Source organism: Muntiacus reevesi, chromosome 2 (genome assembly GCF_963930625.1).
Source record: "Muntiacus reevesi chromosome 2, mMunRee1.1, whole genome shotgun sequence".
In the NCBI taxonomy this organism is placed as follows: Eukaryota; Metazoa; Chordata; class Mammalia; order Artiodactyla; family Cervidae; genus Muntiacus; species Muntiacus reevesi.
Genome location: NC_089250.1, coordinates 221,291,650 through 221,424,923, shown reverse-complemented (window position 1 = coordinate 221,424,923; position 133,274 = coordinate 221,291,650). Strand labels below are relative to the sequence as shown.

The 133,274-nt window shown below is 46.1% G+C and overlaps 2 protein-coding genes across 2 annotated transcripts; both read left to right on the top strand.

The window, feature by feature from the left end:
* The first annotated feature begins 12,631 nt into the window (after positions 1-12,631).
* LOC136157432 (polycystin-1-like protein 2) lies at positions 12,632-119,712 on the top strand. The gene is made up of 44 exons (XM_065919327.1): positions 12,632-12,932; positions 19,386-19,550; positions 21,614-21,799; positions 27,532-27,642; positions 33,603-33,750; positions 42,178-42,407; positions 44,027-44,431; positions 46,973-47,050; positions 49,970-50,019; positions 51,700-51,817; positions 53,773-53,980; positions 56,018-56,138; positions 56,843-56,984; positions 58,103-58,279; positions 61,005-61,150; positions 62,090-62,275; positions 65,907-66,038; positions 66,725-66,907; positions 71,430-71,554; positions 72,766-72,892; positions 73,578-73,709; positions 75,303-75,525; positions 76,078-76,271; positions 80,345-80,575; positions 82,591-82,692; positions 85,335-85,513; positions 87,462-87,608; positions 89,858-90,057; positions 90,744-90,961; positions 91,794-92,010; positions 94,828-95,056; positions 96,231-96,435; positions 97,640-97,736; positions 100,719-100,856; positions 102,203-102,388; positions 103,278-103,605; positions 105,872-106,005; positions 107,630-107,757; positions 110,194-110,354; positions 112,050-112,260; positions 113,790-113,891; positions 114,400-114,531; positions 115,665-115,816; positions 119,553-119,712. The coding sequence occupies exons 1-44, from the start codon at positions 12,632-12,634 to the stop codon at positions 119,710-119,712; spliced, it is 7,545 nt and encodes a 2,514-aa protein (XP_065775399.1).
* Positions 119,614-131,289, top strand: GCSH (glycine cleavage system protein H). Its single transcript, XM_065925087.1, has 5 exons — positions 119,614-119,894; positions 123,293-123,372; positions 124,511-124,574; positions 129,656-129,787; positions 130,587-131,289. Exons 1-5 carry the CDS (start codon positions 119,747-119,749, stop codon positions 130,682-130,684), a joined length of 522 nt encoding a protein of 173 aa, XP_065781159.1. The 5' UTR covers positions 119,614-119,746; the 3' UTR covers positions 130,685-131,289.
* The last annotated feature ends 1,985 nt before the right edge of the window (positions 131,290-133,274 follow it).

Sequence of the window (133,274 nt, the reverse complement as noted above, 5' to 3'; positions counted from 1 at the left end):
CCCACTGTCTCTGAAGGCATTTCTGTTTGACCCACATTTTCCATTCAGCCCCACAATAACTTGCCAGTTTATTCTGCTCTCTGGTTTAAACATGTGTATCCATGTCAGAGTTATTTATTCCTAGGTTGTGAAAGCTGAGTTCCTGTGAGGATTAAAGGAGAATGTCTGGCATACACTGAGCACTTGGGAAAATATTACACTACCAAAGGCGGCAGCTCTGGTGCAGAAGTAAAGCGCTCAGGGCTTATGGGGATCAGAAGACCTAGGCTCTATGATTTAAAAACTGTAACTCGTCACACAACCCCTCTGAACCTCACTTTATTCTACCAAAAGAGTTGACAATGTCTGAGTCATGGGGTTTGTTGAGAGGATCAGACTGAAGCTATAAAGTGAAAACATGACCATGTTCTCCTTGTCCATTTTGTATATTCAGAAAAGCAATGGGCCCCATCCATGGAGAATATTTCTGAGTCAAGCACTTGGTGAAGCATTCTGCATGTACTGGCGTGCTCTGGCCTTATATATAATCCTGTGACATGGGTGTTCTTAGCAGTGTTTGGTGGATGAGAAAACTCAGAGAAGACAACAAGGTTGCCTTGGATCGCACAGCTACTAAGAGATAGAAGCAAAACCAGGAAGTCTGACTTCAAAATACACACTCTTGACAATTTCACACAGCTCCGATGAGTGAGGGATGTTTGCTAGGTTTCTACTGAACAAAGTAATGGGTGGAGGACCCCAAGAGAGCCAGTCTTGGGTTGATGTTAGCCTCACTAATATGCAGAACACTGAAGAACCCCAGCAAGCTCTCTTCATTCAGGTTCCAACTGTTCCTCAGGGCAATGTTATGGTGAAACAAAGGATTTCTTACAATGGTGATAATAACTTGATCGTTACAACAGATCTCCATATTCATTATCTAGAGCTGCCATCACAAAGTAGCACAGAAGGTAATTTTCTCACTGTTCTGGAGGCTGGGAACTCCATAACTCAGGTGTCGGCAGGGTTGATTTCTTCTGAGATGTCTTCTTGGCTTGTAGACAGTCTTCTCAATGTGTCCTCACATGGTCATCCCTCTGGATGTGTGCATCCCCCAGTGTCTCTGCGCATCCACTTTTCCTCTTAAAAGGACACCAGTCAGTTTGGATGAGGGCCCACCCCAATGGCCTCATTTTACATTAATCACCTCGCAAAGGCCCCACCTCCAACACTGTCACATTCTGAGGGGCTAGGGGTTGGGACTTCAACATACGGAATGGGGAGTGGCACAGTTGATCCCACCACAACATCATGAAGGCACAATGACAAGTTAATACAGGATGTGTTGGCTGAAAGTGACAGAATATCTGCTGACACACCAAAGACATGCATTTATCTCGGATATCAGGTTACCTGGGGGGCTCGGAGGCTCACCTGGGTCATCTTGCCAGGCTCCCACCTCCCACATTGCTTCCTCAGGGGTTAGTTTTTCACTCTTGGGCTTGCTCAGTTTTGCTCATGAATGACTGCCTTCCCTCCAGGAATCATGTCCTTGCAGAATAACTACAAAAGTAAGTAGATAAGATGGGGACAAAGCAGGCATTAATTTTTACACTTGCCTCTCTTTTTGTGCTAGAGAAAACGCTTTCCCATAATCCCCTGAGCAGATTTTTCTTAGTTTCAGTGGTTGAACAGTGTCACATGACCTCCCCTAGTCCAGTCCCTGGCAAGGAGGAACAGCAGTGACCCGAGTTCCTTAAATCCATCAAAACTCACCCCTGAGGAGCATGTTGCCACCTGAATCATACCAGAATTCCATCAGCAAGGAAAAAGGAGGGAATGGCTTGTGACAGGCAACCCACAGTGTTGGCTGCAGGCAGTACAATGTTCATGCATCCTCAAATTTACATTTCTTTAGCACCAACTACGGGCTGAAAATGCAGCAGCGGGTCAAATAGGAAGACTATTCTGTGCCTTCTTGGAACTTACACTGACTACATGCCAAATTCTGAGGATACAGAAGTGATTAATGAGAGTCAGTCCCTGCCTTCTTAGGCTCTCATGATGTTCTTTCAGTTTGGGGGCTGAGTTTGCATATCCCACAGGACATATATCTCCTAGGGCAGTTAGAGGCGGTGCAGTGGTTCACAGGGCTGTCTTCATGCCAAACCTCCATCCTCCGTCTTTATAAACAGAGATAACAAGCAGCAGCTGCCATTTCCCAAGAAGCTCTGGCATCACTCTGGAACCATAAAAGCCTGACCACTGCTTTCTATGTCTTTGCTAATATGGAAGAATGGACAAGTAGGAGCTGTCTCCTGGCCTGTCCTCCGGCCTCTGATAAATACCACTCACTGGATGCTTGACACGTGCCAAGAAGTGTACTAAGTGTCTTATTAGCCATCTTTTACTTAATCTCTTCAAGGGGCTCATTAGTAATCTTATTTTTACAACCTCAGAGATGTGGAGGAATTGGATCAAGGTCAACAGCTAGTCAGTGCCTATTCCTGCCCAGTATCCAGTAATGCTGCCCACTTTTTGAGGCTGTGGGTTGAGGAACAGAGTAGATATGAGAGCAAAAGTAGGTGTTTCACAATTTCTAAAATGCCTTAAAACGGGACAAAAACTGGCCAATGCATAAGCGAACAGGGCAAGGGGAATTGAAGGGAAGCAGCTCTTTGTACACAAGCGTTTTGGTCATTTATAGATGTGTAATAAACCACTCTAAGACCGAGCGTCTCCAACATACAGATGGCCAAAAAACACATAGAAAGATGCTCAACATGCGAATTATTGTGTGTGTGTGTGTCAGTTGCTCAGTCACGTCCGACTCTTTGCAATCCTACGGATTGTAGCCCATCAGACTCCTCTGTCCACAGGATTCTCCAGGCAAGAATACTGGAGTGGGTTAGAGAAATCCAAATCAAACTATAATGAGGTATCACCTCATACCAGTCAGAACGATCATTATTAAAAAGTCTTCATGAAACAAATGCTGGAGAGACTGTGGAGAAAAGGGAATCCCCTCCTACACTGTTGGTGGGGATATAACTGGTGTAGCCACTATGTAGAGCAGTATGGAGGTTCCTTAAAAAAACAAAAGTAGAAATACCACCTTGGTGGGCCTCTCATAGTGTACCCATGCCAGAGAAAACAGCCTCGAACCATTGCCCAGTCTCTTTACCTGTGGGCTGTGAGCACTGAAAGCGGTTGTACAGTGAAAAAGAAATTAAAAAAAAAAAAAAGAAATACCATATGATCCAGGAATCCCACTCCTGGGCATATATCCGGAGAAAACCATAATTCAAAAAGATACATACACCCCTATGTTCATTGCAGCACTATTTACAATAACCAGGACATGGAAGCAACATAAATGTCCATCAACAGGTGAATGGATAAAGAAGATGTGGTACATATACACAATAGAATATTACTCATCCATAAAAAAGAACGAAATCATTCCATTTGCAGCAACATTGGTGGACCTAGGGATTATCATACTAAATGAAGTAAGTCAGACAGAGAAAGACATATAGCATATGATATCACTTATAAGTGGAATCTAAAATATGCAACAAATGAGCCTATCTACGAAACAGAAACAAACTTACAGACATAGGGAGCAAATCTATGATTACCAAATGGAAAAGGTAGGAGAGGGGTAAATTAGGAGTTTGGGATTAATATATACACACTACTATATATAAAACAGAAAATCAACACAGAAACGCTATTCAACATTCTGTGCTAACCTAAATGAGAAAAGAGTCTGAAAAAGAATGCATGTATGTATCTGTGTAACTGAATCACTTTGCTGCACACTTGAAACCTAGACAATATTGTCAATCAACTCTACCCCAATATAAAGTAAAAATTAAATTAAAAAACACTATTAAATGAAAAAAAAAAGACTTAGTGACTTCAAACAACAGCCATTTTGATCGTGTCTGTGGGTTCAGTGGGCTCAGCTCCGTGGGTCTGCAGTGCTCTGGGGGTCAGTCCTCTGCTTTCACTGTTTTTTTTTGTTCTGCGCGTGGTTGGGAATCCGCTGGCAGCTGACTGGGACGCCAGGAGGGCTGGGCCTGGGCCTCTCTCCCTCTCCATGTGGTCTCAGGGCCTGTCACTCACTCTCTCCCTGAGATCTATCAAGACAGCCAGAACTTCTTCCGTGGCAGCAGAAGCCCCTTTAAGATGAGTGCTTCAAGAGAGAGGAACCCAAAGATACCAGTCTCTGTTAAGGCTGAACCCAGGACTGGCAGACCTGGGCAATTCTAGCAGGTGGATGGTGAAGAAGCAGGGATGATCCTGCCAGGGACACAGTAAGAGATACTAACAACTATAAGTGTCATTAATTGAGAGCTTCCTATGTATTGGGCTTTCTTGTAAGCCTTTTTTACAAAAAAACTCATGTCCTCCTCACAATAACCCTAGGTACGGGTGTTTAGCTCCATGTTACAGATAAGGAGAGTGAGGCACAGAGGAGCTAAGTAACTTTCCCAGTACACAGAACTGGGCTTTGAACTCAGGCAACTTGGCTCCAGAGCTGTACTTGCAACCACTGTTTCAATTTCCACTCCATCTGGAAGGGAAGACAGAGTGGAAATGAACAGGGTTCATTTAGGGTTTAGGGTAGGAAGAATGGGGCTTTATACTGTAGGCAATGGTGTCCTAAGTCAAGAGGCCACGTACAGGAAGACATTTATGTGGGAGTTCTGCTGTCTTGTCAAACACAGTAGCTGCTAGTAGCATGTGGCTATTTAAATATAAATTAATTGCAATGTAATTAAATTCCTCAGCCACATTTCAAGGGCTCTAGACAGACTTTATTTTTTGGGGCTCCAAAATCACTGCAGATGGTGACTTTAGCCATAAAATTAAAAGACGCTTGCTCCTTGGAAGAAAAGTTATGACCAACCTAGATAGCATATTAAAAAGCAGAGACATTAATTTGCCCACAAATGTCCATCTAGTCAAGGCTATGGTTTTTCCAGTAATCATGTATGGATGTGAGAGTTGGACTATAAAGAAAGCTGAGCCCTGAAGAATTGATGCTTTTGAGCTGTGGTGTTGGAGAAGACTCTTGAGAGTCCCTTGGACCGCAAGGAGATCCAACCAGTCCATCCTAAAGGAAATCAGTCCTGAATATTCACTGCAAGGACTGATACTAAAGCTGAAACTCCAATACTTTGGCCACTTGATGTGAAGAACCAACTCATTTGAAAAGACCCTGATGCTGGGAAAGATTAAAGGCAGGAGGAGAAGGGGATGACAGAGGATGAGATGGTTGGATGTCATCACTGACTCAATGAAGATGAGTTTGAGTAAACTCCGGGAGTTGGTGAAGGACGGGGGCGCCTGGTGTGCTGCAGTCCATGAGGTCGCAAAGAGTCAGACACGACTGAGCAACTGAACTAAACTGAACTGTAGACACGTGCAGCTGGTGGCTGCTATATTGGACAGTGCAGATCATCATGGAAAGTTCTTCTGACAGTGCTGAGTTAGCCGGAGAGCTGCCAGGATGGCATTTATATGTGACTTGGGCAGACAGAAGCAGGTATGACTGCACAGCAAGCCAGTTTGGAGGGCACAAGGGTCAGAGAAGCACATGGTTCACAATGGTAAGTATGCAGATGGTCCAAGTATTCACTCATTCATTCACTGACGTATTCATCTGTTCCACAAGTACAGAGTGCCACCCGCCGGGGGTAGCAGTGGCACATCAGAGCTGACAAAGTGGCAGGAGCGAGAGATCCTCTAGGGTAAGGAACATGGTGAGGAGAGGGCATGTCCAGAAGGCTTCCCAGAAGGGGCAACGCTGAGCTGAGAGCTGAAGGATAACTGGGAGTTGGCCACATGGAGAAGCTGGGAAGAGTTCAAAAGGGGACCCAGCTTGGGCAGAGACTCAGAGGCATCACACAGCCTGGCCACACCACCTCATACCAGATCACTGAAGGAGTGGGCACCCAGGAGAGGGGAGGAGGGATCGGGGGAAATGGTGGGCAAGAGAGAGGGCAGCGGGGAAGAGAACTGCTCAGACTTGAAGCACTGGAGGCGGGGTTGCTGAGAGGGAAGCAGGAAGAAGGCTGGAGTTCTAGCAGGTGCTGCCTGGCAGGGCCCTTCCCTGAGCTGGGTTGGGTATCCTCTGGGCCTCCTCCCAAGTCACACACACACGTTTGCACAAGTTGGCCATGTTGCCTCCAGCAGCAATCCAGAGACTTGGAAGAGGACTCCCTCCCAGAGGGCGGAGGGCGGAGGGCAGAGCCACACGCCGTCCGCACTCTGGAGGGTCTGAGAGTCTCTCAGGGGGAGCAAGAAGGCGTGGTGTCCTCCCTCGGGAAGGGGGAAGGACGGGCATTCCCAGATGTGTGCCCCGCTTTGTGCTCTGTGCTCACCAACCAATTTTCTTATCTCGGCCCAGACCCAGCAGGCACTATTACTGTCCCCTCTTTATGGAGGAGGGCTTCCCTTGTGGCTCAGCTGGTAAAGAATCCACCTGCAATGCGGGAGACCTGGGTTCAATCCCTGGGTCAAGAAGATCCTCTGGAGGAGGGAAAGACTACCCATTCCAGTATTCTGACCTGGAGAATCCCACGGACTTGCACAGTCCATGGGGTCGCTAAGAATCAGACACAATTGAGCGACTGAACTGGAAACGACCCTCTCCAGGAGTTGGTGATGGACAGGGAAGCCTGGCGTGCTTCAGTCCACGGGGTTGCAAAGAGTTGGACACGACCGAGCGACTGAACTGAACTGAACTTTATGCAGGAAGCAACTGAAGCTTTTGAGGTTGTAGCCCTGGGTCAGAAATCACATAACATGCGGCAGGGGTGGGAGACTGAACATGGGATCCCCTTACTTGGTCATCTGGGGAAGGAGGCAGGAAGAGGAGGCTACCCTTCCCTGAGGCCACTTTTTTCATGGAGTAAGTTGCATCCATCCATAAAGCAGTCTTGGGATCAAGAAGTAAAGCTAAATTCAAAACGAAAAGTTCTTGTGTTATAACAACAACAGCCTTGATGGCTTCCCTGGTGGCTCATTGGTAAAGAATCTGCCTGCTGATGCAGGAGACACGGGTTCAATACCTGATCCCGGAAGATCCCACATGCTGAGAGGCAACTAAAACCAGTTGACACAACTGCTGAGCCTGTGTGCTAAAGCCCAGGAGCTGCAGCTGCTGAAGCCCTGGAGCTCGAGAGCCCGGGCTCTGCAACAAGAGAAGCCAGCATGATGAGACGCCCTTAAACTACTACTTGAGAGTCGCCTCCACTTGCCACAACTAGAGAAAAGCCTGTGCATCAACAAAGACCCAGCATAGCCAAAAATAAACAAAATTATTATTATTATTATTTTAAATTACTAAAAACAAACAAAAAAAGACAGCCTCGAACTTCCCTGCTGGTGCAATAGTTAAGATTGCACTTCCACTGCAAGAGGCATAGGTTCGATCCCTGGTCAGGGAAGCTCTGTATGACAGAAATTTTTTTTGGTACAGCCAAAAAAATAAATAAAAAAACACAGCAGCCTTATTTCGCAATTCTGTATCTTCTACTAAAATTATGGCCTAAAATGAGGTAATGTTTCCCTTTTGGAGATAATGTTATCATATCTAAATTACTTTGCAGTTTTCCAATTAAGCTAGCATTTAAATGGTGCCTCTAATTAGCCATGGTGATAAACTGAAAAGATAATGTGGAAATCTTGGATAGCAGGGTTCAGGGTGACAGGCAAAGTCCCAGCAAAGGTGGTAGCTGCCTCCCCTAGGGACAAGCATTGGTGGGGAGTTCCAGAACACAGGATGTAGGGAGAAGGGGGAGAGCCTCCCTGGGACGCCAGGAGCAAACGCTTCATTGCTAAACAAAGACCATAAATTATGCCATTAACATTTAACAGGATTTGTAACTTCCTCAAAGTTCTACTAAACAGCAGAGGCTGGTGTCATATACAGTATGACAGGTAAAAGAGTGGGAAATCATAGCTCCTGACCTCAGGGAGCTGACCTGACCTCATGGAGAAAGGAATGCAGGTAATAATAATAATAACCACACAGATGTACTGTATATTATCATTTATATAAAATGAATTTGTCACACTTGGGAGGTAGAACTGACAAGACTAAAATACAGTGGGCATTAATGTTAAAATGGAAGTAAACTGTTATAAAGACGTGGAATAAGTGGAACTTAACTCCTGCATCACCTGAGAAGGCTTAGGGGAAGAGGTTTACAGTTGAGCTATTCTTGAAAAAGTGTGTAAGTGTGCAAATGTATAAGAGAAGTCATTCTCAGTAGAGAAACAGCATGTGCAAAAGCGTGGTGGTGTGGCTGGCCGTGGCAGGCCACCCTGTGGGAGATAAGGTAAGGTCCTATAGTTTATGTTGGTTCTGGGGTACTGATACGAAATAGGAACTTGGCAATCTGGGGGCCTCTGCCTGAGACGCCTCTTCAACTAGCTCTCCCCCAACCCCTACCTCTACCCCACTCCTTTCTAGTCCTTCAAGATCCAGGTTACCAGGCACCCTAGAGTAGCAAACAACCAGGTGTACGTGAGCAAACCTGGAAGGCTCATCTACACAGATGTTTAAAAATCTAGAAAACACCACCCACTATTCCAGTGACAGGTCATTATCAGCTGCTCAGAGCTGGTCCCCAAGTACAGTACTGAAATCATCAGAAAAGCGTGCAGGACACGACTCAGCTGTGCAAACATGTTTCTCGGAATTTGATCCAGTAGCCTAAGCCTTCACGTGGGATCAGCAACATGAACAACAGCGAGATTATTAATTTGGTTTAAATAGGTGTTGAGTCTATAGCAAGAATCACAGAGACGTTCATGCCCTGTGGGCAGCATCCCGGTCCCGAGAAGAGACTTGTTTGAGCATGGTTCTCCCAGAAGCAGACACAGAGACCGAGATTCCAGTGCACAGACGGTTTACCTGGGGCGGGAACCCAGGACACGCCAGTGAGGGAGTGGGCAGTGAGACCGGGAGGGCAGACATTGCTGATGTCATTTAGTCGCTGAGTCGCGTCTGACTCTTTGTGACGCCATGGACTGTAGCCTGCCAGGCTCTGCTGTCCACAGGATTTCCCAGGCGAGAATACTGGAGTGGGTTGCCATTTCTTTCTCCAGGGTATCTTCCCAACCCAGGGATCAAACCTGTGGTCTCCCGCTTGGCAGGCAGATTCTTCACCACTGAGCCACCCAGGAAGCCTGTGGTGGACATTAACAGTGCATTATCAAGGCCATTACCATCTGGGACAACTGAGCTCCCTCAGGGGGGAACTCTGGAGATGGTGTGAACATGCCTCAGAGTGATCTTGAGAGAGCTGAGGGACTGACCCAGCAACTTTGGTCAATAACAGTGAGTTTCTCCTGAGAGGCTAACTTCCAGAAACTTTCATCCTGTTCCTTGCGTGCAGAGGGAGGCAAAGAGCCACGGGTGCCTGCATTGAGAAGCCTTACATGCCAGTGTCTGCTATAACCCTCAAGAGATAACTCAGAAGATGTTCATAGCAGTGTTGACTAGGATAGCAAAACTGAATAGATGAAGAAAATCACACACAAAATCTAGCAAATGGGGATGGACTACTAAAGGTCCATTCATGAAAGGAGACTCAGCCACCACCATGCTGATTTCAAAGCCATTTAGCAACGTGGAAAAGACTTACTATAATGCTAAGAGGGAAAGGCAGGATTCAATGTGAGCTAGTTATATGTGTACTATGATTGTGCCTGAGTGAAATGTTTATCTTCAAGAGAAGAAGCATTCAAAGGAAGCACAAAGAAATGAAAATGTATTAGGGGGATGAAACTGAAAATTCTTTTGCTTTGTAGTCTTATTGATCAAATAAGTGACAAAGATTCAATATGACCAACAAAAACACCAATTCATGTAGAATTGCACTGTTTTCCAAATAAACTGCTTGCAGTTGAGTTCTTGTCTCAGGTTTCTGAGGGAAGCCAGACTAACGTGGGTCTGTTCCTAGGACTGGGATGTCTGGGCCGCAGGGCATGAACAGCCTTCTGGTTCTTTTTACGGACTCATTGCCCTATTTAAACCAAACCTGTTCTCTTTCTGTTTTCACTTGCTGATAATGCAAACCAGGATTTGGAGGCTTGGGCAGCTGGATTGGATCCCTGGAATCAGGCTCACATGGGTTCAGTCATGTCCTGTGTCTTTTCTTCACATACACAGAGGTTAAGGCACATTGAGAGCTGACATCACCCAGATGAATTCTGTGCCCAGCAGTCTGCAATTAATCAGAATATGAAGAACGTGAAAATGGAATTTAGCCTGCAGATTTGCAATCCTTATCTAATGTCACCAAGCACATTTCATAAGGGACATAAATTAAGCCTTTACCCAGGAGATACACTATCTCTTCTTGTGGCCTTCCACATAGTTTTCTAATGAAAGTCATTTGTTGCTTGGCCCCTAGAGATAAGAGGCTAGCTCTGCCCAGCTGGTGTTCCAGCCTGTGAGTCAGCGCTGACATCGAATCCTACCCAGGGCCCTGCCTGGCGGAACGTCTCCTGAGGGCTTGGAAGTCTTCTGGAAATGGAAACTGGGTTGGGTGCGGGGGTTGGTTTTCAAGGGTCAGCCCCAGGGACCTGGGACGGGGCCAAGTTGGCCAGTGCGATTGAGTCCTACTGTGTGCCAGCCAAGGGACAGACAGAGATTAGGAGACATCATTCCTTTCCCCCAAGAAAAGGACAGAATAAAATAATCCAAGGGTACCTCAACAGAAAGATGGATAAACAATATGTGGTCTATATTATCTGCAGTAAAGGAATAAAGTGAAAACTTTGAAAATATTATGCTAGACACAAAGGTACACATATGATTCTGTGTGTATGAAACATCCAGAATAGTTATGTCCATAAAGATAAAAAGTCGTAGTTGCCAGAGGCTGGGGGAGAGAGGGATGGGAGTGAAAAAGAAAAAGTGGTAACTTAGGTCAGAACAAGTTAACAGCTTAAAACCAAACATTAGACAACTGTATTTTCTAAAGTCGTTGGTCACCCTGCCATGAGAATTCATTTATCTGATACCTTTTCTGAAGGCTCTAGAGTCCCACCATGTTGCATGGCTCCCTTCTCCAACCTCACATTGCTAACTTCTTATGCAGCTCATCTCATTCAGGGCTGTGTTTTGCCCTAATGGTATAAATTAGGCCCTGGTGTCACCCCATCACAACCCAAATGGCCTACATAGATATCTTTCTAAAGAAACAATTCCCTAGAGAAACTCTGGCATTTTCCCACTGCTAAAGTATCATAGTAATTTTGGCAAACTTAATTAATCTAGAAAGTTATTATGAACGACAAACATTACCCAGAAAGGCAAACGAAAAGCTAAGGTGAGGATATAACATATCTGAAAGACCCTTCATTGAACATTTATTCTATGAACTTCTTAGGAGTGCCCCCCCCCCCAAAAAAAAAGGAATGAAGCATCAATACCCGCTATAAGATGGATGAACCTTGAAGACATTATGCTAAAGTGAAAGAAACCAGTCACAAAAGGCCACATAGTGTAGGATTCCATTTAGATGAAATTTTCAGAATAGTGGGTATATGGGATATGCCATATTTTATTAACCAATTTTCTTTCAATGGATGTTTAGGTTGTTTCCAATGTTTCCTTCTTACAAAATTCTGCAATGAATAACCATATATCTATATATATGATATTTCACATATGTATGAATTTTTCTGTAGGTAAAATTCCTAGAAGTGGAACTGCAACATTACAGAGCTTTTGTTTTTAAAATTTTAATAGATGTTTTTTGATAGATATTTCTACACTGCCCACAACAGAGGTTGTACTAATTTATAATTCCAACAGAAATCAGTGAAAGAGTCTGTTTCCCCACATTTTGGGGGTGTATTTGGAAACACTATCAGGAACCAGTTCTTATAGGGCCTTGAATACAAAGCCAAGAGGCTTGAACTTGATCCATTGACCATGGACATCTGCCTGTTGGAGGGTTTAGACAGTGGGTGAGGAATGGCAGGTTTGAAGTTTTAAAAGCTTATTTTCATGATGACATCATATAAACTGTGTAGGAAATATTTATTCTCAAATAGCCATGAGTGGTAATGTGATGAGTCAGAGAGCAGAAAAAAGTCTTCATTAGGATTGAAGCCACGCTGGGAGAATGTGATTATCATCTGGGCAGAGTGGCCACTCCAGACACTAGAGCTGGATATGAGCACAACTTGGTTTCTTTACCATCCATAACTCTAGCTTTCCTGCTGTTTTTCTTTTATCGCATAGTTCCCACAAGCTGATGGCTCCTCATGAAACATTTAGCCCTGAAAGGTAATGACATAAAACCAATAACCAGGAGTTTTTATCAGAAGCTAACAGTTGACCCAATGACAAGCACACAGGTGATACAGCAATGTTATCTTTCTCTACAACACTGTTTTGCAAAGTAATTGCATTTGGAACTGTCATGGAACAAAGAGCTGGGGGAAGCAAAAAGGCAGACACATTCATTCTGAGTGTTTTGTCTCTTAAACAAGAGGTTAGTCACTATGATGTGATACAAAAAGAGGAGGAAAGACGGATGGCAGTCAGTTGTGAAGGCACCAACATATGAAGGACCTGAGCCCTCAACCCAGATGCTCCAGCCGAGGTTCAAAGATGAGTGCCTTGGCCGTGGTACTCCTGGAGCTTGCTCTGGGGCTTGGGGCCATTACTGCTAAGCCAGAGGAGGGCAGCTTTTGCTCTAAGAGCCAAGTGGCTTTCAGAGATGCTTGCTATGAATTTGTGTCTCTCGGCCGCACCTTCTATGGTGCCCAGAGCTGGTGTGAGGGGCAAGGAGGCCACCTGGTTTTCATTCGTGATGAAGGTACCCAGCAATTTCTGCAGAAGCACCTCTCCCAGGACAGGGAATGGTGGATTGGACTCACAGGGAACTCAGCTTGGAATGGAACCGCAGAAGGTAGGTGCTGTGATAATTACACTTTATGGGGAGTTTGTGTCTGTGATTCTCATCATAGCTTCTTATCCAGAGCTCCATGGAACAAATTAATATGTGCCAATTCTCATGATTAGGAGATTCTCCTTTTGGTTGTTTTGTGGATCAAATGAAATAATTCTTGCTCAGTAGCTAGCAGAGAATCTGGCACACAGCTAAAGTGCTAGAAATGTCCTTTTCTTTACTTGTGCCTAAGACTAGCTGTGGCATCTTCAGTTCTTGGTGGAATAGTGTTGGGCACTGTCCTGAGGGGCTTCATGTCCATTTTCACATTGAATCCTTATCATAATTGATGAGAGTTATCACTGTTGTCCATACTCGACAGACAAGAAAACTGAGCCTCAGGAAATAATGACTAATTTCCAAAGCACTTCCATATGCCTTTCCTTACTTGTTATGAGGCTGAAGTGGGTTAAGTGCTTAACACAGTTCAGTTCACAACAGAACATCTCATGTTAACGGTTGTCCTGGAAACCCGTACTTATCCTTCTCCGGGTTCTTGGTGGAATAGTGAGCCTTCCGTCAACCCCTGCACGTTCAGGTGGGTCCTCTTTGCACCTGCAGGACCTTGTCCACTTCTGGCATGACATCAGTTCTTAGGTGTCTTCCCCCACACTGTGAACTCTTCAAGGGAAGGAACGGTATTCTGGCCATTTTTGTTTTCCTGGGGCCCGCACATAACAAAGAATGGGTATTCATACTTAAGCTTTACACCTACCCCACGAGGCAAGCACTGCTACAACTTATTTTATGGATGGGGAAAATAAGCCCAGAGAGAGGACATGTCTTGCTCAAGATGACAGTGTCCTGCCACCTTGCATTGCCCTGTAGAAGCTGTTGGGCTTTAGCAATGAGTAACTTGGTCTGGGCTGAGCGCCTGCGGAAATGTGCCAGCGTGGATGGAAAGCCTTTAATAAAGCAGCAGCCGGCAAAGCTCAGTTTAGGAAACTCACAACCAGGAGATCTGAATTCTAAGATGCATCTTCAGGTGACATTCGTTGAATGGTTTCTTGTTTTGTTGGCACAGAAAGTGTGGATTTCAGTATATCAGATACTCGTTTACATGCAGTTAAAGGAGCATGTCTGTTTTAAATTTTTATTTATTTATTATTGGCTGTGCTGGGTCTTCGCTGCGGCATGAAGTCTTTCTCTAGTTGCAGCGAGTGGGGGCTGCTCTCCAGCTGCAGTGGCTTCTCTTGTCTGGAGCTCGGGCTCTCGGGTGCACTGGGTTCTGCAGCTGTGGCGTGCGGGCTCAGTAGTTGTGGCACACGGGCTTAGTCATCCCACAACATGCAGGATCTTCCCAGGCCAGGGCTCCGACCAGTGTCCCCTGCATTGGCAGGTGGATTCTTTACCGCTGGACCACCAGAGAGGTCCGGAGCATGTCTGTTTAAAGTCTCCAAGGGATACTGCATGGCTGTTACAGAAAATGGGGGAGATCTGAGGAGGCTGGTAGGTCCCGACCTTCCACATTCAGTGTTGTTTAAGAAGCAGGGGACTGTCCTGGCTGTGTGCGGTACCATAGCATTTGTGTACTATGCTATGTACTGTTTGTGTACTAGATTCCAGGCACTCTACAGGCTGATATGTGGAAACCATTTGTTCTGGAACAATTTGCAAGAATCATAACAATGATGGGAGAAGTCTGTAAGTTGAAACAGGGAAGATGTTTTCATTTTATACCTTTTTGCTCCCTTTGAGTCTTCTTTAACCATATGTATGGATTCCTTCTCCTCTAAAAAATGGTAAATGTATTTGTAAGTCTTCACAGTAAATATTTCATATCCAGTGCTTTCAAGATCTCTGGTGTCCTTGATACACTTACACACCTACACACACACACAATCTCTCTCTCTCTCTCACTTCTTCAGTAGTCTTGTCAGTGTATTCAAGTCTCTGAAGAGTTTCATTCAAGCAATGAAAACTACTTCTACTTTAACTCATCACTGTCCACGTATATCTAACAAGTCCCCCTGTTTCTTTCTGGAACATCTCTCACCATCCCAAGGCACACTGCTATGCTCTTTTTTAGACTGTGCTTAGACATTGCTGGAAGCATCATTTACTTAGGGTGAAATGTCCTATAGATATCAATGGGTCTAGCTGGTCCATTGTGTCATTTAAAGTTTGTGTTTCCTTGTTAATTTTCTGTTTAGTTGATCTATCCATAGGTGTGAGTGGAGTATTAAAGTCTCCCACTATGAGTGTGTTATTGTTAATTTCCCCTTTCTTTCTTGTTAACATTTGCCTTACATATTATGGTGCTCCTATTTTGGGTGCATATATATTTATAATTGTTATATCTTCTTCTTGGATTGATCCTTTGATCATTATGTAGTGTCCTTCTTTGTCTCTTTTCACAGCCTTTATTTGAAAGTCTATTTTATCTGATATGAGTATTGCGACTCCTGCTTTCTTTTGGTCTCCGCTTGTGTGAAATATTTTTCTCCAGCCCTTCACTTTCAGTCTATATGTGTCCCTTGTTTTGATGTGGGTCTCTTGTAGACAGCATATATAGGGGTCTTGCTTTAGTATCCATTCAACCAGTCTTTTTCTTTTGGTTGGGGCATTCAACCCATTTACATTTAAGGTAATTATTGATAGGTATGGTCCCGTTGCCATTTGGTTTGTTGTTTTGGGTTCGCGTTTATACAACCTTTTTGTGTTTCCTGTCTAGAGAGGATCCTTTAGCATTTGTTGAAGAGCTGGTTTGGTGGTGCTGAATTCTCTCAGCTTTTGCTTGTCTGTAAAGCTTTTGAATTCTCCTTCATATCTGAATGAGATCCTTGCTGGGTACAGTAATCTAGGTTGTAGGTTATCCTCTTTCATTACTTTAAGTATGAATTCCTTCTGCCATTCCCTTCTGGCCTGAAGAGTTTCTATTGACAGATCAGCTGTTATCCTTATGGGAATCCCCTTGTGTGTTATATGTTGTTTCTCCCTTGTTGCTTTTAATATTTGTTCTTTGTGTTTGATCTTTGCTAATTTGATTAATTGTGTCTTGGGGTGTTTCACCTTGGGTTTATCCTGTTTGGGACTCTCTGGGTTTCTTGGACTTGTGTGACTATTTCTTTCCCCATCTTCGGGAAGTTTTCAGCTCTTATCTCCTCGAGTATTTTCTCATGGCCTTTTTTTTCATCTTCTTCTTCTGGGACTCCTATGATTCGAATGTTGGGGCGTTTCACATTGTCCCAGAGGCCCCTGAGGTTGTCCTCATTTCTTTTGATTCTTTTTTCTTTCTTCCTCTCTGCTTCATTTATTTCCACCATTTTATCTTCTACCTCACTTACCCTATCTTCTGTCTCCGTTATTCTACTATTGGTTCCTTCCAGAGTGTTTTTGATCTCATTTATTGCATTATTCATTTTTAGTTGACTCTTTTTTATTTCTTCTAGGTCCTTGTTAAACATTTCTTGCATCTTCTCAATCCTTGTCTCCAGGTTATTTATCTGTAACTCTATTTTGTTTTCAAGATTTTGGATCATTTTTATTATCGTTATTCTAAATTCTTTTTCAGGTAGATTCCCTATCTCCTCCTCTTTTGTTTGGCTTGGTGGGCATTTTTCATGTTCCTTTACCTGCTGGGTATTTCTCTGCCTTTTCATCTTATTTAGATTGCTGTGTTTGGGGTGGCCTTTCTGTATTCTGGTAGTCTGTGGTTCCTTTTTATTGTGGAGGTTTCTCCCAGTGGGTGGGGTTGGACGATTGGCTTGTCGAGGTTTCCTGGTTAGGGAAGCTTGTGTCAGTGTTCTGGTGGGTGGAGTTGGATTTATTCTCTCTGGAGTGCAATGGAGTGTCCAGTAGTGAGTTTTGAGATGGGTCTATGGGTTTGGTGTGCCTTTGGGCAGCCAGTATATTGACGCTCAGGGCTATGTTCCTGCTTAACGGGAGAATTTGCGTGGTATGTCTTGCTCTGGAACTTATTGGCTCTTGGGTGGTGGTTGGTTTCAGTGTAGGTATGGAGGCTTTTGGATGATCTCTTATTAATTAATGTTCCCTGTAGTCAGGAGTTCTCTGTTGTTCTCAGGTTTTGGGCTTAAGCCTCCTGCCTCTGGATTTCAGTCTTATTCTTCCAGTAGCCTCAAGACTTCTCCATCCATACAGCACTGATAATAAAACTTCTAGGTTAATGGTGAAAAGATTCTCTACAGTGAGGGACACCCAGAGAGGTTCACAGAGTTACATGAAGAAGTGGAGAGGGAGGAAGAAGATAGAGGTGAGCAGGAGAGAAAGGGGATTCAAGAGAAGAGAGATAGATCTAGGCAGTACTCTGTTCCCTAAGTGTTCTCCACAGCCCAGAGCACCCACAGAGATTCACAGAATTGGACTGAGAAGAGAAGGGGGAGAGAGGAAATAGAGGTGATCTGGGGGAGAAAAAGGAGAGTCAAAAGGGGGAGTGAGTAATCAAACCAGTAATCACACTCCTGAGTAAAAATGGGTACTGAAGGTTGGATTCTTAAATGTCCAAAATTGATATCAAATACTGAAAAACAAAGATTAAAAATCTAGAGTAGAGGTTAGACTCTTAAAAATACAATATTAAAAAAAACAAAAACAAAAAATTTAAGAAATATATATGGGGTTCACTTTAAAAATATGGTCCTTTTTTTTTTGCAAGGTTATAGTGGGTTATAAAAATGAAAATTAAGGAGTAATAGAGGAGGAAGAGAAGACTTTAAAAAAAGAAAAGAGAAAAAAATATTTTAATTAAAACATAATAATAGTCAAAATATATCTAGGAATTTCTCTGGAGTTGTTGCGGGCAGTGTGGGTTTGGTTCAGTTTCAGATAGCTCCTTGTTCCAGCTTACACTTCTCGATATCTATAGGCCCTTTTCAGTGTAGTCGGTGTTAACTACAGGGATTTTAATCTGTTGCACTGGTCACTTCTAAAGCGGTTCCCACTGTTTATTTGGCTTCTGTTTGCAGGTCTCTTCTGTGTCTAATTTCCTCCCTGACACAAGTGGGCAGAGGTGGTCTCTTGTTTAGGTTCGCTTGTTCAGTCTTGCTGTGGGGAGGGAGGGGCTCTGCAGACAAATATCACGTGTGGGGAGGACTCGCAGTGTTCCGGCCACACTGGGTTTGCCCCCGCTCACGGTGTGTGTACTTTCCTTGTCTACACTGCTCAGGCTCCAGGCTGCTCTCCAGGAAGCGGGCCCTGAGTTGCGTGCACGCCCCAGGCCTCAGCCGCTCAGGTTCAGGTTTTCGGGTACTCCACAAAAGCACAGGCTCGGGTGGGCTGCATTTTGTGCAGCCAGGAGCTTGACGAGCGCACTCTCCCCGGGTGCAGGGCGCCTTATCCCCTCCTCGGTCCTAGCCTCAGTTTCCTGACTCGCTGGTCCGGTGCGCCTTGTTGTCTCTTCTGGGGAGCTGATCTCTGGCTGAGACCCTCCCAGCGGATTTCAACCATCCAGCATCTCAGTAAGTCTTTGGTTAGAGACTGGAGGCCTGTCTGCAGTTTGGTAGGGAATGCCGTCCCTGGGGCCGAGTTTGCCCCTTTCCCCTCCCCTCTGCCTCCTGCCTCTGGAGGGGGTTGGGTCGGTCTGCAGCCCACTAGCTCTTCTCTGGTATTCACTCAGTCCTTTGTTCTGGGAACAGGCAGGTAGTGCCTTAGTTTAGGGCTTTTCGCAGGTTAATTCTCTCTCTCTTGCTATCCCACAGTTTAAGTTGCTATCTCACATTAGCTCCCTCCGATTGCACTCAGGGCATTCAGGCCCGGTCCTTACCCTAAGCACTGTGCCCACTCCTCTCCGTTCCGCTCCCACTTGCTTGTGGCGGATGCGAGCGTCTGGGGTACTTTTCTGCTGGGAGTTGCTTTTAGGCATGTAATCTGTGGGTTTTATTTTTCCTCCCAGTTAGGTTGCCCTGCGAGATTCAAAACCTTCCCCTAGATCTGCTGGTGAGAGGGTTTCCTGGTGTTTGGAAACTTGCTCTATTAAAACTCCCTTCCCAGGATGGATCTCCGTCCCTAACTCTTCTGTCTCTCTTTTTATCTTTTATATTTTGTCCTACCTCCTTTCGAAGACAGTGGGCTGCTTTTCTGGGGGCCTGATGTCCTCTGCTAGAGGTCAGAAGTTGTTTTGTGGAGTTTGCTCAGCGTTCAAATGATCTTTCGATGAATTTGTGGGGGAGAAAGTGGTCTCCCTGTCCTATTCCTCTGCCATCTTAGCTCCTCCCTCAGCATCATTTATTTAATCAAACTGCCTTGCACGGCCTCTCTGGCTCAGTGCCCTGGTTTGCAGGTCAAGAAACCTGGAAGACAGGTCTTCCTGTCTTACATCGGAAGACAGTGGCTAGGCAATGCCCCTGCACTGGTGTGGCACAGAGGCCTTCAGGCCGTCCGTCAGCACTGACTAAGCACCTGCTGCACACAAGGAGTGGTGCCGGGGCAAGGCCTGGTGGTCGTGTTCCATCCCAGGGCCCAGGATCTGGATGGACGCCTCATGTGTGAGCTACAGCCACTGGCGCCGAGGGCAGGATGCTTCTGCACCCAACGCCTGCAGCTACATCGGGAGAGACCCTTCCTTTAGGTGGGTGGCCTCGGACAACTGCACGCAGGAGTTTGCCTTCATCTGCGAGTTTGGTGAGTTGGCCTCTGCTCTGGGGTCTCCCTCCATCTCTCTCCGTCTCTTGGTTTATCTCTCTCTCTGCAACCCTTCTCTCACCGTGTCTCTCTTTGTATCTCTCTCTGTCTCTGTCTCTCTAAATGCCCGTGGTCTCCGTGTGTGTGATGCTCTGTGTCTCTGTGTCTCACTCCGTCATCTCTTCAGCTTGCATCCCTGTCCACTTACCTGCCTACATCTGTGCTAGTCTCACGTGTCTCTGTCTTCCCCTCTACAACCTGCGTCAGAGGGAGATGCTTGGCCCTATTTCCTCTCCTTTCCAGTCTTCCCGTGGAAGGAGATGTGGTCCCAGGAGGTTGTTCTCACTCGCCCTTGACTCCTGCTCCCTGGTCAGCCTGGCTTTAAGCCCCTCACCCCTAACTCCTGAATCCCCTCCGTGCTCTGCTCTTGTGCGCTTTCCAGCTGCTGCCCATGGTTGACCCTTTGTGGGCCCTGGGGGCTGTGTGTGTGTGTGTGTGTGTGTGTGTGTGTGTGAGTCCCTGAAGGCATGTCCTGTGGCTCCATGCTGGGTCCTGCCTGCCATGTGGGGCTTGGTCTTGGAGTTGAGCTACCCCATGGTCCTCTGACCCTCAAGCCAGACTCAATAGAAGCTTCTGGGCTTCCTGGGCTCAGCTCTTTCTCTGTTTCTAAGCCCCTTAGTGGAGACTCTGGCTTCCAGGCCCCCTTCTGGACTCAGACACTTACAGGGGTCCCTGCTCTATTTTCCCCATGCTCAACTTTAAATAGGTGCCATTCGAGCTTAACTCTCCTGCCTGGCTGATTCTGAAACTCAGAAGCTTTGTGCACCTGTGGGTTATGCAACTTCCCTGGCTTCTTACCAAAGCCCCTCCCCCACCCCAGCAGGCTGCACCCCCTTCCCCACCCCCACTGCAAGCCTGTCTCAGCACCTTCGGCCCCAGGAGCTGACCTGTGCACGCCTGTGTGCACTTACTCGTCACACAGTAGAAGGACCTCTACTACTCTATTGCAGGCCTACTACAAAGCTAAGAAAAGGGAGGCTCAGAAGTTCTGGGGTAAGTTCCTGGCCCAAGGTCACACATCTAGGAAGTGAGATGAGATGTGACGATCAGAGACAGAGAGACGGGGGGAGATGCTATGCTGCTGGCTTTGAAGACAGAGGAAGGGGCCACAGTATGAGGACTGTAAGGGCCTCTAGAAGCTGGAAAAGGCGAGGGAATCAATTCTCCCCTAAAGGCTCCAGAAGCAATCAGCCCTGGCCACACCTGGATTTTAGCCCAGTAAAGCCCACACTGAACCACGACTATAAGAAGATAAATTTGTGATGCTTAAGCCACTAAGTTTGTGGTCATTTGTTACAGCAGCCATAAGAATGAACACAGATTTTGGTGTCAACCTCTGCCCTGTGGTGCTCCCACCAGGTAGACAGGCCTGAGTTTGAAGCCAGTGGTTCCTACATTCTGCTGTTCACACCTGAGCCAGGTGAATAAACAAATGCTTACTGAGTGTGGACCACATGCCAGGAGCTGGGCTGGAGTGGGGTCTCAACACAGGGACCCCACAGAGCCCAGTGTCACCAAAGAAGAGGATAACAGTACAGCTCACGACTGGTAAAAAGACCCAATGAAATCACTCATTCATTCAAAAAATGCTTGTTTAGCATCTATTATGTTCCAGGCGTTGCTTTCAGATAAGGCTCAAGGAAGGTACTTAAACAGGCAGAACAATAGTTGCCACCTCTGTAGCCCTGACTCTACATGTAAAGATTGTTCTGATCCTCGTAACAGCTCTGTGGGGTGTGGTATTGACTGCCCCACCCAGGGGAGGCACAGAGAAGCCGAGTAACCTGCAGAGGGCAGCACAGCCAGAGCAAGGCTGGGCTGGCCCAGACCCTGGGCAGTCTGGCTCCGGACCCATGCTCATGCTCACCACCTTGTTTCTCACCCCTGATGAGTCAGCTCCCACTGTGTCCAGCATCTCACAGTCCTGACCCAAGGCCCCTCCACTTCCCACCAACGGGCACTGGCCCATCTGCAGCCATGTGTCCCCCTTACCTTTGCCACAGGTGTCGGCCAGAGTCTGGCCTGCGAGGGCCTCAATGCCACCATGCACTGTGGCTCAGGGGAGGTCATCCAGATCCAGGAGGCTTTCTATGGGCGCCGGACACCCCATTACTGCATCCAGGACGCCGGACACCCCTCAGACCTGGAGGAGGAATGCAGCTGGGTCAGCGTCAAGGATGAGGTGGCAGGTAGGACTCCAGGGCTCTGCAGCTTTGGCTGCAAGGGCAGGGCACGTCCCGGTGTCCTGTGCCCAGCAAAGGGGTCTGGGAGGACTGCACGGCCTGCATATCTGAACTTGGGCCTCTTTCATGGGGAGGACTGGCCAGTCTGCCCGCACCAAGTAAGGGGGTAAGGGGGTAATGGGGCTGTGACTCACACCTCACCTGGCATCAAAGCCACCTGATGAGTCCGCTGGGCATTTTGCTCCCCACGCCAACTGGGTGCAAACAATATTGCTTTCTCTTCCTAATTTAAACTTCTGAAATTTCAAAATAATTCAAATGTACAGACAAGACTAAAAAATAGTTCAACAAACTCCTTGGACTCAATACCCAACTTTGTCAGATCTTAACATTATTCCTTATTTGCTTAACATTCTCTCGTTACCAAAATGAATAAAATGTTAGATCACCCATCATTCCTCTTGATACATGTACTAGCATATTTGTTTCACCTATTATTTGACTATATCATAGTTTGTCTCTTCCTTTATTGAGAGATGTGTGGACTGATCCTTGCTATGAGAACAATCCTGAAATAATTGTCTTTCTTTGTCCAAACAAACAACCATTCTGGGTGGTATCTCCCTTTCACATGGGAGGATTTCTCCAGAGCCTTGTTTTCCTAAACCAGATTAAATCTGCCTCTGAGCCAGGCTCGTCTGGTGACAAGGATTTTTCCTTGGAAAACAACTTGCTCCTCTCCCCACACGTCTGACCCACATTGCCCTTGCTCCCTTTAGAGCAGGCGCTGGGGAAGGAAATGCCGACTTCAGCTAGGTGGTCCTCTCCGACTCCCTCGCTGGTCCCACATTCCTGAGCCCGTGGCTCCCCAAGGGGGAGTGGCCTGGGCTGGATGGGCCAATGAGTGTGCCTCACTCACAGGTGGAGCTCAGTGGGCTATTTCCTCACTCAGGTGCAAGCTCTCAAACCCTGTAGCCACACCCAGAAGGCACACTGGATGAAGCCCTGCATCCTTTGGGGGAAGTTTGGAGGAGATATGGGTAGAGCCCCAGGAGGTGTCTGTTTGTATCTAAGAGCCACCATCACTCCTTCATTCAGTCAGTTTGCCAACAGACATTAATTGAGCACCAACAGTATGCCATACACGATAGTGGGCTCTGTGGATTCAGCGATGAATAAAACACAATCTGTTCTTCAACAGAGGTCACAATCTAATGGGGAGATAGACACAAATGCAGGCGATTACCTAGCACTGTGCTGAGTGTCACATAGAAGGGAGCAAAGCTGCTTCTTAGTCACTCATGCAAAACTCACTTTGTACCTGCTCCATGTATCAGGCACTGTTCTGTGTGCAGGAGATAGAGCAGTGGGCAAAAACAAAGCAAAACAAAACATCCCCTCTCTCTTGGAGACTGTACTCTAGTGCTATGGGTGCCCCTAGCAGGGAAAGAACTCATGCTGAGGGATGTAGCAAACTGGGTCCCGGCAGGAAACCAGAAATCATGCTAGGTCTTCCAACAGAGTGGACTACCCAAGTCATGGAAGTGCTGAGAAGCCAAACAGGAGATAAGGATGCAATCCTGAGATCAGAGCAGAACAAAGCCACTGCCGTCCCAAAGGGCTGGAGGGACAGCCACAGAGGATGTCACACCAAAACCAGAAGTCAGGGCTGCCCAGCAGGCGCTGGGACCACGATGGAGGCTGCCCTGTGGGAGCAAGGACCAGCGGGGAGGTCCTTGCCAGAGGGATCTGGGGCTGCAGAGGAGCTACTGTAAGAATGCGTGACAGGCATCCTGCCTGCACCTCTTCCCATCTGCGGCAGGAAGAATTATGAACACCAAGGTTCCCGCCCCAGTCTCTGGAACTGTGGGTATGATGAGATGCCATGACCATGAATTTGATAAATTATGTGGCAAAAGGGTCTCTGTGCAAGTAATTATGGGTGCTAATCTTAAAATAGGGAGATTATCCAGGATTACCCAAGTGGGCACAGTCTAATCGCATGAACCCCTCAAAGCAGAGAACTTTCTCCAGCTAGAAGCATAAGACAGACGTGGCAGATGGGGAAGTTGGATGGATTCAAGCATGAGGCAGATCTGATGGTCACTGCAGGCTCTGAGATACAGGAGGCCATGTGGAAGGACTGGAGAGAGGCCTCTAAGAGCTAAGAGCAGTCCCAGCTGACAGCCAGAAAGGACATGGGACCTCAGTCCTACAGTCCCAAGGAACTGAGTTCAGCCATCAGGAAGAATGAGATTGGAGGCAGGTTCCTCCCCAGAAGCTCCAGGAAGGAAACACAGCCCTGCTATGACACTGTGATTTCAGCCCGTCGTACCCTGAGCAGAGCCCAGGTGAGCCACCCAGACCTCTGGCCTCCAGAACTGTGAGGTAATAAATGTGCACTGCTTTATGCCACCAAGGTCCTGTTACTTGTTACAGCAGCCACTGGACATTTCGTAGACATAGTACGACTATTCCTGGAGGAATAGGCTAATATATTGCCTCCAGTCTTCCATCAGCACTTGCTAGAGCACAGGGGAGTGTGGGAAATGCAGTTCCCCGAATGTGAAACCAAGTGGGGTGAGGGTGGATCTGCAGGCTGATGGTCAAAGGGCTGGCCCACTTCCCAGGGGAGGTGAGATCTAACTGAGACCTGAAGATCTGATAGGAAACACGCAGGAAAAGCACAACAGGGTGAACGGAGGGGTGGTGTTTAGGGAGAGGGGAGAGCCTGTGTTGGCCTTGGGGCTGAGAGTGTGGTAGGTGTAGGGAGCTGCAAAGTGCTCAGCACAGGCAGAGGTGGGGCTCTTGCACCCGAGGAACCCAGGCTGCAGCCCAGGATGTTGGGGAAGCACTGGAAGCTTTAGAGCAGGGGAGGAATACGGCCAGGTGTATTTTAAAGCTACCCACAGGTTGCTGTGAGTCCAGGCAAGGGAGGCTGATGCCAGAAACCCAAGTGAGAGAGGCTGGGGGCACAGACTAGGGCAGTGCAGATGGAGAGAAAGGGACAGGTTTCAGAAACAGGAAGTACTGATGGGACTCATCAGTGGTGGGAGTCCAGGATGACCTTGGCATTGAGAGGAGAGGCTGGAGGAGGAGCAGCTGGTGGAGAGGGGAGAAAGGAGATCATACACAGGTCCTGGGGCTGCCTTACCAAGTACCACAGACTGAGCGGCTTAAAACAACAGAAACACATTCTCTGGCAGTCTGGAGGCCGAGTCCAAAATCAAGATGAGAGCTGGACTTCTCTAGCTCTGAAACCTGCAGAGTAGAGCCCTTCCTCTCCTCATTTAGCAGCCAGTATTTGTCGGCAACGCTCCGCCATAAACCCTTGTAGATGTGTCTCTCTAATCTCTGCTTCCAGCTTCGCGTGTCCTGTCTCTGTGTTCACAGGACAGCAATCATACTGGACAAAGGGCTCACCCTAATGACCTCATCCTAACTTGATTATGTTTGCAAAGACTCTATTTCCAAGTAAGCTCACACACACAGGCACCAAAGGCTAGAACATCAAGATACATTTTGGGGGACACACTTGAACTCTAGTCTGAGATCAAAACCTCATTTCAGGATATGAGAAACTTGGGGTACCCTGTGACATCCATGTATAGATGCTGTGTAGATAACTGGACACACAGGATCGGAACTCAAGAGAAACCTAGACAAGTGACATAAATTGGAGACTCATTGGTCCATGGCTAATAACAACAGGTGAAGGTTATTAGTCTAAAATCAGTATGGATGGTGACTGCAGCCATGAAGTTAGAAGACAATTGCTTCTCGGTAGGAAAATTATGACAAACCTAGACAGTGTGTTGAAAAGCAGAGACATTACTCTGCTGACAAAAATCCATACAGTCGAGGCTATGGTCAAGGCTGCGGTCTTCCCAATGATCATGTACAGTTGTGAGAGCTGGACCATAAAGAAGGCAGAGCACCAAAGAATTGACGCCTTTGAACTGTGGTGCTGGAGAAGACACCTGAGAGTTCCTTGGACAGCAAAAAGAAATCAACCCTGAATACTCATTGGAAGAGCTGATGCTGAAGCTGAAGCTCTAATATTCAGTCACCTGATGAGAACAGCCAACTCATTGGAAAAGTCCCTGATACTGGGAAAGGTTGAGGGCAGGAGGAGAAGAAGGAGTCAGAGGATGAGATGGTTGGATGGCATCACCAACGCAGTGAACATGAACTTGGGCAAACTCTGGGAGATAGTGAGGGACAGGAAGGCCTGGCATGCTGCAATCCATGGGGTCACAAACAGCTGGACATGACTGGGCAGGTGAACACGACAAGACAAGAGGGAGGCATGAAACCATGACACGGGGGGAGGAATCAGGGCCAGGAGAGAATCTGAGGATGGGGTGGGGCTTTCCTGGCAAGGTAACTGGACAGCAAAGAGCACTGAGATATGCCAAAATCTGGGACTTTCCTGGTGGCACAGTGAATAAGAGTCGGCTTCCCAATAAAGAGGACACAGGTTTGACCCCTGGTCTAGGAAGACTGTACGTGCCACGAAGCAACTAAGCCCCCATGCTGCAGCTACTGAGTCTGCATGCCACAACCAGTGAAGCCTGTGTGCCTAGAGTCTGCTCTGCAGCAAGAGAAGCTACTGCAATGAGAAGACCACACACTGCCACAAAGAGTAGACCCAGTTCGCGGCAACTAGAGAAAGTCCATGCAAAGCAATGAAGACCCAGCACAGGCAGAAATATAAATAAAAGTAGAAAGAAAACTAAATTTTAATTTTAGTTGATCAGTCTTGTCCGACTCTTTGCTACTCCATGGTAGCTTTGGTATCACCATACTCTTTGAGTAGAGAGTAAGAGTATAACCATGATACAGCTCACCAAGCTCCTCTGTCCATGGGATTTCCCAGGCAAGAATACTGGAGTGGGTTGCCATTCCCTTCTCCAGAGGATCTTCCCAACCCAGGGACTGAAGCCGGGTCTCCTGAGTTGCAGGCAGATTCTTTACCTACTGAGCCACTAACCCCAGTAAAGTTGTTTTAAACAATGAATATGTATGCCAGACTCTGGAGCAAGCATGGGTCTCTGAGAGATGAAAGAGGACAAGCAAGGCGATGCCGTGCGGGGCAAACCTACAGGATGCTCTGGGGCCAAGGAGGGAGCCAGGACCTGCCCGCCCCTTCTCCAGGCCTCTCTAGGCATCTGTTACATCTACATGGGTGGAGGGAGGGGGGTCTGGATGACCCCGAAGTTTCTGGCCAGAGCTCTAACCAGACCACACCCCTCTCCTGTGGACACCTGGTGCCCTTGGCGGACACAGAGTTCCTAACCTTGTCCCCTCTTCGCCAGTTCTCAGGGTGTGGAATTCTACCTTAGGTCATCTGACTAGATGCCACTGGGCCAGTGGTTCTCAAAGTGGGGTCCCTGGGCCAGCAGCCTCGACATCACCTGTTAGAAAAGCAAATTCTCAGGCTGCTGGCCAAATCTACTGAATCTAAATCAGGGTCTGGAATCTGTGTCGTCACAAGCCCACCTGGGGATTCTGGTATATTCCAACATTCTGGACCCTGAGCTATTGGAGGGAGGGAATCTACTTTTCTCTCAGCCAGCACCAGGCTCAGTGCCGGGTCTTCAGTAGATACCAACTGGTGCTTACTGGGGGCACGGTGGGTGAATGAGCAAATGCAAGGTCGTTCATCTCTTGTCTGGTGTTGTCCCTTGTCTCCTTCACATGGTTCCTGTTTCCTCTGGGACGTGGGCGCCTCCCAGGCCAGTGCCAGGGGCTGCAGGCCTGCCAGGTGGCAGCAGATGGGACCTACTTTGGAGACCTGTGCCCCAGCCGGGGCAGCTACCTGTGGGTGCAGTACCTGTGCCGGGAAGGTGAGTCCCCAGCTTGCCTGGGTGTGGGAATTCCCTTCTTATTTCCAAGCCATGTCTAGTCCCTCTTGAAGCAGAGGGAGCAGCCATCCACAGGGTGTATCTGCTGTGTGCTGAGACCTCCTCACTCAAAACTGCTGCACTCAAAACTCCCTGCCTGGCTTAGCCTGGGGGAAAACCATTTGAGGTTCAGTTGCAAAACAAGCCATCAAACCAGAAGTTTAAAATAACTGTTTTAACCCCAAAACCTTTCAAATTAAATTTCATGGATTGAGCCAATAAACACAACAGACAAAACTGAGATTACTTGATTAGAAGGATTCCTACATGCCACACCCACTCAACCACCAACCCCCATAGCCTGCCATTTTAGAATGCATAAGGACTTTCACAAATCTAAAAAACCATAAGCGTAACCCAACTACCACAATTTGTGCAAGTTTTATGAATCAAGAAGGAAAACTCCCCCCATTCAATTCTACAATCCTGTTTGCCATTAGAAACAACTGCTAACTATTTAGAATAAACTTTTCCCTCCTTTTAAAGTGTTTTCATAGACAGCCATAGACATGAATGTACAGATGTATATTTTTATACAAATATACATGAGTTAAACATATTAGTCTACAACTCAATGTTTTTCACTTAATAATATATCCTGGACATCTCTCTAAGTCACTACTTTATCCTTTTAATGACTGCACAGTATACTATCGTAAGTGAAAGTGAAGTTGCTGGTTGTGTCCAACTCTTTGTGACCCCATGGACTATAGCCCACCAGGCTCCTTGGTCCATAGGATTTTCTAGGCAAGAGTACTGGAGTGGGTTGCCATTGCCTTCTCCCGTCATAGGATTAAGTCAAAATTTACTTAACCTGTTCCCCTCTTGATGGACACTTAGACTGCATCTGAGTTTTCCTTCTTACAGATCACTCTATGGTGATCTCTTGTGCATGTATCTTGGCATGTACCTGGGATTATTTTTAGAGGAGAGATCCCTAGTAGCAGAAATGCTGGGTCATAGGGTTATGTGCATTTTAAATGTTAGTAGATATTGCCACATTACCCTCCAAAATGGCTGTATCGAGTTCATTCTTACTAACAGTGCCAATTCCCCTTGGGTTGGGACACCACATTATGCCCTTGTCCAACCAATTAATTGGTCAGAACAGCAAATTCTACTGAGGCTGTGAGTAATGGAGCAAGGAGCTCTGCAGGGGAAAGATGAGTCAGGGAAGGTTGGGGTCCCTATGGGCCATCCAGGAGAGCGGAACCCACAGAGACAGGAGGAAGAAGGCTGCATAGAAGAGAAGGTACAGGATGTGGGGGTGGCATTAGTTTATGGAACACGCATGAGTGGAATAAGAGTTAACAGGGTGTCTTGTTTTGTTTGCTGGGAAGAGAGGCCACGTGGTTTGGCAGCAGTTTCCGTTTGGAGATTTTGCTCCTGGACAAAGGTGCCCTTGGAGATCTGCCAGTCGCAGCCTCACTGTCATTAGACACACACACAGCTTAGGGCAGGGGGTGAGCTGGGTCTGGCTGCCACATGGACCAGATTTTCTGTCTCGACTTTAATTTCAAATATCCTGTCCCTTGTGAATCAGTGTGTTCTGATCACATCAGCTTCTGATTTCTGAAGGGAGGAACTTCATCCAGCAGTCCCCTCTCCCCCCACCCCCCGGCCTTTGCGCCCAGCAGGCCTGCTGCATCCTCGGATGATTGTGAATCAGGACCAATCAGGACCGCAGTGGCTTTCTGACCAGCTCAGGAAAGTCCTTTTCATTTGTGTCTCCTTTTTGTTTCTTTTCCCTTCTCATTTGTGTCAGAAATCAAAAGATGGTATTGCACAAATTAGCCCAGGGCTGCATGAACCCCAGAAGTTCTACCCTTCACCCATCCTGTAGGCTAACTTATGAAGCTTAAGGTTTTGTAAAATGTAAGGAGCACTAAATGGCTAACGATGATTCATCAGCCACCCTAACCAAGGAAATTTTCCTAAAGATGATTTGCCTTTTGTCTTTTTAAGCATTTTAAAGTACATTTAGACAATCAATGGATTCTAGTTAAATAAATTAGGGTACATTGTGCAGCTATTAAAGGATATAAGAGCTCTCTGACTGAATTCATACAGAACAATCTCCAAGATATATTAAGTGAAAAAAAATGGAAGGTGCCAAATAGTGAACAGAGCACCATCTGTATAAATAAAAAAGTATGTACATGCTTGTTCATGTGTCAGTTCAGTTCAGTTGCTCAGTCGTGTCCGACCCTTTGCGACCTCATGAATCACAGCATGCCAGGCCTCCCTGTCCATCACCAACTCCCAGAGTTTACTCAAACTCATGCCCATTGAGTCGGTGATGCCATCCAGCCATCTCATCCTCTGTCGTCCCCTTCTCCTTCTGCCCCCCAATCCCTCCCAGCATCAGGGTCTTTTCCAATGAATCAACTCTTCCCATGAGGTGGCCAAAGTACTGGAGTTTCAGCTTCAGCATCAGTCCTTCCAGTGAACACCCAGGACTGATCTCCTTCAGGATGGACTGGTTGGATCTCCTTGCAGTCCAAGGGACTCTCAGTAGTCTTCACCAACACCACAGTTCAAAAGCATCAATTTTTCGGTGCTCAGCTTTCTTCACAGTCCAACTCTCACATCCACACATGACCACTGGAAAAACCATAGCCTTGACCAAACGGACTTTGTTGGCAAAGTAATGTCTCTGCTTTTAAATATGCTATCTAGGTTGGTCATAACTTTCCTTCCAAGGAGTAAGCGTCTTTTAATTTCATGGCTGCAGTCACCATCTGCAGTAATTTTGGAGCCCCCCAAAATTAAGTCTGACACTGTTTCCACTGTCTCCCCATCTATTTCCCATGAGGTGATGGGACCAGATGCCATGATCTTAGTTTTCTGAATGTTGAGCTTTAAGCTAACTTTTTCACTCTCCTCTTTCACTGTCATCAAGAGGCTTTTTAGTTCCTCTTCACTTTCTGCCATAAGGGTGGTGTCATCTGCTTATCTGAGGTTATTGATATTTCTCCTGGCAATCTGATTCCAGCTTGTGCTTCTTCCAGCGTTTCTCATGATGTACTCTGCATATAAGTTAAATAGGCAGGGTGACGATATACAGCCTTGACGTACTCCTTTTCCTATTTGGAACCAGTCTGTTGTTCCATGTCCAGTTATAACTGTTGCTTCCTGACCTGCATACAGGTTTCTCAAGAGGCAGGTCAGGTGGTCTGGTATTCCCATCTCCTTCAGAATTTTCCACAGTTTGTTGTGATCCACACAGTCGAAGGCTTTGGCGTAGTCAATAAAGCAGAAATAGATGTTTTTCTGGAACTCTTTTGCTTTTTTGATGATCCAGCGGAATTGGCAATTTGATCTCTGGTTCCTCTGCCTTTTCTAAAACCAGCTTGAACATCTGGAAGTTCTCAGTTCACATATTGCTGAAGCCTGGCTTGGAGAATTTTGAGCATTACTTTACTAGCATGTGAGATGAGTGCAATTGTGCAGTAGTTTGAGCATTCTTTGGGATTACCTTTCTTAGGGATTGGAATGAAAACAGACCTTTTCCAGTCCTGTGGCCACTAATAAGTTTTCCAAATTTGCTGGCATATTGAGTGCAGCACTTTCACTATGTCATCTTTCAGGATTTGAAATAGCTCAACTGGAATTCCATCACATCCACTAGCTTTGTTCATAGTGATGCTTCCTAAGGCCCACTTGACTTCATATTCCAGGATGTCTGGCTCTAGGTGAGTGATCACACCATTGTGATTATCTGGGTCATGAAGATCTTTTTTGTACAGTTCTTCTGTGTATTCTTGCCACCTCTTCTTAATATCTTCTGCTTCTCTTAGTTCCATACCATTTCTGTCCTTTAGTGAGCCCATTTTTGCATGAAATGTTCCCTTGGTATCTCTAATTTTCTTGAAGAGATCTCTAGTCTTTCCCATTCTGTTGTTTTCCTCTATCTCTTTGCATTGATTGCTGAGGAAGGCTTTCTTATCTCTCCTGGCTATTCTTTGGAACTCTGCATTCAAATGGGAATATCTTTACTTTTCTCCTTTGCTTTTAGCTTTTCTTCGTTTCACAGCTATTTGTAAGCCCTCCTCAGACAACCATTTTGCCTTTTTGCATTTCTTTTCCATGGTGATGGTCTTGATCTCTGTCTCCTGTACAATGTCACAAACCTCCGTCCATAGTTCACCAGGGTCTCTATCAGATCTAGTCCCTTAAATCTATTTCTCACTTCCACTGTATATTCATAAGGGATTTGATTTAGGTCATACCTGAATGGTCTAGTGGTTATCCCTACCTTCTTCAGTTTAAGTCTTGAATTTGGCAATAAGGAGTTCATGATCTGAGCCACAGTCAGCTCCCGGTCTTGTTTTTGCTGACTGTATAGAGCTTCTCCATCTTTGGTTGCAAAGAATATAATCATCTGATTTCGGTGTTGACCATCTGGTGATGTTCATGTGTAGAGTCTTCTCTTGTGTTGTTGGAAGAGGGCGTTTGCTATGACCAGTGCATTCTCTTGGCAAAACTCTATTAGCCTTTGCCCTGCTTCATTCTGTACTCCAAGGCCAAATTTGCCTGTTACTCCAGGTGCTGACTTCCTACTTTTGCATTCCAGTCCCCTATAATGAAAAGGACATCTTTTTTGGGTGTTAGTTCTAAAAGGTCTTGTAGGTCTTAATAGAACCGTTCAACTTTGGCTTCTTCAGCGTTACTGGTTGGGGCATAGGCTTGGGTTACTGTGATATTGAATGGTTTGACTTGGAAATGAACAGAGATCATTCTGTCGTTTTTGAGATTGCATCCAAGTACTGCATTTCGGACTCTCTTGTTGACTATGATGGCTACTCCATTTCTTCTAAGGGATTCCTGCCCACAGTAGTAGATATAATGGTCATCTGAGTTAAATTCACCCATTCCAGTCCATTTTCATTTGCTGATTCCTAGAATGTCGACATTCACTCTTGCCATCTCCTGTTTGACCACTTCCAATTTGCCTTGATTCATGGACCTAACATTCCAAGTTCCTATGCATTATTGCTCTTTATAGCATCAGACCTTGCTTCTATCACCAGTCCCATCCACAACTGGGTATTGTTTTTGTTTTGGCTCCATTCCTTCCTTCTTTCTGGAGTTATTTCTCCACTGATCTCCAGTAGCATATTGAGCACCTACCGACCTGGGGAGTTCCTCTTTCAGTATCCTATCATTTTGCCTTCTCATACTGTTCATGGGCTTCTCAAGGCAAGAATACTGAATTGGTTTGCCATTCCGTTCTCCAGTGGACCACATTCTGTCAGACCTCTCCACCATGACCCGACCGTCTTGGGTGGCCCCACATGGCATGGCTTAGTTTCACTGAGTTAGACAGGCTGTGGTCCTGTGATCAGATTGGCTAGTTTTCTGTGATTATGGGTTTAGTGTGTCTGCCCTCTGATGCCCTCTCACAACACCTACCATCTTACTTGGGTTTCTCTTACCTTGGACGTGGGGTATCTCTTCACAGCTGCTCCAGCAAATCGCAGCCACTGCTCCTTATCTTGGATGAGGGGTATCTTCTCAGGCTGCCCCTCCTGACCTTGAATGTGGAGTAGCTCCTCTCGGCCCTCCTGCGCCTGAGCAGCAGCCGCTCCTGTGCATGTGTGGGTATCTGTAAAAGGCGACCCAGGAGACTGGCTAACAGTGATTGCTTCTGGGGACGAGAACTGGGGGTCTGAGGGGTAGCAGTAGGGAAGGACTTTCTTTTTGTTGTAAACCCTCTGTACATTTTAAGTTCTGTATCTTGAATGAAACACAAAATTCAGAAGAACTTTATAAAGTAGAATAAACATGCAGAAGCTGTAAAAGCTCCACTAAGGACAGGTAGACAGAAGACAGTAAGTTTTAAACAGAAACATGCAATTTTGCTTCATAACAGCAAATGGTATTTGTGTTTTGATCTGCAGGCCTACAGTTGATGGTGTCCAATGAGAGTTTCATCTTTGACAATGTCACCATCTCCCTTACATGGCTTCTCTCTCCCTACATTGGAAACCTGTCCTGTATAATTAATACAGGAGATGGCCACATTTTCGATCCCTACTACCCACCCAGGTAAGAGGTATCTCTGAGCCTTGATTCAGAATGTATCAGTCAGTTTTTGCTGCATAACAAAACATCCTAACACTTAGTGATTTACAATAATAGTGATTATTTTTCATGGTCCTTTGGATTATCTAGGTGGCTTTTCTTATGTGGACTAGCTCAGATGGATGGCCTAGGATGGCCTCATTCATGTGTCTGTCAGTAAGTTGGACGTTGGCTAGTGGCATGTGTCAGTCATTACCCAACAGGCTAGTCTAGGCTCATGTGCATGGCGGCAGAAGAGTCTCCAGCAATGAGTGAAAGCAAAGCGCAACATGCAAGCATTTCTGAATCACTACCTATGTCACATTTTATAATTTTCCCATTGACCAAAGCAAGTTCCAAGGCCAGAGAAATAGTTTCCACCTGTTGACAGAAGTCATGTCAGAACCACAGTACAAAGTGGCATACATATGGAAATGGGAAAAATGGTGTTCACAGGTTTTCTCAGTGAAGGTCATTCCAACAGTCATGGAGAGCTGGGTCCTTTTGGCTTGGTTCAGTAGAATCTTCCCTGAGTCACTGTCTAAGGAGTCAGTAATGGGGTGAAGAAAATGCTCACCTGGGGGTGGGAATGCTTTTTATTGATAAGGATAATAAAAATAATAGTAGCATTATTAATAATAGTGCAGCTAAGCAGCTTTCATACATGATTTCACTTAATCCTCACAACCTCATGAGCTAAAGTTATGCTGTCCAATACAATAGCCACTCACCATATGAGCTACTGGGCCCTTGGAATAAGGCAGCTCTCAATTGAGATGTGCTGTAAAGGTAAATACACATGGAGTATTGAAGACATAGCTCCCTTCTCACCAAACAGTGTAAAATATCTCACTAAATGACATTTTGATATTGTTTATACATAGAAATGGGCTGTCCCCAGGCAGCGCCAGCAGTAAAGAACCTACCCACCAATGCAGGAGACATAAGAGACGTGGGTTCAGTCCCTGGGTCAGGAAGATGTCCTGGAGGCAGGCACAAAAATCCACTTCAGAGTGTTTGCCCAGAGAATCTCCTGGACAGAGGAGCCTCTTGGGCTACAGTCCACAGGGTTGCAAAGAGTTGGACACGACTAAAGTGACTTAGCAAGCATCCACACATACATAGAAATGACAGTGTTATGGATCTATGAGGTTCAGTTCAGTTCAGTCACTCAGTTGTGTCTGGGTCTTTGCAACCCCATGGACTGCAGCATGCCAGGCCTCCCTGTCTATCACCATCTCCTGGAGCTTGCTCAAACTCTCATGTCCATTGAGTTGGTGATGCCACCCAACCATTTCATCCTATGTCGTGTCCTTATCCTCCCGCCTTCAAACTTTCCCAGCATCAGGGTCTTTACCAATGAGTCAGTTCTTCGAATCAGGTGGCCAAAGTATTGGAGCTTCAGTTCAGCATCAGTCCTTGCAGTGAATATTCAGGACTGATTTCCTTTAGGATGGACTGGTTTGATCTCCTTGCATTTCAAGGGACTCTGAAGAGTCTTCTCCAACATCACAGTTCAAAAGCATCAGGTTAAAGGAAATAAATTATTAAAATTAATTTCACCTGTTCCTTCTCACTTTTTTCAATGTGACCCTTAGAAATTTTATAATGACACATGTGGCTCACAGTTTCTGTTGGACAGTGCTGAGCTAGATAATGATTATCTTGTTTTACAGACAAAGCTGTTGAGGCTTAGAGGGTTCGGTAGCCTTGCTCAAGCCACGCAGCTAGTGAGTGGCAGCACAGCTAGATTAAGTCAGGACTGCCTGGGAATCAAAGCCCTGGCTCTTAGACCCCAGTGGAGAACACTTGATGCTTGCCGCATCAGAGCCCGAGGGCATCGGGTGCTGCCTTCTCCAGGAAAAAGTACCTCCCCAACCTGATGGCAGCTGCACACAATTCATAATGTTTCAGAGTCCTACCTGGGCCTGAGTAAGCTCCATTCTGCCCTGCTGGGTGCCCCAGTCAGAGGGCTGCCCCATCAGTTCCAGGTCCTCCTTGGGTTCTGGTTCATTTCAGGGGCCCCAGTTCAACAAGGATCCTCAGGGAAATCATGGAGGCCCACAAGCCCCTCACCTAACCCTGAAACATCTCTGGTTCTACCTCGTGGGGCTAGGTCTCTGAATCCAACCACGCGGGTACCTGGCCTTCCTGAAAGGCCTGGGTGGGCTGGGGCAAATGAAGGGCAAGCCCTGCCCACAGCCCAGATCTGGTCAGATGAGTGTGCTGGGTTCTCAAGCTCAGAAATCCTCTGGGGTCTCAGGCATTGTGCCATGCCACCAAATAAACTGTCTAGAGGCTGGGGTTCTTATCCCAGATACAATTTAAGACACAGAGATAATACCTGGGTTTCCATTTCCTTCCCTATCACATTTATATTGATGGCGATCTTAACACATTTATTGACCAGGGAATTTTTGTCGAAATTAATACCTGTGTTGTTAATATGTTTCTGGTCAATAATGTGTTAACAGTTTCACAGAATAAAATAAATTATACATGAAGATGCTTTGTGGGGGAAAAAAGTTTAAATGATAGAAATATCCAAGGCATTATTCTGTGGATTTCTTCCCATTTGCTAGTATTTCATTAATAAAACAAGAAATGCTATGTTATACAATCTTTCAACTCCCAAATTTCATACAAATTGTATTTGGCATAAGTTAAAATTGACTGACTGTAGCCCTGCTAAGCTCTTTAGTTACACAAGGACATTTCGGTGACATACAAATATAGTTAAAAACTGGAGCAAGTGGGACAAAAGTGCAAATATTTGTCCACTCAGGATGGTGAATTCAAGGGTATTTATCATATTACTCTCTGGAATTCTCTGATTAATTTTTTTCATAATCTAAGAGAAACAGCAATAAGCAATGCTTTACATTTGCAATCCCTCTGGGCAGTCCTGTAAGTAAAAGTTACTGGTATTTTTTTTTCTCTTTCGAAAGAAATAGATAATGATACCCTTCACCATCACCCCACCCAAATAATCCAATTTTGTCTACTTTAAAGATTTGTTAGACCTTGAAACTACCCACTCACCTTCTTCTATGATTTTTTTTTTTAACATTAGGAGATATATTTCTGATGCTCTCTTATCTGCACTAGCAGCCTCAGCGCTCAATTTACAATGTGAAAATAGCATGAATTTTAAGTGTACAGAAGTCATATACTTTGCATGAATGTCACTATACTCTTTTAAAATGTGTTTGTACAGACTCCTATTTTTGCTTAACTCCTCATTAGAGTATGAGGTGTGCTTTTTAAATCAGACCATTCATCTCCATACCAGATAAATCACCTGAGTTAATGGGATAGGAGGGCTCTCCCAGGGGCTCAGCAGTAAAGAATCCACCTGCCAGCTCAGGAAACAATGGTTCTATCCCTGGATTGGGAAGATCCTCTGGAAAAGGAAATGGCAACCCACTCCAGTATTCCTGCCAGGGAAATCCCATGGACAGAGGAGCCTGGCAGGCTACAGTCCCTGGGGCTGCAAAAAAGTCAGACCCAACTTACCAACTAAACAGTATAGGATCCTCAAACAGAAACATCGTAGTTAAGTCAAAGGATTTCTCTTTTGAATGCTTGCCTTGCACCCCATGTCTAGTGTTCATTTGCATGGTAAGCTGTTTTGTTTCTTTGTCACCGGCAACTTTCTACATTTCTGAAATTATATTACATGCCTTAAGGGACAATTAGCATAAAGTGAAATTTGTCCTAGTGCTGGATAACTCAGTGCCACCTAGGGGCAGATCAGGGTATTGTCGTTATTCTTGGGTCTTTATTTCAAGTCACCTCTGAGTCTGGAGGGCGACCTTCCCTTTCCATTAAACTGTATTCCAGTCATGTCAAATATCAAAGCAATGTATACAAGTCAGTAAGTGAGGGAGTCTTGAACTAATTTTTAAACATTTTATGGAGGCACAAGGTGTGTACAGAAAAGCACACAAAAAGATACAGCTCAACTAATTTTTTACACAATAAACTCAGGCATATAACCAGCATCCAGATCAAGAAACAAAACATGGCCCGCCCCCCCAGAAATCCTCCAGGGCGCCACCAAGGATACTGATTTCTAACATCATTGAATACTGTGACCTGTTTGAAGATTATATAAATATAACCATAAAGTATATTTTTTTGTGTGTTCTACTTCTGCTCAATAAGCATGTTCCTGAGATTGATCCATGTTGTTGTGTATAACTATGGTTTCTTTTTTCTCATTGCCATATAACACTCTGTTGTATGATAGTCCTCTATTTATTCATTCTAGCACTGATATGCATAAGGATGGTTTCACATTTGGACTATTATTAATACAACTTGCACAGTTGTGAACATTCTAGTAAATGACTTTTCAAGCATTTATGTACACATTTCTGTTGGGCTTATACCCAGGAGTGGAATTGCTGGGTCAGAGGATTATTGAATTTAAGTTCTTGTCTCCATTGTCTTGTACTCCGAGCACAGCTTCTCTGTGTTGGCAGCAGTTACTACACCACTCTGTGCTTGTCTCCCTTGGGTAAGATCACTGAGAGAGAAATCAGGAAAAAAATCCATTTCCCTGCTTTTTAGTCCTGAGCAATTCCAGCTGGCATCAGAGTTTAGAGAATGAAATAAATTGATTCTTCCAGATGGATTGGTAAAAAATGGGCTAGATTCAAAGCTATCCTTCACATTTCTATAAAGAGTAAGAGCTTTTTTATTCCAAAATCTACATTGTTTGATATTAATGGACACTCCAGAATTCTTTTGATTAGTGTTTACTGTTACATCTTTATCTTTTTACTCTTAACCTAGCCATATTGTCATATTTAAAGTGGGCATCTACTAGACAGCATGTGGTTGAGTCTTGGTTTTTATTCAATCCTGTCTGGCATAATAATTGCTATGTTTAGACCATTTACAATTAATGTAATTATTGATATAGTTAGATTTAGGTCTGTTATTTTGTTATTTGTGTTCTATTTGTACCCTCTGTTTACTTCCCCCTTGTTTCTCTCCTTTCTTGCCCTCTTTTGAATAATTTGAATATTTTCAGTATTCTATTTTTGTTTATTTATTGGCTTTTTGGTAACACTTATTTGGATAACATTTTAAGTAGTTTCTTTGGGGATTATAATATATATATATAAACTTTCACTTTATTAACTCTCAGTGGTAAATATTCACTTAAGAGTTAATATTTTGCCACTTCAGGTAAAATGTTAAGGCCTTATTAGCATATGGTTTCCTTTGTCTTCCATCTTTTATGTTATAATTGTCAATTGTAGGACACTTATATACATTGAAAAGCCCTTTCAACAGTTATGCATATATCAAAGAACTTAAGAGGAAGAAAATAGTCTACATTTACCAAGACATTTACCTTTTCTTGTGCTCTCCCTTCATTCCTGAAGTTCCAAGTTTCCCTCTGATATCATTTCCCTTCAGCTGGAAAAACGTCCTTCAGCATTTCCTTTAAAGTAGATTTTACAGCAACAAAGTCTCTTAGAGAATTTCTTTATTCCTGATAATGTGTTTATTTTGCTTTAATTCCTGGAAGATACTTTTGCCGGCTATAGAATTATGTGTTGACAGTTTTTTTTTGCCTTTTGAAGATGTCATTCACTGTCTCTGACCTCCACAGTTTCCAAAGAAATCTACAGTCATTCAAATCACTGTTTCCTCTGTATGTGGGAGGTAAGTCACTTCAGTTGTGTCCAACTCTTTGTGACACTATGGACTGCAGTCCTCCAGGCTCCTCTGTCCATGGGATTCTTCAGGCAAGAACGCTAGAGTGGGTTGCCATGCCCTTCTCCAGGGTATCTTCCTAACCCAGGGATCCAAACCGTGTTTCTTACATCTCCTGCATTGGCAGGCAGTTTCTTTTCCAATAGGGCCACCTGGGAAGCCCCTCTATATATGCAGTGTATCATTTTTCTTCAGCATGATTTCGAGATTTTCTTTTTATTCTTTTGATTTTCAAGCTATTCAGCAATTGTGTGGGCGTGTTTTAAGTTTTTTTGCTTGTTTGTTTTTTGTTTACATTTGGTTTCATAGAACTTCTCGAATCTTTGAATTTATGTGTTTTGCCAAATCTGGAAAAATTTCACCCATTATTTCTTCAAATATATTTTTCTACACCAAGCTCTTGCTCTCTGGTGCTAAAATAACACAAATGTTTAACTTTTAGATATTGTTTCACAGATTGCAGACATTCTACTCATTTCAACAAATTTAATCTCTTTTCCCTCTGTGTTCTTTAGGTTGGACAATTCCTCCTGCTCTATCTTTAGGTTATTAGGTGACTTTTTCCTCTTCCGTCTCTATCCTGCTATTAAATCCATCCAAGGAGTCTTTTGTTTCATACATTGTGCTTTTCATTTCTAAAATTTCCATTTGGCTTTTAATGGTTTATACTTCTCTGCTGAGAATGTCTATCTTTTCATTCATTTCAAGAGGATTTCCTTTTACTTTGTGGAGCATGGTTATAATCCCTGGGTTAAAGTCTTTGGTAATTTCAATATCTGAGTCATCTCAAAGCTGACATATATCGATGATTTTCCCTGAAATTTGGTCACATTTTCCTTGTTCTTTGTGTATCAGGCAATTTTGGATTGTATTCTGAACATTTTGGGTAGTAGGTTCCAAGACTCTGTGTTCTTTTTAAAATGCTCTGGAAAACGTTAATATTTTGTTTGTTTGTTTTGTTTTAGCAGACAACCAACTCAATTAGATGCAGACCACACATTCTGACCTGCCTTCTATGAGCAGAGATTCGCACACCAGCTCAGTTTCCAAAGCTGTCAGGTTCTGTTCCACTCATGTGCCACTTGGGGTGCTGGTTTACCTTGTAGTTCAGTCCTTTACTAAAGGCTTTTACTATGTTTCTTTGGGTCTGTTCTGCACGTGCACACATTACGGGTGAACTCATGATTCATGCTAGGTCACACGCAGAATTAGGGAATTCTCTTCTCTCCTTTTCAGGACTTTCCCTACAATCTCCAGCTTCCACAGTCCCCTTTCCATGGTTCCTCTGGATAGAAAGATCAGTTTTCTCTTAGGTATTTCTGCATCATCCCACACAGTCCATGCAGCTCCAAGAGAGAGGAGAGCTTGGGATGGGGACAGGAGAGAAGAAAAGAGAAACAACACGAAACAAAAAATGGGTATTTCCTCTGTACGCTCAGACTCACTAGGCCCCTTTCTCTGGTCCCCTGGCTAACAGAAGGGATTTCTCTTCAGGTTTTTGTTTTCTTTACTTACTGTGCAGTACCATGACTCAGACTACCACTGGGACAAAGTCAAAAGATAAAAGGGACTTAAAAAAAAGGAAAGAAGGAAAACAGGAAACTCCCATCTTTATGGATGATTCTTAGAGTTTTGACTTTTGTCCTCAATCTGCCTGCTGGTGTTTCCTTTTCAAGGTCCTCTCAACGTTTCTTTTTGTGTTCTCCCAGTATCTTAGTTGTAATTAATGAAGAAACAGGCTATCAAGGGCTAACTCCATCTTGGTTGGCACCAAGAATCAGGTCACTGTTCTCCAAGCTTTTTCACAACTGTGTCCTTTTGTAAACTATTTCTCAAGCATTTGCTATGTGCTAGGTGCTGTGCCAGTGCCAGGTATAAAGGGAGACCTAGACAGATACTATCTGCACTGACAGCCCTGCAGAGAAGGACAGTGAGTAAGCAAGGGTCACCCAGGAGAAGCAGTGAAGCTACAGTGTCTATAAAGGGAATCTAGGAGAACTTCTCAGAGGAGGCAACGTTTAAAATGAGAACTGAAGGAAGACCAAAAGTATGAGCAGAGAGAAGGGCAGGAGTTTTCCCTGCAAAGAACAGCATGCTTACTGGCCTTTGAGTGGGGAAGAGGTGACAAGTCCTATGAACTGGAAAGAGTCTGAGCTACTAGGATAGTCAGAGAAGGGGAGTGTGGCAGGGGCTGAGGAGAGGGACAGGAAGGGAGGTGATGAGGATCTTTTTGGGCCATTTTAGAGATTTAAATAAGTCCCCTCAGGAAAATGAGAAGCAAAACAGCCACAATTCTGATATGTTTGGACTCTGATCCCATTTTACAGATGGGAAAAGAAAGCTCAGAGAGGTAGACTGGGCACAGTATTTTACAGACTAAACAAAGAGGGGGTTTCTATGAACCAGAGGCAGTAAATGGCAGAGAACAGACTCGCAGCCAAATATTTGGCTCCCTGGTTATTCAGAGCTATTTCTTCCACTTCTCATTTGCTTCGGGAGTCTTAATGTAACCTTTGTGAACACTGAGCCCTGGCATCGTTGTGTAGCATATTTTTCTTCATTTCTTTTATCCTTGGAGAGCAGGGAAGATGTGCCGTGGGTGAGTACATGTGTGTACACGTGTGAATCATGTATTTGTGTGAGCCCAACTCTGGCAACGTTTCTGACTGTTGATGGCAGTCTGTCCAGCAGGGTGACCCACCAATTCACAGCCCCTGGGGATTTCACCGTGTTTGCTGAGTGTTCGACCAGCGAGTGGCATGTGATGGCTCAGAAGCAAGTGATGATTCAAGACAACACAGAGAGGCTCCGTGTGACTGGGTGCTCTGGCCTGACTACATCAGGAGCCAGCCCTTTCTGCCGGGCAGTTTTCGGGGACCCTCTGTGGGTTCAGGTGGAGCTTGATGGAGGTGAGTCTGCAGAAATGGTCAAGATCAAGGCAACTTTGATTTGCCCCTAATCTACCCATCCAGCTCCCAGGCTTCAATAAATACTAAAAGCAATGATTTATGGAGTCAGTTTTCTCAGCCATTCATTTATCTAGCACCTAGTGTATACCAGAACCTGGTCTAAGTGCTATATATATACTAGTCCACCCAGTATATTTTACAAAGGGAGAAATGGAAGAAATGTTTAGAAATTTGGACTAAGTCACAAGACTAGTGAGGGCAACTAGCCTCCTAAAGATCCTTGGCATGCTCATGTCCCATTGCAAGAAATGGACCTCCAAGCCACCCCGCTGGGGGAATGTGAAGAGGAGTGTGAGGGCTGCCAGCTGGGCCTCAGCGCATCTCAGCTCAGCCAGCACTGACCAGCTTGGCACAGTCACACTGCCCCAGGTCAGGCTAACATTCAGTGGCACACACTGGCACAGCCGCAGTAGCTGTTACATCTGGCTGGTGTACATCTGGTTGCTCCATTTCCCTTCTGACTGGTCACAGAGGCCATTCTGCGTGGTCATCATGTCCATTCTGATTGGTCATGGCATTTATTCCAGCTGGTCACAGCAATATTTCTCATTGGTCACAATGTCCTTCTAATTGGTCACAGCGTCCATTTCGATTGGTCACAGTGCCCATTCTGATTTATCAGGACACCATTCTACTTTGTTAGTGCCCAGGCAATGGCAGTTGCTAAATACTTGCATATCACCCCTTCTGTCCATAGAGAACCCTTCTAACCAAGACCTGACCTCATCCGAAGCAGCATCTTTCCTCAAGGCACAGGTCCAGTCTGAGATCTGGACAGAGGCCACTGAGCGGCACAGAGCTGTGGGGAGGAGGACAGGTCTCAGTCCAACCTCACACCCCCTGGAGCCTCACTCAGAGCAGCAACTTCATGGAGCTAAAACCGGACTTTAAACACAGTGCTTGGGGCTCCTTTCTGTTCTGGTGTTCTGGTTGGCTGAAGATGCAACCTAGGTGCACCTGGGAAAGCTTGGGACAATCTTTTTTTCATTTTACAGATATAATTGAGTGACTACTCTTTGCTAGATATGGGGAAGGCAGCAATAAACATGAAAGTCAAGGTTCGTTTTCTCAGAGGGCTATCACCACCATCATCACCCCCATCAACATCACCATCACTCAAAAAAGAAACACACTAGCTTGGTTTCTATTGGAAAGAATATTAATTTGGGGGCTTAAATCATATTTTAAGAGTCAACCACAATATTTAGCATCCAGGTAGCACAACCACCCCCAAGCTGTAAGGGAGCCCTATCTTAATGTGAATGGGCTGAGTTCTCTCATTGGGCAGGGTTTCAGGTGGCCAGTCATGGAGATGGAAATAATTAAGACTATGCAGGTGAGCAGTGATGACCCCGAAAGAAAGATCACTTGTGAACCCAATACTCAGAGATCAGTATTAATTAGCTGGGGGAGGATATACCCGTACATACATCTTTATATCCACATCTATGTGGATATGTGGACTCTGACTTCACAGTCTGAACTGGAGTCTGAACTATCTCAGTATAACCTACTGCATGTTGTTACTGACATCCTTAAATGTTTCTTACTCCATCTAGGAACAGGGGTGACTTACACTGTGCTGTCAGGTAACACAACCCTGGCTGAGTTTACCACGCAGAGGGGCCGGCTGCTGTACAACCTGACCCTGGACAGAGGAGTCCAGCGCCAAATGGGCCCAGGGATGCACTACCTGGAGATCCGAGCCACCAGCGACACCACCACCTCCGCCCCCTCCAGAAACATCACCGTCCACTTCGTGGAGGCTCTGTCGGGGCTTCAGGCCTCCTGGGCTTCTGACCACTTGGAGCTTGGACAGGACCTACTAGTCAATGTCTCGGTGGCTCACGGCATCCCGGAGGGTTTGACCTTTGAGGTGGCAGGACTCAATACAACCTTCTCCTATGAGAAAGAGAACCTCAGAGGGTCATTTGGGACTTACCATGTGGCAGTTCCTCTTGAAGGTATTTGGGGTGTGTGGCTCCCCTTCCAAACCTCCCTCATCTTCCCTTCCCAATTTGGTGTCTAGGGTCCTCTTAGCCAGTTTCTTCATATGTCCAAGACACAAATGTGGTTCACAGCATCCAGTTGAGGTCACAAAATAAGGAAGAGACAGAGGCCATCTTCAGTCACGGAGCTTATAGTTATAGGGATTCTCAACTCCGGCACTTCTGACATTTTGTTGTTCAGTCGCTCAATCATGTCCGACTCTTTGAGACCCCATGGACTGCAGCACGCCAGGCTTCCCTGTCCTCCACTGTCTGGAGTTTACTCAAACTCACGTCCATTGAGTCAGTGATGCCATCCAACCAATTTATTCTCTGCCGCCCCCTTCTCCTGCGTTCAACCTTTCCCAGGAACCAGGGAAGCCCCCTCCTGACATTTGGAACCAGCTAATTCTTTGTTGTTGGGACAGTCCTGTGCATCACAGGATGTTTAGCAGAATCCCTGGCCTGGACCCACTACAAATGTCTCCAGTCACTGCTAACTGCGCCCTAGAGAGCAGAATCACCCCCATGGAGAATCACTGGACATGAGCAGGCGCACTTGGATCTCTCCCATCATTTCTAGAGGAGAATGTGTTTCGGGAAACTGCAGTCCATGCCCTGTGGGGAGAGAGACTGGTAAAAACTACAGGGTGGGAAACAGAGGGACAAGAAAGGAAGTATCGGGATGCTGGCGGGAATAGATGACAGGGCAGCAGACTGGCTGGCACCAGCCAGGGCAGGAAGCCACAGCTGACGTGTAATTAATCTGGAAAGAACAGAGCTCTTTGGGGCCAGTGTGGTGAGGTCAGCAGGCAGGAATGTGATGAAGGCTGCAGAGTCTCCAGTCCACCCAGGTCCCCTGCCCTGGACCTCAGACATGTGTGAGAAGGTCGGGTAATGAGGTACAGGTATGGGCCACCATGCCCTCAGCAACGGAGTTGGTTTAAAAAAAGAGAGAGAGAGAGAGAGAGATGGCAGAATGATAGAGTCAAGAAGAGAAAAACTGCAATTTTGCCAGGTACTGAAGGATACAGATTGGAATAGCAAGAATCTGGAAATAAAACGGAATGACAATGGAAAATACAATACAGAGGCTATAGTTCAAATGCAAATTAATTTCTTGTCCCCTTTAAAGTTACTCAGTAGGGGATGAGAGATTAAAATCTCTGTACACCCTCTGACTTTCGGACTCACTCTCAGATGATAAGCAGTCTTCTCCTCCCACGAGAACAGACTGGATACCTCCAGGAGGAAGGGGACAAGGGAAGGGAAAGGGCACCGAGTAGGAACAGAAGGCCTTCACGTGATGGCGCCAGCCCTGCTCTCGGGGCCCTGCAGGTGTTTGCAGCTACCTCTCTTGGGAGCTTCCACAGGCTCCTGGGGTGGGGGTAATGCCTCTCCTTCGGGGCCACATCGCCTCAGCTGGTGCTTCTCCCGTCACCAAGAGGGTCCCTCTCTCTGATCTCCTCATTCTCTCTACCATCTCCAGTGCCCCCTCTCCTGAGGGCATACATCTGGTCCATAGCAAATTCTCACCCAGTCCTTGACTGCTACCGGCCGACTGTAGTCATTTCCCAAATACAGAAATGCCACCTTTCCTGTCTTCCCTTCCCCCTCCCTCCACCTGTCATAGATCATTCCTTCAAGGCCACGAGTAAGAAATTGCCCATGGGAGTCTCAGTTGGTGCTAGTGGTAAATAATCTGCCTGCTAATGCAGGAGACAAGAAACACAGGTTCAATCCCTGGGTTAGGAAGATCCCCTGGGGGAGGAATTGGCAACCCACTCCAGTATTCCTGTCTGGAAAATTCCATGGGCAGAGGAGCCTGGTGGGCTGCAGTCCACGGGGTCACAGAGTCAGACATGACTGAGTGGCCGAGCACAGCACATGTGAGTCCTCAGCCCCAAAGAATACATACCCAGCTGTCCAAGGGCCCTCTCTGGAGACCTTCTCTCCAGGCTTGAGAAGAGAAGAAGGCAGCACCCAGCCCCCCTTCCCCATGAGAGGCAAGATGGAGATACACATGTAGCAGCAGCTCTGTCCAAATCCTCTGACAAATCTTTCTCCCTGCTCTCCACTCTCTTGACCCTTTAAAACCATGTCAAGGCCCCCTTCTGCTGGAATCTCCTCTCTCATCTGGCAAATGAGGATTACTCATCCTTTGAACTTCAGCTCAGGCTGGTGCCACACCCCATAAACATTTCTTTCTCCCCCAAGATGGAAGCAACCCCCCTAACCTGTGCCCACACTGCTCCCCATGCCAATTCCTACCCTGGAAAGCCCCACATGCCTACTAGAAAATAAGGTCCTGAGGACAAGGACCACATTTCATTCATTCCTGTGTCCTCAGAGCCTTGCTCTGTGCCTGGCACACAACAGGGAATCATTAAATGCTTCAATGATGAAAGAGTCAGATGCTGTGCTCAGGACTGGAGAAGCACAGGCTGGGAGAACTGTCTCACAGTAAGTTGAACCTCTGATTACAATGCCCATAATTCTCCACTTTTTGTATTGCAGGCACCTTTCTGGTCACTGTACTGGTGAGGAACGCCTTCTCAAACTTGAGTTTGGAAATTGGAAGCATCACTGTCACAGGTAAGAATTTTCTGAAAAGGGGTATAAAATTTGTGACTAGAGGCATCCACACTGGCTCCAGATCTAGAAAGGAGGCCCTCAAAAACAGAGCTTTGAATACTTACTTTGTTCTACAGATATTAAGAATTCCCTGGTTACTCTAAACAGGCAATAATGTAACCAGTATAACATCCAACCATTGATACAGAATTCTAAAACATCTGAACTTGTATTACTTACAATCTTTTTGGCTTCAAGTAATAGAAAGCCCCACCTAAGTGGCTTTAAGTTCAAGTCACATTATCTCATGTAATTGGTTAGGAGGTAAGTAGTTCTAGGGATGGTTCAATGGCTCAATATCACCAGCAAGGACCCAGGCTCCATCTGTCATTCTGCTCTGCCATCCTCAGAGCATTTATTTGATCCTTAGGCTCGTGCCTCATGTAATCAAGGTGGCTGCTGCAATTCCAGACATCACATGTCAACCCAGTATTATCCAGCAGCAGCAGAAACCCATTTATCCATATTCATCTCCTTTTTAAAAATAATTTTATTTACTTATTTATGGTTGTGCTGGGTCTTTGTTGTTGTGTAGCCTTTTCTCTAGCTGCAATGAGCAACTCTCTACTCTCTAGTTGTGATGCATGGGCTTCTCATCGCAGTGGGTGGCATCACTTGTTGTAGAGCATAGGCTCTAGGATGCCCAGGCTTCAGTAGTGGCAGCTCCCAGGCTCCAGAGCATGGGCTCAATAACTGCTGTGGTGCTCAGGCTTAGTTGATTTGTGGCATGTGGGATTTTCCTGGACCAGGGATCGAACCTATGTGTCTTGCATTGGTAGGCAGATTCACTACTACTGAACCACCAGGGAAGCCCCCCTCTCTTTTTATTGGGGGAGGGAGCTTTTCCACTAGTCCTTAGCAACCTTCCCTTTAAATACCATTGGCCAAGGTAGGGTCATATGCCCAACTGCAAGGGATGCTGGGAAGCCAGAATTTTTAGGCCCCGCGGGAGAAGATGGATTCTGTCAGCCAAGAGGGAGGCTGTTGGTAGGCAGCCAACAGTAGATATCACTGTCTGAAAGTTTGCCTTGAACATGTTTGCCAAAACTTTTGAGTAGCAAGAGGCAGAAAATTCAAACTGACTCAAGTCAAGAGGAAATTTTATCGACTTTCAGAAAAGTCCAGGGTTTAGGCACAGCAGGATCCAGTCACTCAATGTCTTCAGAAATCTGCCTCTCTCCATCTCTTGATTCTATGTTGGCTGCAGTCTGATTCCCTCTTCCTAAGTAGTAGCAAGATGGCCCCAGGCTTCAGTCCTTAACCCCGAGGAGAAATTTTGTTGACATTTCCACCATAAGTCCTGACGCTGCCTCTCACTAGTCCCAGCTTGGTTCATGGTCCCTCCTAGATCTGCTGCAGAGGCCAGGGGGAAGTGGTACTCAGGGCAGACTAGGGTCACATGTCTACCCCAGAACCTAATGTAGGATCAGATCCACCCACAGCACTGTGGGTGAGAGTGCAGAGGGATGCTCCCCCAGGGAAAAAACGTCACCTGTAAGTGCTGCTATCAAAAGAAGGTGGCAAGGACACCTGGATGGGAGGAAAAATATGAGATGTCCATTCTGCTGTCCACAGCCCCCTAGGAGTTTTCACACATGCCATTTAAGGGCCAGAGAGGTTAGCTGACTTTGAAGAAGTCACTTAGTTAATTCACGGCAGGACCAGGGTAGCAACTATCTCTCCGAATTTCTTTATTCAGGGACCATCTTCCTTCTTAAGGTTAAGCAAGTTCTCTGGGTCTAGCATTTTAGCTTTGCTTTGTATAATTTTACAGACCTTCAAACTTATCATTGTGAGAATAAGAATTTACTGAGAGGGAATTTTTTTAAAGATCAGTAATACCTTGATATTAAAATATCCAAGCCACCAGGGCCTAGTGAATCACATGGAATGACCAACCTTAAGTGCTCGACTCAATCACTATACTTTAATTAGGCAGTGATCACACTCACATTTCAGTTACCTTCAGAGCACATCATGTGAGAATACCTGCTCCATTTTTTAAAACTTGACACGCTAATATTGTTTATGGTCGAACAGATGACCAAGCAGTAACATATACAGCACGGCACTCAGCGCTCCTGGAGCTCTGAAAATAAGGGCTGCCTTCAGCCTTCTTCACAGATGTGTGTGCTCCGTCGCTCATTTGTGGCCGGCTCTTTGCAGCCCCTATGGGCTATAGTCCACAGGCTCTTCTGTCCATGGCTCTCCAGGCAAGAATACTGAAGCAGGTTGCCATTTCCTACTCCAGGGAGTCTTCTCAACCCAGAGATCAAACCTGCGTCTCGGCATCTCCTGCATTGGCAGGTGGATTCTTTACCACTAGTGCCACCTGGGAAGCCCACGCTTTTGGATGAAGCATCTGATACTCAGTAACTAACCTGCCCAGGTTCACACAGCCAGTCAGAGGCCAATGAACTGATCCAGAAACACACCATGGTGCGCTGAGTCCAACTCCTACCAGGCTGCCAGAGCAGGTTGTACCCACCTCTCCCCACTCTGAGTTCTGTGAGGTCAACTTGGCATCTTGAGACCTGCCTTTTTGGGATCATGTGCACCACAGAAATCCACAAGTACTACAAGTCAGGGCTCCCACCCTCACCCTTCAAGTGCTAGGTAAGCACTAATAGAAAACCGTTGCATGTCTGACCTAAATCTTAAGTGCACTGGCAGCTGTCTACCTCTTTCTTACCTGCAAAAGCAGTATCTCTGGGCCAGAGGCAAACATGACGGTTTTGCTTCTGACCTGTTTCCTATGACCTGAATGTTTACTATGTGTCCCTAAATTATTTCCAGAGACAGGCAGATGCTCTGACTCTGCCCTTTGGTGACCTTATAAACACCATCAATGTTTGACACCCATCCCCACTGTGTTCACAGCTCCTTCCAGTCTCCAAGAACCACCCGGAACAAAGGTCCAGAGAAAGAATGTGAGTATTTTAAAAAACACTTAACCTTACAAGAAAAAAGTGTCCAAGTACTCTGTTTTAGTCTGGGGTTTGGGTCTTTTGGTGCTAACAGCCAGAGCAATAGCAATCAATAAGGCTTCTTCTGTTTAAAAAGAAGCCCAGAAGAACTGAAATCAAATGAAGCATATTTTCTAACCACAACAGCACTATGTAATAAATCAATAATAAGTTATCTAGGATATGTAGATAACTATCAGACATTTTGGAAATTAAGCAGCACACTTCTTTAAAAAAAGATCAATGGATCAAAGAAAAAAATCAGAAGGATATTTTAAAATATTTCTAAGTGATAATACAGCCTATCCAAATATTTGGGATGCAGCACAGGCAATGCTCAGAGGGAAATTCATGGCTTTTAACGCTTATTTTAGAAAAAAGACCTAGGTACGTTAGTGTTTATAGCAAGACTAAGTATTTGATACCTTGCTGTTGACTTTTTTCTTGCATTCATTTCTTCAACAACAAGATTTACTGTGCCTCTACAATGCTTAATGTTCAGATATTAGGGGTTGGGGATACACTGGTGAATAAACATATGTGTGGTCCCTGCCTTCATGAACCTTACTGGGTGAGATTAACTAACAAATTAGCAAAGAATTAATAATTGTGATGTGTCTAACTAGAATCAATAGGGTGCGATGACAGCAACTAACAGACAGTATAAGTGTACTATTAAATGTGACCAGACAAGACCTCTTAAGAAGTGACATTTAAGTGGGGACCTGAAGGTGGGATAGTCAGCCACCCTGTTAGGCAGAACAAGAGCTGTCTGGGTGCACAGATGAGAAGGCTCTGAGGCTGTGTCAGGGGAGGAGGAGGATGGAGGAGATTACTGAGATGGGCAGAGGCCAAATAACATGGGAGCAAGGTTGTTTGGGTTTTATTCTCGGACCATGGAGACCCCTGGGGGTTGAGCTCTGTTGCAGCCCCCTGTTATTCCCAGGCCAAGCCCTCTGGGCCCGAGCTTTCATCAGGTCCAACCAGAACTGATCCTGGAGCACACTGCACTCCTGACAACCCCTTTCCTGGAATCCATGTTCCCTCTGTCACTGCCCAGCTCACCCTCCCTCCTCCTTCTAGAGTGCTCCAGGGTCCTGTCCTCAGGGAACCTTACCCCAACACCAGCTGTCTGCTGCGTAGAGTTAACAGCTCTGCAGCCTCTCTGCTCCAGACACCAGAGCACACGCATCACTATTATTCTCATTTGATATGCAGCAACCCCAGGAGTCAGACACTATCAGAACCTCCAGGGGAGCAGATGCTCTTGGCCTACTGCCTCCCTCATCTAAATTCTCATGGTCCCCTGAGCGCCCTCTACTGCAGCAGTTAGCACTCTGCGTTTTAATCCTTGGTCTTCTCGTCCGTCAGTCAGAGAAGACCTAAGGGCAGGGGCTGGGTCTCTCTCTGTTCCTGTACCTCTAGGCATCAAGCACAGGGCCTGGCCCATAGCCGCTGCAGCTAACACAGCTGAATGTATGGTGAACCCTTAGCCATCAGTCCACACCAGGCTAGTGACTTACCTGGTGATCTGTCCCACTCCACACCTTACACTGTGGCCATCTCTTGCACAGACTGCTCCGGGGAGGGAGGTGGGGTGCCACCTGTGGAGGTTGTCTCACTGGCCAGCTGCTTCTTCTGCAGAGAAACAAAGGGAACATGGAGCTGTACGTGGAACCTGGTCAGTACTTGGATCCTTTCACCACAGTGACCCTGGGCTGGCCAGATGGGGATAAGGACTTACGCTTCCAGTGGGCATGTGGTAGGTAGTCTTAGAGTTCTCAACCATCTTATCTCATCATGAAGCGATGGACAGCAGTCAGCTTTTGCTGTTCTTAACCTTCACATCAGCATTATTCATGCTTGACATTTTGTGTGCCTTGTATGTGCCAGAGATGGTGAATTCCATGGAAATGGGAGGTGTGGAGAGCAGTGGCCTTAAAGGCAGGCAACCAGAGGAGGCACTATCTATAGAGAATTTAGGAACAATAATTAGATCCTAAAAGTCAGTCTGCTTTTTAATTATTGCCACAAATAATGTCAGTGGTAAAACACTCCTCTCCTCTTGGACTCCATCCCTCTTTTAACCTCCACGCTTTTGGTATGCCACAGTTTAGAAAGAGGAAATGATGAGGCCTTTTCTGACACAACTTTTTTGTCAACCACTAGCACCTATTTTTAAGAAGTGGTTGTTTTCCTTTTTATAGGGATAGCTAGCTAGGTGTATGTGCTCAGTTGTGTCTGACTCTTTGCGACCCCGTGGACTGTAGTTTACCAGGCTCCTCTGTCCATGGAATTTCCCAGGTAAGAATACTGGAGTGGATTGCCATTTCCTACTCCAGGGGGATCTTTCCAATCCAGGGATCAAACCTGCACCTCTTGCACCTCCTGCATTAGTGGGCAGATTCTTAGATATATCCTACCTATGGACACACTCCTTTAGAAATAAAATGAATGCCATTCATACTGTACATATAACTTTTGTTAACCATTTTTTTCATTGAACAATATATCCCATATACATTTTTTTTATTAGTTGGAGGCTAATTACTTCACAACATTTCAGTGGGTTTTGTCATACATTGATATGAATCAGCCATAGAGTTACACGTATTCCCCATCCCGATCCCCCCTCCCACCTCCCTCTCCACCCGACTCCTCAGGGTCCTCCCAGTGCACCAGGCCCGAGCACTTGTCTCATGCATCCCACCTGGGCTGGTGATCTGTTTCACCATAGATAATATACATGCTGTTCTTTCGAAACATCCCACCCTCACCCCATATATTTTTAAGTCAATATATTCTTCTGCATCTTGATTTTCATAACTGCATAATAGACTGTCAAGTTGCTATATGGGCATTTACTCACCAGGGCCCTCTTTTTGGACACTGAGTTTCTTTTGAATTATTTGCCCTTAAAAACAACGCTATAATGAACATCCTTACAAGGTTCAATTTTTATTTGCATCTGTGATTACTTTCATCAACAAGCTCCAAGAAATGGAATAACTTGGGTCAAAAGTCATGTAATATTTGAAATCTTTTGATATGAACTGGCAAGTCTCACAACACCCTTCAGCATGTTAGTTCTTATCATCTGAATTAATAGAGGATACAACAAATACAGACTTTAGGTGACTGAGCTGATGACCTGACCCCCAGGCATGTCCTGTGAATGACTACACACTGAGGGTAGTTGGGATAGTGGATAAACATTGATCAACAGAGTTGAAAGGCAAAGACTGACTGAGCTGATATAAAGCAGGAGATGATCTGCAGCCTCCCAGATGGAGATTCGTCCTCCCAGGTCCCCAGTGTACCCCCAGAGACAGACAGCTGTGGACAATCCCTTATATCAAGAACAAGAAGATGCCTCAAATGTTCTCCAGGCAGGGCTGTTTATCCTCTCAGCACCTCTCCAGCTATAGGCTGTCCTGCTCACCAGTGTAAGTCACTGATGCAAAACAAGTCAACAAACCCTGCAGGTTTGCTTAGAGTTTGGGTGAAGCAAGGGTCATTTTCCCAGAAGCATCCTTCTGTAGCACCATCCCTGCAACCTGAAAGTGAACTGGGAAAAAAAATCAAAATCTCTATTTGGAGCCAATTTTCCTAACAATGACCCATTTCTTCTAGAAACCCCAAACCAGAAGGTACCCACATGTGTCAAGTTCAAGGTTCCTGGGTGGATTACTGTGTTGACCCACCTCTCTCTCTCAGGGCGCTGCTGGGCCCAGTGGAGCGACTGTGTTGAGAGGCAGCTGCTCCGCACAGACCAGAGGGAGCTGGTGGTTCCACCATCCTGCCTGCCGCCCTCGGACTCTGCTGTTACCCTGCGCCTGACAGTCTGGAGAGCCCTGGAGCTAGAGAACCTGGGGGAGCAGTGCCTCTATGTGTCTGCCCCCCTGAAACTCAGGCCACGAGTCAGGTGGGGGCGTGAGAGCAAACTCCTGTGGGGCTGTCGTCCAGCAGGGTGTTCTGACAGTCAACTCTGGCTACACTGACTTAGGGGCAGGGTGTACAGTGGTGGGGAAAACCAGGCCCTATCTCCGTTCTCTCTGGGGTCACTCAGTGGTCAGTGATGAATCACACAGATGAATGGAAGGAGAGAGTGAACTTCCATGACAGCTTCCCTGACCCAAGGCTGCCTCAGCAGAGATGTGAAGACAGAAGGGGAATGAACTTGGCTAGGAAAGGGGGTCTTGAGAGACAACAGAACAGCAAAGGGAGGGAGCATAGTACAATCTGGAAGTGAAAGAGGCTGGTGTGGCTAGAATACAGAGGAAGGGCAGGCAGGGGCTAGTTCGGCAGGGCCTTGAGGGTTGTGTCAAACGCATGACTTTGGACTTCATCCTAAGAGTTCTGGAAAGTCACCAAGATGCTTAAGCAGGCTGGGAACATGATCATGTTTTGCTTCCAAACACTGGTAGCTGGGTAGAGAAGCAGCTGGAGCGGGTGAGAGAGGACTCAGGGAGATTGCTTAAGCTCATGCAGGAATCAAGAGCAGAGTTCAAGGTAGCATGACTGCCAGCTGGGTCCCTGAAGGAAGAAGACGGCTCACTCGAACTGGGAACTGATGGGAGCTGGGTAAGGGTTGATTTACAGACGTGGGCAGGGATAAGAGGACCAACCAGGGGTGACCATGCAGGCTGCAAGAGGACGAAACCACTGTCCCTCTTAGGACTTCAGGGGTAAGAGGTGGGGATGGCGTGCCTGTGAACCCCCTGGGGAGCTGCAGCTGTGGGAGAGGTGCCCCTGGGAGCTGGGGCCTCAGCCAGAGGAACACGGCCTCTGCCAACTGCAGGCCATTTGGTGAGGAGCAGGGAGAGTGGTAAATAACTGTCCCAGTGCTCCTGATCGGCTGGGCCCAAATAGAAGACAGAGGGTGTGGGAACCTGGTGATGCAGTTTATGGACCTCAGTCCTGGGTACACAGAGCCACAGAGTTGGCTGCAGGGGCAAAGGGAGAATGTCCAGCCCACTAGTTCTAGGGTAGACGAGAGGTCAGAAGTAGGGAGATTCTTCAGCTACTATGAAGCCCACATGGAAAGGACTGGGCATGGGCTGGACACAGCAGGAGTCAAACTGACCTCTCATTGACTTAAGAGAGGAAATATAACACAGAGCAGGCCTAAGACTCAGGTCAGGATGTATGGGCCCATGTTCCATCCCCCAGTCAGGACGAATCACATAAACCCTCTGAGCTCGGCTTGCTCATCTGCGATATGGGAATGCTGATAGGGTTATGGTCAGCACTGGATAAGCTAATAAAAGTGGGACATAGCAGGTGTGCTGCAAAATCATAGCATTCATTGGAGCCGAAGCTCTAATACATTGGTCACCTGATGTGAAGAGTCGACTCACTGGAAAAGACCCTGATACTGGGAAAAATTGAAGGCAAAAGGAGACGAGGGGGCAGAGGATGAGATGGTTGGATGGCATTACCGACTCAATGGACATGAATCTGAGCAAACTCCAGGAGATACTGAAGGACGGGGGAGCCTGGTGTGCTGCAGTCCATGGGGTGACAAAGAGTCAGACATGACTTAGCAACTGAACAACAATAATTGATCATTATTAGAACTATAAAGAATCATGGAGATTGATAGCTCTCATCCCCTCACTTTGCAAGTGAGGAAACCGAGGCTCAGACAGGTTAAGCGACTTGTGCGAGGTAGCCTTTCATAAGTGGCAGGGACAAGATTGGAGCCTGTCAGCCTCCTGCATTTTTCACACTGCTATCCTGTGCAGTGAATGGAGGGGGGATTCAGGCAGGCACAAACTGCTCCATCTCCATGACCACGGGTAAGCCCCAGTTTGGGTTGGGGCAGGGGCTGCTTTTATTCCGCTTTCACTTGAGAAAAGGCCATTTCTTACCTTCTCAAATAACTTGAGAAGAACTGGACCAGGCAAGGTGGCCCCTCAGACTGAGGAGCTCCCCAGCTCCGTTCTCTCCTCTCTTTCAGCTGTGAGGAGAACTGCGGGCCAGTGGATGTCAGCAGGGATGTTACGCTGAAGGTCACCATGGGGGACAAGTCAGCAGCAGCCATGTTCAGCTGGTATTTGGATGACACCCCACTGGAGAAGGTGAGGATACCGGCAGCCTCGCAAAAACAGAAATGTCTTCCCACTTTGACTGACCAGACGTGTGTCACGGGCCCAGGACTGAGCTGGGGGTGGGTCAGTCCACTCAGCCAGCGGAGTAGGAGTTGGGGGTTGGGGGTATGGGCCTGCAGAGAGAGAGGATGCAGGGGAGCAAAACCAACAGGAAACATCGCAGCAGACGCCGTGGGAGACCCAGCCGTCCCTCTTACCAGGCTGATCCAGGCCTCCCCCAGTGCTATGGGGAGGCTGCTGGCCCGTAACCATGGGGGTCTAACAGCCAGTCCCCCAGCCTTTGAATGCCACAATTTCTGTGGTGCAGCTTATGCTCCACAGCCCCCCATGACACCAGGCTGAACAAGCAGAATGCCTCCTGAAACCACTTCTTTGCCTCATTTCATTTTCTCCCCACCTCAGCTGCCCTCCTGGTTTTCCCTGGGATCCCTCCCTTGTAAATGCCCTGCACACAAACCCTCGTCTCAGGCTCTGCTTCCAGGGAACCTGACCAAGGACAGACACCCCAGCACGCTGGGGATGGGCATTTGGGCTGACCTCGGGGAAAGAGTCGGTGCTGCTGTCCATCCATCGGAGACAAATCTGAAAGGCCTCCCCAGTTCAGAAGCCACTGTCCAGTGGGGTCCTGTGGCCTGGCTGCAGCCTTAGGGGTCCTGGACTGTGCTCTCTTTCAGGCTGAGCCCCTCCCTGAGGCCTGCAGACTCCGAGGATTCTGGCCACGTTCTTCAATCCTCCTTCAGAGCAACACCTCCACCCTGCTGCTCAACAGCTCCTTCCTGAGGATCCACGGCCAGGCCGCCTGGATCAGAGTCACAGGTGGGAAGGCTCCTCCAGTCTCTTGTCACAGACCCCACCTCCTGCAGAGAGTGAAACGAGAGGAAGCCAGGGGTGCTGAAACAGGGCCAGCAGCGCGGGGTGGGACCATACACAGGCTCTGGCGTGAATCCCACCCCTGCCACCTTCTAACTGGGAGACCTTAGGCCATAGATTTAAGCCTGTTTCCTCACATGCAAGCAGGGCAACAGAAATGTCTGCCTCCCAACTGCATGGTAAATGTTGAGCGACACAACACGGTTGGTAAAAGCAGACCGTCCCGGGGTGTGCAGTCTATGCGTCCTGCCAGGTGATTCAGCATGTCTCACTTTAAACAAGCACCGGACAGCAGAATGCAGATTCTCAGAAAGATAAATAATGGGGTGATTATTCCTTTTCAGATGAATTTCTTTGATTCAGTATTTCTCAAAGTGGCTCATAAGCCACTTGCCCAGGATAACCTGGTACTATTTTAAATTACACATTCCTGGGTTCACCCCAAACCTTCTGAATTAAGTCTGGGCCAGGGAATTCATTTTAACTGATTAAAATTCTGTATGCACAACTTTTCCAGGCAAGCACTGTTTTTGAAAACTAGGTGATTATAACAGGTGGTACGGGGTGTTGGTGCAGGTTAGCTGGGGCTCTTCATGGTGCTATGGGGGCCCATGGTTTGGGGTAGGATCTTTCTCTTTCTAGGTCCTGACTGTGGCCCTTCAAGCTCGGTCTCTTGAGAAAGTCTTGTTTTCCAATATTCTCCCTCTTCACTAAAGTCCTGTGAGGAATCTATTGTTATAAGCTCCATTTTACAGATGAGGAACTGAGTCTCAAAAAGGTCAAAGCCAGGGTCACATGCAGAGTAAATGGCAGGACTAGGATTCTGTCTCTGTCCAATTTTGCTGAGTGAGACCCTGGAATGCCCTGCCTGAGGTGTGAGGGGTAGGGATAGAGTAGTTAAGATATGCAGATTTCTGAGCTTTACCCCCAAATCTCCAGAGAGAGGCTCTGGAGCAAGGCCTGGGAATCTGCATGTTAAACAAGTTCCCAGGAGATCACGAGCCATGGTGGAGTTTGTTTTACACCCACAGCCTCTAAGCACACCTTTTGTCTTCACTCCTCAGCAGTGACCGGGTATGCCTACGGGGAGGACACCTATCTGGTCAGCTCCCTGCCTCCCCTGGAGGTGCCCACCTGCACCGTTGCCCCAGAGAAGGGGACCATCCTGACGAGCTTCGGCATCTTCTGCAACGCCTCCGCTGCCCTGGGCCTCCTGGAGTACTGCTTCTGCCTAGAGTCAGGTACCAGCTCAGGCCTGCATCACCCCTCACTCCTGGGCTCATTCCTCTCCAAGAGCAGGCACCTGTCTCTCTCTGAGAGCTGCAAAAAATGTGTTCTGTGGGTGAGAGAGGTTTGCAAGATGACCCTTAACCCCCATGCCAGGCCCACTGACTCAGCAACACACCACAGCGATATGAGAAGCAGGTCCCATCAGTATCTACTCGCAACTATAGAGGCCAAAATGACCTCTGTCCCGGCATGAGGGACATGGGAAGGTGAAAAGGAGGAGGGTGTGCAGAAGTATGACCACCAGGACTCCATTCCTTAGTACACGCTGGGAGGAGCCCTGACCCTGGGGCTCTTCGGGACTAACATGGCCCAGCTCACAGAATCACCAGTGACGTTAGGACCCATTTTGGAGAGGCAACAGGGAGAGGGTGATGTCACAGAGCATGGCGAGAGCAGAATCCTCGCAAAGGTCTACAGGAGGAGATGGAGCATGCTGACACCGCCCCACTGTGATGCCCTGGCCAGTGTCCTGTCACTGTAGCCCCCACCCAGGACTGCCGCAGGGCATCTCCAGGGCAGACGGGCAAGCCACCCAAGTTGCCTCTGCTAGCCTGGATTGGGGGTGGCTGGTCCATGGCAGGTTTATCTGAGTCCTTGTGTCTTCCCAACGAACTTCAGCATTTTATGACCCTCACAAGAGCTCTTGAAAATGTTCTAGTCAGACTGGGACCATCCTCCAAACCGAGGCTCCAGGAATGTTGCTGGGGGGCTCCCCAGTATCTAGCATTAAACACCACGATGATATAAACTGGACACCTTGACGAGGTGAAGGTAGAGGGGAGCTATCGTCAGATCATGTGGTGTCCTTCAAATAGAGGTGGAGTGCATGTCTGTGACTGGGTCTGACCCTGCAGGAAAACAATTCAAGGAAGGTAAGTAGATTTCATTTCAAATCTGTGTCTCCCTAAATGAAGACACCAGGTCAGCTGCTCCAGTTCTGATTGGTTATTCCGTTATAGTTCCTCCTTCTGCCTCACACAGGTGAGCAGGGGGAGGGAAGCGTGACCAATATAAAAATGATTTGGCAATTGCAATTCAATAACTTTGTGATTGTTTGCATGCTACAATGAAGAGATTCCAATGATATCCTTAAGAGATTCCAATGGTATCCTTAAATGTATCCATTTAAGGATACAAAGGAAATTCACTCATTCATTCATTTTTACAACAAATATATTGAATTTCGGGCTCTGGTCTAGGTCCTATATATACAGTAATGAACAAAATAGAGAAAGTCTCTGACCTCACTGTACTGATAATCAGTGGTGGAGACAGTTGGTAAACAAAGACACAGCATGGGAGGCACTGTTTTAGATAGAACAGCCTGGGAAGACCTTTATACAGGAAGTAATATTTGAGGGAGTTTGGATAGGCTTTGAATCAGTTGTTAAGATCATCTTCCTTTCCTTCTGCTCCTCTTTCTCCTTAATTTTGTAATTTGGTTTACCACTTTGAATTTTTCTAAAAAATATATAGAGGGGGATTGTTTTTCTGAAAATCTTCATGGATTCTAGTAAGGCTATTCCAAAGTCACAGCAGCAGGTGATTTCCTAGGGAGGACAGTCAGTCAGTTCAATCACTCAGTCGTGTCTGAGTCTTTGCAACCCCATGGACTGCAGCACGCTAGGCTTCCCTGTCCATCACCAACTCCCAGAGCTTGCTCAAACTCACATCCATCGAGTCAGCGACACTACCCAACTATCTCATCCTCTGTCGTCCCCTTCTCTTCCTGCCTTCAATCTTTCCCAGCATCAGGGTCTTTTCAAATGAGTCAGTTCTTCGCATCAGGTGGCCAAAGTACTGGAGATTCAGCTTCAACATCAGTCCTTCCAATGAATATTCAGGACTGATCTCCTTTAGGATTGACTGGTTGGATCTCCTTGCTGTCCAAGCGACTCTCGAGAGTCCTTTCCAACATCACAGTTCAAAAGCATCAATTCTTTGGCTCTCAGCTTTCTTTATAGTCCAACTCTAACATCCACACATGACTACAGAAAATATCATAGCCTTGACTAGACAAATCTTTGTCGGCAAAGTAATGTCTCTGCTTTTTAATATGCTGTCTAGTTTTGTCCTAGCTTTTCTTCCAAGGAGCAAGTGTCTTTTAACTTCATGGCTGCGGTCACCATCTGCAGTGATGTTGGAGCCCAAGAAAATAACGTCTTTCACTGTTTCCATTGTTTCCCATCTATTTGCCATGAAGTGATGGGACTGAATGCCATGATCTTCATTTTTTGAATGTTGAGTTTTAAGCCATCTTTTTCACTCTCCTCTTTCACCTTCATCAAGAGGCTCTTTAGTTCCTCTTCACTTTCTGCCATGAGGGTGGTGTCATCTGCATATCTGAGGTTATTGATATTTCTCCCTGCAATCTTGATTCCAGCTTGTGCTTCATCCAGACTGGCATTTCGCATGATGTACTCTGGATATAAGTTAAATAAGCAGGGTGACAATATACAGCTATTCCAAAGTCATAGCAGCAGGTGATTTCCTAGGGAGGACAGTGGATCAGCATAAACTCTGTCTTCTCCCAGCAAGTATGTAGTCCAAGAGTCCCTGCCGTGACCTCACGAGCTGTGCCTTTTGTGTCCTTGTCATCAGGCTCTACCTTGGTGGACTTACAGTCACCCTGAGACCTGGGAATGCCCCCTTAACTATTCAATGTCCATTTGCCAGGTTCCTGTCTACACTGTGGCCCTGAACCTGCCCTCCCATCAGTTTACCTGCCACTTGGAAAAGAAAACAATGACTTCATGCTGACAGTGGTCATTTCTGTGTCCAATCACGTGGGGGGCAGACAGCAGACCCAGGCAGTGGTTAAGGTGAGTGGTAGCCACTGTTCCTCTACTGAGACAAGTTCTTTCTTGTTTGTTTTTTTAAAATTAATTAATTTATTTCTTTGGTTGGCTGTGTTGGGTCTTACTTGTGGCACGTGGGATCTTGGTTGCACCATGTAGAATCTTTCATTGTGGTGCATGGACTCTCTAGTTGTGGTGCATAGGCTTATTTACCCCATGGCATGCAGGATCTTAGTTCCCCAACCAGGGACTGAACCCATGTCTTCTGCATTGCAGGACAGATTCTTAATCAGTGGACCACCAGGAAAGTCCCTGAGATAACTTCTTGACTTGTCTGAACTTCATCAAGAGGGTGGTGGGGTTGAAATGAGCCAAGGGCATGACCGTATGAGGGTTTATTCATTCATTCCTTCAACATATATTGACAGAGCACCTACCACATGTCTGGTCCTGGGGATACAGCCATGGGCAAAACAGACCTGGTCTCTCCCTCTGCAGATCTTATGACCAGTGGCCAGTACAAGGGAATGATCCAGGGGATTTGGAGTGGGGTACCTGAGGGAGGTGGGGGCAGAAGAACCTAGAGATGAATTAGACCAGTGCCTTCAGAGTTCAGAGGAAGGAGGACCAAGATCAGCCACTACATCTATAAGGAAGAGGTTGGATAAAATTTCAAGTCAGTTTCAAAGGTGAGGAGCCAGGTGGACGGAAAGACCTGAGGGCACAATGAGGAGAACAATGAGAGGTGAAGTCATGGCCTGCCCGAGATTTGCTTCAGGTGGCCATCAGCACAAGTGGGTCCACTGCCCTCAAGCCCTGGGGGGAGCGCTCATGCCAGGTAAAGCCATCCAGCCCTACTCTGCTTCACTATGTGCAGGCTGGGCCTTCAGGTTCCAGGTTCTAGAACAAGAACTGGTGGGTTGAGGTTCTCCTGCTCTGAGCACATCTCTGGTCTCCTGTTAGGTGGGACCTGGACACACCTGTGTGGAGGAGGAAGCATTCCAGGCCACAGTGTGGGACAATGTCACCGCCATTCTGCAGGGTGGGCGTGGCCCTGAGCGGCTCTTCCAGCTGGCCAGGGCCGTGTCATCCATACTGGACCAGGGGCTGGGCTCCAGGCAGCTGCCGAGAGTGGACACCAGACACAAGGTGCTCCCGATGAACTCCTCTGTCCTTTTGCTGGGGCCCCGGGGTCTGCATGCAGCCATTTGGGGAGGAGAGTGGGGTCCATGGATCCATGGGGAAATCTTTGGTGTCTCCCAAGTTGATGTCATGTCTCTTTTCCAGTACTTTCAGTGAGTGACATAAAATGAAAGCAACCTTTCTCTACTCAGCTTCATGGAACCACAGGTTTCTAGGGTGGGAGGGAATTTAGAGGGTACCACTCCCGTCTCTTCCTATTCAATTCAGTTCAGTCGCACAGTCATGTCCGACTCTATGCGATCCCACGGACTGCTGCATTCAGGCTTCCCTGTCCATCACCAACTCCCAGAGCTTGCTCAAATTCATGTCCATCAAGTCAGTGATGCCATCCAACCATCTTGTCCTCTGTTGTCCCCTTCTCCCGCCTTCAATCTTTCCCATCATCAGGGTCTTTTCCAATGAGTCAGTTCTTCACATCAGGAAGGGGATGAAACTGAGGCCCAGAGGAGAAAAGTTACCCCATCTTGGTCATACAGTTCATGGTTTGATGCTGTCCCAGCTCTGTTACTTACCATTTCTATTGTCAGGCCCAAGACTGAAATTCTGTAAGCCTCAGTTTTCCCATCTGGAAAACAGGGACAATAATAGTATTTTCCTTACAAGGTTGTGGTGAATGTTCAGAATTACATTCACTGTAGCTATGAGTCAAATTACAGGAAAATTGCCAACATTCAAACAGCTTTAATTCATGAATATAGCTATTCCATGTGATACAACCCAGTATAAACAACTCTGGCAGAAGGCATGGTAACTTCCACTCCCAGTGCATGCTCCTAGGCATCTGGCTGCACTCACTACACACAGCGTCACACACACCTGCTGGGTGTGGGGGACAGAGGACAGACTCCTCTGGACCCTGGAGGGTTTGCATGAGAGCACTGAGCACACTGCAGAGGATGTGAGCAGCTTTCCCAGGTCCACATTTCCAGCAGGTAGTGAAGACAGGAGCAAACCCAGGTTGGCTCTTCCCCTGCCCACCTCCAGCCCTCTCACCCCAGCCTTTCTCCCCACTTAGCCCCCGGCCCCAACACACATGCACACAATGCCTCCTGGCTCTCATTCACCCTGAGCATGACTTACATGCTTCCCTTTGGAAGGGAACTTCCTTTTAGATGCCCTACGATCCTAAGCACACGGACTACATAGCCTGATCCCAGATCTTCTCATGAAATACTGGGGTCCTGGTGGGAGACAGATGTCAAGCTCTCATTGGGCAATGGAGGAGACTTTAAGAAGGGCTCTGCTGAGAAAACTGGGGACAAAGTTTCAGAAACAAATGAGAGAGGACACAGGACCCCAGGGGCTCACCCTGAAGTGACCAGCATCCTGAAGGGGCAGCTGTGTGTGGAGGGCGCTCCCTGGTAGGAGTGGTGGTTTTGAAGGATGAGGCCGGCAACCCTGGCAGGGAGGGTGCCTGCAACAAAGCCTCCCACTCTCTCTTCCTGCCCGCTCGTCTCCTGCGAATGAATCCACAGGCCAGAGGCCCAGCAGCCACTGACATCTCCATGCAGGCAGCCTCCAGGATGGCGACCAAGGATGGGGAAGATGTGCAGAGGCAAATGTGAGATCATCCATTACCCACCTGAGTTTCCCTCTAAAACATTCTGATACGAGTCCCCTCACAGACAGGCCTATTCTTCCCTCTACCCAAGTTGTAGACTGAATGGAAGCCTGGCTGGCAGCAGACACACTCAGACTCTGCAGCTGTTGTTTTTCAGTTGCTCAGTCATGTCTGACTCTTTGCAACTCCATGAACTGTTGCCTGCCAGGCTCCTCTGTCCATGGGATCTCCCAGGCAAGAAAACTGGAGTGGGTTGACATTTCCTTCTCTAGGGGTTCCTTCCTGACCCAGGGATAGAACCCTCGTCTTCTGCATTGGCAGGTGAGTTCTTTATCACTGAGCCACCAGGGAAGCCTGAAAGACTGTTAGGCGATTAGATGAGCAAGTTGTGAGTAGCAAGTGGGACAGGAGGGTGAGAGCGAAAGTTCACCTCTATTTGTGTTCTCCCAGATGTTTGCTATAAGCCATATCTGGCCACCTGTTTTTAAATTAAAATGTATTTTAATGAAATAAAGTTAAAAATCCAGTTCTCTGGTTGCACTAGCCACATTCCAAGGGCTTAATATGTAGTCATTTGGCAAGCGACTATGTTACTGGACAAGCACAAGGACAGAACATTTTTATCAACACAGAAAGTTCGATGGGGCGGTGCTAAAATTGTATTCTTAGGTTTTATCTGCCTCAACCAAAGCCAGCCCCTGGCCAGCCCCTTGTTAGGGCTTAGAAAGCATGTTCCCCCAGATGCTCCAAGAGGTCTGGCTTAAAGCTGGAGTTGGTGGGGGGACTGGAGGGAGCCTTGTCCCCACTGCCCCCCAAAGCACACAGGGACCTATGCTTGCAACAAGCTCTCCCACCCACACTGAGCCATCACAGTAAGCCAGTTTCTAAATTTCACGCCATTTGAGTCACAATGAGACCATTTGTTTTAAAATAATGCCAGATTTTACAGATTTGATTTGAAGAACTGGAAAAAGCTTGAGGCATCCTGTATTAGTTTCCTCCTGCTGCTGTAACAAATAACCATAAACTTCATGACTTAAAATGACACAAATGTCTTATCTTACCATTCTGGAGGTCAGGAGTGTGAAGGAAACAAGTTTCACTGGGGCTAAAGCCAAGGTGTTGGCAGGGCTGTGAGCTGTCTGGAGGCTACAGGCAAGAATCCATCTATTGGCTTTTCCAGCTTCTAGAAGCTGCCCATGTTGCCTGTTCCATTTTCAACACCAGCATCTTCAAACCTCCTCCCTCCACTGTCTCCCCCTTCTCCTCCTGTCTTCCGTCTCCCTCTCTGCCATCTCTGCCTCCACCATGACATCTCCTTCTCCGACTCTGACCCTCCTAGCTCCCTCTTTTAAAGACCCCCATGAAGACTCAGAAAATGCTGGAGGGGGAAGGGAAAGTTACGGAGTTTGGAAAGGTCACGTACACATTGCTACGTTTAAAATGGATAACCAACAAGGACCTACTGCACAGCACAGGGAACTCTGCTCAGTACTATGTGGCAGCCTGGATGGGAGGGGGGTTTGAGGGGAGAATGGATATGTGTATATGTATGGCTGTGTCCTTTCACCATTCACCTGAAACTATCACAACATTGTTAATAGGCTATACCCTGATTCAAAATAGAAAGTTAAAAGTTTGAAAAAAATAAACAAAGGAGAAAAAAAATCACAGGAACCCCTGTAATTACACTGGTCCCACCTGGTAAGTACAGCATACTCTCCCCATCTCAGAATCCTTAATCAAACCTCCACAGAGATTCTGCCCAAGTGTCTCTTGTCATGTGAGTAACATATGCACAGGTTTCAGGGACTAGGGTGTGCCTATCTTTGGGAGGTTATCATTCTGCCTACCATACATCCTAGGAGACAAACAGAGATTTATCAGCTTTGGAAGACCCCACATGAGCCTGGTCACTTTTCTGGTCACTTTCTCAGACCTCAGATCTTTCTGGGACAGCCTCATCAAGCCACTGGAATTACACTACTTCCCCCACGTTCCTTTGTCTTTTCCAAGGTCAGAGAACGTATCCTGGAGTCACTGTCTGTGGTCAGTGCCACCAGAGGGGACATGCAGAGGGTGCGGAGGCTGGTCGAGGTGCTGAAAGACGTGACCCAGCGCAGTGAGGAGCTTACGCCCTTGGCCCAGGTGAGTAGTTCCCACCCACTAAGTCCTGACCTTTATTTCTGGGACCCTGATCACTCTTCCCACTTAACACATCCATTTTCTCGTGCACCCGTTCTATGCGTATACATCTATACATATATATTTCTGACCTTTCATTCATTTATCCATGTGTTAATTTATTCATTCCTTTAACAAATGCTCCCTAAATGCCTAGTATGTGCCAGGTACTATGCAATTCATAGAAAATTCAGCAGCAAACCCCATAGACATGGCCTGTGCCTTCATGGCACTTTTAGACCTCTGGGGTGACCAGATACTGAACAAGTAACTTCACAAGTACATATATGATTACAAAATTGAAAAAAGTGCTGTGTCTGGCCAGTCAGCCAGCCAGCCAGCTGTCCCCAGTCAGTGAATGTTTACTGAATGCTTACTATGTGCTGGGCATTGTGCAAGGCACTCTGGGAAAGATGCTGAGATGGAGAAGGCTACTGTCCTGAAGGAACTGAGCACACGGCAGGGAAGGAACACCTGGCCGCCAGTCCCTGACACAGGCGGCTTGTGTGACGGGCCTGGCTCAGATTTCCCCTGGCTTGAGTCCCCACATGCTCCCTTCCACCTCAGTGCTGGTCCCTGGAGGGGCTCAGGGGGTGGTCTGTTCCAGACAGGGCCTCATGCAGTTCTTCCTCCTCCCCTGGGTGAGCCAGCGGGAGGCTGGCTGGGCTCTGCAGCGCGCCAGCGAGGGCCTGCTGGCAGTGAGTGCCAAGGCCCATCCTGAGGACCGGAGGCGCCAGGCGGCCACCAGGGACCTGCTCCAGGCTGTGGGCAATGTGCTGGAAGCTTCCCTGAGGGACCAGTCAGAAGAGCCTGCGCAAGCCAACGGCAGCCAGGTGGGTGTCCTGGCCCAGATGTGGAACTCATGCTAACCATATGCCAAGTTCACACCAGCGTTGCTAGGCGGATCCTTCTCCACATCGTGCAGATGAGGAAACTGAGGTGTGGCGGTTAAAGGCCCTTCTAGGAGCTGACAGGAGTTCCTGGGAGGTGGCGTAGTGCCGCAGACTGAGCACAGGCTTCAAACGAGTGGGCCTGAGTTGGAACTCTGCCTTCGTCATGTACAAGCCTTGTGCCGTGGGCAAGGACACTTCCTACAGCCTCATCTCCTCACCTATAGTAAGCCAACACGCTCTGCTTCATCCGATTGAAGAGATCGTATGCTCACTCTTACAAGTCTGAACTCCGGGTTCACTCGGCTAAGGACACAGAGCATCTTTAGGAGAGGTCGTTCCAGCGCGTCATCAGGACAGAGACACAAAACTCACCTCCTGCTGCTGCACAGCCCTTTACTGGGTGGTACCCCCATTCCATTCTCACGGTGGCCACATAGGCACACTCACACACACACCCACACACTTATCACATGCACAAACATGACTGCACATACACACATACATTCACACACACTGAGAGCCATCATTTACACTTCCACGTATACATCAAAGCCTTCACTCATGCCTTCACATTCAGCTACACAGTCACACACACACAGACTCTCACATGTAGTTGCAATCACACACAAAATCACATACACACACACTCATTCATGCACAGATATTTATACTCCCACACCCTCAGCCACATCTACTCAGACACACATCCACACACTTCTACTCACACATACCTACATCAATTCAGTTCAATTCAGTCACTCAGTTATGTCCAACTCTTTGCAACCCCATGAACTGCAGCATGCCAGGCCACCCTGTCCATCACCAACTCCGGGAGCTTACTCAAACTCATGTCCATTGAGTCGGTGATGCCATCCAACTATCTCATCCTCTGTTATCCCCTTCTCCTCCTGCCTTCAATCTTTCCCAGCATCAGGGTCTTTTCAAATGAGTCAGTTCTTCACATCAGGTGACCAAAGTATTGGAGTTTCAGCTTCAACATCAGTCCTTCCAATGAACACCCAGGACTGATCTCCTTTAGAATGGACTGGCTGGATCTCCTTACTGTTCAAGGGACTCTCAAGAGTCTTCTCCAACACCACAGTTCAAAAGCATTAATTCTTCGGCACTCAGCTTTCTTTGTAGTCCAACTCTCACATCCATACATGACTACTGGAAAAACCATAGCTTTGACTAGACAGACCTTTGTTGGTCAAGTAATGTCCCTGCTTTTTAATATGCTATCTAGGTTGGTCAAAACTTTTCTTCCAAGGAGGAAGCATCTTTTAATTTCATGGCCGTGGTTACCATCTGCAGTGATTTTGGAGCCCCAAAAAATAAAGTCTGCCACTGTTTCCCCATCTATTTGCCATGAAGTGATGGGACCAGATGCCATGATCTTAGTTTTCTGAATGTTGAGTTTTAAGCCATCTTTTTCACTCTCCTTTGTCACTTTCATCAAGAGGCTTTTTAGTACTTCTTCACTTTCTGCCATAAGGGTGGTGTCATCTGCATATCTGAGGCTATTGAAATTTGACCCTGCAATCTTGATTCCAGCTTGTGCTTCCTCCAGCCTGCCAGAGTACATGATGTACTCTGCATATAAGTTAAATAAGCATGGTGACAATATACAGTTTTGACATACTCCTTTCCTGATTTGGAAACAGTCTGTTGTTCTACATCAGGTCTAACTGTTGCTTCTTGACCTCCATATAGATTTCTGAAGAGGCAGGTCAGGTGGTCTGGTATGCCCATCTCCTTCAGAATTTTCCACAGTTTGTTGTGATCCACATAGTCAAAGGTTTTGGCGTAGTCAATGAAGCAGAAATAGATGTTTTTCTGGAATTCTCTTGCTTTTTCAATGATCCAGCAGATGTTGGCAATTTGATCTCTGGTTCCTCTGCCTTTTCTAAAACCAGCTTGAAGATCTGGAAGCTCACGGTTCACATATTGCTGAAGCCTGGCTTGGAGAATTTTGAGCATTACTTTACTAGCGGGTGAGATGAGTGCAATTGTGCGGTAGTTTGAGCATTCTTTGGCATTGTCTTTCTTTGGGACTGGAATGAAAATGACCTTTTCCAGTCCTGTGGCCACTGCTGAGTTTTCCAAATTTGCTGGCATATTGAGTGCAGCACTTTCACAGCATCATCTTTTAGGCTTTGAAATAGTTCAACTGGAATTTCATCACCTCCACTAGCTTTGTTGGTAGTGATGCTTCCTAAGGCCCACTTGACTTTACATTCCAGGATGTCTGGCTCCAGGTGAGTGATCATACCATCGTGATTATCTGGGTCATAAAGACCTTTTTTGTACAGTTCTTCTGTGTGTTCTTGCCACCTCTTCTTAATATCTTCTGCTTCTGTTTGGTCCATACCATTTCTGTCCTTTATTGAACCCATCTTTGCATGAAATGTTCCCTTGGTATCTCTAATTTTTTTGAAGAAATCTCTAGTCTTTCACACTCTATTGTTTTCCTCTATTTATTTGCACTGATCACTGAGGAAGGCTTTCTTACCTCTCCTTGCTATTCTTTGGAACTCTGCATTCAAATGGGTATATCTTTCCTTTTCTCCTTTGCCTTTGCTTCTCTTCTTTTCTCAGCTATTTGTAAGGCCTCCTCAAACAGCCATTTTGCCTTTTTGCATTTCTTTTTCTTGGAGATGGTCTTGATCCCTGCCTCCTGTACAATGTCACGAACCTCCATCTATAGTTCTTCAGGCACTCTATCAGATCTAATCCCTCGAATCTATTTCTCACTTCCACTGTATAATGGTAAGGAATTTGACTTAGGTCATACCTGAATCATCTAGTGGTTTTCACTACTTTCTTTAATTTAAGTCTGAATTTGGCAATAAGGAGTTCATGATCTGAGCCACAGTCAGCTCCTGATCTTGTTTTTGCTGACTGTATAGAGCTTCTCCATCTTTGCCTGCAAAGAATATAATCAATCAGATTTCAGTATTGACCATCAGGTGATGTCCAGTCTTCACTTGTGTTGTTGGAAGAGGGTGTTTGCTATGACCAGTGCATTTTCTTGGCAAAACTCTATTAGCCTTTGCCCTGCTTCATTCTGTACTCCAAGGCCAAATTTGCCTATTACTCCAGGTATTTCTTGATTTTCTACTTTTGCATTCCAGTCCCCTATAATGAAAAGAATATCTTTTTTGGGTGCTAGTTCTAGAAGGTCTTGTAGGTCGTCATAGAACCATTCAACTTCAGTTTCTTCAGTGTTACTGGTCAGGGCATAGACTTGGATTACTGTGATATTGAATGGTTTGCCTTGGAAATGAACAGAGATCATTCTGTCATTTTTGAGATTGCACCCATGTACTGCATTTTGGACTCTTTTGTTGACTGTGATGGCTACTTCATTTCTTCTAAGGGATTCTTGCCCACAGTAGTAGATATAATGGTCATCTGAGTTAAATTCACCCATTCCGGTCCATTTTAGTTCACTCTTGCCATCTCCTGTTTGACCACTTCTAATTTGCCTTGATTCATGGACCTAACATTCCAGGTTCCTATGCAATATTCCTCTTTACATCACTGGACTTTATTCCATCACCAGTCACATCCACAGCTGGGTGCTGTTTTTGCTTTGGTTCTGTCTCTTCATTCTTTCTGGAGTTATTTCTCCACTGATTTCCAGTAGCAAATTGGGCCCCTACCAACCTGGGGAGTTCATCTTTCAGTGTCCTATCTTTTTGCCTTTTCATGCTGTTCATGGGGTTCTCAAGGCAAGAATACTGAAGTGGTTTGCCATTCCCTTCTCCAGTACATACCCACATAAACACACTCATATAAGTATTTGAGTGTGTTTACATACCCACATAAACACACTCAAATACTTATATTCACACACGATCCTCCTCAACACGCACATACACACATTCACACATGTATCAGATGTACGTACACATGCACACATGATCTGTGCTCTGATAGGAACCCCGCACAAATGTCAAGCCCTCCTGGCCCTCACGCCTGCCTTGGCTTCAGCAAGGCTGCATCTTCACTCCAGGCTTGAGCGGAGTAGGGGGAGGAGTTTGAGCCTGGTTAACTCCACGCAATGGCTCCGCCTATGACTTTCCATTTCCCCTCGAATAAGACCTGGGCTGAGGGTGGACCTCAGGGTCCAGTGGAGCAGCAGAGGCAGGCACAGAGTGAGCCCCCCCGTGGTTCTGCAGCTTCCCCTGATCAACGCGTGGCCTCCACAAGTCACCACCCTCTCTGTGCCTCTGTCTCCCCGTCTGCCAAACAGGGTGGTAAAAGCACCTGCTCATAGAGCTTGGAATCTTCTCAGTGCTCATGCTCGACTTCCTACAGCACCGGGTGCTTGGTGCAGTGCACCCCATCCGAGTCTCTGCCTTGCTCCTGCTGAAGGCCCACATGAGCTTGGTGGCAGCAACCAGAGGTGGTATATGGAGACCGACCCACAGCACTGGTCCCCTGCTTCCTTTTTCAGATGGCCACAGTGTCGCAGCTGCTGGAAGTTGCAGAGCACGTGCAGGTCGCCCTCCTGCTGGGGAGACTACCCGGGAGCCTTCCGGCCATGGTGACCACCCCCTCCATCTCTGTGTACACAAACAGGTAATCCGCTGTACTGTGGGTGCCCCAAGAAGTTCATCCCCTGACCTGGTACACTCCACATCCACATCCCAAGACCCTGGGACAGGCAGAAGCCAGGAGACCCACCTGGTGGGAGGCAGGGGGGTGAGCGTTGGGACCTAGAAGTGGGAAGGGCTTTTCACTGAGAGAAGGTCCCCACACTGGGTTTGTACAGCATAGGAAGGGAGGGGCTAAGTGCCATGCCAGTGTCAGAGCCGCCCATGTGTCTCGAGAGACGGGTCATATTGAACTGTGCGGCGAAGGGGGCTGAATGCGGGGACCAACCCACTTTTAACCTCACTCAGAGGGTGTCTGGCAAGCCCATTGCTCTGCAGACTATGGGCTTCCAGACACTCTGGCCTTAGGCATTTCCCCAAGGAGTGCCAGCCTCCTTCAGCACCTGGGAATGACCTCCCCCTTCCATGCCACCCCCTGATGATCGGGGACTGGATGATGCTGCAGGCATTTTTGGGACCCTTAGCACCGAGCACCCTCCCTTGGTTCTTTTGCCACGGCTGCCCTCCTGGATCCCAGGGGCAGTTTGCCAGAGCAGCACTGTGATCACAGCTAGGATCTGAACCAGGTCCCCAGTCTACTCAGATGGGATGAGGTCAAAGGCCAGTAAAGACGGTCTCATAGGAGGTCAAGTAGGGTGGGGAGATAGTCTGGAGAAGTGTCTACATCCAAGCTCATTTATTCATTCAACAAGACATGCATTGACCACCATCACAAGCCAGGCACTGCCCTAGGCACTGGGGTGCCACAGGAGACAAGGCAGGCCAAAGACCTGTCCTCGTGGGGCCACCTGTCCAGCCTTGAGGCATCACCTGCCTTTTATGCTGCTCCCACTGAATCTGCAAACACAGAACCATCTGAGTAAGGCAGGTCTCTGAGGTCTAATGCCTGATGATCTGAGGTGGAGCTGATGTAATAATAATAGAAATAGAACGCACAATAAGTGTAATGTGCTTGAATCATCCCCAAGCCATCCCCCTACCTGGTCCTTGGAAAATTTGTCTCCCATGAAACCGGTCCCTGGTGACAGAACGCTGGGGACTACTGATCTAAGGGGATCTCGAAAGAAGCACTGATGCTAAAGCTAGTCCCCATGCAGTGCTAGACTGGGCAGATCTTCCTCTGACACTGGCCTTCTCCTCTCTCTCCCGGCACCTCCATTCTCACCTTGTGAACAGAATACAGCCCCGGAGTTGGCGAGGCTCCTCCGTGCACATTGCTGCAGCCAGTTCTGCGACCTTCACCTTGCCCGCTACCCTCTCCCTTGGCTCCATGGAGGACTATCGGGAGCATGTGGACATAAGGGTAACAATAGAAAGAACACCCTTAGCAACAGCCCTTTACAGTTTGCAAAGCACTGGCACACATGCTTTTTCATTCATGTTGCTAACAGTTCTATCAATTAATTAAGCCCATTTTACAGGTGTGTTCAGTGACTTGCCCAAGGCGACCAGCAAAGTGGCAGGCCCAGGCCTTCTGACTCCCCAGGCCACCCTCTTTCCACTGTATAGTGGAATTTCTCCAGCAGCCCTGGTTTAATTAGTCCTTGGCAATGAAGCTCTTCAGACTCCATTCCATAAGTAGGCAAAAGTAAACTCAGGGCTGTTTCCTTCCCAAATTAGGGCACATCTGACTCTCGGCTCCTTGAGCCTCCAAGAAAGCAGACAAACGTCTTTCTCTTAGAAACCTTGTGCCTTTGCTAGAAGAAAGTGTCACACTGTTTATAGTCCAGTAATTGCTCAGCTGTAGCAAGTATGATCAGGTCTCTAGGCCCAGATTTCTGAGGTCACAGCCTTGAAGGTCACACACACACACACACACACACACACCAGGAAAAATAGCAGCAGCTAAAAATGGGGCCCCTTCATTCACCCCACAGGGCAAGGGCCACCTATCCACCCGTCTGGGGAAACCTTTTCCTTCACACAGGGGCCTGGTTATCTTCCAGCCCTTGGGAGCCTAGGCTAATGCTCTCTGTTCTTGGTTTCAGATGATGAGCTTTCCCAAGAGCCCCTTTCCAGCCCGAGGTCACTTTGATGTCAGCGGAACTGTGGGTGGCCTCTCTATGACCAGTCCTAGTGGACAACGCATCCCTGTGAAGAATCTGTCGGAGTATATAGAGGTAGGCTTGGGGTATGCTCAGAAGTCAGGTGGCACTTCTGAATTCTTTTTCAACTTGGTTGGGTCCAAAATTGGCTGGTTATGGAAAAAAAAGACTAAAGAAGAGAATCATTGGAAATCACCTGGTGGTCCAGCAGTTAGGACTCCAAACACTACCGAAGGCCTAGGTTCAATCCCTGGTCAGAGAACTAAGATCCTATAAGCTTCATGGTGTGGGCAATAAAAGAAAGAAAGAGAAAAGAAAAAAAGAAGAGACTCATGAAGAATTATCCTTACCCTACTATAAGCACTGCAAACATTATAATTTAACATAAAACTATATGTATTTATATAGTTGAACATAAAACTATATATTATTTGGTTATATATATGCTGTGATAAAGAATGTTCAAACGACTGGTTCAACCTCTGGTCAGGGGACTAGATCCCACATGCCACAACTAAGATCCAGCTCAATCAAATAAACACATATTTAAAAAAAGAAAAAGGATGGAAGGAATTCCCTGGTGGCCCAGTGGTTAGGACTTGGTGCTTTCACTACTGTGGTCCCAGATTCAACCTTTGAGGTGCAGTCAAAAATTTTTTTAATTAAATAAATAAATAGTGGGTGGAGGGCATTAGTTAATTCAGAGAGTTGATTAAATGGAGAGTGGTTATGAGAAGTTCTAATGTTAGAATAAAGCAGAGGAATAGCAGCAACTAATTGAGTGCTACTGTGTATGTGGCACTTGGCTAAGAATTTTGTACATAACAACATTTTTAATCCTCTCAGTGAGGGCTTCCCTGGTGGCTCTGTGGTTAAGAATCCACCTGCAATTCAGGAGACTGCCTGCAATACAGGAGACCTGGGTTTCATCTCCAGTGCAGGGGACATGGGTTTGATCCCTGGTCTGGGAAGCTCCCACATGCTGTGGAGCAACCGAGCCTGTGTACCACTATTAAGCCTGTGCTCTGGAGCCCAGAGTCATCCTCGTGCACTTTCTGTGCAGGTGTAGCCCTGAGCCAGGGTGCACAGCTTGAGGAGCAGGGGCCGAATAAAGGCCCCGAAGATATGCTCATCCTCATCCCTGAGCTGTGAATATGGCAGCTGACACAGCAAAACGTGACTCTGCAGATGTGATTTAAGTTAAAAATCCTGAAATAGAGAGATGAACCTGGATCACCTGGGTGGGCCCAGTGTCATCAAGAGGTCCTTCTAAGTGGCAGGTGGGTGGGGCAGGGGAAAGGCAGTTTGATGACAGAATCAACAGGTTGGGTGATGCAAGAAGGGGTACATGAGCCAAGGACTGCAGGCACTTCAATAAACTGGAAAAGGCAAAGAAGTGGGTTCCCCCCACCTGGAACCTCGAGAAGGAAACAGCTCTGATAACTGTAGCCCTGTGCAACTGATTTGGGGGCTTCTGGCCTCCAGGGCTATAACAGAATAAACGTGTTGTTTTAAGCCACAAAGCTGTGGTCATTTGTCACAGCAGCCTCAGGAAACTAATGGAAAGAGCAGAGCGCAGGTTGGATTTCAACTCCCCAGGGGCTCTCCCTGATGTTCACAGGCATTCCTGTCCTGGCACACCCTTGATGTGACTGTTTCTGAATACAGATCCTGCTGCCTCGGCTTTCAGAAGGACACAGCGAGCCAACGGTGCTGAACCTGAGCAGACCTGAAGCTCTGCGAGTGAACCTGACGTCAGGCAGCGCGGCTTTAGGGATCCAGCTTCACTGGAGACCTGACACCCCACTCACGCTCAGCCTGGGCTATGGCTACCACCCCAATGAGACCAGCTACGATGCCCAGGCTCACCTCCTGCCAACGGCTGCTCCAGGTAGTCTCACCACCCAGGGCAGCCTCTTGAGTTGCTTCCTGGGGGTGTGACCAGCTTAAAACTTGAAATCAGAGCCATAGAGAAAAAAAAGAAAAAGAAAAAAAAACTTGCTACATTCAGTACTTATTTTTGTTAGTGGTATGATTATTATTATTATTAGGCAATACTAGGTGAACAATTACTATATGCCCTGAAGAAGCTGACAAGCACTCACAGAACTGACCTCATTGCAGTCCTCATGACAGCCCTTGGGGATGGGGATGAATGAAACGTTTACTTTTCAGATACAAACAGAGAGGTTAAGTAACTAGTCCACAGTCACACGGCCGAGGAGCAGCAAAGTCAGAAACTGTGCCTCATCAGGCCAACTCAGCTCACTGAGCTGGGCGTGCCTCCTCCCCTTACTCCTGGGGCATCAGGGAGACCGTCAGTGTCTGCCTCCCTGCCCAGGCACCTGGTGCCCCGCTCCCATCACATTAGATGCAGCTTCCACGAGGCTTCAGGCTGACCTGGACCCCCACCCCCACCCCCCGTACCCACTGCTTCCTGCAGATGAGCTGTCCACGTGGATCCTGAGCCTAGAGGACCTGCATTTTGGAGAAGGTATCTACTATCTGACTGTGATCCCTGAGTCTGACCTGGAGCCAGCTCCCGGCAGGGACCTCACAGTTGGCATCACCACCTTCCTGTCCCATTGTGTTTTCTGGGACGAGGTCCAGGGCACTTGGGACAACTCCGGGTGCCAGGTAAGGAGGGGGAAGCAAAGAAGATGGTAGAGAGTCAAGCCCAGGTCTGTCCCCAGAGCACAAGCTTTAAGCAACATGAGGCATTGCTTCTCCAGAGCCCAGCCCAGGCTCCTGGAGCCCTGGAGGCAGGTGGTTCTATTAACAGCAATCACATCCTTGTCTCAGGGCAGCTCAGCTCTGCCTCCGCGGAGCCAAGGCCTGTGACAGTGTCCTGGTGTCAGACATAGGTTTTGAGGCCATCAGAAGCCATCCCTGGGGCATCAGTGTCTTCCTTCCCTCTTCCATGCCTTTGCACATGCAGTTCTTTCCCTCAGAATACCCTTTTCCCTGACCTTGCCTGCAAAACTTCCATTCCCACTTCGATCTTCCAATCCAATGCCATCTTCTTGGGGTGGCAGATGTCTACAGTCTCCCTCTGCTGGACTTCCATACTCTCCCCAGAACAACCTCCACGTCTAGTTGAATTTTATGACACACCCATCCCAACCCCCTAGATCATATTCCTTCTTTCATTCATTCTACACATGTTCATCAGTGCCAGGCCAACTGGTAGGGATACAATGATGAGACAAACAGTGAGCACTCAGTCTAGCAGAGGACAGACGAGAAGCAAATGGTGCATATGTCCAATGACAGCAGTCACAAGTCTAAGAGGCCAGGTCCTAGCAGAGCCACAAAAGAGGACTCAGAACCAAGATCCTTTGGGGTTTGTTTCTGCTTCCTCTTTGGCTTCCTTGTCAACTCCAGCCTGGCTTCCAGCTGCCACACATGGTAGTTCCCCAAGTGCCAAGAAGAGACAAGGGCTCATTGAGATGTCCAAGAGACAGCATGTTTCCCACGCTTGCAGCCTAAGTCTTTGTACCTTGTGAACGAGACCTGAGGGTGTTGCCATCTTTAAGAGTCCTCACTACCAGTGACTCGTCTGATCCCCACGTTGCTGACACAGAATGCCCATTGCAGACTGCCCTGAGGCCTGAGGCTCAGAATAGGATGGTACAGGGGCTGGCTGCAAGGACTCTGCCACTGGACAGACTTGGGTCCAATTCCATGTCATCAGCACTTGCAAGATGACCTTGGACAAGGCCCCCCACCTCTCTGAACTTTCCCATCTGAAAATGGGGATAAAGGATGGCTGCCACTTACCACAGGGTGGGACCTAGACCAGGTTATAAGTATAAAGTACTTAGCGTGGCACCTGGTACATAGTAGGTGCTCCACAGATGAAAGTGACTGTTGTGTTAGACACTCTGGGTTGAGAGGGAGCATGAGGACAGACTGAGGGAGGACCACTTAGCTAAATGTAAGTTACTGGAAAGTTCCTAGCTTTTGGGTGGAGTCATGGGTTCCCAGGTGCTTACACATTTTTAAGAATATACAGGTACTAATACACACACACACAAATGTGGGGCATACAAAAGTCATGGGGAATGTGTCATATTACCAAATTATATTAACCCAATACTGTGAACCTGATGCTCATTATAGAAATAGATGTTGATACAGACGGGTACTGATACAAAGCCATCTGGAATAGGAAATAGCAACCGACTCCAGAATTCTTGCCTGGGAAATTCCATAAACAGAGGAGCCTGATGGGCTACAGTCCATGGGGTCGCAAAGAGTCAGACACAACTGAGTGCACACGCACGCGCGCGCACACACACACAGAGCCATAAATAATTAAATGGGGGAAAAATAAGTAAATGGGATCACCAGTTTTGGATGGAAAAATCACCACTGTCTATTCTCTAAATAACCAAAGAAAGCTCCAAATCTGTGAACTGCAGACCTTATCAGTGGAGTAAAGGCAGAATTATTGCAAGGGGTTTGAGAACTTCTTTATATATTTTCTCAAAGGATACTAAAGGTGGAGCTTCTGTCATGGGGGAATCTCATGAAGAGTTTCTGGTTTTTCCAGATTAACTTCTGGTTTTCAAAAGGACTCTCATGCTGGAAAAGAGTAGGAAAGCCACTGCCCTCCAAGTCTTTGTGAAAACCCAGGAAAGTAAAACGTTAGGCATAGATCAGGTCTGGCCCCTGTGCGCCTAGTGCTGAGGTCTTGTCAGGAGCACTTGCTTGGAGTTCTCTGAACCAGCCCCACCCCTCCTGGGTGTGCCAAGGGTTCCCGACCCACAGCTGATGCAAAACACTGATCAGGATTGGGAAACAGTAAGCAAATATGGATGTGAGACCCACGTGAACTCTGTCAATAAAACAGTTGACGCCATAGCTGTCAGAGGGGTCAGCCTTGCCAGGAGGTGTGTTAAGGGTAAAAGATAAGAATTATCTGCTGAGGCATGTTTGGGCTGCCACAGGTTTTTCCTCAGCAGGTGTTGAGCAAAGAACTTTCCACATGTCAGTATTTTCTGTTGTCTCCTACCTTACCACCTCATGGGGGACCCTGGAATGAAAAAGTAGTGCTGAGTTGTGGGTCTGAATGAAATCTTCACCCTCTGAATAGCCCTGGGTGGACTGCAAGCTAAGGAAGGCCTTAGCCTGCAAGAGAAGCCTTGTCACTAAGTGCACAAGATGAATTAAGAGCCAGATAGAGAGCCCTCCCCTGCCCCATTCCTGTCTCTCTCTCCCCTAACCTCAGTCCCCATACTACAAGGACCCCGAGCCCAAGCTCTATCTACATGCCCCATTTCCCCATGTTTTGCCATAGGAAATAGCAACCCACTCCAGTATTCTTGACTAGAAAATTCCAAGGACAGAGGAACCTTGTACGCTACAGTTCATGGGGTCGAAAAGAGTTGGACATGACTGAACAACTTCACTTCACTTCTTTGCCACTCTTGTGCCCGTCAGTGGCCACACCAGTAGCCAGTCCTCCACAGAAGGACGATCCTAAGGAATGGGTCTAGGCGGGCCCTGGAAGAGAGAATTCTGAGGTCCAAGTCCCCAGACCACAGTCTAAAAGCGGGGGGTCCCAGGGTAAGACATTAGGTAAGACAAATGAGGCATCTGGAGTGCAAAAGGGGGGGCTCTTCCTCAGGGTCACCAAGGATCTCACCCTGGTCCTCGCTGGGTTGTACGTGCTATGGTGGGCATGTTCCCTCTGCCCTCACGACTCTTCATCCTGTGCGCAAGGGCACAGCCCTAGGACGGCTAGAGTGAGACCCTTCAAAGCATGGGCCTGGGACAGGGGTCACAGGTCCCTAGGTCTAAAGTGGGTAAAATTTAGAGAATTCTTTTCTGTTGCTGAGAACCAGCTTAGGATGTGAATATTTGTCCTTCCTGTTTTCTTGCCATGGTTCTCCTGATCTCTGCTGTTTTTCACTTCAGTATAAGACAACCCACTGTCTCAGTTTGCCTGGGACTCAGGGGGCTCTCAGGATCTAAGACTTTCAGTTTGAGAAACAGAGAGGTCCCTGGCAAACTGAGATGAGTTGGTCACCCTGAATGTTCTCTCAGCACCTTGCCCGTTGCCTGGCCTGGAAGGAGCACCCCACAAATACCTGCCCGGTGAGGGAGCACCAGGTGGGAGAGAGGACTGGAAAGGACACACACCAAACATGTGGCAGTGGCTGCTTCTGGAGGCTGGCGGACAGAGGGCGTTTTGGTTTTACCCTTTATACTTCCTATCCAAAAAGGCAAAGCAGATTGGCAAGATGGACATGGTCACTCACTGAGAAAGACAGGTGCAAAAATGCTTTTTACAGACATGTGTGAGCATTAGGTCGCTCAGTCATGCCTGACTCTTTGCGACTTTACGGGCTGCAGCCTGCCAGGCTCCTCTGTTCCTGGAATTCTCCAGGCAAGAACACTGGAGTGGGTAACTATTCCCTTCTTCAAGGGATCTTCCCAAACCAGGGATTGAACCTGGGTCTCGGGCATTGCAAGCAGATTCTTTACTGTCTGAGCCACCAGATGAGCCCATCACAAGACATAATTCACTATATTTAAAGATAAATGTTTAACTAAATAAAAAAGCCCAAAGAGAATCCTGAAGCTGGCCTTCAGCAGTCTCCCAGCCCTTCCCAGGACAGGATCCACCCCTCACTGCTCTCCTCCCGTGGGCAGGGAAGATACGCTCCCCAAGTGCTTTCACCAGGGCCTCTTTGGGGTTGCAGGTGGGGCCGCGGACCACCCTCTCGCAGACCCACTGCCTCTGCAACCACCTCACCTTCTTTGGGAGCACGTTCCTGGTGATGCCCAACGCTGTGGATGTCCGCCAGACTGCTAAGCTCTTTGCCACCTTTGAGGACAACCCTGTGGTTGTGACCACTGTGAGCTGCCTCTGCGTGGCCTACCTTCTGGTGTTGATCTGGGCGAGGAGGAAGGATGCTCAGGATCAAGCCAAGGTGAGGTGGCACGATCCACGGGAATGGCAGTGGGTGAGCAGTCCCCTTGCAGGAGCTCCAGAGAATGGAGCCCTGGTGGGGAGCTGAGGGGCCAGCTGCAAGTCCAGGCCTTGACCCCTGGAGTCATCTCTGATAAGCTGGCCCCTCAGCCTCTTTACCTGTAAAATGTTCTTGTTTATCAAATTATCAGGAGGATTATAAAACTGACCACTTATTGAGGATCTACTATGTGCCAGGTACTATTCCCACTTAATGCCCACAATAGCACCAAGGTGGAGGGTACTGATGTTGAGAGTCCCCTAGACCACCCTCAAATTCAATGATTTGCTAGAAGGAAACACAGAACTTTAAAAAGCTATTATCCTCATGATTATGGTTTATTACAGTGAAAAAGTGCAGATTAAAATCAGTAAAGGGAAGGGTCCAGGAGAGATCAGGCAAGAGATTCTAACTGTCCTCTCCCCATGGAGCCCTACAGACAGATGAATTCTTCTAGCAATGATGTGCAACAGCACATGTGACATACTGTCCAAACCCTGGTTTTACTAGGGGTTAGTCTCATAAGTATGGCACCTGCATGACTGTTTTTAGTCTGCAGCAACCACTGCCCCTCTTCCCTGCCCAGGTCAGACTGACAGAGCATGGCCCAAAGGTCTCACCACAGATCAGACTGTTAGCACATAATGCTTAGGGCAGCCTGAGGCCCCGGGTAGTCAGACACCCTGATCATGCAGAATATTTCAAGGACTTAGAGGTTATCTTCCAGGAGTTTGCCAAAACCAGTCCTTTCATTGGAATGTGTGGGGTTTGAACAACCCAGGCCTGCACAGTACCTCTATCATTTTACAGAGGAAGCAAGAGAGGGGCAGAGAGGGCAATTATCTAGTCCAAAGCCACCTCCCAGGAGCCAGAATTCAAACCCAGATCTGCCTGATAAGTCAGGTCTGAGGGTAAAAACGAGATCAAACAATAACCAATTGTGACAACAAAGTTCTGATTCTTTTTCTGATACATGCATCATATCTGACCCATAGGAGCCTTCAATACACACTCACAAGTGAGTGAGCACATAAATGAATATAAGAATGCACTGAATCTTTCAACATTGCCTACCCTCCCTACATAGAGCAACACCTCTCAGGATGTGAATGGTATGAAACCTAAAAAGATAATAGTTTCCCAATTTATACTGTTGTATTTGATTTGTCCAAAGGGTTTAACACTAATATTTTAAGTCCCTCAGCTGTGGGTTGGTTCCTGGGGAGCAGACCAGATGGAGTTGAATATGCAGGGTATTTATCAAGAAGTGCTTGGGATCAGCCCCGGGGCAGGGAAGGAAGAAGGTAGGATGGGTAGGGGGAGAAGTCAATTTGGGATGCAGCCTATTGACAGTTGATTGACCCCTTGAGGAGCTCTGGAATTGTCCTGAACTATGCTGAGAAGCCCAGGTCTTGATCTTTGGCAATGCACCAATCTGTCCTTAGATATCGGCTTCCCTAGGAGGTGCATGACTTTGACAGAGATGACTTGCATCCCTGACAACACCACCTTGGCAACTGAGAAAACAGCCCTCCGCTGACAATAGATCTGGGCAGCTCATCACTGCCCAGCCCTCTGTAGCCTCTGACCAACTCCAGCTATTTATTTTTTGCTAAAACAACATTCATTCTTTTTAAATTCCCTTAGAGGCACAATCTGGTTATCAATGTTATGAGAAATCATTTATGAACCGAGTTTGTATTTATCAGTTCAAACATCAAACATTCTCAGCTTAATATCAAGTTCATTTCCAATTTGACTACTTTGGGTCATACTTAATAATGAGTGTATATTTTTTATTTTAAAAGTTTTGGTTTTCACTTGAAACCCTGCTTTTATAAAGAACAGTTCTTATCTGATGCAATGACTCAATAGCAGACATAATTGTGCTTCCCCCCTTTAATTGTCATGAATGCCCAACTCACTCCTGGCTACATGTGTGGTGGATGATCCCACAATGTCATCCTTCTGTCCAGGTAAAGGTCACAGTGCTGGAGGACAACGACCCCTTTGCTCAGTACCACTACCTGGTGACAGTCTACACCGGACACCGGAGGGGGGCAGCCACTTCCTCAAAGGTACTTGACTCACAAGACCCCTTGGTCAATTAGCATGTACCACCCAGCAATGTGTTTGCCAGTTGGTTGTTGAGTTACTTTAGCACACTGGATTTCATTGTGGGGTTTTTTTAAACTTCTGCTTTTTTGGAGAAAAGTATCTTTTTGCTAGACAAAAATAATACCCTAAGCCTTAATGCTTAAAAAGATAAAGGAGGAATGAATTAAGGGAGATCTGGGGTCTGGTGGTGCTTCCCTGGTGGCTTAGTTGGTAAAGAATCTGCCTGCCAATGTAGTAGACGAGAAAGATGTGGGTTCAGTCCCTGGGCTGGGAAGATCCCCTGGAGAAGGAAATGGCAGCCCATTCCAGCATTCTTGCCTGGGAAATCCCATGGACAAAGGAGTCTGGCAGGCTATAGTCCATGGGGTTTCAAGAGTCGGACACTACTTAGAGACTAAGCTGCCACCATCACTGTACCCACTGGTCTTCTCATTTAGCTCTACCAAAGGATAACTCAAAGCTAGTTACCTGCACTCAAACTGCTCACGTATGCAGAACAGTCATTAGACTGCCAGCAGTGAATAAAGGGGAAAAAAGAATTTTTAGGAGAAAGGGGAGAAAAGAGAGAAACAATGGCAACCATTTGAATAAGAACCTCGAATTATATTTTTGAGGAAAACAGATTAGCTGGCATCCAGCTAAGAGGTCAGGCTGTCCTTGAAAGGCTGACTAAAGGTAGTGAAGCCGTGATTTCATTTGTCTATGGATTCTCCAAAATCCTTAAAAGTTTAGTTGTGGAGCACACAGCAGGTTGTTTCTGCCATCTCTCAGCATCCTTAGTTAAGTCCACCTTGTGTCACGTCCCTCATCAGGATGTATCATCCCTCACAGCAGCCCCCAAGCTTCCTCTACTGAAACTGTGCTCCAAAGAACATAGTTTGAGAACCACGGATACTGTGTGTACTGTGCTGAAGAAAGCTCTGTTGATTTGGGTTTTTTTTTTTTTAAATATTTATTTATTTATTTGGTTGCACCAGGTCTTAGTTGTAGCTTGCAGGATCTTCCATCTTCATTGCAGCACGAAAACTCTTAGTTGTGGCATTGATGATCTAGTTCCCTGGCTAGGGGTGGAACCCCCTGCATTGAGAGCTGAGTCTTAGCCACTGAATCACCAGGGAAGTCCCTCCACTGTTGTTTTAAATGGTGTTAGGCTCCATGAGAGCACGGCATGTGTCCACTTACTTTTTACTTTTTGAGTCTTATTTAAATCTTATTTTTACTTGTGTATATATTTTTATTTGAATTAAATGAATTTTTTAAAATCTCTGCACCTCAGTACCTCAATCAGCTATCTAACGCAGAGTAAGTGCTCAGTAACTATTTGCTGAATAATTGCAGGAATCACTTTCATCCTTCTAATGAAACACCCACTCCACTTCTGTTTGATACGAGAAACTGACCTTCCTAGGAATGAAAGAGTGAAAGCGTGTGATCCACAGGTCATTTCATGGCTCCCCATTTCACTTTTCAATTGATACCTGTTAGTTGGGTTCTCCTGGCACAGTGGTTCTCAAATGGTTGGCCCCCAGGGATGGCTGGTAATTTGGAAGTGGTTCTGGTTGTCACAACTTGGGAGAGGAAGAGATGCTACTGGCACCTCATGAGTGGAGGCCAAGGATGATGCTAAACATCCTATAGCACACAGGAAAGCCCCAGAGCAAGGAATTATCTGACTGACAGTGTCTACAGTGGAGACTCTGCTTTAGAAGCTGACTCTGAAACAAGGATTCAAGCACAAGTAGTTTGTTTGAGAGGGGATTCCAGGGCACCCCATAGGGAGTGGGAAGCCAGGCAGGAAAGGAACAAAAAACACTACCCTGTGGATAGCTGGAGCCTAATCCCACCGGGGAACTCTGGAAAGCAGTGAGGAATGTGGGCCTCAAAGTTATCCCAGCAGAGGCCTGAGTCAGTTGGGCTGTTTATCCACCAATCCCACCAGTCATCAGTGGAAAACAGCTTGCAGGGGCCATTAATTCCCTGCTACCTTCCACCTGCTGCTCTGACAGTCAAGAACCCCCCAGGGCGAGAGACACAGCAGCTGGCAGTGGGACATGGGAACACCACAGTGGTGAGGCTGAGGGACGGATATCAGTGGGGCATAGTGACACCTGCTGTAGTTGGTTTGGGCTCAGGTAATCAGGCATGGCCACCAGCAGCACCTGCAGGGCTTCAGAAAAATACGCATTCCTGTGCCCAGTATTCTTGGTAGGTCTGGATGGGGCCCGGGAATACGTATTTTGAGAGTAATGGGCAGTCATTCATTCCTGCCTCAATACTGGGAACTCTGAGAGCCCTGAGAATACAGTCATTAGGGAGAAAAACCAGTTCCTGTCCTATGGCCCTTTCAAATAAATAGACGGATAGTCTGAAAAGTTCATCAGGAAGCATTTTATGAGTATAGCTCATCTCAAAGATGTGCATACAGATAGTGTCACCCCAAATCTTCATACAGCTGAAAAATAACTCAGGTAGGCCCAAGGTGGGAGGAGAGGAGGAGAAAGGGCCGAGCTTTGCTGGTTTTCATTGGTTTTCAGGCACCTCCAGCGAAACGCGGGGCTCAGTTACCACACAGAGTTAGCTACTCCTGGCCTCTGGGTTTCAGGTGACCATCACCCTGTATGGCCTGGATGGAGAGAGTGAGCCCCACCACCTGTTGGACCCTGACATCCCGGTTTTTGAGCGAGGGGGCGTGGATGTCTTCTTGCTCTCCACCCTGTTTCCCCTGGGGGAGCTGAGGAGCCTGCGACTATGGCATGACAACTCGGGGGACCAGCCATCCTGGTGAGTCAGGGGTGGGCAAACCACAGGGACCCACTAAGAGCCAGGTCCAAGGCTGGGCGCTGTGCATGTGCTGCCTTGCTGATCCTCATGGGCCTCTGGTATTAAACATAGACTGGATCGCTATTTCACAGATGAGGAAACCAAGGGTCAGAGAGGCCCATCAGTCCACAGGCCACACAAAATGCTCAGTCTCTCATTTAGCTCTCAGTTTCCCCATTTATAAAATGGGGATAGATGCCTACTCTAACGACAAACCCTGCCCAATATGAGGAGAGTAGATGAGATACTGGCTGATTCTCCAGGAGAAGATGTGAGAACGGCTCCACTGCAGAGCACTAAGCTAATTCTCATTGACCCTCTGAGACAAATGCTGTTATTATCCTTGTTTTATAAGTGGGTGAATTTAAGCTTGGGAAATACTAACTGACTTGCACAAGGTCACACAACTGGCAAGCTCAGAGTCAAGACTCCTCCCCATTTTGTCTGAGGCCCAGATGAGTGGCCTCCAGCCTGAACACTCACCGGTGGCTGGCAGCTTTTGGAAAACACAGCATTTCGACCACTGTCCTTGACTCACTTAAAGGATTAAGACCCTCAGCTGAGGGTTGGTTCCTAGGATGCAAACTCTGAGATGAAGTTGAATATGGAGGCTGTTTACCCAAGGGATGCCTATGATCAACCCATGGACAGGGAGGGAAGCAAGCAGGATGGGCAGAAGAGCTTTGATGCAGCCCAGAGACAGCTCAGCTGACCACACAGGGAGCTCTGGAGCTGTGCTGAGTTGGGCTGAGATGTCCAGGTCTTGATCACACGCAGGCGCCTCACCCAATGGGCACTGGATGTCAGCCACCTCAGGAGGGTGTGTGACCTCAACAGAGGTGGCTCTTACATGCCTGATGGGGACTATCCTCCATGAAAGGAGAAAATGCTTGTCAAGAGCTTCTTAGCATAATCCCCACTGTGCAGTAAATGCCCAATAAAGAGTGCCTACTGGGCTTCCCTGGAGACTCAGTGGTAAAGAATTCCCCTGCCAATGTAGGAGACATGGGTTTGATCCCTGATCTGGGAAGATCCCACATGTGTCAGAGCAACTAAGCCCATGCACCATAACTTTTGAGCCTGAGCTCTAGATCCCTGGAGCCACAACTACTGAAGGCTGAGTGCCCAAGAACCCATGCTCCACAAGAGAAGCCACCACAATGAGAAGTCCACTTACTGCAACCAAGAGTAGCCCCCACTCGCTACAACTAGAGAAAAGCCCACACAGCAACAAAGACCCAGTACAGCCAAAAATAAAAATAAATAAAATTATTTTTAAATAAATAAAACATAAAAGTAGATAATTAAAAAAAAAGAATGCCTATTGATATCATTAGTCTCATTTCCCTATAAGGCAACAGGGAAAACAGCTGCTGCTGAATCTGACCTCCCAGCAGAGGCAAGATGACTTCATTTCTTCCCTGGGCCTCAAAGACCTAAATCAGATTTGATGATCACCACAGAGCCCTGAGTCCCAGATGGAGGGCAGGCCCATTCTCTAGATGGAGGCCCAGGGGTAGACCAGGTTTGTGTGCTCGAGCCTGCACCTCCCTGGACACGTGATCCAAACAACTCGCCTTTCCTGCTTGCATCATGACGGTGACCCTGGGCTTGCTGCCCTACATGAGGGCTCACAGTTTCAGAATGCATGCTCTTACAGCATACCTGTGAAAACTTGGCAGCCTCCAAGCTGGTGGTCTACACTAGCTGAATGCCCCACATGAAGCCAAATTCACCCACTGATTGGGGCATTTTGATCAAGGCACTAACAGCAATGAAGAAAAATACAAAGTGTCTTTTTAGTTCTTGTTCTTGGGTTCAGGTCTGCAATATATTAACATTATCTTCAAGGGGTCCAAAGACATCTCATCCGCCTAACATTATCCTCAAAACTGTGGATCCCCTCCAGGTATGTAAGCCGTGTGCTGGTGCATGACCTAGCAATGGACTGGAAGTGGTACTTCCTCTGCAACTCATGGCTGTCCATCGATGTCGGAGACTGTGTCCTCGACAAGGTATTTCCGGTGGCCACAGAGGAGGACAGGAAACAATTTAGGTACTGTTCTTTTTTCTTTAGAGCAAATGCTCTTTTACTTTGTTATTTCATCCCTAGAGGAGTTGCATCATAATTCAGTCTCAGCCAAATAAAAGCATGTTTCAGCTTGCAGGTCTAGGTAGCTCTGAATGTGTGATATTAATGACTAATCAGGTTTTTTTGCTGTGATAGAAGGGCCCTGGAGGGACATGGACCCTTCAAGACAGAATTATCTTCAGGTGGTGATAACAGTTATGGAACAGTTATCCAAATTTCCTTACACACGTCACAGAATAATACTTTTTATATGAGTGAACAGACTGATCTGAATGGCGATTCTACGTCTGGCCACGTGGAGCCTCTTCTTCACATCGTTTTACTCTCGATGCATTTTTCAGCGTCTCCCATGCTTTACTTACTCCCTCATCCCCTTCCCTGTCGTGCACCCTTCCACATCTGTTCCCAGACACACATAAGCAGATACAAATGTACACGCCTGTACACCCACCCACACAGGACACCACATACTGCTGTTTATCTTGTATCTTTTAAAACAGCATGTTAAAAATAAATAAATAAAATAGCATATTATCCTGAATATGTTGCCTTTTTTCTTTTAAGGACTTTCCTGGTGGCTCAGATGGTAAAGCATCTGCCTACAATGCAGGAGACCTGGGTTCAGTCCCTGGGTCATGAAGATCTCCTGGAGAAGGAAATGACAACCCACTCCAGTATTCTTGCCTGGAAAATCCCACGGACGGAAGAGCCTGTAGGCTATAGTCCATGGGGTCGCAAAGAGTCAAACATGACTGAGTGACTTCACTTTCACTTTTCACTTTTTTCTTTAATAATATATCACACACATCCTTCTGAGGGTCAAACTTCTGAGTCAAACTTTCCTTATTGGCTGCATGATATTCCTCAGAATGGATGCCCCACAATTTTCCTACACACGGGCATTCGGTCTACTTCTAGTATATCTACCGAAGGCGACATTTCCTCCCAGCTGCCACTGGGAGCAGCTCAGCCTCCAAGGGGGAAGAAGTCTGAACCAGAGAGATTTGGACCCCAACAGAGGCATAAAACAGATGTGGGCACAGGTCATAAAGTCCCACACGCCTGCTAGTGACTTGCTGTGTGACCTTGGATAAGTCACGCACTTCCCCAGGTCTCAGCTTCCGCATCTGAAAACTGACCAGTCAATGTGCATACCCCACAGGGGGCCCCGGGTCCCGTGGAACGATGTGCTAATGTGCTTGGTACACTCTGCGGTTCAGGCTAAGTACTCAGTTCCAGGAGCAGATCTTATCTCCAACCGCATCAGCACACGTGATGCCTAGGAACCTGGCAACGAGCTCTCTGATGACAGGAGCTTCTCATCTTTGTGAAACCTGGGGGCCCAGCAGACAGCCTGGGGCACAGGACTGGGGGCATCAAATATTTGCTGAATAAGAAAAATAACATGGACACTGTCGTTGGCAACTGACCTCTCTCTCTTTCTTCACCTTTACTCTGAGTCCAGGGCATCCACACTCCCTCGAGTGACAGTCAAAGTATTGTACAACCCTGGAGGGTGCTGGCACTGACCAATCAGAACAAGCGACAGTAGGAAATCTCTGCTCTGGACACTCTATTAGCAGAATCTGCACCTTTGAAAAGCTCCTGAGGTTGAACTACATTCTACTCACAGGGAAATAATACAGATTCTTTACGAGAATGTGATGCCTTTTCTGAGACCCTGTCTCACAATTTTTACTCTCTCAACTCAGTCTGAATCCAAAGCCTGGGATTTTTAACCACTATTCTCTAAAGCTCTAATTATAACAAAGTAAATAATATTAAGAGTTATATTATTATATAAAAATTATTGCTAACACTGATGAATACTTACCTGTATGTCAGCTACTTTGCCAAATGCTTTTATCACTTTTAATCCTTTCATCAATCCAGTGAAGCACTTTCTGTTATTAACCACCTCCCCGCCATTTTACAGATAAGTAAACTGAGGTACAAAAAGTAAAGTAACTTGCCTGAGGTCACACAGTAGGTAAGAGGCCTGTCCAGGGTTCCAACCACACTGTCCAGAGTCCCCATCACTAATTCTAAATGATGCTACTCTGATGCTGTATTTCTTCTATAACAGAAAAAAACAGATGAAGAATTTAGAAACAAATCCTCCCTCTCAGTACAGGATTGCTCCAAAAAGACCAGGCTTCTCTCCTACTCCTGCCTCCCTAAATGCCTGTCCCTCTCCCCTGGTCTATCCACAGCCACCTGTTTTTCATGAAGACTTCCAAAGGCTTCCAGGATGGCCACATCTGGTGCTCCATTTTCAGTAGCTCAGCTCGGAGCAACTTCACACGTGTCCAGAGGGTGTCCTGCTGCTTCTCACTGCTCCTCTGCACCATGCTGACCAGCATCATGTTCTGGGGTGTCCCCAAGGACCCAGCTGAACAAAAGATGGACTTGGGTAACTCCCACTCTCAAGGCATGGAGATCAAGGTTACTGGCAGTAGACATGAGTTGTCACTGCCCCAGAAATGCCATGCAATTCTAGAGGTCCCAAGACTACCCTGAAGTTCAATAACTCATTAGAAGAACTCAGAAGTCAAAAATGCCATTATACTCATAATTATTATTAGAGAAAGGATATAGATCAAAATCAGAGGCATGTGGGGCAGGAACCATGGGAGACTAGGCACTGAGCTTCCAGTGGAGTCTGGATGGCACTCACTCCTCCAGACAATGACATGTGATCACACGTGCAGAGTAATGCCAACCATGGATCCTCTCTTGAGCCTTAGTGTCTAGTTTTTATTGGGGCACGCTAACATAGACATGGCTGACCCTGGATGACTGACCTAAGATTCCCGCTCTTCTAGGCACTGAGGTGATACAGGGCAACCAAGGCCCCCACCATAAATCACATTGTTAGCACAGAGTATACCAGATGGCTCAAGACACCAGGTAAACAAAGGCATACCCACCACGCAGGACATCCCAAGGGCTTAGTGGTCACTACCCCCCAGCCCCCAGCCTTGGAGCCATTCAAGGGGCAGACCTCTCTTCAGGCAAGGTTAACCCTTGTTGCACAGTCACATTCTGGGAGGGGTGGAGGGGACTCTCTCCTTGACCCCTGCCCTCCGTCTGCCCCAGGTCAAATCGAGTTCACTTGGCAGGAAGTGATGATTGGGCTGGAGAGCTCACTCCTCATGTTCCCCATCAACCTCCTGATCGTTCAGATCTTTCGGAATACCCGTCCTTGGGTAGCCAAGGAGCAGAATGCTGGGAAATGGGACAGGAGGCGCCTCAGCTTGGCGCCCTCAGCACAGCCCATGGAGGATGGCCTTCTGACGCCTGAAGCAGTGACCAAGGCAGGTTTCAACCCCGGAAGCATAGGGGGACCTCTAGCCTGGGAAGAAGTTGGGGTGGGGACTGGGGTTTGAGGCCTGCAGTCCATGTTGTCTGACAGCATCGGTTACCAAGATTCATCAACTGCACACACACGCTCACACACATATATGCAAACACATGTACATGACATGTACACATGCATGCACACACATGCCACATGTACACACATTCACACAAACCATAGATACATCCACAAACATGTATAGATGTACACAATGTACATCTGCACAGTGCATACATGCACACACGTACCCACATGAATGCTTATACACATGGCACATGTACACATTCATACACACCACACATCTACAACACACACATATATGCAAACAATATGCACACATCTCCACACACATGTACACACACATGTACAGATACACATGTTTATATACATGTACTCATGTGCAAGCAAAGACCTACAACATACATTCATACATGCACAGATACCTTTTTTGGGTACCTACTCTGTACAAAATACATACTTTCACTACAGATCACAGGCTAGAAGTACACAGAAAGAATTCCCTCTGTATTCATGCACTCATTAAGCATTTATTGAGCAGCTACTATGTGCCACACTTTGAGGAATATAGCCTGAAATATGTCAGTTGGAATCCTAGAAGAGAGATTTTATGCAAGACAAAACAGAAGCTCAAGGTGGTCCAAGGTCATGTCTCAGTAGGCAGACCTGGGATCAGACCCAGAATGTCCAGCCCCAGGGTGAGTGCTCTTGATTACTCTGCTATCCCCTTACCTGTAGCTCACATCCTGTTCCCACTGGGTGACTTGCAGGATCTGTGGAGACTTGTCAGCTCCCTGTTCAAAGCTCTGAAGATGCCACCCCCTCTCTTGGGCTGGGACTCCACAAACTCAATGAACATCAACCAACTGCTGGCCTTGATGGAAGACATCATCTGTCGACAGAACAAAGCAGGGCAGGTCTTCTCAGATGAAGTCAGTCAGACAGGGGCCTCTTTAACACTCACTCTTGGGTCAGTACAAGTAAAAGGTGAGTCTTGATATTTCTCTGCTTTGAGGGGGTATGTTGAAGCCAGGTGGATGCAGGACTGAGGGTCATGTCTGTATCACTAGGGGCTCAAGAAGTCCTCCCAGGGTCTCCCTCACTAGCCTCCACTCCAACCACTCACCAGAGCCTCCCTCTCTGTACTGCAGGCATCCTGGTCTCCACATAATTCCAAGGTGCCTTCCCATGAAGGCCTGTGCACATTGTTGGTCCTCTGATCTAGAATGTTCTCTCTCCTCTCTTCACTTAGCTAATGTCTACTCAGCCTTTATTCTTGGCTGACCTGTCCTTTCCTCAGAGGAGCAACTCAACCACTCAGCCCACAAGAGGGTCTCCAGCCATGTGCTCTTTAGCCCCTAAGCATCTCCTGTACTGCTTTCACATTGCTTGTTGCTGAATCATGAATTACGTGGAGAGCTACACATGTGTACTACACATTATTCTGGTCTGAACTAGTGTGACTCCCCTCTTGCACCTTTCCACCTAGATCACTGTCTCCAGTGCTTAGACCAGTTGTCCAATAGAATGTTTCACAGTGACAGGAATGGTCTATGTTTCCATTGACCAATATGGCAGCCACTGGCCACAAGTAGCTATTGGCACACTTGAAACGTGGCCAGTGTGACTAGGGAACTAAATTGGTTTTATTTTAATTTAAATAGTCACACATGGCAAGTGGCTGCCATATTTGGTGGTGTGGCTTAAGTATGCTGCCATTTTTAACACACAAGGCTGATCAATGTCTTAACCTTCTTTAGAATACAAAAATGGGCTCTATAGATTGGGGAGTTTGAATTCATAACTCTTCGGCCCACTTCTGATACAATGGATTAAATTTTCTGGAGTGAGGCCAGGAATCTGCATTTTTAACCAGTTACTTTGGTGACTGTTATGTGGACTGAATGTTGAGAGCCACTGCCATGAAGACAAGGTCCCAGTTCCTTACTGGAGCACTCAAAGCCCACCTGGCCAGGCCCATGCTGACCCCACGGTCAGCCCCATTTTGACCCCTGTGTTCCAGCCACGCTGGAAGATTAGCCCCAGAGAGCTGGGCTCCAGCTGCCTGTGAAGGTCGTCCCCATAGAAGCTCTGCTGATGCCCACACTGGACACTGGGTCCTGTTTGGGGGTCATAGGCATTCACAGCATGGGCCTTAGAACAAGCTCTGGAGTTGGTCAGACCTGGGGCTCTCCCACATGCAAGAGCAGCTGTGCAGCTTTGGACAGCTGGTCAACCTCCCTGAGCAAACCATTTCCTCCCCTGTAAAATGGAAGCATTGATCCAGCCCTCTCCTTGGCTGGTTCTGAGGACTCAGTGAGGTTATTGGACACGTGAACTGCTTAGACCCGAGACTGACACAGAGCAGGGATTCAGTAAGTGGTTATGATTGGGAGTGATGGCATCTTCCGGAAACACTGCCAGAATGCTTGCAACACCAAGGCTGTTGATGCTGGACATTTTAGCTGTGACGTCAGTGAGGGAGGCCCAGGAAGAGGGGGGTGGGTAGGAGGCCTGGGTTGAGCCAAGGGAGGCAGGGTCTGTGTCGCCATGCCTTTACCCACAGCTGGTCTGCGTCTCTACTTTCTCCACATCACTTATTTTCTCAGTCACTTCTCACTCGTGACTGGAGAGGGGTCCTGGAGCCAGGATCCTCCATCATGCCAGCTTCTATATCCATTTACATGCACCCTTTATGAAAATGAACTCTGGTCCAGACCTGGGCCCTTCTTGCCCAGGAGAAAGCCCTGAGGGTGCCGGTCTCCCATCTCAGGGTCCAGGGACCCAGGCCAGGCTCTACCTGCAGAGGCCAAGCTTCCCTTAGAAGGTATGGGGAAACAGTGGAAAGGGTCAAAAGTGTGTTTTTCTTGCATGAATATGTTTTACCTCTGTAATTTAAGACATAAAACACCTTTGATCTTTTAAACACTTTTTAGGAAATGAAATTTGAAGAAAAGAATTGGAGAAGAACATTCAGAAGTAATCAGGGGAAACTTTTTCACTGGCTGTTTCATGCTGTTAAGGAATTATTATTAATTGTTTTAAAAATTAATAATGACACTGGTTTTGTTTTTAAAAGGAGCCCTTTCCCGATACAGGAGAATATTTAGTGTCAGGACATGGGGCTTGGAATTTAGATGAGATATGACTGGCCATGAGGAGACAATTTTGAGCAATGGGTACAGATTCATCTCATTCTCTTTTCCAATTTAGAATTTTTCATAATAAAAAAACTAAAAACAAAAGATCAAGATTTAGACCATCTTTGGCAACAGGAAACTTGGCTTCAAATTAAAATCTTGTATATATTAAAATATTTGCAGATGACAGAACTCTGAGTCTAGGATTTGCTTTTTATGTACTCCAGAAATTAAAAAAAAAAAAACAAAAACATTGTGGGGCAGAGACAAGACTGACAAAATGTGGGTATATGCTGTGGGAGGGCAATAGGTATGTTATGCTCATCTCTTCTAAGTGTAAGGAAATTTTGAAAATGCCCTTGATAAAAGACAAGCAGTGTGTGTGTGCTCAGTTGCTCAGTCGTGTCTGATTCTTTGTGGACCCATGGATTGTAGCCTGGCATGATCTTCTGTCCATGGGATTTTCGGGCAAGAAGTACATTCAAATCCTAACTGACAGTGTGGGCTGAGTACTCCATCTTTCTGAATCTCAGATTTCTCATGGCCTGGCATATCAAAAGTGCTTGATATAAGAAAATCGTCATCAACACTCCTGTTTCTATTGCAGGCAGTCTACTCTGTCACTCAGCACCAGCCGATGCTCTTTCTCTCCCTTGTCCTCCAGAAAACATGCAACGCCTCAGGCCCAAGGTGGGCCCAAGTGATGCCTGGAAGAACAGTGCCTACCGGCAGTGTCTCTACCTTCAGCTGGAGCACTTGGAGCAAGAGCTGCTGCTGCTGGAGCCCCAGGGCTCCTCCCAGGGTCAGAGCCACACCAAGGCACTAGGGCAGCTGCAGACCCTGAAGGGCTGTCTGGAGGCACAGGCTGGAACCCTGCCCCCAGCACACTCCAGGTAATCCACTCCCCTGGTGCTCCCAGCCTAGGGACCTGCCGGGAGAGCATCTGGGCAACTTCAGAAGGTTATTCATCCAGATCTCCCCAGAAAGCAGCGACTCAGGGAAGAGGACTTTGGACAGGGTGATTTTACCAGATGACCATTAGAGCCCTTTGTATAGCATTTTACAGTTTATAACCATTTTCACATGGGTGTTTCAAGGCTTCATGCTCTTAGACAAGTCCCTCAACCTCTCTGAGCCATGTTTTCCCTATCTGTAATATGGGAATGATAACACCTATCTCTTGGTCCAGACCTAAAAAGAATTTAAAAGGCCCTGGCCCATAAAGAGCAGTATCACTAAAGACATCTACAAAGAATACAGGCTAGGTGTAGAAGGGCCTGGAGACAGAGTCCTCTCCAGAGTCCTCTTGACCTGGCATAGTAAGCATTTGTTTACCAAACACTTGCTTTCATCTCCAGGTGAATTGCCTTCCTCCCCTTTGAGGTCCCAAGCTCCAATCCCGTTCTCAGAACCTTCAATTGCCTAACTTGTCCTTGGGTCTTAAATTCTTCTGAAGCCCCATACATATGTAATTAAATTTGCTTTTTCTCCTGTTAATCTGTCTCATGTCAATTTAATTTAAACCAGCCAGAAGAATCTAGAAAGGGAAGAAGGAAATTTTCTTTTTTTCCCCCAACAATAGTACCATAACTGAGTGAGAAAATGACCATTTTTGAGATGTATTCTGAAATAATTGGTGACAATTTTATATTATGTGTGGAATTTATTTTTAAATATTTCAGGGGGGAAAATGTGGAAATAGATTAAATAAGTGACAAGGAGATGATGGTTGTTGAAAGTAGTTGATGAGGGTTCCGTCTACTCACTGATTTTTGTATAATGGGGAATTTTCATAATAAAAACAATTATATAGTACCAGCCTTCTAGGCTTGCCATCTGTATACAGCAGTCTGTATGGGGACTGGCTCCTAGTAAGCATTGAATAAAGATGACCTCAATGGCATACGTGTATGTATATCAGACAGAATACAGAACAGGACAGAGGAGAAAACTGAGGGTCTGAGGGGTCGAGGAGCTTGACCAAGTCACACAGCTAGTGGAGGTGGAGTAGGAGTTGAACTTGAGCCCAGATGGGGCCACACTGATTATATCCACCCTCTCCTGCAGTTCCTTACAGGCAAGCAAGCTCCCTCGAGGCCTGCCCTGGTGGTGTGTCCTGGTGGGCTGGCTCCTGGTGGTAGTCACAAGCGGGGTGGCAGCCTTCTTCACCATGCTCTACGGCTTGCACTATGGGCGGACCAGCTCCCTCAAGTGGCTCATCTCCATGGCTGTCTCCTTCGTGGAGAGCGTGTTTGTCACCCAGCCACTGAAGGTCAGGACCTCCGTGGGGCTGCCCTCGTGTTCTCCTCCCCTCTGTCCACGCTTTTCCTCCTGCCAGCTGCTCTGTCCTTAGGCTTCAGCAGTTCCCTCATCTGTTCATTCACAAACCCACTGGAGTGCCACTTCTGGGTGGACCTGGGGCAGGAAGGTAATTACCAGGATAACTCACGCTCCCTCATGGCCAGATGCTGGCATCTCATCATCACTCTCACCCTCGGGAGGGTCCTCACTTCCACTTTACAGGTGGGAAAACCTGAGGTAAAGTGGACATGAGTTTGAGCAAACTGTGGGAGATGGTAAAGGACTGAGAAGCCTGGTGTGCTGCAGTCCACAGGGTCACAAACAGTCAGACAAGATTTAGAGACTGAACAACAACAACAAAAGAGGATAAGGTCACAAAAAAATCTTGCCCTAGGTCACATGTAAAATAGGAGTGATCTATTTCCTCAGGGCTAGGATGTTTTTGATTGTGGCATGTATAATGCCACAAGACCTTTATCTTCAGGAAAAAAACCCACCAAGTCATTAGATGTGTCCATGAACTGGAAATACACTCCTATTCTTGAAAATGTAAAATTATGCAAGTGAGCAGTCAGAGTCACTGAATCTGGCCTGGAAGAAGCCAGACGGTAGGAATCCTGGCTTGGGGTAGAGGGAAGCTATAGAAATGAGGGAACAAAAAAAAAAAAAAAAAAGAAATGAGGGAACATTTATAGAGACTCTTTCTACCTACACAGCATTGCGGAATCCTCCTCATCACCCACCCCCACCAGCAACAGTTCCTGACACCTGCCCCAATCCAGTCCGAGAATATTAAGAACAGAGTCCTGAGCCTTACGCTTCTATGCTGTGGGTGCAAAGACAATGTAATGGGAGGAATTACTTCATACAGAAAGGGAGGGATAGACAGAGGGAGGAGGCAGGTGTATGTTCTAGGGAGGTGTAAGTACCAGGCTGAGAGGTAACAGAAAGGCTGAGCAAAAGGAGAGCAGCGAGTGGGAGGACTCAGGACACACCAGAAGCAGGGTGAGTTCAAGGATTTGCCTGTCTCAGCCTGGCAGGTGACCAGGCGCACACACACTTCATGACCACGTGCCTTCTCTGCAGAGGACGGGTTGGTTCCCACCTGGCTGCCCCAGAGCATGGCTCCTGTCCCAATTGACAAGAGTTTTCAACACACGGTGGGTGTTTTGCAGGTGCTGGGGTTTGCAGCTTTCTTTGCGCTGGTGTTGAAGCGCGTGGAGGATGAGGAGGAGCCTGTGGCCCCCCTCCTGGGATGTCTCTCCGGCCCAGGTAACGGCTCCCTGGGTGTAGGCAGGGGCTGATGGGGTTAAGAGAGCCCACAGAGCTCAGCCGCTGGGTGATCCTGGGCTCAGACCTCTGCTCCCCATCAGACTCCACCCTACTGGTGAGGCACCCCCAGACCATCCAGGGACAAGTGCCTCCTCCTCTGTCTCCTGAGCAACCTCATTCCTCCCTATCCAAGCCTTTCTGACACCCAAGCATGAAGAGGCACTGTGGGGTCCGTGTTCGGCAGGGGCCATCATCCTCTGTGTAATAGCAAGCAAGCATTCCTCTCCAGGGTTCATGTCATTAGAAAACCAAAATACAAGTTGTGGGGGTGAGGGGTGAGAATGAGGGGTAAGAGAGTTGTAATTAGGGTTCTCAGACAAGGGTCTGCAAACAACAGCCAGGGGCCCAAATCCAGCCCAGCGCCTGCTTCTGTAAAGCATTTTAGTGGAACACAGCCATGCTGCCTCTGGTCAGAGGAGCCCATGACTAGACCTCTTCCCCCCAACCTGACCTCTCACCTTTCCAGCCAAAACTCCTGAGGGTGCCTTCAATAAGAGAATTGCAAAACACACACAGGCAAACAGAACAGAATCAACACTCGCACAGTCTACGTAGAGATTCTGACTCTCAAGGAAAAACGGGAGCAAACAAAAGCCCACACCCCTACATCCCCATGCAGTATGGTGACCTCCTCATGGGCCGGGATTCTTTCATCCTTCATTAGGGTTTTGGCTCTGCAGATCCAAAAACTCCATTAAAACCATCTTCCAAGCAAAAGATTAATTTTCTCCAAAGAGACGTCTGCCTCCCGATCAATTAAATACTCACTGGTCATTCCTTTGGCATTTATCCAGGGAGTACTTGCTGTGTTCCAGGCAGTACACTGGCTTGGGAAAATGATTTACATAAAGTCCAATCACTTTAAGTGTATAATTCATTGATTCTAGTAAATTATAGAGTTGTGCAACTATCACCACAATTCAGAACAGCTGTGTTACCCCCAAAAGTTCCTTCTTGCCTATTTGAAGTCAATCCCTGCTCTCTGCTCAGCCCTTGCAACACAGCACTGACTGGCTGGAACAGGTTACTGCTCTTAGAATAAAGGGCATCTGTGGTGTTAGGGGTAAAGAATCCACCTGCCAGGGCAGGAGATGTAAGAGATTCAGGTTTGATCCCTGGGTCAAGAAGATCCCCTGGAGGAGAACATGGCAACCCACTCCAGTATTCTTGCCTGGAGAATCCCACGGACAGAGTAACCTGGTAGGCTACAGTCCACGGGGTCACAAAGAGTTGGACACGACTGAAGCAACTTAGCACACTTGGAATAAACAGCCCATTTGGGAGACACAGTAAACAAATATATGTACAAAACGACTTGTAAGAAAGAATGAGGAGGGTAGAATAAGAGGGTACTGGCCTCCCTGCTGAAGGGGTACCTAAGCTGTCTCCCAGAGGATGGGAGAGGGAAGGATTGAACACTGAGTATGTGCGAAGACCCTGAGATGGAACCACAGCTTGTCATTTTATAGCAGGTACTGACAGGGTGGCTACAGCATGGGGAGCTGTGTGTATGTGGAAGGAGTGGTTCAAGATGAGGGCAGAGAGGTGAGTGAGGACCAGGTCACGTAGTGCCCTGGGGCAATGCTGGGGCTTTGGAGTGTTTCAGATAGGAGATTTGTGATTTTAGGAAGATTACTATGACTGCTCTTGGAGACCAGAGGTAGTGGGTCACAGGTAGGAGTGGAGAAGCCAGTTAGAAGACTAGTGAAATGGTCCTAGACTGGGGATGGCATGTGTTAGCAGTGGGGATGGACAGAGGGGCATGGATCTAAAAAGACAGTTGGGTTAGTATACCCATATCAGACTGCCTATAAACAGAGTTAATATCAAATGCAGACAAGGATGCAGAGAGCTGGAGGACTGACACAGTCCCAGTGGGAACGTAAAATGGTACAGACACTCTGGAAAACAGTTTGGCAGTTCCTTTCAAAACTAAAAATGGGTTTACCATATGACTCGGCAATTGCACTCTTGGGCATTCATCCCAGAGAAATGAAGACTTATTTTCATACAGGAATCTGTGCACAAACATTCATAGTAGCTTCATTCGCAATAGCCAAAAGATACTTAGCCACTCCAAGGAACCTACCCAAGAGAAATGAAAATATATGTCCATACAAAACATTCATAGTCACATTATTCTTAATAGCCCAAGCAAGGAGTAATCCAAATATCCATCAATAGGTGAATTAAACAAAAGCTAGCCTGTCCATACAACAGAATACTACTCAAACATAAAAAGAAACTAACTACTAACATACACAACATGGATGAGCATGAAATCTTTACACTAAGTGAAAGATGCCAGATATAGAAAACTATGTACATATGACTCTATATGAAAAGTCTAGAAAGAAAATCTATGGATACAGAAAGCAAATTAATGAGGCTGAGGGTGGAGATACAGTGGGAGCAGGGACATGAGGGAACCTCTATGGGTGACAGAAACACTCTAAAACTGGGTTGTGGTGATGGTGGTGCAACTCTATAAATTTCCTAAAATCACTGAATTGTAGGCTTCTATGGAGTGAGTTTGTGAAAATTATAGCTCAATAAAGTGGTCAGAGAAAGAATATACTTGGAATTAGACATAACAGGACTTTGAGATGTTAGATACCCTCAACTTACCAAGTTTGGGAAGCACTGAGATCCCCCTTAGAGTCCAGGAACACAGGAAGACTGCATCCAGTGATCAGTGAGACCACAGGAGGGGAGGCATTTGTTCCTGAAGAAGAAGGGACAGGATCCTGGGCACTGGGATAGCCCAGGCAGAGGCACGGAGGGCAGTGTTGGGAAATGGCTCCCGAAGAGTGGGAATGGTGGGTCCCCTGGTACCTGGTGAGGGAGTCTCTTGGTTGCAAATGTACAGCCTGGCTCCACTGCTCATTTGGGGGACTGCTCTTACGCCCTTCACTTTCACAGACCCCTCTGCCTTGTTCCGAGCGCGAAGAAACAGCAGAAGGGATATCTACCGGCCACCTCTGGCCTCTGACATTGAGAAGATGAAAACCACGCACCTCAAGGAGCAGAAAGCGCTTGCATTAATCAGAGAAATCTTAGGTAGGCAGCCAAGATTACCTATGAGCGACCTTCCCACTTGCTGGTTCTTAACAAAGACTTGAGCAGATTTGGTGCAATCTCTTTTCTTTTTCTTTTTTGACTCTTTGTTCTGCTTGTTTATTTGGTTTTCTAGGCATTGGTCAACTCCTGATTATATGTCAGTGTTCTAGATGTCTCTTGAGATGTGCATTCACATTTTGTCTCTTCATCTTTTGGGGGAGTCTCTCTGGAGTCCTCTGACAAGGTCTTGTAAGGACTGGCTACTGTCATTCTGAGGTCCCTCTTCACTGGGGCCTGAGAGTTCTCTTTATTATTCTACTGTGTTGAAGCTGTGGCCTGGATCTCATATTTTCTTCCTTATTGGTTCATTCTTTTGTTTCATGAAACCCCACTCCCCCATAGTTTCCATGACAAGGAGGCCATGCTTGCATCTGTGCTTCCATTGGCCAAGCACGTGTGGCCAAAGCACAGGTTGGGGAGCTTGTGTAGGAATTACATATACAGAACGAAGAACAAGAGGGGTGTGGGCAGAGCTCCAGTAAGTCATCTTGAGGTTGGCGGGGGGGGGGCGGTGTACCAGAATGCATATTCCCAAGCCCTGAACCCAGAGATTCCGGTTCAGTAAGGTTATGCATCCCTGACGTGATTCTAACATTGGGCTTTCTAAACTAAGTCTTTGTACCTAGTGGCCTTTAGGTCACACTCATGTGTTTACAGGTGAGCTGCATGAGGGCAGGGAACACATCTGCCATCTTTATTGCTCTATCCTCAGCATTGCAACATGGCAGAGCACTGCCACCTGCCCCCCGCCCCCCGCTTTTTTTTGGCCGTGCTACACAGCGTGTGGAGTCTTAGCTCCCCAACCAGGGATCGAACCCATGCCCCCTCCAGTGGAAGCCCTGGACCACCTGGGGAGTCCCCGGAGCCCTGTTTTTAAAAAAATTCTCTTTAAGAGACATTCAAACAGCACGAAGTCCATGCAGGCACTATTTTAAGTACTTTATGAACATTAACTTGTTGACTCCATCACAACCCTGTGTGACAGAATTTTCATCCCCACTTCACAGACAAGGAGAAGGAGGCACAGAAGGGTTAAGTCACTTGTGAAGGCCACACGGATAGGAAATGTCAGAGCTGGAATTTGAACCCAGGCAGAGGCTCACAGCCTGTGGACCTTTGCTCCTTTCTGCTGTCCTTATAAGGACTGGCTCCTTTGTCACCAGAGGGGCGAGTGGCAGGTCTACAAGACCTCAACTGTTCTGAGTCATGTGCCTTTCCACACCCTGCCCTGGGCTTGGTAGGAGTTGGGACTTCTGCCTGATGAGGGGCTGTGCCTCCCTTCCCAGCATACCTGGGCTTTCTGTGGATGCTGCTGCTGGTCACCTATGGGCAGAGGGACCCCTGCGCCTATCACTTCAACAGACACCTCGAACGCAGCTTCACCCGAGGCTTTTCAACCGTGCTGAGCTTCCAGCAGTTCTTCACATGGGCCAACACCACCCTCGTGAGCAACCTGTACAGTCATTACCCAGGTATTGCCCCCAGCCCAGGATGTATATTAGCACCTTGCACATACTCCTTTCTTGGAACAGCAGTGGGTCACTGTCAACATCAGCCTTACAGAGAACCAATAACCACAGGACCATATGTTTTGAAGGAGAGACCCTCTGAGGGCCCCTAACCCTCCCTGCATGCATAGTAGAGAACCTCCTTCTTAGATAACTGAGTAGGAGTTGGCCAGGTGGAAATGGTGTGCCAGGCAGAAAGGACAACTTGAGCGAAGGCAAGCGTGCAACACCAAGGCACTACACTTCCTGGGCCTACAGAGTGTTGGGTGTGGCTGCCTTGTAGGGAGGAGCAGAGGACCTGTGAGAAGCCAAGCAGGAGAGAGGAACAGGGGCCACATCATGAAGGCTCTGGGAGTTCACAGTTTATGTTTAAGCAAGTGAAGAGCCACTGACAGCTTCTTTGTGTGACAGTACCATAATCAGTTCTGTGGTGTAAACAGCACATGGAAGCTGGAGGAGAGGGTAGGTAGGTGAGGAAGCTAGGGAGAAATGATGGGACTGATGTAAGGACAAGAGGCAGAGGTGACGGAGAAACGGAGGTGGGAACATCGAAGACGCACTCCTGATGGGCCCTGTTGACTCACAGGACGAGCATTGAGGGAAAGGACAAAAATGGTCTCCAAGATGATGCCTGGGTAGGGTGTGTCATTCCTCAAGAGAAGTCATGCAAAAAGTAGACCAGGTCCAAGGTGGGGAGACGGTGATGAATGGTTGAATGTGGTTGGCCATGAACTTCTCCTGGCCGATTCTACGTGGGTACACTGGAGGTCGTGTTAGCAACCAGGCCAAAAAGCTTGGAAGGTGTTAAGACAATGTTGATGGCTATATTTACCCACATGTTTCTCATCCCCAGGCTTTGTCACTGATGGGAACGCCAAGCTGGTTGGCAGTGCCCAGATTCGTCAAGTGAGGGTCCAGGACAGCTCCTGCCTTCTTGCCCCGCAGCTGCAGGCTTTTCTTGACAGGTGCCATGCACCATATTCCCTGGATGTGGAAGACCTGTCAGACTATGGGGAAGGCTGGAGTGCCTCTGTCCTCAACAACAGCAATGACTTTTCCCAGGCTTGGCGGTACCAGAGCCAGAGCCAGCGCCGAGGGTATCCCCTCTGGGGCAAACTCACCGTGTACCGGGGAGGAGGTTACGTGGTCCCCTTGGGGACTGATTGCCAAAGTGCAACAAGGTAAGGCTCACTTGATTCATGTGCAGCAGAGAAAAGACATTTACTTGATTCCAGGTCTGATTGGTGGGTGCAGCCTTCAAAACAGGACTGAGTCAAGCTCATTTTATCCTTGTGGGGATTCAGAGGGACTCAGGTTGTATTTTCAGGCCACTGGGAACTATGCAGTCTCCAAGTTGGAAGAGAAATCCTGCCTCCAGGATTCTCAGCCTGGGGCACCAAGCCTGGTGGCTTTGGCTAGAAACAGTAGAGGAATGGGGAACTCAGGACCATACAAAGCACCCACCACCAGGCAAGTAGGAAGTGGTTAGGGCTCGTAAACCTTAACCATGAATTTGCAAGGTCTGAGGTTTTACCTACTCATAAGCTAACATGCTAGTTTGTTTTATGGATGCTGGCAGAACACACAAGACTCCTAGGTCAGAGACAAAGGATTTCACTCCTCACAGCAAAAAACAGTAGCAGAGCTTCATGGTGATGGGAGTCAGTCCCCAGGAAGGGCCATGATAGATGCTTGCCCATGCAGGGAGTGACAGTACCAAGGAGGAACACCACGCATGGAGCACTTTATCCACTGTTTCTACAGTGGCAGAAGCAAGCCTCCTCTTTGTCTGAAGGAGGACGTCACCCCATTCCTTGAAGTTGCTCACTGCAAACTCAGCGCTGAGAAGAGGCCTGGGTAAGCCCAGCCAGAGCCTTGCGTTTCTGAAACATTCGGCATGAATGTGTGGGGACACTCAGGGCTCACGCACACTGCCTCTCCCAGCACACTCTAGTGTTGGAGGTTTGCAACTTGGCACAGCTCCTGTTAGTGGTGTAGATCCAGGTGACTGAGTAAACCCGTGTGAACCTCTGGCTCCTCCACTGCATTATTACAACATCAAGGAATAGAGGTAACAAACTCCAAAGGAAAACACCTGACGGGGTCCCCTGGGATTAAGGACAGGCCAGAAATAGTCTATTTCCACATAAGAGGTGTTTTCCTGCCACTCAGAACAACTGACACATTCAACAGGATGCAAACCCACCAGAAAAGTAAAAGTTGCTCAGTCACGTCTGACTCTTTGAGACCCCATGGAATTCTCCAGGCCAGAATACTGGGGTGGGTAGCTCTTTCCTTCTCCAGGGGATCTTCCCGACCTAGGAATTGAATTGGGGTCTCCCACATTGCAGGCAGATTCTTTACCAGTTGAGGTACCAGGGAAGCACCAAACCCACCAGGGATGGAGCATATTTTAAAACAGGCCCATCATTACTGCTCTAGTAACAGCTATTGTTATTAATACTGCATGCACACACACACATTTCTATTTTCTCTTCATAATGATCCCGAGGCATTGGTGTTAACACCACTGCAGATGAGGAAGCTGAGACCCTGAGATGTTATCAGCTTGCCCACAAGGCAGGCAAGTTTTGAACCCAGGTCTCTCTGACACATGTTGTTCCCGTAACACCTGTGAGCAGATCTCCGGGAACTGGTTTTGTGAACTGCCAGCCCAAGAGGGACTGTGGCAGCTAGAGTTGCTGCCTGCCTAAGCCCCTAATGTTCTATGTGGTTCCTTTAACACCATGTCCTCAAACTTTAAAATATATCAGACACTAAGTACTATGTATAAGATTGGGACTTCCCTGGTGGTCCAGTGGTTAAGACTCCATGCTTCCACTGTAGGGGGCATGGATTTGGTCTCTCTGGTCAGGGAACTGAGATCTCGCATGCTACTTCACATGCCAAAAAAATAATAAAAATGAAAATGGAATAGACAAGCAACAAGGATATATTGTCCAGCACAGAGAATTATAGGCTTTACTTTGTAACAATTTTTAATGGAAGTTATTAAAATCTATAAAAATACTGAATCACTAAGCTGTACACCTGAACTAACATTGTACATCAACTATACTTAAAAAAGAGACAGAGGTGGATAATGGTTAAAACAAACCAAAAAATCACATCATGATCCCTTGGATGGCTCACCAAAGCACAGATTCCCAGGTCCCCACCCCCAGAGATTCTGACTGGGGAGAGCCGGGGTGGAGCTTGAGAATTTGCATTTCTAACAAGTTTCCAGATGATGTGATGCTAGTAGTCTGGGGACCACATTTTTAGATCCTCTGCACTCCCAGGAGCAGCCTGAAGGCCCTGGGGCTTGGGGTGCAGAGCAGAAACAGAGGGAGGAATCTTGACAGGAAGCGCTGGGCTCCTCCCTGGGCTGAGAGGGCAAGGAGCCCCTGTGTGTTGAGACATCCCTAAATGCTCCTCTTTCCACAGAACCCTCCAGTATCTCTTTGACAACACCTGGCTGGACAGCTTGACCAGAGCCGTATTTGTGGAGTTCACGGTCTACAATGCTAACGTCAACCTGTTCTGTACTGTCACTCTGACTCTGGAGACCAGCGCCCTTGGTGGGCAGCCTTGCATGTGAACCTATCTGCATGTTCCAGATGATAGACACCCCTCCCTCTGGCCTAGGGCTCCTCACCCCCAGGCCAGAGCTCCAGGGCGAAAGGTTGTTTGGGCAATACTGCCAAAGGGTGTTGGTTCTGCCTTTGCCCCTAAAGGCAAAGTTTCAGGGCTGCTCCACCCTTCTTCCTGGCTACCTGCATTTCTCTCTGGCCTGTCTCTGAAGTCTAGGAGACAGTTGGGGTCTGAAGGCAGCTCATGTTCTTGAGCTTTCCACTCTCCTGTGTGAGGGGATGGGGGCCCTGTGAAGGGCTGGGGAGGGGGTGACCTGGTAACAGATAACTTCACCTAAACCACACTTTACTTGGCGGTACCTCAACCTACATTGCAAAAGTTACATGCAACCTACATGTAAAAGTTCATTTTACATCAAATTCTAATACACACATACCAATATATTAAAACATAACTCAGACAAGGGCTTCAAAAATAATTTCCTTAACTACATGTAATACTCTATTTTGCATTCTATTCTTTCTCTCCATTTCCTGCTTTCCACCCTTTTTTAATGCTAATCACAATCCACTAAAAACACTGATCTAAGGCCTCTTCAGCTAATAATCAATTTTCCTAAAATCTACCACCTCTGTTTTAAAAATAGAACTTTTAAAATATGACCCTTTTTTTTTTCCTGGCCACTCCTTGTGGCATGTGGGATCTTACTCTCCTGACCTGGCATTGAACCTGGGTCCCCTGAAGTGAAAGCACAGGGTCCTAACCACCGGACTGCCAGGGAATTCTGTAAATTACGTATTTTAAAAAGTAATATTTGTAGTTCTTTTAAGATTTCAGGACTGTGTAAAGTGAAAAGCAAAAGGCTTTCAACTTCTATTATCATTCGCTACTGTCAAAAGTTTCTTTTAAATCCTTTTTGGGGGATTTATTCGCACGTCTTGTAATTTCCTATTTCTTTTTGCCATCTCTTTGGCTGTTTAAGAACGTTTTAAACAATTTGTCCCCAACACAGCCTGATTAATTTATTTCTACAAATGAGAAGTGTGGTGTAGGTTTCTGGTCTAGTTGATTCAGCAGCCCGCTGATATCAGCAAGGTCTCAGGTGGTTGGTATCTCTCCAGTCTGCCATTTTTTGGACCGCCTTTGTCTTTGCAGGCAGAAGCCTTATTAGTCAAATTGGTCTAGGAAAAGACATAAATGGATGAAAAAGAATTCTAAAGAAGGCTGAATTTTAGGCATATTGGTTAATAGCTGAACTGATCTCCAGCGTTCTCTTTAGATGAAACGGCCTTAAACAAGCCAACTTGGAGTAAATTGACATTAGGCAAGCGGGTGTGCTGTGGCTGGAGGTGATGAGGGCACAATGGCTGATGCTGAAGGAAAAGGCCGGAGGCCTATCTTCCACTGCAGCCCGCCTTGTCCTGTCAGATACGGCAGCCGTTTCTGGCCTTCCCCGTTCAGCCCCTTGGTCTGTGGGTTAGAAGGACCTCTATTTTCTTTTCTGCCTGCGGTCACCCCTTGGAAGGGCTTGAGTTCACTTCATCTCACTGATGACTTCTGGTATTGAGTGGGCATGTGGCCGTGGTGAGCAGAACACGCTCTGCTTTGCAGGAACCTTCTTTGCACACGCGCACCTGCAGAGCCTACGCCTGTACCCCTTTACTGACGGCTGGCACCCCTTCGTGGTAGCCGCGGAGATCGTCTACTTCCTGTTCCTCCTCTACTACATGGTTGTGCAGGTGAGGGGCGGGCTTGTGGCTTCCTGAGTGAGGATGGAGTGGGCGTGTGCCTGCCTGTCCTCTCTCCCTAGTCCCCTGTCCCTCGGAAGGGACCTAAAGAAGGGGGAGGAAGATGTTCTGCTTAGCTGTGTGCCATGGTAAGCTTCCACGTCCCCTGCTGGTCCCAAGGGCTGAACTAGCTCAGGCACCTCTCAGGAACCGAGACTTTTAGGATGGTCCTTCCTGAGTGGTCTCTAGGAATTAGGAAAAATCCCCTTTGCCACATTTACCACCATCTTGCACACTGATCCATAAACCTGGATTCCACATGGTCTCTAAGCACTGCCAATTCAAAACCACCAGCCAACAGTTACCTTATAGCAGTTTAGTGACAGTGAAGTCGCTCAGTCGTGTCCAACTCTTTGCGACCCCACGGACTGTAGCCTACCAGAATCCTCAGACCTGGGATTTTCCAGGCAAGAATACTGGAATGGAATGGGTTGCTATTTCCTTCTCCAGGGTATCTTCCTGATCCAGGGATCAAACTCGGGTCTCCCGCATTGTAGGCAGACGCTTTACCGTCTGAGCTACCAGGGAAGCAGTTTAAGTCCTTGCATTTCTCTAACAACATCAAAGGAGGCCCATCCACACCCACCTCTCCTCTCTGTTGCCCTCACACTCTGCCTGCAGCTGCTTCGAAAGCCTCTCTCTAAAACTCTTAAATCCATCTCATCACGCTGCTTAAACAGTTAAAAATCCCTCCATCTCTTTATAAAAGAGGTGAACTTAGCCTCTTACCAGCCAAACACATGTCCTTCTTCCAGAGGAGTGGGAAAGAGGAAGGAAGTGGAACAGACAACACAAGATTCTCTTGCATGTAAGGGAAAAGGCTGAGATGGAGGGCAAGACCACAAACTGTTCCCATTTAACAATAACTCCCCATTCCCCCTAAGAAAACAACTTTTTTTTTTTTTAATTGATTAGGCATTGAAGCCCCTAGTGGCTCAGTGGTAAAGAATCTGCCTGCCAATGAAGGAGCCATGTGCCCAATCCCTGGGTTGGGAAGACCCCCCAGAGAAGGAAACGGCAACCCACTCCAGTATTCCTGCCTGGGAGAATCCTCATGGACAGAGGAGCCTGGCAGGCTACAGTCCATGGGGTCTCAAAGAGTCAGATATGACTTAGCAACAAAACAACAAAGCATTAAACTGAAAGTGAAGCTCATCCCAGACAATCTGATAAAGAGGTTGTAAAGACAAAGAAATCTCACCCTTGCATACCTTCAGGCAGATACAAAACCATTACACACCCACTCTTAAAATTAATGTTGATTAATCCTTAAGAGGACTTAGAACACCATTTATACCACTGTAGGATTGTTTATGCCACTAGTTCAACCTAAGTTCACCTGTTAATTGTGGTAGCCACCTGAGTTTGCTAACTGCCTTTACCAAAAGAAAAAAATAGACTTCCTCTACGTTTACAATAGGAGGTAATTTTCCAACTTGTAACCAAGTGGCTTGGCTCCTACCTTCCCAGGGAAACTGGGAGATAAGGGCTCTATATTCCTTGATGATTACATTTCAAAGAGATGACTCCTTGGCCCTTGAGAAAAAAGTTCCTGACTTTTAACATTGGGCAAGAGGATTGTTTTTGCTTCCCTGGTGGCTCAGACAATAAAATGTCTGCCTGCAATGCAGGAGATTCAGGTTTGATCCCTGGGTTGGAAAGATCCCCTGGAAGGAAATGGCAACCCACTCCAGTACTCTTGCCTGGAAAATCCCATGGATCGGAGGAGCCTGGTAGGCTACAGTTCACGTGGTTGCAGAGTCAGACAAGACTGAATGACTTCACTTCACTTAAGAGGATTGTTTAGATTTAAAAAGATTTACATATACCTCAAATTAAGAGTCAAGTCAGTTCTTATGTATTGGCTTTTATGTGTGTGTTAGTCACTCATGTCCGACTGTAGTCCGCCAGGCTCCTCTGTCCATGGGATTTCCCAGGCAAGAATACTGGAGTGGGTTGTCACTTACTTCTCCAGGGGATCTTCCTGATCCAGGAATTGAACCGGGGTCTCCTGCACTGCAGGCAGATTATTTACTGTCTGAGCCACCAGGACAGTTCTTGCATCTCAAAGAGGCAGAGAAAGAATTCACAATTATAAGTTTTCTGAAGTAAATGCTTTTTTGAGGGGAGAGTTTTCTTTCTCCCTTCTCCCCCCCACCTTTTTTTTTTTTTTTTTGCATCTGAGAAAATTAAGTGTTTTTTTTATTAGATCCTGTACTTTCTCTTAAACACCCACAAATCCTGCAGCCCCGATTGATGATGGGAACAGGTGAGGTCAATGCACAGGATTGAGGAGGGGCCCCTGGTGCTCTATGCATATGAGGCCAGGGCTCTGAGAAGCCCCTAGAGATACACAGCCTTTGTTAGGACCTCTGGCTCCTTTCACAGGGCAAGCTCCTGAGGAAGCAAAAGTGGTGCTATTTCCACAGCAAGTGGAACATTCTGGAGTTGGCCATCATCCTGGCCAGCTGGAGTGCCCTGGCGGTGTTTGTGAAGAGGGCCGTCCTGGTGGAGCGTGACCTCCAGCGCTACCGGAAACACAGGGAGGAGTAAGTGACTCTGCCTCAGCCCCCAGCTCCCACCACTGACACTGACACTGAGAGGCCTCCAGCTCTGAGTGGCCCAGAGAGAGGCTTCTGAAATCTGCCTCAGAGGATCCGGGGTTACTCTTTAAAAAATAACTCTAGCTGTAGCACTTAGATTTAGGGTCTGAAGCATACACAACTGGAGAGGACTCGAAGACAAAAACAGAATCTTTTGCAAATCTTACCAGAGCATAGCACTATGTGACACGCTGTAAGGTCCCCCCAGCTTTGCAGGGAGGGTCTTTACAGGTATTAGTGCCCAGTCGACCCACGTCTGCTGCTATTTACCAAGAGTCTACTCTGTGCTGTGCAGGAGGTACTGATTTATTAGATTCTCAGGGGAACCCACGGAGGTAAATGCTGTCATCACTCCAGTTCACAAATAAGGAAATCAGAGGTAATGGGACTTCCCCAATGCCACATAACGAAAAAGCGGCAGAGAAACAATTCAAACCTAGTTTATGTCTCCAGGATCTCAGTACTTACTCTGAAATATCCATTGATTGTATAGATATGGCTAACATTTATTGAGTCATTGTTGGATACCTTACACATTCATAAAAACACCACTTTAAAAGCATTATCTAAAAAAAAATAAAAATAAAAAAAATAAAAGCATTATCTCATCTACTTTAATCTTCCCAGAACTTCTAAGAGATGATGTTATCCCTTCTTTTGCAGATGAAGCAACTGAGGCTCAGAGAGGTTGTCTATGCAAGGTCACACAGCAAGGAAATGCAGAGCTTAGAATCTGAACTCTGCACTCTATCTTAGACTGTGTCCTTTATTAACAAACTTCATTCACAAACCCCTCAAAAGGGAGAAAACAGAAGGCAGGAGGTTAAACAGAAGAGTGGCTTTTCTCAGGCATTATGTATGTATATTAAATGCTTTTATAAACTTCAGATCATATAATTTTTTCTATAACCTGTTCACCATCCATGTCAATAGATACAGGTATAAGTCATACTTGATAATGCACCAACATTAAGACTGAATTGACGTACAAAGGCAGGCACAAAAGGGGCATGAAAGGCAGGGTGGGATGGCAGGAAGAGCCTGGACTGTGGAATGAGACACAGTTGGATTCCAACTCTCATTCTTCCACCACTAGTTTTGTCACTATATCACTAGCTATGTGACCTTGTACCAACTATCTGTCCTTATCTGTAAAATGGAGATGTGATACCTAACCCTGTGGTCTTGAAGGTCAAATGGAACAATGCAATTGAGGTTCCTCAGCACAGCAACTGGATGGTACTTCCATCGTTCCTTTAAATGTAAGGATGGTGTGGATACACGCTCAGACAGGTGTGCAGGAGGACGTGGCATCCAGGGACCCCCAAACCAGGAGGGGAGGCTCGTGGAACTCCCTTGCCTCCGTCCTCTCAAGCCTGGGAGGATTCCTCCTTTGTCATTCTTCCTCAGCTCTGTGGCCACTAACCAAGACTGTCAGGTAACAGCTCCGTGACCACCACCAGCACTGTCCCTTTGGTATCCAGGATGCTCACCCTCACCATGACCACCATGTCATCATTGCCTGGCTGGGGGTGTTAGGATAGCTCTGTCCCCAGACCATGATCAGGCTAATCTTGACAGATGAGCGCTGGTTGAAGCTCTCACTGTCTCTGAGACCAGTCTCCCCATTCGGTCCCACAGAGGGATCAGCTTCAGCGAGACTGCAGCAGCTGACGCTGCCCTTGGCTACATCCTTGCCTTCCTGGTCCTCCTGTCCACAGTGAAGCTTTGGCATCTGCTCAGGCTGAACCCCAAAACGAACATGATCACGTCAGCTCTGCGTCGTGCCTGGGGGGACATTTCAGGCTTTATCGTCGTCATCGTTATCATGCTCCTGGCTTACTCCATCGCAGTGAGTGGCTCCTTTGGGAAAACTTTCTGGGCTGGTCTCCTCAGAAGTAAAGGCTGCTCAGTGGTGGAGAGTTGGGGTGTTAGGAAAACCCTGGGAATCTGAGGGAGATGGTGGATCTTCTTTCTAAGTCTGGAGCCTTTCAGTTGGGAGCTCATGAACTGGTCACCCCAAATGGCAGAGGATGGACACTTCGGTTGGGTAAGAGTGAGGAAGTGTAGTCTCTAAGACTGAAGGGACCGACTATCTGCCACAAAGGACTCCTTTCTGTACTGACTCTGCCTTAAGGGCCAGTTCTCCTGACATCCCAGTTACTCCAACATGCACAGAGCCCTCCCTCAGGCCAGGGGATGCAGAGGTGAAGTGGGCAGTCCCTGACCCTGAGGTGGGGCAGAGATGGGGGAGAGAGGATGGACACGACTGTAGGCCAGGTTGGTGCCTGATGCCCTACACATGAGGCATGAACTTAGAAGGGCCGAAACTACTTCATTTAGCTCCTTAACATTGAGAGCTTTTTGACAATCATGCTCTTATGTGACTGAAAAAATTTGTTTTGAACTATCGATTATTTTTTTACTATCGAGTAAAATAAGAAACAAAGACCCTCTGCCACATGCTGATTTCCATCTAAATAAGCTTCAGCCCCATCCTCTCCAAGTCTGATTCCCACTGTAACCCAGGCTCCCACCTCTCTGTGACCCTTCACCCAGTCCCAACCCACGCCAGCCCCCTTCCCAATTCTCACCCTGCCCCATCCAGTCTCTCAGCTTCTGTCATCCCCCCGCTGTCCCTACCACACAGCAGTCCATCTTATCCTAGTCTCCACTCCACCTCTCACCTTTTCCCTGCCCTTTTCACCCCAGTCCTGGCACTCACGCCACTGACCCCATCCCATCTTCCTCTCCTACCCTCAGAAATGGGATGAAGTATGCTGAATAAGTAATGGAGGGTACTGGCTAAGAAGCTGAAATCTGGCTTTGTTAAAAGTACCCCATCCCATCCTTTAATTCATGTGGATTTATTCAGTCCTCCATCTGCAGTGCGTGGGCTGCAAGGACACTGCAGTGTCCTGTGGGACCAGGAGTCACCAACTCAGGGTCGAGGAACTGCGGGGCTTCCCTCTGATGCAAGAGTTATGGGAAATCTTTGAGGAGAGGGTGACTGTGGTGAGAGGAAAATATGGTGGGGAGGCTGGTCCTGCCCAGGCAGAAGACTGCTGTTCATCCAACCCAAATCCTCCAGAGCAGAGAGGCTGGGGCTTCAGAGAGTGCAGCTCCATTAATAGGCCGTAGATTTACCATCTGGGAGACCACAGCAGTGGCCTCCGAGTGACTGGTGTGTGAGCCCAGGTGCATGTGCATCCCCTACAGAACTAAGTGTGTACACACACCCATTTGAAGGCTCTGTGGACGTGGATAGTATTGCTAGGCCAAGGATGTGGCTGATTCAGACTCTTGACTCTACTGTCAAACAACACCCTTTGGGGGTAGCATGGTTTCTTTCCTTGTTCATAAGGACTCTTTCCTTAACAGTCAAATTTAATCTTTGGTTGGAAACTCCGTTCCTACAAAACTCTCTTTGATGCGGCAGAAACAATGATCAGCCTTCAGCTGGGAATCTTCAACTATGAGGAGGTAATGGGGGAGAGAGGCAGTGATAGGGGTATGGACACTACCATCAACACCAAACCTTTATGAAAATTAGAGAAAGCACCTCCTCAAATGCCTCTGCAGTGGATGTCACCCCTTGGGTCCATGGCCTGGCAAGCACAGGGCAACTCTGCACAAATAAAAAGGTTCCTACAGCTCACCCTGGGGACCCCTGTCTACAGAACATCAGACACTGGCTAATCAGGGGAAGGCTGTGCTGGCGGGTGTCTGGAAGGGAATGCTCCTGGGCCTAGCCAGAATGACGCCCATACTGGAAACGGCAGCAGTGGGGAAGAGAGGGGCTGCCCTTTCCATCTCTGGGCAGCTTTTGAGAGCGCTGCCCACACTCCCAGCCCCCAGGCAGAAGGGAAACATCCTGGCTCCAGGATCTGCCTAGCTCTAAGGACCAGCTTCCCTCGGAGGGTGGCTGCTGAGGTAAGTGGGCACGGGCACACACAACCCTGAGGGATGACTCTGGTTCTCTTCCTGACAGGTCCTGGACTACAGCCCAGTGCTTGGCTCCTTCCTAATTGGGTCCTGCATCGTTTTCATGACATTTGTGGTGCTGAATCTGTTTATCTCCGTCATCCTGGTGGCGTTCAATGAGGAGCAAAAATACTATCAGGTGTGTCCCTTTGGCTTAGTCGTCAAAAGTCACTGACCTTGAACTAGGAAGAGCTTGGCTGAGCAGCATCAGACATTAGGGGAACTAAAGGATCACTGTAGCTCAAGGCCCTCATTTCACGGGAAGGGAAACTGAGGCCCAGAAGGAGGACAGTAATTCCACAAGATCATAGCAAATGAAAGGGAGACTATAATCACGTCTCCAATTCTCAGCTTGGGACTCTGTTCATTATACCGGTGATTCCCAGCTATGCCTGTACACTAGAATCATCTGGAGACTTCTGGAAATGCCTGCTACTGCACCTGGGACAAATAAAAACAGAAACCCTGGGGGAAGAATCCAGCCACTGGTATTCCTAAAATTTCTTGTGTGGTCTGCATGTACAGTCAAGACTGAGAACCCCTTGGATTTAGGTGATGACAGACAAAAGTTAATATTTCATGAAGTGGACTATATCCATTCAGAGATCTGCAAAATGGGATGTAAGGCAGGAAACTTGTATAGGATAAAGAATAAAGGATAAGGAAGTAGAAAACAGAAAATAATCTGATTGGCCAGGACCACAGAGTCAGCCTTGTTTGGGGTGAGAAGGAAGGGGAATTAAGTATACAGCCTGGAGTGGTCTGGCGTCTGGGGACTGGCTGATTGGATATACTGCATTGCTGGGGGAGCCTTTACAGAAACACAAAAGGTATCCAAGTTTCAATTTGCTGACACGGCACCCTGGGAAGGAGTGGTTCCATCTTGGGGCTAGAAATTTATTTCAAGATGTCATATGGTCACCTTGGTTTAAATTTGAGAAACCACCAAACTCTTCTCTATTTCACATTCCCAGAAGCAACACATGAGGGTCTTTGTACACAAATTCCTAATAGCCTTTGTGGGGGGTGGTAGAGGACATCTTGTCATTTTCAAAGGAGGGGAAGAAGGAAATCCCTGGGGATAAAGGCAGGAGTGAATACTCTTCAGATTCCCAGAAGGAGGTCAATTCCAAAACAAAAGCAACTCTAAACAGTGATATAACTTCAGCAGGGACCAAAGTGAATGATAAAACCATGGTCTCCCCATAAGAAAGAAGAGCCCCTGAAGAGAATAACTCTACCTAAGTCACATGGTTCTTTTTCCCCCTGCAGCTGTCGGAGGAAGGAGAGATCGTCGATTTGCTACTGATGAAGATACTCAGTTTTCTGGGCATTAAATGTAAAAGACAGGAGCCTGGAAGCAGCAGTGAGCAGCCTGAGTTGTTGTCTGAGGCCTGGCCCCCTCAACCTGTTTCAACTATGCCGTAAATTTAAGCTGTTGGTCCAGGCATGATCTGTAGAATAGGGGAAGGCCAGCACACTAGGCCTACACTTACAAGTGATTCTGTAATCTCTCCAGGTTAGAACTTTTCTGTGTCCATATTAGAGTCACCAAGCCTGGCAAGCAAAAAAAGAAAAGAGAAATACATACATATAGTTGCTACCACTGTGATACCGTTCAAATGTATTTCCTCCTAGAAATAAAACAAATATCGTCTGGAGTTCGTGAGGAAAAGATCCCCTCTACAGACTAATTATTTCATCTTCTTGGTCAGTCAGGAGTTGCCTTTGAATGATTCTAGTTCAGGGTTTCCCAAAATGTGGTCCAACAGATGCAAATGGATGTCCTATTAGTTTGCTAGGGCTGCCAGAACAAAGTACCACAAACTGGGTAGCTTAAAACAATGAAAATGTATTGCTCCACAGTTCTGGAGGATAGAAGTCTACAATCAAGGTGCCGACAGGGCCATGCTCTTGTGGTAGGCTCTATGAAGGAATCCTCTCTTTTAGCTTCTAGCATGTGCCAGCAATCCTTGGCATTCCTTGGCTTGTAGGTGCATCATTGTAACCTCTACCTCAGTTGTCACATGGCCTTCTCCCCAGTATGGGGGCTGGGACTTCAACCTATCTCATTAGGGGACACAATTCAACTCAAAACAGGTGTTGTCCTCCCGTAGATGTTTCTAGATCAAATGTGGGAATCACTGGACATATAAATTCTTTAGCATGGGAATTGTTAGAGCAATTAATATGCTAAATGTGCACTGTGAATCTCCTGGGATAAGTGTGAGCAATAATATGTGTAATGATTCCCAAACCCCTGTAACCAATGCTTCTGGTATTACAGAACTTCAATCAGGGCTAGTGTTCTTTAGGCAATATTTTGAGAACTGCTGATCTATATTAGTGGTTTTCAATCTTGCCTACATGCTAGAAACCCCAGACTTCACCCCAATTTATCAGCATCTCTGGGTCACAGGCATCAATATTTTTTATGCCCCCTAGGTAATTCCAAAGTGCAGTCAGACATGATAAACATGCTTTAAATTCTGAGAACCACAGATCTAGGTAATAAAAAGTCTTCCAGGTAACTGTGAGGATAAGTGCACATTTCCCCTCTGCTGCACAGTGGAAGCACCTGATGAATCTTCTCCAATTCACCCTGTCTTGTCTCTCCTCACACACCCATTGGAGCAGATACTCTAGGTTACCTGCCCCAGATCCATTCCATGCTTTCCTCCTTGCTGACACAATCCTGATTTATTCAAGTAGCCACTACCCCTACCCCACGTGACTCACAGCAAGGTGAGGCTGCAGCCATCTCAAAGTAAATCTCAATCTGTCTTAATAATAGCCCTTGACAATGAGCCATTTAGGGTGGCCACATGATCCAGTCTGGCCAATGAAAATTTTGAAAAGAGGTCTCTGGGACACTTCTGGGAAAGGTCAGTTTGGTAAAAAAAAGAGATAAGTTCGAAGGCTGCTGGACACTGTCTGGTGTAAGACTGCTGGAACTCTGACAGCTACCTTGAGACCACGGGGTACAATCTGAAGATGGCAGAGCAGAAAGATGAAAGGAACACGCATACTTGATGAGGTCTTTAAACAGCTAGTGTAACCATGAAGCTGAACTACTGCCCACCTTCTATCTGGATGAGAGCCTAAATTTCCTTTTATGATGGTTGACCAGGATCCCACCCTACTACAGACAATAAAAAGCCAGGATCCTTTACAAACAAAGAGACACATAACATGACAATGCACATAAAACCTTGCGGGATTTATCTTCTATCCACCCCAAAACCCATCATCCATTATGTATTTTGTCATGAGCTACATTTGCAGATACTCATCAAATAACTCATAGCAAAGTGTACACATGTCTTCTGAAAATATGGCACAGAAATCAACCCAAACAGAGATTGTTTTAAACAGGAAAAGTTCTAAGATCTGAATTAGTTATAAATTCTTCATTTCTTTTTCCAACTATTCTCCACTTCTCTATTGACTGTAAATATTAAGTTGTAAACTTCTTCCACTATATTTCTGTGAGGGAAATAAATATATCTGCACAAAGAGATGAGCAGACCCCTTTGAGACACCTGAAAGAAACAACCACCTGAATTTTCAGGTGCCTGTACCAATGATGTAATGACATGACCTTTCACATATCAAGCCATGGATGCTACAAAGATAATCAGATGGAAAAAAAATGTTTAATCCTCAATGTTTGTTACATTAAAAAAAAAAAGACACACTTCCTACTGCTTTGGCATAAGGGCCCATGACATAGCCCACAGATTGATAAGTGAACCTATTCTTTGTATCAAATGAGTTATTGAAGCTGGGAATAAATATTTTAGGGCATGGCTTGCATTATGCTGCAGTGACTTGCAACAAAACAATAAAAACAAAACACTGATATTATGGAAATTAACCAAGATCTGGAGTTTAGAATACAGCACTGTGAATCAGTCAGCATCCCAAACAGTGGCAAGTAGAACTGAGTTTAAGAGCAGTTGAGTGCAAATTGGACTGAAGAGCAAGTTCTGCTACTGTCATGCAGTATGCTTAAGCCATGGAATGTCTTCCTCATTCCACTCCTGGGAAAGTTAGTTAACCTTTCCAAGCCTCCAGCTCTTCACCTGTGAAATGAGTATAATACCTACCAGTAGGGGTTTGGTGAGGATTACAAAGATAGTGTCTGTACGGTCCCAGGCACATAACAAAGGCTCAGTGAATGGCTAAGACGTACTCAGAGGAAAAGACTACTCAGAGGAGCATGACAGGCCCTGCAAACCACTGCACAGATGTGCTGACATCCCCCAGTTTTGTAAGTGAGGCAGAATCTCAGGTCAACATTTGGGTCTCCCAAACACACACACACACATTTTCGCACATATACACGCATATACTTCAAGGTATACCCTGTAATATTGACAGTGTGGAGATTCAGGTGTTTCTCGCTCCATTGTTTCTTTGCTGATTCTTGCCCACTCCACAAAATCTGTGTTAAAGGTGAGGGCTTTCCCCAAACCTAATTTTCTGTCTCCTTGGATTGGGTGAGACATGTCTTCTGCTTTTCTCCTAAAGTTTTAGTCACAGGGCTGATTGAGTAAGGAGTTGATCATGTTGGGTCTCAATTCTGCCTTTTGACTGCTACTGCAGTAGCTCCTGCAGTAGAGACTCCACCAGAAGCCACTCCTGAGCCTTCAAGTCCTTGCCCCTCTATGAGCTTCATGATTCGGTTTCTCCCCTCTGTGGAGACTGTGGGGTTTTGGGAATATGCAAAGTAATAAAGTTTTCAATATTTCAAAAACTCAAAGAGAAACTGCACTTGTGTTAGCGCGCCTTTGGCCAGTGCCCAGCAACCAACTTTGGCTGAAATGATTCTTTGGATCTGCTATGAGTACTGCTCTGGGTGACCTTGATCCTCTTTAGAAGGTGGGGACCTCATCTTTTAACAAGACTGGGAGCATCCTGCCTTCCCGAGGACCCAAGAGAACCACTCTTGCCTGGAGTCCCTCTTACAGCCCGGGTGGGTCTTGGAGGTCACAAATGCAGACCTACAGCTTTCACTCGCCCAGAAGCACCGCCTGAACGCGTGGTCCCACCCCACTCCCGGGAAGCCCAGCCCCCGACGCCCTGCCAAACTCAGCCTGGCCCGCCTAGCCCACGAACCAGTCCCCGCCCCTCGCCACCGCCCCTTCCGGGCCTCAGGGCTTTCCGAGCGTCCACGCCCCTCCCGCGTGCGGCCCTGTTAGGCCCCGCCCCTCCCGGGGCCCCGCCCCCGCGCCCCCGGTCCAGCCAGCTCGCTCCGGCTCGCTCCGGCCCGGGGCCGCTCCGCCCCACCCCGCCCCCGCCGGCCGGGGTGCTCTAGGTGCCGCGCCGAGACCCTCTGCACCCGTGCGAACATGGCGCTGCAAGCGGTGCGGAGCGTGCGGGCCGCGGTCGGCAGTCTGCGCGCCATCTCGGCACCCAGCGCGCCCTGCTCGCCGCGGCCATGGGGACTGCGGGCGGGTGCCGTCCGGGCACTGCGCACCGGCCCTGCTCTGCTGTCGGGTAAGTGCGGGCGGGCACGTGGGCCGAGCCGGGCTGCCTTGGGGGAAAGGGGCTGGGCCTTGATCCTTACCTCGGGTCCTCGGCCGCGGGCCGCCCGGGTCCAGCGAGGCGACCTCTGTGCGCGCTTTTTGTTGCTGGGATCCCGTGTTGCGGGGCCTTGCTATCTCCCTGAGCTGCTTGGACAGCCCCGCAGCCTTTGTCCTGCGTGTTGGAAGCCGGGGCGAGGGGGCGGGGAGACTGAAAACACGCGCGGCCGCCGTGTCCGGGGCGGTTCTGGCAGGAGCGTCGGCCGCTCGCTGCTGCAGACACGAGCAAGGTCGCTGAACTCCTTCGTGACCTTAGGTTCCTCGCATTTGTGAGCATCGTGCACCCTAAGAGTGAGGACAAGTAATAGGCTTTACTTTGCTATACATATCGTCACTGTAAATTCTGAAGTAAAAGTAAAGCAAGAGCATTCATTGAAACTTAAAGAACTGGGTCTAGTTTTACCAGCTAAAGCTAGCATAATTTTGCAGACAACTATTTCCTAAAGCAGTGCGATAAAGTCTCCTGGGTTCCACAGAGGACGTTCTGCTAAAGTCTGTATCGTCGCATATAAAGGATAGTCGTGAATGTGTGTTGGGCTGGAACGAGGCCTTACATACACGGGCTTGAAGTAACGGGGAGACTTGCCCGTACATATCTTGGCCATCTGTGCTACTTTAGCGCAAGATAACGCAGAGGGAAACTTGTACTTCACGCACCAATACGTGAGGCACTCTGCACCTCTTCGCCAACTCTGGCTTCTTACTCGGAGCACAGGCCTGGTGGCTGTTGTCTCATTAAGTTTGTTGTTTTAGAAACCTGTTTGGGACTGGAAGAGTTGGTAAATTTAGTTCAAAGTCAAGCATAACGAAGCTTACTTATCTCTTCCCCACTCCCCACCGTAATCTCTCAGATCTTTTGGTGGTACATCAGTACATTACTAATTTGAATATAAGGGAAAAGCATTTCTCAGATAGTTGACTTTCAAGCCTATATTTTTTTGGTTAGTTCAGTATTACTTTTTTGCATTGTCCTGTTAACTAGTTAAATATTGCCCAAGATATCAATAGCCATGATCTGGTTGAACACCTGAGTTTTCAATACTAGAGACTGAGTTGCAAATTTTGACACTTCGTCTCTAGGGGATCTTGGGTGGTCACTTCTGTTTCCCTCGCTGGAAAAATGGAAATGATAATCCCTACTTTACAGACTTATTGGATGAAATGAAACAGTGTTTAACTGCTGTACATATAGTCTGATACATAGTACTTGATAATGTTACTTATTAAATATTAGTGTATAGAATCAAATAGCAGAAAATTGATCAAATGTTAGTGTATTTGATTCACTGACTTTGAAAGGGGAAAAATGCAAAGTTCTCATAAATTACTCAAAACACTTTATTTTCTGGGGGCTGAAACCCATTGTTTTCAAGACTCAGAAGAAAGTAACTATTTACCTAATCTCCTGTTCACTTTTTTCCCCATTGGGGTTAAAGGAGAATTGTACCAATCATTGTTTTTAGCCTAAACTGAGTGGCCTGGTATAAAGACTTAATGGCCTTTGAGGCCAACAGGACCTGGGTGCATTTAGCTTAGCAATGTTGCTGCCTTTTCCTCTAAACTGGTTGTTCAGTTGCTAAAATTGAATGTTGAGTACTCTAGTTCCTCAAGATTATCTTTACAGTTAGGCAAGATGGCAAGACCAAGGTCAGGAAGTCTCAGAGAAGTCATATTTATGGTTGTCCAGTCCTTTCTATAAAAAGGTGTATTAGTTTAAACTGCCAGTTCTAGAGTTGTCACAGAATGTTAGGGAGAATTGAGTGCTGTAGCCAGATAACTATATACTAGATATTTTACTCAGAATCCTCTTAACAGTTTAAAATATTACTTCCCTCCAACTTTTGAGTGCTTACTATATGCCAAGGACAGTGTTTAGAACTGGGGCTACAAATGCAATAAACCCTGCTCTTGCTTGCTTTGTGCTTGGTCTACTCCCGGGGGAAGGTGACAGAAGGACTGCATCTGTAGCATGTTAAGTGCCGTGAATGTGTTGGGGGGAGAGGTGCAGAGTGCTGGCGGAGCAGGCTGGACAGCCCAGGAACCCAGGCTTGGAGAGCTAGATAAGGCTGCTGGCAGGAAGAGTTTCTAAGCTGAGATCTGAAAGTCAAGAAAAGGCAGTGGGGAGAGTGGGTTGCAGTCAGAACACTAAGTACAAACAAACCTTAACCTTAGGGAAACATCGAATTGACTTGAAGCATTCAGTAATTTGAAGTGGAGCGAAGCAACTGACTTTGTGAGATTTTGCAACCTCTTCCACTGAGGAGTATGATATTCAAGTTATTTAATGATGGGGTGGAAATTAATACTTTTTATTTACATTCTGCTATGTATCAGAGCTGTGTAATCAAGAGAGTTTAATGTTTTAAGTACAGTTATCTTTTGGGTTGTGGTAAGAGTGAACTAGCAATACTTCTTTTAAAACAGTATTGAGATTAATGAGCCATTTTCATATTAATTTCTGTACTTTTGGAAAACAGCCTCATTTCAGAATGTGGTATATATTTAAGAAGATATGCTTTATAAAAAATTTTATTCTTCTAAGCAAGTACTATTAATTCCTATGTAATTTTTTTCACATCACTCAAATTTTGGTAGGTCTTTGTTCCAGGAATCCTTGAGTAGTTAGACTATCTTTGTGTTTGAAAAGAAGCAGGTTATAAAGCCAAGGGCTAGCCTGTCTAGTGAATGTTGAGCAGAGCTTGCCTTTCTACGGGTTAATGTCGTAACTCTGAGGTGACAACTGAGTTCTGATGGTATAATTTGCTTCTCATAATGATGGTAGCCAGTTATTCAAGGGCTGACTTGAATTCAGTTAAAGTAGAATCAAGAACTTAGTCAAGTTATAATTGTTCAAGGTCAGTTTTATTCCTGACACAGCTCTACCTAAAGAAGCACATTATTTTTTAGGTTAAATCATTTATGAGCAGTCTTTATGCTCCCAAAACTTCATCACTCTTTCTTCAGAGGGACAGACTTCTTTCTGCAAGACAGACCAGTAATCGATAGGTATACATTTGAAATGTGCTCCAGTATTTGTGTGTATGATTTAGACTGAGTAATGTTCAGTACAAATAATCAAATTGCCAGAAGATCCACAGGTGTTCACATCAAGCCATCTTTGCCTAAATAATACCACTGTTGAGATGTCTCTTTTCACATGATCTGTTTTGTCCTGGGCAGTATACTGTTGAATGACAATGTCAATAAGTCAAACATATACTGGGAAGGCCTTGCCTTTTGATAGCATTGATATGAAAAAAAAATTAAAGAAGTGATGCCACTGCTTTTCTGAAATATTGGTCTTTATTTTAGTGCGGAAATTCACAGAAAAACACGAATGGGTAACAACAGAAAACGGTGTTGGAACAGTGGGAATCAGCAATTTTGCACAGGTACTGGATTGTCTTGAAATATTTAAAACAGTCTGCCCTCACCTAAATTAGATTGTCTTTATATTTTAAAAATTGTTTATTCTGCCCTTTAGTATCTTGGGCCCTTTAAAGGCTCTTAGAAGAACATGTTATAGGTGGAAAAAGGAAAACACAGGAAAATGTACAGTGTTTTAAGAGATTAAAAGGTTAACAGTTAAAAAATAAATTCAAGAGAAATGTTTGTTTCACATTGGGGCAGTTAAGGAAAGCAGCAGAGCAAGCAAAAGGGCTGGAGTGTTAGTGTTTTGTGGATAATAGTGATATACACATGACCTGGGGACTTGAAGAGGGAACACCTGGAATGGCACAGATTATACAAAGATAAACTTTTTATTTAGAGTTTATCTCAACTAATCCACTATTGCCACTGAGCCTCTAGTTTGATATTGTGTAAAGAAAACTAGAAGCCAAATAGCGATATGGATCAGTGACTTTTCAACTGGACCTCTGGGTGGGGTGGGGAGATGAGGGGGCAGGGGATATTAACTGATGGGAGGATATGGTATTCCTCAGAAATGCTGGGATCTCATGTACTGAGAATCAATGACAGCTGTATCTTTGTGGGCATATCTGTGTACCTGAGGCCCAGTACAGAATGCTCTGTGAAATACTCTATAAATATTGTCCTCCTCTCCTCAAGTTTATGAGGGGAAATCATTTAACATGGAAAACGACATGCAAAACAATATGTGATGGATGACCTGAGTCGTACAAGGGGTTGTAACCCACTCACTTGATGGAGAGATCAATATTGATTAGTCAGCAAATGCAATAGGAGAAAGGTCTTCAGTAAAATTGCAGAAGTGGAGAAGCACAAAGTGTGTTTGTTCTTAAAGGAGCTAGTCATCTTTTCGGGGGCATATGGTTGGTGACAAGGGTCACTGCCACCTGTAGGCCAGCTGATGGCATGTTTTCTTGCAAGTCCTGAGGTAAGAATAATTTTGCATTTTTAAAGGGTTATAAGAAAAAACAGAGAATTTGACCCTTCAAGTGTAAAGTATATACTATTTGAATTAAAGGGATTAAGTGTTTGGCTTGTTCCTAATTACTAGGTTTAATTTGATTTCTTAGAGATTGTTTTTGTTTTTGTTTTTTAAAGGAAGCTTTGGGAGATGTTGTTTACTGTAGTCTGCCTGAAGTTGGGACAAAGTTGAACAAACAAGGTGAGTGTTTTTCTCATCTTGGTGTGTCATGATTCATGCCATGAGTTTTCTTTATCTTGAGTAATAATTTGTCTGTGTCCTATTGCCATCCCTAGCTGTAAGGAATGATGATAAGGAGAATAGTGAACATTTTCATATTTTATAATGGAAGGTAGGAAGTAGAGGGAAATGGCTTTTAGCACCATCCCTGCCACACATTGATGCATTAGTGATATAATATAGCTGAAGTCTCTTAAGTTTAAAAAATAAAATCTGCTTTTCTTTGGAGGCAGTAAAGTATATCAGAACATGAGCTCGTGAATCAGAATCTGGTTTTAAATCCAGGTCCCTCAACATATCAGCTGTGTGATTTGGGGGAAATTACTTAATCTCATCTGTGAGTTAGCATAATAATAACTGCCTCATATAGTGGTTGTAAAGATTAAATGAAATTAGCATAATATCCAGCATAAGATTTGTTGTTGTTTAGTCACTAAGTTGTGTCCAACTCTTTTGTAACCCTTTGGACTGTGGCCCACCAGGCTCCTCTGTCCATGGGATTTTCCAGGCAAGAATCTTGGAGTGAGTTGCCATTTTCTCCCCTTCCTGACCCAGGCATGGAACTCATGTCTCTTGCATTGGCAGGTGGATTCTTTACCACGGAGATTAGTACTTGATAAATGTCAAGCAGTGGAACCACATGTATTATTATTCATGGGCTCCTTGACATATATAAGACAGTGCTAGAGAATTTAAGTATCTGTTTTCTAAATATCTTTGACAATATTGGCCATATCTTTTTCTGCTTAAACTTTCCCTATCACTTATCTTGTTTAAACTTTCTTTTTATCTGTACATCAGTTGTTTTCTTTTTTATGCTTAATTTTAAAATTTCCATTAATAAAAATACGTTGAGTAACCTCCTTAAACTAATGAATGCTTTAAACTTTCTGCCAAAGGTGTTTTTTAAATTGATGTGAAATTTACATATGGTGAAAATGCCCAGATCTAGATCTTAACTAGATCTAGGCCTTAACTGTATAACCAAAGAGTTTTGACAAACGATAATCTCTTCTCTGATTTCTGTCACCATAGATTACTTCTGCCTATTCTTTAACTTCATTTAAAAGGAATTGGACAATATTATGCCTGGCTTCTTTTGTCTACTGTCATGAGTATGAGATATATTCATATTAAGTGCTCAGTAATTTGCTTTTTATGCCAGAGGTATCCCGTTGTGTTTGCTGAAGTGGTTATACCATTTGTATTCTCACCAACAGTATCAGAGTTTCATGTACAACATATCTCATTGTGGCTTTAACATGCATTTCCCTAGTGACAGATTATTCACCTTTCCATGTGCTTTTTGCCACTCACATCTTTGTGAAGTTTCAAGTCTAATTTATCTTTTTTACCATTGATTTTAGGCATCTTTTATAAATTCTAGATACAGAACCTTTTTCAGATATGTATTTTATGAATATTTTGTCATATTTATGTATAAAACATTGTGTCTTCTCTAAGATATCTTTGTCTATCTTCATAGTTCCCAGGTTATATACCCCAGTAACATGAGGTGCTGTGGGATATTTTTAATTTTTAACATCTGTTGGACACAGCACAAACTAAGAATCAGTGAAGTTAACAATTTCAATTTTGGATCTTACTCTATTACTTTGGGTAATGTATCTTTGAAGCAAGTACTACACGTTGGTGTGGAGCATGAAGTTGGGCATTGGTTGATATGACCTGATTCCCTGATGGAGAACTTACACAATATGCAGCAGACACATGTATATCTGTAAATTGTAATTAAGAATGAAAATTCTATTTGTTCAATTTCTGTATTTTTTTTAAACTGCTCAATTGTTAGGATGTAAAAACTTTCTAGGTAGTTTGGACCTGATCTCTTAATAAACTGAAATGTTAGGTATTTGTTTTGGTCTAGCGATTACCACAAAATCACCATCAAGGGCACTGTGAACTGAGAAAGGGTACGGTATGGGCAACTCAGGTCCATACCAAGGTTCACAGAGATTGAACATTTCATTTTTAGGTATATTTAGCTGTGGGATTTTTCACAGATGCCTACTATCAGATGAAGTAGTTCCCTTCTATATCTAGTTTGCTGAGATTATCATTTGTGGATGTTGAATTTTTGTTGAATTTTCTCCATATGTTGACATGATTGAAGGGTTTTTCTTGTTAATGTGATGAATGATGATTCATTTTTGAGTATTAAACATTCATTTTGACTGTTTAACCAACCTTGGATTCCTAGTAGTCATTGTATAAGAATTGTTTCTTTCAAATGTACTGTTGAATTTGATTTGCTGTTTTTTACATTATGTTCATGAGAGATACTGGTATTTTCTTAAAATGGCTGTGTCAAATTTTGGAATCTGTTCTATTTGCCACATAGAATAAGTTTAGAAATTTCTAACTTATTTTCCACCTCTTTTTCTGAAAGAATGTGCATCAGTCTTGCTAGCTCTTAACCAATTTTATCAATCTCTTGAAAGAATTTCTACTATGCTAAATTTTCTACTTTCCATTTATTTTTTCATAGCTTTATTTTCTTCCTCCAACTTAATGTTTTCTTGCTTCTGGGAATTTGTGGATTTGTTGGTTTCCATGGTTTTTCTTAAATTGATTTTTTATCTATACTGTAAAATGCTGTCTCCCTTGGGATGAGTGGCAGCTAAAGTCTAGTTTGATTCTTCGTTGTTGTTGTGCTGGGTATTCATTGCTGCAAGAGCTTTTGTCTAGTTGTGGGGAGCAGGGGCTGTTCTTTAGCTGGAGCACAGGGGCTTCTCATTCAGTGGCTTCTCTTGTTGCGAAGCATGAGCTCTAGGTGTGTGGGCTTCAGTAGTTGTGGCTCATGGGCTCAGTAGTTGCAGCACACAGGCTTAGTTGCTCCACAGCATGTGGGAGCCTTTCTGGATCAGGGATTGAACCCATGACCCCTGCATGTGGATTCTTAACCACTGGACCACCAGGGAAGTCCCTAAAAATAATTTTTTTAAAATAAGAATCAAAAGTGTCATCGCTTCCTTTGAATGCTGCCTCTTCTCTATAAACTGCCTTCTTTTGTTCATTTTCTAGTATCTTTAGAAGCCAGGTCATTGATTTTAAGATGTTATTTTTAAATAAAACCTCAAGACATTACTATTACCTCTGTTTCATTGAGTACACTAAAGGCTTTGACTGTGTGGATCATAACAAACTGTGAAAAGCTCTTAAAGAGATGGTGATACCATACCATCTTATCTGTCTCCTCAGAAACCTGTATGCAGGTCAAGAAGCAACAGTAAGAACCCTGTATGGAACAACTGATTGGTTCAAGATTGAGAAAGGAGTAGGACAGGGCTGGCTACTAGCACTCTGTTTGTCTAACCAACCTATACACTGAGCACATCATGAGAAATGCTGGGCTGGATGAGTTACAAGCTGGCATCAAGATAGGTGGGAAAGGGACTTCCCTGGTGGTCTAGTGTCTAAGACTCTGTGCCCCCCAATGCAGGGGACCTGGGTCCGATCCCTGGTCAAGTACACTAGATCCCATATGCTACAACTAAGAGCCTGCATGCCGCAACTAAAGATCCTGTGTATCGCAACTAACACCCAGTGCAGTCAAAAAAAAAAAAAAAAGATGGGAGAAACATCAACCTCAGATATGCAGATGATACCACAGAAAGGTATGTACCACTAAATGGCAGAAAGTAAAGAACTAAAGAGCTTCTTGGTGACAGTGAAGGAGGAAAGTGAAAAAGCTGACTTGAAGCTCAACACTGAAAACTAAGATCATGGCATCTGGTCCCATTACTTCATGTCAAATAGAAGGGGAAAAGGTGGAAGTAGTGACAGATTTCTTCTTCTTGGGCTCTAAAAATCACTGCAGATGGTGACTGCAGCCATGAAATCAGAAGACAATTGCTTCTTGGCAGGAATAGCGATGACAAACCTATACAGTGTGTTGAAAAGCAAAGTCATTACTCTGCCAACAAAGCTCTGTACAGTCAAGGCTGTGGTCTTCCTAGTGGTCACGTAAGGTTGTCAGAGCTGGACTGTAAAGAAGGCAGAGCGCCAGAGAATTGATGCCTTCAAACTATGGTGCTGGAGAAGGCTCCTGAAAGTCCCTTGGACAGCAAGGAGATCAAACCAGTCAATCTTGAGGGAAATCATCAACCCTGAATACTGATTGGAAGAACTGATGCTGAAGCTAAAGCTTCAGTATTTTGATCATCTGATCCAAAGAGCTGACTCAATAGAAAAGACCCTGATGCTGGGAAGGATTGAGGGCAGAAGAATAGGGTGTCAGAGGATGAGATGTCTGGATGGCATCATGGATGTAATGGACATGAAGTCGGGCAAACTTCAGGAGATGGTGAGGGACAGGGAGGCTTGGTGCACTGCAGTCCATGGGATTGCAAAGAGTCGGACATGACAGGGTGACTGAACAAAAGATTTTTTTTCCTTCTAAGCACTACTTTAGCTCTACCCCTACAAACTGGTATGTTATATTCACATTCAGTTCAGATCCATTTTAGATGGTCTTTCTTCATGTTCATTGATCCTTTCTTCTGTATCCAGTCGACTATTAGTGCCATCTAGTGAGTATTTTTAGATAGGCTTTCCAGTTCTAGAATGTCCATTTTTTTAATTATTAGTTTTTTGGAGGTATTCCCCCAAACATTCACTCACTGTGATTTTATAACAGCTATTTTGAGATTCTCTGCTAATTCCAATATGTGGGTCTGTGGAACATTTTGAGATCTTTATATTGACTACTTTTCCACTTTGGCAGGCCCATACTCAATCCTCTGACCCCTTGAGCAAATAAGACTATGGTTTTCTACTTGTGTTCTAGTTACACTATGCTGTTTGGATGGGGCAATGTTGTCAGGCTACAAATTGTATAAGTGAAGATCTCACATGACAAAACCTATGGTTTTTTTTTTTTTTTTTTTTTTAAACCTATGGTTTTATTTAAAGATCTTTAGATCTTTTTATGACTATAGAGGTGATCACTTTTCTCTGTTTTGTATTTTGGGATCACTAACTTTTGACATTTAATATTTTCTTTAATTTTCTCAATTTAGAGGAGTTTGGTGCTTTGGAAAGTGTGAAAGCTGCTAGTGAACTCTATTCCCCTCTATCAGGAGAAGTAACTGAAATTAATACAGCTCTAGCAGAAAATCCAGGACTTGTCAACAAGTCTTGTTATGAAGATGGTAAGTTGGAAATTTTTAAGGATTGTTTGCTGCAGTTAACATTTAATCTAGACTATAAAGCAATCTTTAACTGATTGTGATTTCTTTTTGTACTTCTTAGTATTATAATAGATATTCTGCTTTAAAAAGGAAAAACACAGGTTAGGTTATGTTTTAGACCTCTGTCAATAAAAGCATTGCCTAATTTTATAGGGTTCTTAGTATTGTAATTGTAGATTCATTGTAAATACTTCAAAGTACTTACCTCTTCAGTCATAAAGCATCTAATCACATTTTGTGATAAAGGTGGTAACAATATTTATTGCATTCAGTTTTCTGATATCTTCGTCTTCCTAATAACGTGGTAAAGTAAACTAGTAGCAGTTTTTTCCCTTTCGTAGATGAAATTCTCAAAGGATTTCTTTGGTAAGGTCAAACAGCCAATAAAATGCAAAATTAGCATTAAGTTGTAGTTTTCTATTTCCTATCAGCTACTTCTCTCTTCTAATGCTTTCTAATGCCATTAATTTAGTAGTTACAGTGTTGGTATTCCTTATTTATATACCTGTATATTTGGATCCCTGTGTAAAGTTGTTAATGCTTATTAACTACAACCTAAGATTTCTTAATCTGTGATGGTACAATTTCTTCTGGTTCTTTTCAGTTACTATATGTAAGGAATATTAATTTAATTCTTAAGGTTAAAATTTATGTAAAGAATACTAGATTAATTTTGAGGCAGTCAATTTAATTTTTGAATGAATTTGACTTTCTCTTTTAAAAGGTGATTTGGAATGTACGATACTTTTTTTGGTTGCAGGTTGGCTGATCAAGATGACATTCAGTAACCCTTCAGAACTAGATGAACTAATGAGTGAAGAAGCATATGAAAAATACATAAAATCTATTGAGGAATGAAAATGGAACCCCTAAATAAATTACTTTGAAACAACTTAATCTAGCATAGTTGTCTTAAATTAGTGGTGGATAGATATTTAAAAAGCAACTTTTAGCAAAAGAAACTACTTGTAACAATGTTTCCTGAAGAAAATACCCCTTAACTTTCTAATGCCTTCAGATAAACACTGTGTATCTTTTCCACAGCATCCTGTGATTTTTAGGCTAGGCTCCAGTTATAATATTCAGAATTCCTGAAATTATCTCTGATAAAACTAATTATAAAAATTATGTAATTCAAGGATAACATGGTTATCTTATACCTTATATGACATTGTAACTTGCTTACAGCTATCCTTGGATTTGGGTCAAAATGATCTTCCCACTAGAAATAACTCCCAGTGGAGAAAAGTTTGTTAGTTGTATAATGTCCAGTGAAGAATATTACTGTCTTAATTTTGCAATATACTGTGTTTGCTGGTGCTATTTTTATACAGTGAAGCAACAGCCTTGCAGGAGAATAAACAATTTAATAATAAAATATTCAACTTCTTAATCATGTATTTTGTTCTGCTGTTAATATTTCATAGTATGTTTCCTGGTATTTATAAAGATGCTAATTTTAACTTATGGGAAGTCTTTTTTTTTTTTTTTAAAGGAAATTTAAGTCATGACAATGAGAAAGTTCCAAGAAAATGTTTCCTTTTAGTCACAAATCTGGCTTTTCTTAAGCAAAGATCTAATTGCCCAATAACATCAAGTACTATTTTTTTATCATCTTTAATGTACTGAAAAAGAAATCACTGACCTTGTTTTTCCGTCATGCTAAATTAGAAGATTGGAGTAGAAACAAGAAAAGGTGAAATTGTGACCAGTCTAGCACATGACAACCTTAAGAAAGCTAAGCCACATAAGTAATGGGAATAGAAGTGGACACAGTGAAACTTGTGGCCAACATAGTATACAGCAAGAACAAACTCTTCTATCATTTTCCCAAAACTGGAGAAGGGAAGTATTTAGGCATTACTATCTTCTGGTAAATAAAGAGCAAACATGAGACCCTAGAGTATGTAGATAGGTAAGTAACATACAAGCCTTTCCTGTTCTTCTGCAAAATGAATGCTTCTTTCCAGGACTGAGCCAGTAGCCCTATCACTGCTGAACTGTCTGTTAATAATCTGACTATTTGCTTTGGAAGTAGAAAGGGATGAGTAATAATTGCTCATCTTAGTCTAAATAATTAAATTTTATTTTAAAGGTGCTCTCATGCATTACCTTCTTTGGTCTTTACGATAGAGCTCGGTAGGGCATATCCATAACTACTGCCATTTCACAGATGAGGTGATGGAAAGGATAAGAGCTGGGAAGTTATGGTTAGGGTTTTCACATTTCCTGATTCACTATCAGTTCCTTAGCAAATGTATGTTACTATAAAAAGACAAGGGAATTCCCTGGAGAGCAAGTGGTTAGGACTCTCACTATGCAATGAAAGTTAGGCACTTTCATTGCTGGGGCCCAGGTTCAATCCCTGGTTGGGGAACTAAGACCACACAAGATGTGTGACATAGCCAAATATATATATTTAAATGGGAATCTAGTCAACGCTATGGTTTTTCCAGCAGTAATGTATGGATGTAAGACTTGGACCGTAAAGAAAGCTAAGTGCTGAAGAACTGTGATGTTGGAGAAGATTCTTGAGAGAGTCCCTTGGACTGCAAGGAGATCAAACCAGTCAATCCTAAAGGAAATCAGTCCTGAATATTCACTGGAAGGACTGATGCTGATGCTCTAATACTTTAGACACATGATGCGAAGAACTGACTCACTGGAAAAAACCCTGATGCTGGGAAAGATTGAAGGCAGAAGGAGAAGGGGGCAACAGAGGATGAGATGGTTGGATGGCATCACTGACTCAAAGGACATGAGTTTGAGCAAGCTCCAAGAGTTGGTGATGGACAGGGAAGCCTGGTGTGCTGCAGTGCATGGGGTTGAAAGAGTTGGGACACAGCTGAATGACTGAACTGAATTGGGAGTCTGATGGGGGAAGGGGATGGGATCAAAAACAACTATCACAACTTGTTCTTTCACAGTTTAGAATATAGAGCCAATTCAATCCTCTTTTCTGTTACAGTGCTGCTGAAAATAATAGTTGTTGAATGGCCCTTCAAGTGGACTAAACAAAGAATTCAGTTTCTCAGACCTCATTCCTTTGAATCATTTTGGTCTTAATAGAGAAGCTTAATACATGTTTTGAATAATGCTCTCTAAATAAAACTCAAGAAATGGAACAGGAAACCCTGAGGGTTAAATTTCTTTTTTTTTTCATTTCCCCAAAGTTGACAGCTTTAAGTTTTAATAAAGAAACCACTAGAGGGCTCTCTATAAGCATGCTAGTACGAAAATGAGGCTGGTACTTCAGATCACCGCAGCATAATCAACTTCTGAATTTTTCTGAATTTCTGCAGCTTTTGGGCTGCTAAAATGTCAAGGTACCACCCACTTTCAGTTTTTAAAAATATGCTAAGTATATAACTGCCTTATTACTCAACAATCACTGTATTATTTCAGACCTAACCATACATCTGTATTTGTGATGAACTTCTTTCCTACC

Coding starts and splice junctions, on each gene's coding strand:
- LOC136157432 (XM_065919327.1), top strand. CDS start 12,632: ATGAGTGCCTTGGCCGTGGTACTCCTGGAGCTTGCTCTGGGGCTTGGG. Junction 66,039..66,724: donor AGCTTACGCCCTTGGCCCAG/GTGAGTAGTTCC, acceptor TGGGTGAGCCAG/CGGGAGGCTGGCTGGGCTCT. Junction 90,962..91,793: donor CGCCTGAAGCAGTGACCAAG/GCAGGTTTCAAC, acceptor GGTGACTTGCAG/GATCTGTGGAGACTTGTCAG.
- GCSH (XM_065925087.1), top strand. CDS start 119,747: ATGGCGCTGCAAGCGGTGCGGAGCGTGCGGGCCGCGGTCGGCAGTCTG. Junction 123,373..124,510: donor GAATCAGCAATTTTGCACAG/GTACTGGATTGT, acceptor TGTTTTTTAAAG/GAAGCTTTGGGAGATGTTGT. Junction 124,575..129,655: donor GACAAAGTTGAACAAACAAG/GTGAGTGTTTTT, acceptor TTCTCAATTTAG/AGGAGTTTGGTGCTTTGGAA.